We start from the raw sequence: 144,179 nt of genomic DNA, 5'->3' as shown, positions 1-144,179 counted from the left end.
AATGTGTTTGCCTATAGGCTCTCCGATAGACTTGACGAGCACTGGATTTCTGTGAACACAGTGGGTTTTTTCTGGATGCAGACAGGGCAGGTGGCCTCCTGGGACGTTTCTGCTGGGTGTTAAATTCTAGAGAAGGAGGTCTCTGAAATCAGAGATGGCCATGCCCTGTGCTGGCCTTGGGTGAAGCTTTTGGCAAAGGCGGGGGACAAGAAATGTGGCTTGACAGAACCTGCCAATAATCTGTTAGCCAAGAAACAAATTTATGAGCCTCAGAGGTTCAAAATGTCCTTGTGGGGCGTGTGGGCATTTAATAAACCTGGAGGAGGGACGGCTGTGTGCACCCAGGCCTGGGCTGCACTGGCACTTCTTGTTTTGCTTAATTTTAAAAGCTTATCCTTAAATGTCTGCACTAAAACTCTGGAGCCCTAAGAAAGAAGATGCAAATAACTTGACTCTTTTTTTTTTTTTTTTTTCCCATGGAAGCAATTAAGAAACTGTGTTAATAAGAAATCAAGTTGTTTGTAAATTTTAATGGTTTAAAAGGTGCTCTGGGGAAATCACAAACAAATAGGACACTGATGCGGACCCTTGCTCGCCAAGCGGCTCCACCTGTGTTGTAGATGTCATCAATTAAAAATTATCAGGAGAAAATGATGCATTCTATTAATGTGTTTAGCCAGGAGGATTTTCTAATACAGTGATGAGGGGTTCGAAGGAGAGAGTAGTTTTATTTCTTAAGAAAATGGCAAACAAAAGTGCATCTTGCAACGGGCTGGTTGGGAATGCTGGGGGCAAATCAGTGTGCTAATACCTTTGCAATGATCAATAAATGGATTTAACAGCGCGCTGGCAGCCAAACAGCAGAAATGGTGTTTATTGGAACAGCGGGACCCATCCCTGGTGTGGCTTTGACATCTGCTGGTGTCACCCAGCACTGCGGGGACACAGATTTGGGGGAACCTGGTTGGAATGGTGACACTGGGTTGTTGTTGCTCCCATCAACGCGTTATTTTCATAGAATCTTAGGACATCACGCCAATTTTGTTCTAAATCTTAAAGTAGTGCTGGAAATTACTCCTCAGGCTGACAGAGGTGAATCCCAGAAAACTCAAAGACCTTGCAATATGTTTTGAAACGCACAAAAGAATGAAACTCTTGTGCTAAAACTCTGCGTTTGGGGTGCGCTTTAACCCATCCACGGTGGGCGGAGTCAGCAGCTGTGGCGGGAAACCCAGGCCCCGCCCCTAGCCTCGTGACCAGCCGCGGGGTAACGGCCGCGCTGCCGCGTGCCCCGGGAGGGGGAGCGGGCAGGATTGTGAGTTGAATCCCCGTTTCGTGAGTTCGAATCCCCGGCGAGCGGTGGCTCCAAGAGGCCGAGAGGTGTAAGTTTGGGAACGGGGTTCCCCGGGTGGCTCCTCTGGGATGGGGTTAAACTGCTTCTCACAGCCCCGTTGCAAGGGTGTGCTGCAGGCAGCTTTGCTGGGTGCTGGTGGAGCAGCGGCAGTGCTGGGCGGGGGCCCTTTGTTCATATCGGAGCGTTCGCACTGTGCTGCACGTTTGTTCCGTGTTCGATTCGCTCGTTCCGTGTTGCTGAGCTCTTTCACATGTAACCTACTTGCTGCCACCCATCAGTGGCCTCGAGTTGCACCAGAGAAGGTTCATGTTGGATATTGGGAGATGTTTCTCTGTGGAGAGTGGTGTTGGGCACTGGAACAGGCTGCCAGGGCACTGGTGGAGTCACTGTCCCTGGAGGGGTTTAAAAGATGCGGAGATGAGGCTTTTAGGAATGTGGGTTAGTGCTGAATTTAGGTTATGGTTGAACTCCATCTTGAGGGTTTCTTCCAACCAAAGCCATTCTTTCTCACTGCTATGCAGAGGGCTGAGGAAATGTGAGTACAGGCAGCAGCTTAAACAAAACCTCATCTGGGTGTTCCTGCTCCGGCAGGGGGATTGGACTAGAAGATCTTTGGAGGTCCCTTCCAATCCCTCACGTTCTGTGATTCTGTGAAAACCCACTGCTAAAATGTCCAATTGATTTGTTCTTTTAATTACGTGATTGCAAAGCCCGTGTCGTGATTTCAAGGCCCAGCCTGTGCTTTCTATAGCATGAGGGTTGGCAGCGTTGCTTCTGCTGTCCTGCAAAGGAGTCCTCTTGGTTTCTAAATGTGCTAATATCTGACATATGCAAAGAGTGTAACCGGAGGCTTCCGTACTGCCTCGGTAGCCGAGGAAGATATTAATGTGACAAGAATGGAAGATGGAGCTTCAGGCACAACACTTGTGTTTGAGGCGGGTGAGAAGCAGGGCAGTGACCAAGTGACAACTGTGTTTATTGCCGCTGGGGTGTGTGACATGTATGTGGTCTCCATAAGGCTGAATTATTGTGGTTTGTAAGGAATTTGCGGAACTACACTTAGTTTTATGTAATATGTCTACATATACACAAAAATGAACAAAAGACTTCACCATTGCTGTGACACGTTCCTTCCAACTTGTTCACTCCTGTGATTATTGCAATTTGTTTCTCCTGAGTTTTCTGTAGAGCATGACAAGACACCAAAGTTTTATGGCGAGTTGCACAAAGGTCTCCTTTGCATATTAAAGACTTTGCGTTGTCACTTGACTAAATTTGGGAAAACATCTACCACCGTGAGTGTCATTAGAGAGAAGAATTCCAGTGCTCATTACTGGGGTGCTGTGACAAATAGGTGGCGGAAGGACCATAAAGTGTCTATGCCTTTTTTTTTTCCCCCAAGCCTTATCAAGGCTCATTTTACTTTTCTTCATCTCTAGCAATCTCAATCCCTTGATAATAAATGCAGCTCGCACATGAACAACCCCCCCCCGGACTGATTTCTTTCCCCTGGAAGAAGTGATTTAAAAGAAGACGAAAAAAAGACATTGAATGTGTTCATTATTGATAATCTTAAAGATTTACTGTGGGCTTTCAGAAAAGCTGCTGCTGCCTTAAAGCAAACTGCTTTTATCTCCTTTTTGTTTGCTTAGTTGGCTTTTGTGGGTTTTGTGTGTAGGTTTTTTTTCTGTTCAGTAGCTCATGTAGGTAGAAGCTCGAATATATATTGTTTTTTTCCTGAGGGGAAGTTTTCCAGTCGCTGCTCGTGGTGGGAGCTGCCTGAGGATGCGGTTTGTGGTGTGTGGGGTATGTTAGACCCGGCTTAAGGTGCCTGTGGCCGCTTGAGAAGCGTCGTGGTGTTACCAGCCCCACAACAACAAAAAAACCTCGGCAAAATAGCGCAGAAATCTGCTCAGGGGCTGAAATGGTTTCCAGTCTGGTCCTTCTGATCTCCATCCTCGCTCATGTTCCCACGCACCGTTTCAGGGCACTTGTCTTGGGCTGGGGTTAAAATGTTCTTCACGTGGTACCTAATTGTATTAGAGTGCAGGAAGCCAAGAGGAAATGGAAGAGGAAGGGGGAGTTTAATTCAGATGAATCCCCAACTGCTCCTTCACTGGAGCTCGAGGAAAGATGTTGACGTGGTAATTATCACAGCGGTTTGTGTTTTATTGCTTCCAGCTTTCTCCTTGGGGGAGCAGCAGCAGTTGGTGCGGTGCAGGAGATGGGGTGGCAGGTGGGAATCAGGTGCACACTGACTGAGCCAAAAGGCAGGAAACTAGAATGGGAATCTGTGCTAAAAAGCCCAAGAGCAGTGAATTTCTCCCTTGGGTTCTGACCTTGGTCAGTGCACCTCAAAGGGCAGAGGCAGCCACGCTGTGCTCAGAGCCATTAGATATCAGGGATGTTTAAAAGTACAAGATACCAAGCCAGGAGGTGCAGACCAGATGTTCTCATTCACCTCTTTGCCCTTCAGTCTCCAGAAGTTCCAGAATATCTTGTTAAAGCCAAAAATAAGTTCAGGGAGGAGCAGATGGCATTAGGAATCGGGAGGTGTGAATGAGCTGGTTTCACCCACGTAACCTCTCGATGGGCCCTGCAAGACCAGGTCACTTAAACACCAAAGAGGTGGTAAAGATATTATAACGGAGAAAACGAGTGGGTCTCAAACTTAAGCTGGGTTCTGTGCAAAGTGTGCTGCTTATTTCAGAGTAATTAGGTCTCCCTTATGGATGACTGTTGGGAAGCAGAGAGTGCCAACCCAAAGGGCCGTAAAATTGAGAGAAGCTGCGGGTGCTCAGTCCCTTGGAAAATCAGGACTTCCAGTGAAAGCTTGTTCTGCTTTATTTCCCCTCTGGCCGGAGCTGAGCACTCCAGAACTTCAGAGTATTTGTAAATCAACGCAAACCCTCTGGAATGTAAACTCCAGAACAGAAGGGGAAGGTCTGAACTGCTGTGTGCAGGGAGGAAGGAGCAAAACCAGCCTGGTAGCATCTTAGCTGGGTTCTACAGGTGGATGCTGTAATAGCAGAGCAGGGAAAATCTTACCCTGATGTTAAAGGAAGGAAATAACTTTCCTATCTGCTTGTTTGGGGACTCTGGGCATGTCATCTCTTCCCTGTTGATGTTTTGCTGTTGCAGAGTGTGCTTTCCTTGGTGATTTGATGCAATATCTTGGGAGGAAAGGGCCATGTAATTGCTTTTCCACACAGGGGGCACAATGGGCTGGTTGAACTCACGGGCACTTAAAGGCCTGATGGCTGAAAAGGGTTTGCAGTGTTAAAAGGAAAAAAGGTACGTAATGTTTACCACAATACTTAATAGAAAATACAGAGAACTTGGTCTGTTCCTTGTTGGATTCAATACGGTCCATCTTAGTAACTAAGTCTCTCTGGTCTAGGGTTTTCCTGCACATGCAAGTGAAAATTTATCAATTTATAAACTCAGTTGCATGTTGGAGCAAAAGCAGAATGGAATGAACTTTGTTTTTTCCTCAGAAGCTGCAAGGAACCAGGTAACTTGTGCAGAAATTCATCGATTGTCATTTCCTCGAGTGTCTCTGCCTTCCAGATCGTGGTATTTGCTTCTGAAGCAAGAGAGATTTCCCAAAGGTCCCTGAGCATGTGGAGCTGTATTTCATCCCCATAGTTAATTCAACAAAGGATACTGGAACACAGAATATCAGAAAACATTTTGTGTGTGTTCAGAAAGCAAAACCATATGCTCAAACCCTGTCATCAGCTCAGAGGCATTTAATAACCTCATACTTCACCAATCAGAATAATTAAACAGGCTCATTATTTTAAATATTCATTGCGTCCAGATTCCATGTTTGGCTTTCTTGGTCAATTTGGTTCACACTAATCTGGGGGAAGGAAAGAATGTTCTCTAGTGCTCAATTTGCATTAAAAACACTATAATTTGTAAGTAAATTAGAAAGCTTTTAAGTGAAGAGGGAACATCAGTGACTTGACAGTCAAAGCTCTCCTTTGTTTTTCAAGCATGATGTTCCAGAAAGATGCTCTTCCTTTCTTGGAATTACATGGCGGTAAGAATGAAGCCTTGTAATTGTTCATTAATCCACGGTTATTAGGAGACTGGTGGAAGAAAGCACCAGAAAAGAAAACCAAACCCAAAGCGGGTGGGATCTCACCTGTGATACCTTTACTATGAAATGGCCAAAAGGAATAAAAAGATACAAAGAAAGGTCACTATGGCTAAAATAGTGGTGGAGAGGGAAAGTTTCTCCTGTTTTCTTACTTGACCAACCTGGCACAAAGAAAATGTCATCATTAGTTTGAGTTTTAAGAATGCTCAAAACCAATAGGCTCTACTATTTTTCCTTTTTTTGGTATATCTGATTGCATGGATATTTATTGGAAAAAAAACCCCTCTTTTCTGTTTTATCAAAGATGTTGCTGCTTTATTGCTTCCACCTCTGTTTTGGAGGCGGAGGGGAGAGGAGTGAGAAATGCAGCAGAGAAGCTCATTTTGATGCAAATTTGTTGTTGATAATTGCAGTTTTAAAATCTTCTCAACCTTCAGCTGAACAATGATAAAAGAATAATGGCTGTGAATTATTAGCTGTTCCACCTACCTCCGGAATAGTTCTTACCTTGTTGTGATACTTAAATTTATTTGTTTTTGTATTTTTTTTAAGGTGCATGTGGTTCCTGTGGTCTTTGTCACCAGTAAATAATAACGGAAAGAGGTGAAGGTTCTAAATGTATATAATTAAAACCACCAAGCTACAAGCTTTGCTTTTTTCCAGGCTTGGTGTTAAACACCTTTCCCTCCAAATCATGAAGCCTCTTGCAGCAAGCAGGTGCTATAACTGATGGTTGTATTTATCTGCCATGGCAAATCGAGATGGATATGTTTCCACCTGTCTGAGCTGGCAATTTGTCACCCTAATTCCTAGTGGATCAAGCATTTGCTAAAAGAGGGTAATTGTTTGGATGTGAAACTTGGCTTTCTGTTGCGAGGGATTTATGATGTGTCAAGTTGTGGACATAAAGTATAACATCATATTATGCTAATTCATGTCATGCTTATGCATGTCATGACAGTGTAAGACAATGTGACTACCTAATGGGCAAAAGTAGCAATTCTCTGTGAAATGGAGAACGCCCACTGCTAATTCAGAGGGTGGATCCTACGGAGACTCACAACAGCTGTATTAAGAGAACTATTAATAATAATTAACAGAGGTGGAGTCCTGGGTTCTTCTGCCTCCATGCCCACACATCTTGGTGTGATAGACTCTAGGCCATGGAGCTCTTGGTTTCTATATGGAAATGACCTCTTTTTCACACAAAAAAGGCATTGTGGATTTTTTTTCTGGAAGTGTATGAGAAGGTGGCATTTTCCTTAGTGGGAGGCATTTGTGAGAACACCAGACTTTTCAGTGACTTGATGGGAATGGCATTAAGGGCAGAACTAATAATAAGCAGATGGAGGGAGCTCGGCCTTGGTGAAATGGCTTTCACCGCTTGCTAAGGCAGCAGAGAGGGGTCTGTTCTCTATCAATGTATCTCTAATGTATGAGTAGAAAGGTAAATTACCAATGTAAGGAGCAGGATCATCTTCTGAAACCTTGTAGCTCAGCAAGTTCTCCTTGCTAAGCCTTTGGGTCTGGATGGGGCAGGCTGGGCCTGGAGAGTAAGAAAGCCTGGCTTATTATGGAGGGTATTGCACCCATAAAATTCACGCATCTTTGATTGGGACCTGCTGCTAGCTTGTGTTACCCATCGCTGTTGAGCACACGTTTGATTCGGGGGACAAACGCATAGTTGTCAAGGATTTGATTGTTTTTCTCAGCTGCCTGAGGAGTTAGACCCTATTGTTTTTGACAGTGCACCTCAATTAGGTCTTAAAAATAAAATTGGTAGAACATCCTCTGTGAAATCGGAGGAGCTGCGGTGGATTCCTCGGAGAATGGAGCCGCTTGATTTAGGCTTAAGGATGATGTTTCTCCACAAGGGAATCACCAGTCACAATAATTACATTGCTGTCTTCTTGTAATATGATTTATTTAGATGTTGCTGTATGAATTAATTCTCTCTAATTGCTGCTCTTCTCACTGTAAATCAAGGTTTCTTGCTTTCTGGAGAGTTGTGAACATGATCCTACACTGAAGTAATTAGTCCAATTAGAAAGGAAAGCAGATGTGGAAAACCAATTACTTTCAGGAATATGTCTGCTTCTATATAGTCCAAATGCTGTTCAATCAAAATGTAATAGTAGTTTAATAAAACATTGTTTTATTCATAAACTATACAATGTTAAGACTGCACTGGCTCTTTTGGAGAAGGCAGTTTGGGCTCGTTTTGTGGTTAATGAGTTTTTTTCTGACTTGCTCATGTTTTGCACAGCTCCAGTGAGAGAAAGCACATGGAGACGACTCCTTCCCAGAGACATTGCCCTGCGGTGAGAGCAAAACGAGATGCTGTCCCAGCATTAGTACACTTGTCAAGAAAATATCCAGCAGAGAAAATAACCAGCAGGAGTGGAAATGGGTCGTTGTGGTTGCACCCTCCTGTTTTTGGATGGTGAATGGCTTTGCTTGCAGCTAAAAATGCATCAAAAGGATGGAATGGGAGTGAGGAACAAACCGGTGAGCAGGTCCCTGTCAGCATCTGGTTCATGTCCTGACCCAGGTAATTTAAGAGCTGCTGCTACAAAGGAAACGCAGATGAACAACAGTTGTTACGCTGGTGATGCAAGAGCACACGATGGCTGCAGGATCTGGCTGGGAAGCTTTAGTGACACCTTTGTGGCGTGTTACAGGCGTGTTACACCTGCTTGACTGTATCAATGGGGTTACAGTGATTGATGTTGGTGGAGAATTTGAACTTCTGAAGCTCAAGATACTTCACAAAACAATAAATCTAGAGGAGTAATTGATAGAACATCAAGTGTGAGGAATGAAGGGAGGTGAATACATGGTGCTTTTCTCTGTAATTAATTTCTCGGTGTGGTTCTCGGAGTGGTTGCTGTCACTAGGGGGACATGACCAGAGGACGGAGCAAACGCAGTTCGTGTGAGCCAAGCAAAACCAGAACGGCCTCTTCAGGGTTTGTTTTTTTAAGCTCTTCGTTAAAATACCAGCGGAGGAGCTTCACATTTGAGGTTCACCCATCTATTTTCTTCTATCTACTGCGTGGAAGACAAGTGTTCTCATAATTGGGCCATTAAAGGAGGTGTTGAAATGTTACTAATTGTCAAAGGCAATTAAGTGTAGCAACATGTCGCAGGTAAATTAATGAGGCTCCAGGTGTTTTGAACAAATTGCATTTACGTGGGTGTAAACCAACTCTAATTTGTCTGTACACTTTTGGAGTGCTGTTTTGGGGTTTTTTTAGAGGACTGCATCACCACCTGAGCTGGCTGTTACTTACAGGGTCTCCGTGATATGCTACATATTGTACAGCCCTCATTTTAGAGACGCTTAAAATCCGCAGCTGCTGTTTTCTGGAAGATGTGTTCCCTTTGCTAACCAGGCCTTCATGTCCACAATGTCTTCAGACTTAGCTTGTGCCAGTTGCTATGACTTTTTGAGACTAAGCGATGCTTCAGCAGGAAGACCCGGTGACTTGTGATCTTCAGTCCTCCCCCTTTGGTCACTAGCCCAGACTTGGCTCCAGTTCCACCCCAGATGTCACAGGTGACCTGAGCTGAGAATTTTAGGTTGATCAGTGCTCAGATCCTCAGCAGTTTTAATAGAGCTGCCGCTTGGGAATGTACTGAGGATAAATGCACCGATGATACTCTGATTTTCCTCAATCATTCGTGTACAGCAGTAGTGGAAGTATCTCTAATACCTTGCAGCCACTCATCTGCATTGGCTAGCACATCTAGTTAATAACAAGATGTTGTAAATGTGACTTTATTGGTTAAAAAAATATTGTGAGGAAAAAATGCACGCATCCAGATTAGCATCTGCTTATTTGTGCATCATACGTGCTATACATATAATTTGTTGTAGCGAGGGTTTAAGTTTTGCGTTTGCTAAAATACTAATTTGAATTGAAAAGTGTAGGACCCATAATCGTGAAGTCCTGCGGGCGCTTCTTATTACAAACAGAATGAATGCTGTTATCTTTCTATTTTCAGAAAGACCTGTGGTGACCCAAAAATCGCTGCTGAGAATATTCAGAGTTTTAACCTTTGAACAAATATCATGGGTTTTATTTCTGGTTTACAATTTTAACATGCGAAATCTGGCGTTTGCTAAATTGAGAGTGGCCAGCAGCTGTACCGCTCCTGCCAAAGCCCATGGCATCCTGCCCTCCCGGCAGCTCCCGAGGCTGGAGATGCTGGGAGAGACCACAAAAGGGTGGAACCATCACATGGTCCCATAATTATCACCCTTTGTCTCTTTTCTGTTCCCGATGTATCAGATGCCCTCCCTGCGAAGAGATTTGTGATTGTGTGTATGCGCGCGCGCCGTGTTTGAGGGTGGGTGAAACCCTAATTGTATATTATTAAAATATTATGACTCTTTTTTCCCCTTCCAAGCTGCAGCAATACCCAGCACCTCCCTGGTGTCTGGTGCAGCTGGCTTTGACTGGCACTTGCAAGGTTGTCCCACAGGTGCTGCATCAGAAATCTTTTGACACAGTGTCAGTAATTAAGTGTACAATTAAGAGAATGTCTGCAATTAAGTTCAATCAGTCAGTCAATCAAATCTACATTTGCAGAGGGTTTCTAAAAGGCCTCTTAGCCAGGCCTCCTCTGTGCTTCAGGGCTCTGCAAAGTTAACACAAGGCAGTGTTTATTTGAAGCAACTCAAAGAAAGGGCTGGAAGGTTTGCATTGAGAGGATATCTGAGCCCTAGCTGTCTACTGAATAAAAACTGACTTTAGGTAGGGAATTTAGGCACCACACTGAAATGTTAACTCTTAAAAAGGTCAAAAACTTTTAGCTTTTCCATCTGTCTCCCTGAGCATCCAGCTCAATAGTATTATTTCTCAACGTCCTCCCTGTGGGAAAGGATCCAAAAGGACAGAGATTTTGCTGGTATAAGCTATAGCGCCTGGCTTCGTGCCATTTCAGGTAAAATTCAGCTCGTGCCAGCTTTAGTTTTTGACAGGGAAGCCAGAGTGATTGTGCACTTGCTGCTTTTGAGCTGCCCAGCAAATGCATCCTGAGCAAGCACACCACCCTGCTTGGGGTGGTTATTTGAAATAGTTTTATACCCTATACCATACTTGAAGATTTTTATTTTTTTTAATGCAGCTCAATACAGCAAATAACGTACGTGTGCAGGGGATCATGTCGTGGGTTCTGTGCCAAACCCTTTCTGCAAAGCGCCTGGTGAAAAGTCACCGGCGTCAAACTGCTTGTTGGTGGCTTGTGGCTCTTTGTGGTGGGAGTCAAAGAGGTGCCCTGTTTGAAGTCAAAGCTGCAGTTCCTGTTCTTGCTGATGTGCTCTTTTCCAGAAAAAGGTCTCTCTCTCAATAGACTCCGCTGGCACGTTTGTCTGGCTTATATTCTGTAGCCTATGCAGTCGCTTATATTCTCTGTTTAGTGTGCCTGGGGTGGTCAGTAGGTCAGAGAGGTTCTCCTGCCCCTCTGCTCTGCCCTGGGGAGACCACACCTGGAATCTTGTGTCCAGTTGTGGCCCCTCAGTTCCAGCAGGACAGGGAACTGCTGCAGAGAGTCCAGCGCAGCCACCAAGATGCTGCAGGGAGTGGAGCATCTCCCGTGTGAGGAAAGGCTGAGGGAGCTGGGGCTCTGGAGCTGGACAAGAGGACACTGAGGGGGGGACTCATTCATGTTTACAGATATCTAAAGGGTGAGTGTCAGGAGGATGGAGCCAGGCTCTTCTCGGTGACAACCAGTGATAGGACAAGGGGCAATGGGTTCAAACTGGAACACAAAAGGTTCCACTTAAATTTGAGAAGAAATTTGTTCCTGGTGAGGGTGGCAGAGCCTGGCCCAGGCTGCCCAGGGGGGTTGTGGAGTCTCCTTCTGTGCAGACATTCCAACCCGCCTGGACACCTTCCTGTGTAACCTCATCTGGGTGTTCCTGCTCCATGGGGGGATTGCACTGGATGAGCTTTCCAGGTCCCTTCCAATCCCTGACGTTCTGGGATTCTGTGAAAGTAAGTTTTTCTCGTCTGAATTGCCAGGTCTATACCATCAGTTGCTCTTCAAGATCTGGAAGCATTCAGTATTCAGACTGCACATATTATTCCAAAGAGTAACTTGAGGGTTTTTCTTGTCTCTGGTGCTACATCAATATGAGCAACAAGCCTCATTTCTTTGTGTTTCTTTGATAACGAGATTGCATTTACATAGCACCTGTCATCTGGGGAGGGAGTTTTGCTAAGTGCACAGTGTATTGACAGAGACTTGTCCATAGCAATGCCTGTCTCTGGCAGTTTGTCTGCTGTCTCATTATATTCATTGCTTTAATGTATGGAAAGCTGTTAGCCAAAATATCCTTCATATGGACAAAAAAAATTGCTAAGTAATACATTACTCATAGTGCTGTAAATATTCCCTGGCATGTCATTAATACTCAACTATATTTCTGTCTTTGTCCATAGAGCTCGCAGTGCCCTACAAATTAAGGCTTTTTATGCCTGGGAAGGGTGAGAAGGCGACAAGTGCAGCATCGAGGTTCAAATTTCCCGGCACAGGGTCCTGCCCACGCAGTGGGATGGTAGGTACCCGTGTTTTATTGCCCTTAATTGATAAGTAACCAGACTTGTGCATTTTTCATCCGGTTATGGTTGACACATGATACTCACCCTCTTGCGCTTTCATTTATTTTGGCTCTGTAAAAAGATATTGAGGGGAAAAACCCCTAATTTGTTGCCAGTGTTCTTGTTACCCTCCACCATTAATCACCACCAGAACTTTGAGGAATGGCCCATTAATTGTTCTGAGGTGTTCTGAAGAAAAATACTTCAGGAAAATATATCAACAGCTCCTTTTGGTTGTGATGGATTTCAAGATACCTACAGAGATGCACGACTACATGGATAAAGAAATATAGAAAACTGAAGCAGTATAGGGTTGGCTGGATTCTGGTTCCTGGTACTGTAATGACTTGATTTGAAATAGAGTGTAAGCTTAATAAGCAAGGAAATGAGTTTGGGTAAGATATCCAACACAGGGTGTGTGTTACCCTTCAGAATGAGCCTGGAAATGAATGGCAGGAGCTTTGAGAACTTGCACCGCGGACTGGAATTGCTCAGCACTGCTGTATGTGGAAGCTGCTCTGGGCTTTCCAGGGAGCAAACTCTCCACTGGTCCATGTTCGTAAGAAAAGCCATTAGCAAGCAGTTTTTGAATGCTTTTAAAATCCATCAAATACAAGGGGCAGGGGGAGAGAAGGATTAGCAGCTGAGAAACAATACAGGACAATAAATTCTTGAAATCTGGTACTAAATCAATCAAAGCAAACAATAGGTCCTGATGGTAGGAGGACATGATTTGGTTTTTGTTTTAAATTTGCCAGACCTCATTTTTTTTGGCATTTGTCTCAGGGAGGTGAGGACTTTGAAAAAGGCAATTACAATTGGTGAATGATTAGTGTTAGATGTGACACTTTTATGCATCAAATATGTTGAAGTGCATTAACCTTCAAGGAATTTACACTGACATCTTAAAAGATCTATCTCGTGCTCAGTCTGAAAAATCTAAATTCTCCCTTAACTTAAATCTTATTTACCTTCATTTTATTGCCAAATAAATGGGTTTAAAATTTTAATGGATTCTTGCCAGGTTCTGAAGGCAAGGTGGCAGGAGAGCTGGAGGGAAACGGGCGTTGCTGGTGTGATTCTGTAGAGAAAGATGCTTGAGGGAACCTGGTGCGGAGCCTGTGCCGCAAAACAAGGCTACGTTCCGCTTTCTTTACTGGATATACCATCCTAGAGGGAAGATGACTGAAAGCAGTGAGGTTACCCATCTAATTTATCCACATTAGGGTTTAATTTCTTGCTAATAAGGTATTTAAGCCTTCCAGAAAGCAGCTTGTGTTCTTACTAGTTTTTTTTTTTTTTTTAATCTTTACACGTTATGCAGAAAGCAAGTACATTCTCAAAACAGGTTCTTACTGGAGACTTTCAAGAAATATTTGGGTTATTCAAATGCTCGGTGTACAACTCCTCTCTGCTTCCCAGCGCGCTCGGTCTTTGTTTGAGTGCCCGGTGTATCTGAATTTCCACGCCACTTCCCTTCTCCGCACGTGGGGAGCGGCTCCTCTCCTTGCTGATTCATCTCCATGTCTCTTGCACTTCACTCCACTGAAATCTGGTTTAGGTATGAGACAGACTCCGGTGGAATGAAGGACAACAGAACCCATGGATTGTCCTGATTCCACTCTGAGAACGCAGGTGAATTTATTGCAGGTTAACTTACCTTTTGGGGAGGCAGAGCTGGTATACCCGTGATGTTTGAATCATATGTAGGAGGCGTGAAACTCTGTGGTCAGTTCTTATGGGGATACTATGGACTGAAACTTTATTTCCCCCCCCATATCCCTGTTTCTGTTTAATTTTTGCCTGGAACAAAGCAGCCAGGTCTGCTTTGTAGTGTTAACTGTGGGAACAACTTACAAAGGAAATGGCAAATCTCCACCTGCAAAGGCCTTAAATTCCCAGGAGCTTCTCCAAATTAAACGCCCAAGGGTTTGAGCTTTTATGGCTTTTACAAGGGAGCTCCAACAAGAAAACCGCCAAAGCTCCTTAAAGCTGGCTTTAAAGCCCTGAATTTGCAAAATCCAAATGATGCCAGCAGGCAATTTTAATCTGTGTACTGGTTCTTTTTAAAGACCTTTGGCAATAATGAGAATGTGTTGAGCTACTACTTCCCTTTAGGCTGGAGAGGGGAGAAATAATCTTAGTTTGGTCATGATATGGGAATTGGAGTCTGCATGGGCAGAGCAAGGAACACATCGCGTGTCCCAGCGTGGTGTCGCCACTGCTCATGCACACACCTTATTTCATCCATGAAATGCGTTATGTCTATTATGGGATTGCCCTGAGGGACTATGAAGGTTCGAATAGTTAAGCCAAGTGCCGTTCGGACTCTCTAAAAGATGTGCAGCCTCTTCCAAAGAACTTCCAATCTGTGAAAGAGACAAAAATAACTTGTTAGAAATATTTCCTCCTCCCCCAAACCAACACAACCCAGCCCTGCATTTATGCAGTAAAGATGTTTCTGAGATTCTTGCAAAGGAATTTGATGATAAGTATTTTAATCTTTTTAGAGATGTCCCGTTTTTACGTGTAAAATTAACACTGAATATAATGGATATACTTAGTATTGTATGTTGCCTCTCGTCTAAAGAATTGAAAACAGTAAAATACCCTGGAACAGACAAATAGTGTGAGTGCAGGTTCACCATAGCGCAGCAAGGAATGGCAGATATTGTTTCCAATTTGGGTGGCTTTGCCTCGCAGGGACACGAAGCCAAATGAAGGGACCCAGCTCCCAGTTCCTGCCTCCTCGATGCCTGGGAAAACTGGGACTTTCCAAGTGAGGAGGGAATTGTAGGGTCTGGTTCTGAGAAGCAACATCTTTTGGCAACTCTCCCGTGCACTTGGGTAACTTAAGATTTCAACTTTGCATTTGCTTGTACTTTGCAGCTTGGGGAAAGATGGGTTAGGTGCAAAAACTTGACTTAAAGATGAACTGAAATGCTTGCTTGTACCTGGGGAAAAAAAAAAGCGGGGACCATGGAGGTGCTGGTAGAGGATTTAACTGAACAAATAGCTTGGGGTGTTTCTCACTCGCTTTTGCTCTTCAATATAAACCTGCTGTCTGTTGCTGCATCCAAGCCGCTCCCTCGGTTTTGTCAAGACATGTTAAAAGCTTTTGGGTAAGTCCTGAGAAAGGGCGGCCTAGGCAGGAACCCATCAGCCCAAATTCCTCTGTGCAATCCTGGCTTATTTGAAATGCCTTTTATCAGGCAAGTTACAACGGGCTTTAGCAGCGGCAATGCCTGGTGTGCAGCTCCCGGCCATTAACCACTGCGTGCCGGGAGTTCACAAAGCCGGTTTCCCCGGGAGGTAAAACCAGCTGCAAGGCTGGACTGAGCTTCCTCCAGGAACAGCTCAGGTTATTAACTCAAGGTGCTTATCAGAAAATCTTACATTAAAACAATGGAAATAAAAAAAACTAGAAATGCAGGCTCCAGGGGCCCACCACCCTCAATCTTGAACAACAAATTTAAAGTAAATTAAAGGCTGTTTTTTTTCTAATCTTTTAATGAGATACCATTTGCTTTTTGCCTCTCACTGGGGAGAGTTGGGCTGTAGTATTTGCATCCACCTGAGCAGCTGCAAAGATCTGCCACATCCTCACAAGTGGCAAACCTTTAACTAAAGGTCAGATAAAATTATACTGGACTTCCCTGAACTTTAAAGTGAGCAAATGCTTCTGGATTCCTTTGTCTGTAGGGGAACTAAGAGATAAAGACAGATGCACTCATTGCATTTGTTACATTAACAGCACTTTGCATTAGGCCTGGTGGTTGCAAGCCCTTGAAACTTTCAGTACAAAGCCTTGCGTGCTTGCAAATGTGCTCATAATCCTGTTTGGAAAAGTATATAATAATTTGTTGCACTGTAACATAAGCTTGTATTTAAAATTAAGGGTAAAAAGACACAACAAAATCAAACCAACCTGCTTTCCAAAGCTCAGATCTGACACCAAGCGTGACTTCCAGAGGTCAATACTTTTCTGCAGCCTCTACCTGATCCAGGTGTTATGTCTGAAAATGGCCTATCCTAGGAAATGTTCTAATCAAAGCACCTTCTGCTGCTCGCTCAGGGGTTTCCATTTTTCTGCCTTACTCCTGCGTTACCCCCACGCTTTTCCAGAGCCTTTGCTTCAAATTGGCCACTAGAGCTTTTCAAAGGGAAAACAGCTTTGCATTACTCTTGATTTAGAGCGAGTTTATAACGTAGTAATAAGCTAAATTTGTGGTTGGCTTTCCCACCGTGCGTTGCTCTTGGAGAGGAACCCGATTTTTACAGCCGTAGCTGAAGTCACTTAAAAAGCTCATGATTCTCTGGTTTAAAAGTGAGCGAGGAGGCCTTTGGAGTCTTTTGTTGGTACCCAACAGCCAGCACAACTGAGACATCCACAGAAAGGGGGGAAAAAAGCAACCTGAGCCCCCCGGCTCCTCCGATCCCCTGGATCAGCTCTGCCTCTCCAGATCCAGCTCACCTGGCCCTTATTTCAGCATCTCTAACGCCACATCGCTATACGGGACTTTGGGACTTCAGAGTACTCAGCAAACTTGTCAAACTGAAGCAACTTAAAGCTTTGTCTATAAGGAAAAAATAACATACAACTGCTTTCTTAAATATTTAAGTTTTTATGGTTTCTTTGGATAGTTAAGAAAATACTTTTCAAGTGACTTGCATGGAAAAATCAAGAGAAGAATCAACTGATGGAAATGAAGCTAAATTCTTACCAATGGTGGTTTTCATTGCACTAATGTAAATCCAGAGCAACTCCCCAGGTTCTAATAGAATTACATTGTTCTTAAAGGCCAGGAATAACCACAACTCTTACCAGTTTAGGATATTGTGTTAGGGAATCTCTCCATGTATCGGCAATCGCTGCGTTGAATGCCTTCGCTGTTACTTGTGACTTAGAATACCCATAGGAAATGTTTAAAATGTTTGCATTTTTCTTTCTAAAAGCTGTTTCCTGGCCTCAGTTTCCCATCAGCAAAGGGTGGTTGATGTTCCTATGGAAAAAGCAGCGCTTCTGCTGTACCAAGAGTATTAATACACCTCGTTACAGCCTCCTGCATCTTCCAGAGCAACCACCTCTGCACAAAGTGACTCCCGGCCACGCCGCTCCCCCACTTCACAAGTTTGATACGATATATAAGAGCACGTGGTTGTGCTGTTCACTCACCTGGCGGGGTTAACTAGGTACCAATCCTGGCTTGTAACTGCTGTACTTAACTTTAAACCAAAATAATAATTAAAAAAAAAAAATACTAAGGAGACAGGAAACTAAAACAGCTGGTAAATAAAGAAATTCAGGGACTGTTTCTTTTCTTCCTTCTCATCCTTCTTTTGAACAGAATCCCAGAGGAGGTGAAACAGGAGAAAACGGCCGGTCCTTTATTTGCGTGGCACTAAGCTTTGGCGTGTCCCGTCCTGCGGGGGAGTTTTGCAAGGGGAGGAGAGGCAAAAAAAAAAAAGGCTAAAAGAAAAATAAAAAAAGCACCCCCCCCAAAAAAAAAAAAAAAACAAAAAACCAACCCTGAAAAACACAACCAGTGCAGGGGGAAGGTTGAAATGTCGCGGTGGTGTGGCCGGGCCTCTTCCCAGGTGCGCTCCGCAGGTGCGGTCGGTCTTTATCCGGTCTTTATCCCGATGGGGAGGGGGCGGCGGCGGCTCCTCCCCCCGCGCTGCGCGGGTCTGCGCGGGGGCGCCCGGGCCGGCCCTGCCGGGACTCGAACCGCGGGCCGCGGGGCCTCCCCAGACCCCGCCCCGCAGCGCTCGCCGGTGCGAAGAACGCGCCCAACAGGCTGAGGTGAGCAGGCGGCTCTGCCGCTCCCCGGCCAGCGTTTGTGCTCAAAGGGCGCGTTTTTAAAGCGTTATTATAAACTACAAGTGACCAGTTTGAAAGAAAACACTTCAAATTTTTGCCAAATCAAATTGCCCAACTTTTAACATTTATTTAAACATTTCATTTTGCTTTTCTAGAGTTGCTAAGCAAATGGGAAATGTGTTTGCGCTGTAGCTCTTGAGTATGAGATGCGTTGGGAGGTTGGGACTGTAATGTAGTCACTGCAAACTAGTGATTCGGTTGTCAAGAACCTGCTGTGGGAGCATCTCCTTGCGAAGAATTTGGGGAGAACGTTGTGCAGCGTAGGGATGCTCTGTCAGAGGGCTTTGATGCCATGGTTTTAATTCCAGCTCTAAAGTTTATAGTGAGACTCCTAGAATTGCACAATGCATTATGTAAATCTTTAGAGTCTCTTTTATTTTCTTTGCCCTCGTTTTCCCTGCGGTTCAGGGATGGAAGGTGCTTGACCGTCTGGTGCTGGAGATGCCATGGAACCCTCAGCCCCCCCAGGGCTCTGCAGACCAGGAGCCAGGTGCCCATACTTTGCATTCAGCAAAAAGATTCCAGAAGGCAGATTACTTCTGAGTCTTTTAAATCATCTCATCTGCACAAATCAAAATATTCCAATTAATTTATCGTTCCAGTTGAGCAGGGTGTATATAACCAAGTAAACAACAACAAGTTTCACTTCTTTATTTCTTTTTGTAGTGCTAAGAACTTAGTACTATTCTAGACGCTGTTTTCCATGTAAGGGCTGCACATGAATCCTGTTTGTTCACTGGGTAAACTGGAGATTCTAAATCCAGGCTGCTTTGGTTATGACACAGGTCACGAGGTTTGCTGCTTTAATTTTGAATTGTGCTCAATTGCAGCAGCGTCCATGGTGACTACCCACAATTAGGAATTAAAACAAATACCTTTAAAGTTTGCAGCTGCTACTGTCAAGGACGGATACGGTGGGACTGGCCGTGGCATGGATGGCTGGGTAGGAGCGTCATGTTGTCCCGTAATACCCAATCTTTTCAACTATCAGTTCCCTTAAGCTTTCAACGTGTACCCGTTAGGTGGAAAAAGCTGCCAACACATCATAAAACTGCTGCCGCAAGCTCTCAAACCCTGCTGATGGAAATGTGTCAGGGGATGGAGGCTTGTCCCAGCGGGGTCTGAAAGGCACATTCCACCGTTTGGCATCTGAGGAGGAAACCTGTGTGGTCTTGAAGGCTTTGTCAGCTTTGACCTCTAAATTTGTCCAGTAAATGGAACCAAATTATTTACTCAGTCTGCAGGTCTGAGACATCCAACACAGCGGAGGAAAGCTCAGGGCCACGTCTCCTGAAATTGCCCACCGTAAATTCAGTCCAGGAGAATAAATACTTGAGGGTTTTCCCCCCGTTCACCTCCGAAGTTTATTTATGATTGTGAAAGATGTGAAAATAAGATGTGAAAAAAATCTTTATAAAGCTACTGCCTGCATAGGATTAAGGATTAAACAGAGCCCTCAGACTATACATTCTTAATATTTCCCAGCACAGGAAAATGAACCACAGGGTAGCACCGTGTTTCACTTTTATTTTGCACGGTTCCTGCAGTGTAACCAGCCTTCCTGCACCCTCTCCCTCTGCAGCGCTTGCTCTCCCACATGCATAAAAGGAAAACAATCTTGTAACCTTTCTGAAGTGAAGCCAAAAAACCCTCGTTTGATCCTGGGGAGTCGCCTTCCCCGCTCCGTGCTCCTCCGCGGTGAGGCCGGGAGCGTTTGCAAGTCGTCCGTGGGAGCGCGGTTCAGTCTTGGTGCCGACACGAGCACGTGCGTTTGTCCGTCGGTCCGTCTCTTCAGCTGCTCCCGTCCCTGTGGAGATGGGCATGTGCTGGAGCTTGTTGCTGTGAAGAGTGAGAAGTGCTAATTGCAAAATTAAGACTTAAAGCTTGTAGGAAAGTCTTTGCGTTCCAGAGCAATGGAGGGAAGAAGAAACGTTGAGATTTGCTTAGGTTTCTTTGAGGTTGATCCCTGTTCCGTCGCTTGTTTGAGACTCCAGCTCTATCATTTGAATTGCCAGTTACTGTTACTTCTTTTTAAAGCGTGGTTCACAGGTATTCCTGCTTTCTGACAGTAGCTGCCCAGAGCTGTACATTTACTTCCCAACAACACAGGGAACACATAGTGTTTCACCATTCCGATGAGTTCTGCTCATCCCTGACAAGCACATGTCTCTGAGGTGGAATAGGGAAACTATAGAAACTTTAATATTGCATCTACTAGAACTTGCAAGGAGAAAGGCAGAACATGCCAAAATGTTTCTGCGGTACTTGTCCCCATGAATTCACATCTACACTAAATGGCGTTAGATCCCTAATGGCTTGATGTAGCCAAGGCCCTAATCACGCTCCTCATTCAATGCGACATCTGTACAGAGGTCGATCAACTGGTGACATGCTCCAGTAACTTTATTTCAAATATTCTCAGCCATAATTGCTCATTTGCAACTTGCAGAGGAAAGAAATCTGATTACACTAACCTCTTTTGTCATCTTCGCCCCATCCCCCATCACTTTTCCCCTTTTACTTCCAAATTTAAAAGAAAACACTGCCTCTGTTCTGTTCCCATTCCCCCTTTGGCGATGGGAGTTGGCATGAGCCAGCACACCTGGTTCTGCAGCCTAGTTAAGTATCTGGCTCTTCCACATTAGTATGTTTGGCTTTTTTTCTTCCTTCAGAGGCATCCGATCCCACTGCAGAATGTACCCGGGGCAGCCCGGAGCTGCTTTCCCGAGAGGTCCCAGCTTCTCCCTGGGATGGCTGGGGACCAGGACTTTGTCCGTGCTCTAACTCTTGCAACCTCTGCTTGGAATATGGAGCAAAGCAAGTCAGAGTGGGTAGGATTGGAATCTGCTTTTGCCATTTCCCCCTTGTTCTCCTCTTTCATCACTGAAGAAATAAAATAAACAAACAAAAAAGCAGAAAAAGGAAGGGATAGAAAATAGAGAAGAGAAGGAAGAAAACCATTTTCCAGGAGGTTTGATTCTGTCTATGCAGCAGGGAACATGTCCATTGAAACATTTGCTTCTTTAAAAGAAGGAAGTTTTTGAGGAAAAGTTCTTTTTTTGCTCGGCTTCACTTGATTGCTCCAGAAGGCGCCGTTCACTTAAGGCACCGCTGGAAAGAGCCGACAAGCTGGAACCTGCTCCCCGGCACTGTTATTTCGAGGTGCCACATCCACATTTCAACACAGCACTCAGGGCTTGTAAAAGGAAGCTGGTGACACATCGCCTTAGCTCTCTTTCCCACCAGTGTTTATGGGGTGGCAAACTAAGGCTGAGCTTAGGAGCAGGCCTAGGGTGCTGAGACACTGGGGAGGGTCTCTCTGCCTTTCCAGTAAAGCAGAAAAATGGAAACTTCACTGTTTCTTCCATAGTGTTTTTCATTTTGCTGTTTCAGGTTTGCACGTTCTTGGAGGTGTGAAGTATTAACCAGCTAAATTTTCATGTGTTAAACCAGGAAAAAGGAATCACAACTTTTAAATGCAGATAAGGCGGTCTTTTCTGCTGTTTCAGCAACTAGAAAGATAACAGCGTTTATATGATACAGGTTTATGCCAGGGAAAAAAGGGACTCTTGATAGGAGCAGCTAGAAAAGTACATAAATTTGAGTATTAACAAAACGCCGGGTCTAAAGCCACTGATGGTGCTGGTGCCGGATGCCATTGTGTTGCTGAAGTGAGTGAATATGGATACGAAGCTGTTGGAGAAGACAATGAGGCGCCTCCGTGCCAGCATCTCACGCTGGATAATGTGCGGGTGTATGTTAATTTTTGGTGGCCATATCGGCTCCTGCTGATGCTCCAGGGCGAGGAGGAGACTGGGTGGCCACTGCCCCATCTCTGCTAAGGGGCTGTCCTAAAGAAAGGGCTTAAATAACCTTCCAACGGGATAATTAGAGATTGATTATACCTTAATTGTAAACCAGTATCCTAAGGCTCTGAAGGTAGCAGGTCGTTTCTCCTCTGCCTTTGAAGATAAGACAGGATGGCTGTGTTTTAATTACTGGAAGGTTTCTTGCATTTCCTGTGTCTGCAAGAGGCCAAGAACTGAAATTTATAGTAATTCTTGAATTTCTGCTGGAGAACATAACTATATGCTACTGAGTTTTTGCTTGCCGGGTTTAAAACCAGCAGCATTAGAAGACGAACAAAACAAAAAAGGAGTCAATATCTTAGTTATCAGACCTGAGTCAAACGCACTGCCTGCTCTTTCCGAGAGCTTTTTCCTACGAGTTGTTGGGTTTTAGTTTCATTCCGGTTATGTGGCTCAGACGGGCCATTCCCGGGATGCTCTCTGTGCAAACAGAAGCAGCGAATATTGGGTTAGGAAACAGGGAGTTGCCACGTGCGAGGCCGATCTTACGGTTTGAGAAGCAGCAAAGCGTGACTTCCACCACCTCCATACTCGGGGCAGGGATGGGAACCCTCTGGCAGGTCTCATCATTTGCAGATAACGTTTGCTCCCAGTTCTAGCGATGAATTTCTTTGTGATTCCGTGCAGGCTTGGGTTTTGTTTCCTGCAGTGACACTTTTTACCTCCAGCATGTGCAGGCACGTTCCTTTTAAATAGAAACTCAGCCATGCAGCCATGGCTGTGCCCTTTCTGCACTTGTTTCTAAACAATGAATTTGGGCACAAACATCTTTCAGACCCCTAATCTTGCATTTGCTCTCTCAGTGGGCTCAGGGAGTCCTAAGCTTTGCTCTGCTGCTTTATACAACGGGCTATGTCAGTCCTTACTGAAAAACTACCTGCACTGGTGAAAAATGTTTATTCCCCAGTTTATATGAAACAATTATTAGATAAAACAGCGGTACAGTATTTAGTACTTGTACCATCTTGGTTGTTTAAGGTTTCTTGTGAGAAATGCCAGCTGCTCTGGGCTTGTGCAATCACTGCTTGTGATGGGTACGTGTGCATTCACGGAGCAAAAATACCAGCGGTTCTAACTCCGTCCTTACAAACTACCAGTGCTGACAAAGCTGAGTTTCAAATTGTGGTAGTGAAGAATTTTAGTTTAGTTTGGATAAGTATCCTTGGCTTCTGGAGGCTTTTTTGCAACATTCTAGCCTTTTCTGATAGTTTTTGCTAATCCATTTACTGCTAACATTAAGAAGTTGGGATGTAGCAAAGTTATTTTTTTGTGATTTGAGTGAAGCTGAAAATGCTGAGTTTTCTGTTTTATTTTTGTGCTTTTAGTGAATGGAAGCAAAACAACTCTTTAAAAGTTTCTGCAGCCGTTGACTCTGCATCTGTTTGTGTGCTGGGGGAGAAGTCTCTCTTGGCATTTGACACACACAATTCAGAGAGATCATCGGAGAAGTGACTGTGTTGAGGACAGGCCGAGTGACATGGCTCATGGTTCAGCCCATTTGTCCCTTCTACCCTGTCCCGGTGACCTTGGTGCCCGTCCCCAGCATCTGCTCCCGTCCGTGCTGCTTTGTGGGCCGCTCACGTTCCCCATGTTGCTTCCCGGTGGGTCGGGACGAACGTTCCTGCGAGGCGGCTGCGGGAGCTGTTCCAGCACGCCGAGCTGCCAGGCTTTGTCAACTCATTCCTGGCCTTTTGTCTGCAGTTTGTGAGTAACCGGAGCCCTTCCCTCTACCCCGACGTGACTGCACACGTTGGCTTATCTGAGCGGCAATTCCAGCCTGGGCCAAGGACCCGCCTTTGGGAACGCTTCTTTCTTCAGCCTTATTCAGCTTTGCCTTGTCTCGACTTGTTCTGCGATGCTCTCTAGGCTAACAGTGCATCTGGGAGCGAACCTGTGCCCGATGATGCCCGTTCAAATCCGAAAAAAAACAACTTTACATCTGAGTGTAGCTGCGCTTTGGTTGGTCGATGTGCCACGTGTGATGGTGTTTGAAAAGCTGGGGCCATCCAGACACTGCCATGGGTAATATTGCGCCAGGGGAGGTTGGGGTTGGATCCTGGGGACAATTCCTTCCCCAAAGGGCTGTGGGGCATTGGAACAGGCTGCCCAGGGCAGTGCTGGAGTCACCATCCCTGGAGGGTTGGACAGACGGACACGAGGTTCTCAGGACATGGGGCAGTGCCAGGGGTGGGTTATGGTTGAACTCCATGATCTTGAAGGTCTTTTCCAACCAAAACGACTCTATGATTCTTTGTACTCATGTACGTGGACCCCAGCTTGAGTTGGGTGTGTTAAAGTAACGCCCAGATTCTTTTATATGGTATTTAAAGAAATCATTTGTAATTTGAGGCTTCGTTCTTCTGACCAAGTCAAGTACAGGCAGCGTTTACGAACGCGCACATGGAGACTGGTGGCTGTTTAACAGAGTCTGAAATTCAAAGCTCGTTGTATTGAAGGCAGAAACAATAATTTCCATTTCTGTGTCTGTAAACGACATCTCCAAAGGCAAAATAACCTTCTTTGGGTCTTCGAAACTCAAGTTGAAGGGAAACCCCATGCAAACCCTGTGCCATATCCCACCTGAAAATGTGAGGAAGAGGAGGTAAAGCCCAGCCAGAGCGTTGAAGGCTTGGGGGGCTGGGTCCCTACAGCCCCCTTCCATCTTCCTGCACGTGGGAACGGTTGCTCCTTTCTATTCAGAGCAGATATTAAAATAAGAGATGGATAATTTTAATCACTCTGCATAATAGCTGATGTTCTGATCCTCATGCAGATTGGGGGGAACAGAGGAGTATTCCTGTATGTGCAGCTTTAGGTGAGCAGGAGATGAAAGGGTTTGGAGAAATATTTAAAGCAAATGCCTCTGCTTTGCTGAAGTCACAGGGACTGAGGCCTCGCCAACACTAATGATACTAATTTAATTATTTTGCTTAGAAGTGCGATGTTTTTAGCAGGGCAGTTATTTAGATACATCCCCACAGGGGGTGAGTTCAGGCCTCGCTCCACGTTGACAAAATCGAGTTGTGTTAGAAAGAAATAGCGTCGGCATCACACCAAACCTGCACGGGCGTCACCGCTTGAGAGCTGGGGTGGCTGAGGCAATAAATAAACTCTATTGGCGAGGTCTTTAGCACGTGGTTCAAGTTGCACAGGTCTCAGCACTTTGCTGAATCAGGACCAGGGCAGCCCGTGTGTGTTATAAAAACCAAAGTACTGATGTGCCGGCTGGGCCTCTGCGGGCTTGTGCCTCCTGTTTTAGCTTTTCCCGATGTTTTCTGCCTCTCCCGGTGTGGGATGCGCAGCTTCAGGGCATATTCACTCCATGAACGGTGTCTACCTCAGTAACTTTGACCACACCTTGGGAAAAAATAAGAGCTGCAAGGTCCTCTGCTTGCAAAGGATGAGCTGCTGCTACCTTCCAGCGTCACACAAGCAAAAGACATAAACCAGGTGCTATGTACTAATATTCTTCCCTTGCATTATTTACTGTTGTAGTGTGTATTCTCTTGCTCTCCCGTCTAAGGTGACATCTCAGCTCCGGATTTTTGATGATGACAATTATAATGAGACAAAGGAAGAGAGGCAGCTCAGGTTTGATTCGGATCCCTTTGCCCTTTTTAAAAATTGAAGATTTCTAACTCAGCAAAATCGCAGCCACATGAGAGCGTGTTTTACATTCTGCCTGTTTGCAGACCTGATATATAGGGGCTTTATGCAGAATCCAAGTATGTCACTGTTCTATTAATGATACAGCGAGGTGTTAGCTTGCCTTTGCTGATGCTGTCTTGTATTTTCCTTGTATCGGATGTGTAAGAATCCAATGTTAAATATAAACATAGATGCTCCTTTAGGGAATCCGTCTCATTCAGCTAGGAATGAAAGCTGTTTCACAGTTAGAAACTCTCTTTTCTTTTGGTTGACTTCGTTTAATGAACGGTGGAACAGCCTGCACTAACTGCTGAAAAGGTACAAGTGATTTATCGTGACTTAGGATGGACAGAAGGTCATTTTGCAGACATTGTAGGTGTTCTCAGAAAAAAAAACAAGACTCACTCCTCTCCATTGAGAAAAAATGCAGGATTGTTCCTTTGCCCCTGCAAAGCTGAGCCAGACCACCCAGGGACTGAGCTTAAAGAATAGTCTGGGCCTTGAGGGCAAGGTTTGCTCTGGCCAGCCTGGCTGTTTGTCCCCGGCCACATCTGGTAACCTGGGAGCACTGGGCACTGAGCGGTCCCTGCCCTGGGACCACCGCTGTGCTGGAGATAACCTGCTTTTAAGGGCGTCCTCAAGGCACCTCTTGGAAAACAGAGTTCAGTGGATGAGATGTGACCATAAGAGGCTGTTGTGACAGGATGAGCACAGGTTATCTCCTTGTCTGTCTCCTTGTCTGTGTGTGCCAGGGCTGGCGCGGCTGCAGAGCTTTATCTGACACCGCTCTGCCCCACTTAAGCTCCTTTATCTGACTACGTTTTGAAGGACTTATTCCAGATCTCTACCAGAACAAGGAAGTGGAAAGTCAAGCTGAAACCCTGCAAGTATTTCCATACCCTGCCTCCGCCTGAGGCTTTTCACGGCTGAACGCGGCGTTTGCTGGGACTGTGGAAGGAGCATCTTCGGCTGAAACTGCAGAGAGTGGAGGCAGGATCGGGGTGGGACGTGGTCCCTGCTCGGGGCTGTCAGGCTCTTGGCAAGGGCTTAGGCCTGCTCAAGGAGGGTGTTTGCAGCAGGACCAGCTTTGGACCCTCCCTGGATAGCGCTGTTGCCCACGAGCCCTCGGGTGGGAGCAGCGACTCTGTTGCTGCTCATCTCACCCGACCTAAACAAGTGACGTTCTTGCGTCAGGAGGCGTCTGCCTGTCTGTCTGCCCATAAAAACCTCCTCAGTGCCATGTCAGCACCTCGTGCCCTGGCACGGGACAGCCTGTCACCCACCCCGAGCCAGGTCAGTGACTCCAAGACCTGTGTTTGAAGGTGACATAACAGCGTCCTCGACTTCGTTACAGTTTTTAGGCATTTCCCACTCATTTCACCAGGCTTCTCCTTTTCAAACAAATCTCAATATGATTGCCACAGGTCCACAACTCACACTTTGCAGCAACTGACCTTCGCAAGGCATCCAGAAACGCTCCACATCGTAGCTAAGCCCTCACCCACCTTGAATTAATTTCTTTGTTATCTAGACAGCAAACATGAAGCAACTTGCTCCATCAGTGTCTTGCTCTGGCATTACTGTAGCAGAGGCATCGAGCAGCCGGGGGAGTCTGACATCAGTCACTGTCTTACAAGTATATTCAGTTTCTCAATCACATGCAAACCGCTGCTTGTCTGTACTTGCAGATCCTCGCAAAGCCACTGCCTTTGAGAAGCTGCTCTTCCCTCCTGCTGCAAAGCTAAACAACCTAGACCCGCCGGATGCCATGGTTGTGTTATTTACGAGCTTTTCGGTCTCCGTGCAGTGCTCTATGTGCCTCCAAGCCTGCAGTGAGCTCGGTGCATGTGGATGTTGACATCCTGAGCATCCCGAGATGTTGCAGCAGCATTTGCCGCAGCTGTTGTGAAAGCTGCTCAGTGCCCATGTGCCTTTGCGGGAAGGGATGCCTGGGATATGTAGGTGACATGTTACAGATAAGCAATAACTCTCCCTTAGGCCGTGTTTACTCTCTGGTGACTCTCCTAGGTGTATTATGCGAGTTGTTGAGGAGCAGCCGCTTGGTCTCACCTTTGCGCTGTGTCTGTTCTGAGGAAAGCCTGGTAAGGGAATAAGAGCTATCAGTATTTGTGTCTGTGCTGTTCATTTATTCCTGTTCCCGGCATGCAGAGGTATGGAATGCAATGTGCAAAAGCATTCGGTATGTGCATATACATCTTTGGAGGGAGCGGGTTCCTAAGGTTGAGAGCAGGCACGCAGACCGGAGGGAAACAATCCCTTTTAGTTTTGCATCTTTCCAAATACATAAATAAAACATTGGTCCAAGAGGTGTTAGCAGAGGAGTGAAAATTAATACTTAAAACCCCACTGACCAAAAAAAAAATGACTAGTATTTTCAATTTTAGATATATAGCTAAAACCCCCCCGCTATGGATAGTAACACCCGTTGCCCCAAAGACACCACAACCTGTGGGATGATGGGAGGTTGTCTGGGAGGTTTGTTTTTCCTTCCGAGTTCTGTGAGTGGAGAATGTTTTAAGGGGTTCATACTCATTTGTATTTTAAAGCTGCTTATTCTGAAGCGCAAGACCAGGGGCTACGTCTTCAGCTGGCATAAATCTGCCTGGCTGCATGGAGATAAACTGATTTACGCTGGCTGAAGATCTGGCCCTGAATGTAAGAAATGGAAGCAGGTGGATGTAATTTCTCTAAATTTCCACTCAAGCTGCACACGCCTGGAGCACCAGAAATTGAACAGCACTTTCCCTAAGAGTAAAAAAGTTATTAGCTTCATATTTGTGTTAGTGCTTCACTGCCCTCCCTCCTGACTTGATCATCCCACGTAGCCACGGGCTGTCTCTGGCAATGACTCTGTCTCCCCAATAAAATTAAAAATCACTTTTGTTTCATATCTTTTTAATAAGACGTGTCCTTTTTAATAAAGGACTCTGCTCTTTAACGGGTGATGAGCTGATGAACAGCAGGCTCGGAGATTATTGCATTTCCCTGATTTGAATTTCTCTTTCTGCATTTTGGATGCAACAATAAAGTGAAGTAAATATCCCCAAAGACTCTGCACATGTAGCACAAACACGGTTTTGCTACCAGCGCCAGGTTGAAATTGGTGTCCAGTATAAGTGGATGCGTGGCTGTTGTGCAGTGAGATGTAAGGAGTAGATTTTATTCTTGAATGTACAATATAGGAAAGAAGACTTCAAGTTGGCCCTGCTCCTCCAGCCCAGAGAACTCTGTAAGCGACAGAAAACCTTCCTTTAATTAAACCAGAACCTCCAGCTCCGCTGCTACTCTGTGGTTTCTGAGGTTTTCCAGCACAGAAAATATAACTGTGGGCTATGTTTTCAGGGATGGCAGAGCAAAGGCAATACAGTTGCAGTCTTTTTGCATGCTTCTAATCCTTAGGCTTTTCTGTGCCAGCTCATTGCTGCACAAGTTAGGACAACGCCGGGCTCTGCTGTGCCCAGGAGCTGCCTGGAGGATGCTGTGGCCATGGGGGTGCTGGGACTGTCTCAAAATCCAGGTGTGCAACAGGCAGAGTTCAAACCAGAAAATAACCCAAGGTAACTATTAGTGACTTGAACAGATTTTCTTTTGCTTATCAGCTCCCTACAGCAAATTTGGCAGCAACGTGGAATGAACGGGGGCATCGCTTTCACAGTTCATTCAAGCGAGCTTCAGTACAGTTAGTGTTGAGCACACTGGAGGTTGTCACATTCAGATGCACATCTGGAAAGTTCTTAATGGTCAGACTAGTCCAGGTTTGCAGCACTTGCTCCTCCTTCATTCCAGGCACACAAATTTGTGCATCACTAGATGAAACACCTGAGCACTGGGCTCTGCCGGGACGCAAATGTGGAAACCAAGGCTGGGGATGGCTGTGCTGCCTACACAACAGAAACACACCGTTTACACCAAGTGTGTAAATGATCCTAAACCAACCCTTGCAGTTACAAACCTCTGAACCAGAACACGTCTATATTTTAAAAGGTTTATAGCCTCAGACTTGCCAGGGCATTATGAGCAGGGGGAAGGTCATTTTACATGTTAAAAACTGTATTGTCCTACTCAAGCCTTGTGGATTCGGTTGGCTCAGAGTGGAGACAGAAGTTGGTGGCACGATGGGGTGTTCAGCAGCTCTCCATGAACAGCCCTTGCTGCCCATGTTCATTTTAGCACTGGGTACATTTTCCAGCCACCATTTCTGGAGTGTCACTGAAGCCTCTGCTGCTTTTTAAAAGGGGAAACAATGACAAGTTAACATTAATTTTTAAATTTCTGTGCAAGTTTTAAAATATTAGGGCCGTTCATCTTCCAGAGTAGCCTATGGTCTTTCTGTCGTGGCTTTTCATCTTCTTCCTCCCACTGTTTTTCCATGTCGGAGCAATGATGGAGAGGAGCGGATTCCAGGTGCGTGAGCCATGCGACGGACGTTGACTGGTTGAGGTTCAGAAATTCCTACCCTGGGGTGGAGGGGGAAGTTAGAGGGAGGAGAAGCAAAAGAAAAGAAATGAGAAAATAAAGTAGGCTCCACCACCTGCCATGTAATGATCGGTTCTGGAGATAAGGCTGTTTTAAGGTGCATTCCAGACATAAGGGGTCCTGCCCAGACACGGCACAAAAGAAAAAGGAGACTTAAAACAACAGCCAGCTCCTCCTCCCCCCGGATCAGGTGCGCACACACATGAGAGAATAGCAAACCCTAATAAAAACCTCCCTCTTGGCCCATGTTTTCTTATAGTTTTATTTCAAAGCCCCCTTTCAGCACATGTGCACGTACAGCCCCTCTCATCAAGTCGACGCCTGTCACGGGGGGTTAAATGTAGGGGATCCGAAGCCAATCCAAATATCGGATCCCCCCGGCGAAGCACCGGGAAATGCCCCATCCCCTTCAGTCATCCTCGCGAGGAGACTTGTCTTTGTTAGAAAACTAAATTAAAAACAATTGCCCGTTTCTCCCTGGAAATGGAAAGGTTCCCTACGGCTATCCTTGGATGTGTGTGTCTCAAAATTAAAGCAGGATTAGACTTTAATGTTCCACCTCCTGCAGTAATTATGGCAACGCGGGGCCTGATCCTGCTCCGCGCTTTGGCGTCGTGCAAAATTGAAGTTTCCTAACGAAGGGCAGAGACGGGAGCTGTAGGTTGATAAGAAAAGCAAGAAATGCAGCGCTCAGCCCTGTGTAATTAGTCTTCCCCCGTGTTATCTTTATGTTCCTGTGATTGTGAGCTATTCAGGATGGAGACAAGAATAAGGCCTTTATATTTTTTCAAGATGCTGCCGGTGGCACAATAAATGTCCGTCTCGGGGGTATGCGGCGTGTCTGTCTTGGGGACAAGGGTAATATAAAGTTGCTAATTCACTGGGATTTGTCCCAGTGAAAACTGAAGAAGGAACAATGGGTAATTGCAACAGCATCTTAGGAAAATGCCAGTGTGATAAAAGTGGAATCGCCCAGTAAAAATATGTCGTAAAGCTCCTAAATTTCAGCCTCACTTGTCAGGCTGTTTCTAAGCAAATTTGCTCTCTGGTGGACTGTAAAAATCAAGTGGCAGACGCTGGCTTTTGATGCAAAAATAGGAACATAACTCTGCAATTCAGAGGTTTTACCTTGAATCTTAGAGAGATTTTTGGGGGAGGAGGAGGGTGGTTTCATTTGGAAAGGCAGTTATTTTTAGAAGGTAAGAGAATGACTGCTTTAATCCCTTTCAATCTTCTCTAAAATTAACATTGGTGTGAATTTTAATAAGTGCAGTAATAGCAACTTGCAAGGTCGTGCACTGTGCCTATTATATATTTCTTTTAAAATCTGCGTCGGAGTTTGGTCGCTTAAATCTTGTGTGGTTACTTCATCTGTGCCTTGCACGTGTGGTAGGTGTTGGGGAAATGGTAGATGTGCTGAGTTTTTTTGTTGGGAATGAGGGTCATTTTTTGGGGGGTTTCACTTTTAACATGGGGGGAATTATTTGCAAAGAGTATAGCAGCACTGAGAAGAAACTACAGACGTGCAGCTACTCATGCTGTATTACTGCATAAATACTCAATGCGAAAAGTAATGAAACTACAGAACTGAATGAGAATTAAAAACCCTGTTGCCATTTGATGCTTCGCTTCTGGCATTTCACCCTCAGTAAGAGATGATTTCTTTTTACAAATAACTTGTTTTAAAATGAAATCCCCGTGAGCTTTCTTGTGCCCTCAAGTGAAAGGACTTGATTTCAGCTGCGTTTTGGGTGGCCTGCGGTGAGGGAGCCTGGAGGCCCCGGCCTTGGGCAGTGGTGGGAAGCGTATGGAGGAGGTTTAACGGGACCTGGACCTCTCAGAATGTGCTGGAACCTTTTATCCTGTTATCCAGGTGGGTGTGATACTGTGTTATTCCTCGGCAGAAGAGCAAATTTCAGCAGTAGCACCATATTCTGCTGGGGAGGAGCTGGTGATGGTCATCACCTTTCTTCAGTGTAGGGATCAGTTGTCTTGACATGCCACCAATCATAGAACCACTGATTGGAAGAGATGCTCAAGATCATTGAATCCAACCGTTAACCTGGTTCAGTGTAGGCCTGTATGAAATATCACAGGTTTTGCTGTCAAATCCTCGGTTAACAGTGGTTTCCATGCATGGATGTGCCCAGCCAGGCACAGCAGTGTGGAGAACGTGCCGGCATCTCGCCCTCATCGTCTCCATCCATCCCCAGTCCCACACGGTTGTCTCTCGTGAAGATGGTGGGTTCTCAAGCAGCCTCTGCCAGACCTTGGAGGAGAAGCATTGGCAACAACAATAAGTCATGGCAGCATATGGATGTGGAGATGGACACCCCACCGCACCGGCTGCCTGAAGGGCATAGCTCCCGTCCCTCCAAATAAGGAGGAAAAAAATAAAAATCTTCCCTTTTTTTATTAAAAAAGATGTGACAAGTAGTAATAAATGCTTGTGTGAACCGCTGAAGGCAACTCTCTTTATATCTATGGGTGATGACTTCTCAAGTAGTTGTATTCATAAAAATTCAGCTGGATTTCTGTCACCTCTGGGCCTGCGCTCCCCCTGGCTCGAGTAACCAGCACCCCTGGTCGTGCCGTGTGCTTGTACCCGTGTCATTGTTGACCCCGCTAAATGGCTGCGGGTTCCCCGTGTGTAGGGCTTTGATGGCAGATAGTAATTTATTGTTTATTAGAGGAACGTGGAGAAGGTTCCGGCCTCGTGCTGTCACCGGGCGCAGGCCGGAGCCGGCGAGGCGGGTGGTGCAGGAGCCACAGTCTGGATCTGAGTGACAAATGGTCACATTGGAAGAGAAAGGAGTATTTCTTGTTGTTCTCTTTTAAATAGGAAGCTGAGGGCAGGGGCCGTGGCTTCTTGAGGCTGCTCGGCAGACTGTGCGCCTCCATCCACTGAATCTTTGTCTAGTGTTGTCGTAGACGTGGTTTTTCTCCACTTTCTCTGCAGTCTGTTATTTATTATGACAGTATGTGCTCACTCCTGAGGGGCAGCGCTGATTCTGACCCTGGATCTCCTCTGGGCCACGTCCATCGTGTGAGCTCATACCCTGCCTGCTTTGACTTCTGGTGGATCTACGTGCTTAATTCTGCCATTTTCACTTATTTCAGAAGTTCTTTGCTCATCCCTTCAAATGCGGCCAGAATTTCCTTCCAGATTTTGCTTCTTGCCTCAATATTAATTCCCTCCCTCCCATCCCTGCGACTGTTTCAGTAGATTTGGCCAACGATGGAGATGTTGGAATTTTATTAGAAATAAATATGAAATTCAAATTAAGGTCCACATGGAAAATATGTCTATAAATATTTGAAAAGATGTGAGCTGAGGCAGGTTTCTTCCCCTTTGGGTCAAAGGCAGTGTTGATGTACAAAGGTATTTTGGCACATTTGAGCAGTTTTAAACAACCTTTAAAATATGTATTCAAATCAATTCAAAATGGGCTAAAGCCCACAGAAAGGTTAGGCTCTCTTTTCCAGTCATTTCCTGAATTCTAGTTTCCTTATCTTAAAGCATTGTATAGCTTTCTGCCCATTTAGTCCATTTCTATTCAACTCATGCGAGTTTCCCGATAATTACTTAGCCCCATCTAATTCCCTAAGGTCCCAAAATGCAAAACAATTCTCCACAAGACAGAGATTACTTTTTACAAGCTTTAACAGGATAAAAAAAAATAAAAGGCATTAAAACGATGTGATCTAAGGTAGAGTTTCACTGCTGAACCATTTTCCACAAGACTTCATTTAGCAGATAGCAGATATTACGTGATTGAGTCGTGCCGGTGCCGAGTCACCTTCAATGGGGCAGAGTCACAGAGGATGCAAACTGACATTATTTCTCCGAGTTCAGCACGACCTGTGCAATCTGAAGACCCTGCTGTAAGACCCGGATCCTGATGTCAACGAGCAGAAAATCAACCCCACTGAGATTCTGAATTCGCAGGCGTTAGGAAGAGGCATTTGTGGTTGATCTGTTGGAACACTTGCTCACCCGACGTGCTTTTCCACTCATGTATTTGTCATTGGGGCCAGGAATTGCTCCTGTTTTCACCAATCCAAAGGGATTGTGTTCAGCACTGTTGTACTGACCCTCTTCAGTTCCCTTTGCTTCTGTCACCTTATCTACCAAAGTGATAAAATGGCTTTCAAAGTGCAAAATTTCGAAAGTTTTGGCGAAAGGCTTTTCTGCAAGAAAAGAGAATGTTGAAGGCATCTCCCAGAGCTTCCCTTTCCCTCGGAAATGCAGAGCAAGGGCCGGACCTGAGGCAGTGGAACAGGCCTGGTTTTAGGAGAGCCCAAAGGCGACTTCTGTGGATGTTGGAATGAACGTTGTGCCCACATTTGTCAGGAAGAGGAGGAGAGGAGAGGAGAGGAGAGAGAGGAGAGGAGAGGAGAGGAGAGGAGAGGAGAGGAGAGGAGAGGAGAGGAGAGGAGAGGAGAGGAGAGGAGAGGAGAGGAGAGGAGAGGAGAGGAGGACGTACCCTGGGAGGTTTGAACCTGGGCCACACATTGTCTGAACATGTCCCGAGGGTCAGTGCACCCAAAAGGAGCTTTGGGGCGTGACGAGACGGTGCTCGGAAGTTACACCATGTTCTCTTGCTCACATAAAGTAAAAAAAAGGGCTCGTCTCCAGCTCCTTCAGTCCTCCGAGGCTGTGGGAACCTTCATTTGTCACTGCAGAAAGGAGCCTCAATATTTTATGAAAAAAAGCATTTTACCACAGGACTTGGGTGAATATCAGCATAATTTCACTGTGATTTAACAGAACCTTTCATTGACTTTTTAAATTATATCTCTCCATCACCTACCCTATGGGTTTCCTTGCTTTTCATCTTGCAAATCCCATTACTTATTAATTTCCCTATAATACATAATAGAGGCAGAAAAACATATAACATCCCGTTCAGCAATGATTTACAAGTCTCTTAGTTCTGAAGCAACATAAGAGCGAGCAGACATTTTATGAGTTTCCTCTGTGCATGTTTTCTTTGGAAAAATGTCCAAAGCAGTGTGTACGAACCTAAGGCTTCTTTGGACGTGATCTCATACCTACAGCTATTGCAGCTTTACGGAAGATGCAATCTGATGATTACAGCAGCACAGTCAGGGCAGAATTAGTGAGGAGATGGTGAGCAAGATTTACCTCATCCTCATTATGATAATGGATGTAATATCCATGGAAATGCTGATGGGCTTTGCTTAGAGAGGAAGAACTGCAGGCAAAGAACAAATACACAAACCAGCATTATTTACCCACATTCCCAATCAGGCTTTTGCTGGCGTGTTAATCTTTCTACAGGGGGCCCATGAGAAACTTTGATTCCCTCGGCGTTTGGAGAAAATGTCGAGCACATACCATGAATCAGAGGGGCTCATTTAGGAATGAAGAAACTATTACTCATCCTGCTCTGGCATGAATGAGCATCTGGCAGCATATTCTAAAATTCAGTGAAGACAACAGGAGGCAAAAGGAAAAAAAATGTATCTCCAGTGCGCTTCTTGTCAGCTCAGCAGGCAGCACGTGGACTTGGAAGGAGGCAGCACAAAGGCAGATCTGCTGCACTGAGCCTTTGTACACTTGCTTGCTGTTTCCATCCATCTACTCTTTCCAGCTTTTTTTGGGTACAATCTGGGAGTCCTAACAGAATGCACGAAGATAAATTCACCCATTAAATCTGCACCAGGTTGGTCCTGGAAGTTGTGTTGCAGAAATGTGTGGACTGCAGCAGTTCAAGGAGACAACACTCCTGGTTGGTGCTCTCATTGAACTGCAGCTGGTGGAGTCTTGAGGTCAATCAGATTTACTTACGTGTGCTTAGACTCCTTACGGTATAGATAATATACAGGAGAGTGCATGTGCTGTATTCCCAGGAACAGACACGGAACAGTAAGCATCGGGATAATAAAGTGCTTATCAACGTTTTTTTTTGAGATGAACCCACATGTAGGTCAGTAGCTGATTAAAAATCAAGCAAAGTTTCTCACAGCAGAGAAGCAGAGGGGGCTGTAAAGTGGGGGGTAGGAAATAAAGCCTCATTTTGTCTTTTAATGGTTGTGTTCCGTGCTCATTTACAACCGCTGCGTTGTCTGCTTCCTTATCGGTGTGCAGAGGTGAAACTTTGAGCAAACCATTGCACGTGTTCTTTCTCCTACAAATGAATATCCCAAGTCAACGATGGAAGCTGCGGCGACTCGGGGCTCCAGGACAGTGTCCCACCTCACTGTCCCACCAGGGCCACGTCTTACACCTCCACAGCTTCAACCTAGAATGAAAATCACCACATGCCGCGGTGCCGCTCCGGCATTTCTAAGGAGACCCGGCCGACCGTAGAGCGCAGGGTTGGGGCCGCGTTAGCAGCGCGTGTGTATATTTTACCTGTTTTTGCAAAGCAGCAGAGCTGGAAGCGCTGGAATGCGGCGGGGGTGCCGGGACTTGCCGCGGCCGCAGGAATGCCGGCAGGACGCAGCACGCTGCGCGCCGCCCGCCCTCCGGCAGCTGCCGCCGCTCCACCAGCTTAATGGCACATTTTTCTCCTTATTATTATTTCTTGCTGTCCTTCCTTTCTTCCTGCTGTTTTATTTTTTCCTGCTACTTTCCTGCAGCCTCTTGCCTGTATCAGAACTGTCAGCCTTCCTGCAATGGGCATTTCTACAGGCAAAACATGTTGTCAAAACAGCCCCATATTTGTATTTTGTCTTGTTTCCACGTTGTGACAAACCCCCCCCTTATTTCACAAAGGAGTCTTTTCCTCCTGTTCTCTTCCCTTAGGTATTCTGTTGAATTGATTTCTCCTCTCATTTTACAGATGAGGTATTCCAGGAACAATCGAACTAATATTAGTTCTGTCAACCTTAATCGAGGATACATTAATCTAGGATATAGGGGGGAATCAGATCCAGAAAACCTTGACTTCCTTTTTTATCGAGGAGCTAATAAAGTAGAAGGATGATGACTGGCTACTGAAATTTAAGCAACCCAGAACAGGAAAGATATTTTATTCAATAGTCGGGATCAAACTTGATTTCCCAGGGACTTCAAGGAGTACAATCAAACAGGGGAAACAAAAGAAGACTAAGTGATTTTATTTTTATTTTGTAGAAGTAAATTAACAGGTTTGGGGTGTTTATTTTCGGCTGTCTCTGTACTTACCACAGGCACATATGCATTTCCTCATCTAAAACCAGACATTAAGTCAGGAGAAGTCTGACCCCCTCAGAACATCTGAAGTTTAAACCCTTCCTGAGGTCTCTGGAGTGGCCAGGGCCGTGAATTGGGATAGAGACGCCTCCAAAGGGCCCCTGGTGGGACCAGGTTTAGATGTCGACCTTAGGATGAGATGAATCGCACCTTGCAAATGCTGATTTCTCTCTCTTACCTCTCCCTGGAGCCTAAGGTGACTAGTTTAGATCCAGATGAATCACACCCTCCAGGCCATGGAGAAAACAATGAACATTTGCAAGCCTAGGCCCAAATCTTCCTGGTCGTCTTGAATAATTTTACTATTTTACTGAATAGAATGATCAAACGTCTTGAAATAGCTTTACTGGTAGAAAATGAAGATAAATAAATTCTCTCCCAGAACAAAACCAGCTTACTTTTGTTTTTTTTCCTGAGACAGCAGGGGCATTGGTGTTGCTTCCAGTATGTACTTTCTTTAGTTGGCCTCTTTCTTTTCTAAATAAACACATAATTTACCTCTATGTGCAGCCTCCAGAGCTCCTCACGCCTTCCTCTGAGTGCAAATTTCAAAGAGATTACCAGATGAGACTCACTTTTAACCCACCTGCTTTCTGTGCTTCACATTTCCAAACCGTGTTGATGTTTCCCAACCCTTCAATGGCTCGTTTCAAGTTCTTCTGTCCTTTGAAATGCATCAAGTGTGAGGTTCTTACCCAGAAAACTCTTCTCCCTGTATAAGTAGGTAATGTAATGATGGTAGAAAAGTTCATTCTTGCAGGAGACCAGCTTATGTGCTTTGTCCCATGGGAACTAAAATCCACAGTGACAAACTGGCTCCCTCCGCATCCCTTCTTAAAAGAAATTCGTGGTGGTGACAGGTCATTTAAAAACAGGGTAAGGAGATGAGAAAATGAGAGTATGGAAGATGATGCTTTGTGAACTGGTGGGGATTGATTCAGCACTTATCATCTCCTCTGTTTGTTTTTTTTGCTCAGTGCCTCTTATTGAATCACCCTGTGAATGCCGGATGATTTCCCGGAGTGGGGACCATCCATTTTATTTTAGTGGAGTATTTTGCATGGAAAGGTCTGGCTCTCTGGTTGAGCACTGCAGTGGCTTCCATAATAAGTTAATATTACTAAAAGCAAGATGTATTTTCTTGGGCATCCCTTTTGCAGAAAGGTATAAACTAAATATTAACTTCAAAGGATACACCTTTATTCTAAATGTGATGCTTTACAGTCAATTATTTGCAATTAGAATTAAAAGAGAAACCCCCTTCCCCAAACAACCTATAATTACAACTGATCCTTTCATGAAGTATAAATCCAGTAATTAAGTAGTTTCAAAAGTTTTAATTCACCGGGCAATTAAAAAGAAACATGTTGGGTGTTGAGACAGGGAACAATGCTGCTGTGTGTTTGGGGGCTTAAGTTATCAATGGAACTTTGAGCAGAAAGATTTTTCTATTGATCCTCATGGTTTTAAATCCTTCAGTGTGCAGTCATTACCGGTTCTTAACGACTCCTCTCATAAGCCACCACTGAAACTGTAATCGATGGGAAGAAGTGATGCTTGGAGTTGTCCCTGCGCCTCGCTGGATCCTCATCTTAGCCCAAGGATTAGGCCTAAAGCAAAGTTTAACTAACAAGGCCTTTGCTTAAGTCGTTTTGCTCATAGTTACCAATGGTGACGTTTCAGTGCGGCTTGTTCAATAGGCAGGATAACTTGCTAGAACCATGCCCTTGTTCTCATCGGCGTGATATTTCAAAAGCACGCGTTCAAAGTACAGATTGGGATGGTTCCTTGTAGTCGTGTTGGGCATCTTGGTGCTTCCTTCTTATGCTGAGCTATAAAATCCCATATTTGGTTCATTCAGTGTTGTCTTTGATACGTTTATCCTTTGCGCAACGGGTATGGGAAGAAAGCGTTTGGTGTGAGTTCCAGAAAAATGCATACTGTTTGAAGGGAATTTTGTGTTTCTTAACTGCTCAATCGAATTTCAAAATATGGTCAGAAAAATATTTAATATGCTTTTACAGAAAGTGTATTTTCCTCAAGATTTCTCTTGGTACTGTCAGAGCAGCAGAGGTGTCTGAAACGCTGGAGGAAGTAACAAAGAAAATGGATTTGAGATCAGTAAAGATAATACCAAAAACACAGCTGTAAAATGTCAGTGAGAACTTGGACAAATTTATCTGGCTGTTGACAGCAATTGATGTCAACATACTTGGCAGTTTAAATACGTAAAACATTAATTACTAATAATAACTTGCTGAGGAAAGAAGCTGAGGCACGGTGAGAGCTGTTCTGTCGCTGGCTGAGATCGTTTGGCTACCGGTGAAAATGGTTATTACACAGGTCATTTTATGTTAAAACAAAAATACAAACAATTATCTTGAATTACTGGATGAATTTTAGTATGAATAATACAGAAATGATTTATGAGGATGATCTAATAGGAAATTGAGGGACATCAGTGGACAGACACAATTTCAGTCCCTCTCCTTGCCCTTTTTCCAGTAAGCGCACAACAAAATCCAGGTAACCCAGACTCCCATGAGGCATTATATTCACATTTGGACACCTCGTTAGGATGTAGTCAGCATGAAAATAGGTCTTAATCCTCCATCCCAGCTTGTGAAATTAGGAGGAGGAACAGAGTTACCGAAACATTGGTGTTTTAAAATTGGGACTTAAATTTACTGACTCCATTGCATAAGGGAGGTCTGTTTTTATCGAGATACTTACTGGTGTTTGGTAATACCTTACGGGTGAAATCCCTTGGCAGCTGCGTTAAGGTCTGAGGTGGATCTGTAAGGTTCGCAGATTTTTCCCATCTATGTTATGGGTATTTTTTGTTCAGCTTCGTGGTTCGTACTGTGGATTCCTGCTGATCTGCTGCTCTGTCTGTGCTCTACCCTGCACGTGTTTGTCACGGTGTGAGTGGAAGCGAGAAAGCTCAGCTGCACTTCAATGTTGCAGATGTAGAAATGTACCCAGAGAGGTGAAGGTTTTACAGTTACCTCAATGGTAACTACATATTTTTTCCAAAACAGGGAACATCTATGTGTCTGCAACAACCCAACATTAGAATCACAGTCAGGGGTACTGAACAGTCCAAGTTTCCAGCAGCTTCAAACGGAGTTGCCCGTTCTCAGCATATCTGAAAATTAGGATATAGTTTTCTACCTTGTTTACCCACTACTGTTTCAAATCAAGATGTCTGGTGCTTCTTGACTCTGTTCTTGTTAAACTCTTTGCTAAGGAGCTTGCCTCTGACTTGTTGGAAAGCCTTCGCCACCCCGCAGAGCCCTGCTGAAGCTTTGTGCTGCAAGCGGTTGCAAAGCCGGAGATCTCGTGTAAAATCTTAAAAGCCTTTTCACCTTTCCCCTGTTTGGTAATGCAATTTTCTCCTCTGCTTTTTGACTTTCCACCTTCCCCCACTGCCTCTCCCCTTCCCGAGTGTAGGTAACCACACATATTGATGGAGGTTTAATCTCCTTTCTTCCTTCCTTTGCAGACCCACCTCCTCCCTCGCCCAAGGCGACCCGTCAACTCAAACGCATCGCAAATCAACCTGACAGTGGAGATCTCCCCTTGAGCAACAGCGCTGGGAGTTCAGCTCCTGCTGATTCTCAGATAGCGAGGGTGGGGTGCGTTTTCCACATAAAACCCGGGCGCAGCAAAAAATGGAAGTAAATTTCCATTCCCCGGTTCGCTTTGTTTCGAATTTTGGCTTTGAACAAAGCGAACCCACAACCTTGGGAGGATGCGCAGGTTGGTGCATAAAGCAACCGGGTTTGGGGACGGTGACAGTGACCGTCCTGGTGCCTGCTGATTGTGTTTGACATCTGCTCGTGATTTTGTCTCTGCCGTTGAGCTGAGGATCTCGGGCTACTTCAAGAAGTTGAACTGAACTGCACAGATTTGAGCATTGTTAGAGCACCCGTTACCCCCATATGGAACCTGAGGGTCCTTCTTTCTCAGGGTTAGATTCACACATGTACCACCGAGTCCTGTCAGGGACACAAACCAGCGAAACTCTGGTTGCCCGTGGACCTAAATCAGCAACTGTCCCGACCGTAGGCAAAGGGCTCATCCTTTAAAACGACCACGTCTTCCTTGGTTTTATATGTACGATATTATTACTATTGCAAAGGAAACCAGCCAGAAACTAGCCCTAGCTTGTGTTGCTTCTCCAGGATTTTCCAGGTTGGTGGGAGAAGGCTGTTCATGCATTCTCATGAGATCAGACTAGATAAACCGTGAAAACATAAGCATCCCCCCCTGTCCTGAAAAACCTTACTTTTAGCTGTAAGTTGACGAGAATCTGTGCAGATAGATTTGCTAACCTAGCTCAAGTCAGAAAAAACCCACTATTTTGTATATGAGAACATATGCATGGCTTATTTTTCGAAAATATATCAGTACCAATGCGTGGCTTCAGAAGTTGCTCTTGTCCGAGCAAGAGAGAGAGAAAAAGAAAGGATAAGGGCCACTCTTGATCAGCATCTCATGATAAAGAGCTCTGCGTGAATCTTCCAGTGTCAAACAGGCTGAACAGACATTGCAGAATCTATCGCTGATTCGATGATGTTTGGAGGCAGAGTTATTTCAAGCGCGTAACTTCTCTGTGAGTTGGGGAAGGGAAGCTGCACCTATTCTCCTTGATTTAGCCAGAACTTGAGGCTTTACTGTGTTTGATGTATTAGTTTTAGAAAATGCAAGGTCTGTAATGCTCAGTGCTCGGAGCACTCTGTAATTTTAGCTGGATTATTACAGTCGTTGACCAATGTGGGAATTATCTTCAAAGGTTTTGAGTTCCTCTCAACAAGCTTTCCCACTCCAACAACTAAGTCAAAGGAAGCCAGGAAGGTCTGTTCTTTCAAGGAAAGTGTCATAGGTCAAACGTGAATGTTCTGGAAACACCATCAGCAGAAGCCCTGGAGAAAGCACAGGGATTATTTGCTAGCTCAGAAACCACCAACGCTACTACTCATAATAATAATTTTAATATCTGTGGAATAGCTTCTCAGAAATGAGTTGTTAGCCTCAAAATCCTGGAAAAGAAGTTGCCGTAGAGGTGTCCACCACCAACCTCTTTGCTAAATTCGTCGGCCGGCGTGGGCTGAACTTGCACATGAATTTGGGTGTCTGAAACGGCAGCACAGCAGAAGGACGTTGGTGCGACTTGTCCCCGCTTGGCCTCTCCCCCACCACACTTTGCCTTCAGGAGCTGTCACAACGAGAACCATTCCCACCAGAATTAAACGCATTTAAACTCATTTTTTTTGGAAATTGTCTGGGCACAGCCGACTGTAGAAATGAGATGGCTCAGAACTGATTAAATAATGTTTATGCAAATACAAACGTTGTCAGGGCGTTGTTTTCTTACTCTTCAAGATCCAGCTTGTCAAAGGCTTTTGGCTGAGTGTCAGGTTTATTGAGCTCAACCGAGCTAGTAGGAGCTTGATTTAGGCTTGGTAATTACCAGAACCCCGCAGAAACTCTTTTCTGGTGCATCTTCTTCCCATCTCTGACCTCGGCCATCTGTGGGGGCTCCGGACTCCCCAGCCGTCGATCCCGCTTGTGCCTTCTCATTAGTCCTTTGCCATCCAAAGCTTCTGCTTCTCGCCTCCTCTTGGTCCCTAAAAGCCCCACGTTTTCCGACACGGTGTCTGTTACGTGGTTGACAGCTGCCCCGCTTTGATTTTACAGCATTTCGGTCCATCCAGCGCTCCTCGTTAGAGGACTGTTGGCATTGTTAAAGGTGTGATGTTAGGAAATCGATGACAGGTGCTGGGAAGACAGATGTTCGCAACGGCCTTGGGACAAACAGATTCCTGCACGGAGGAATTCAGAGGCTTTCAGATAAATCGGGTGATATGAGGAATAGTTTCCAAAGATATTAAAGTGACTTTGGTGAAAGATCTTGGGTTGAATCTTAGTAGAAATACTAATAAATCCTACAAGAACACCTCTCTCAAACTACCGTCCTTTTTACTGATCTGTGTTATTCTCCACATGGTACATTCTAGGCAGATGACTCCCAAGTTCTCAAATAGCGTGAAAAGTCATTGGTGTCATTAGTCATCAGAGGAAATATTTGCATAACTGCTCAGATTTGAGCATGTATTTGCCTGTGTTTTTATGACACTTTCTCTGAATATTCTTTTAAACAACAGTTCATTTGTGCAAGTGCTCCAGGAGAGCGCACGAGAGACGTTACGACTCGTGGGTGCTATTGAAGTTAATTCCGAGCCTTCGTTTGAACAAATGTTTGCAAATTCTTTTCTACAGTATTGACACAGTTCTGCCCTGAGCTTCATTAGCTCAGCAGGTTCATTTCTCTGCTCCAGTACCCGGCTGGCCAGCTGGAACCACCGAATATTTCCATGTGGCATTTTCAGGTGGAACCCTGGGGAAAGTCAGTGACTGGCTGATAAGAAATAGAGTGAGAAAGGATGTGTCTGGTGGCGTTGTCTCTTCTCATGGTACTTCTGCCAAGAGCAGCTTTGCTCCCTTTTAAAATGCAGTTTGACGTTAGAAAACCAAGTCAACTTTTGTAGGTATATATAGATTTTATTGTACGTACAGTCCATTACCGGTCGCGTAACAGTCTTGCAGTGACAGCAGTGGGATGAGATAAACATTGAAAATGTCAAAATGACAAATGTGTTTTTGTGTGCAAGCTGGGAGGATAGAAAGCAGCTATTGCACGTGATGAACGGGTCATTATCGCGCACCCTCTGCATCCGGACAGTTTAGGTGAATTAAATAGCAACGAGTTCTTCACCCCGCGTTGCGTATGTATCAGGTTTAGATATTTCTGGTGCTGGCTGGAAAAACACAAAGAGCTGCTTTTTGCCATTTTTAAATGGTTTTAGGTGCTTGCCTGAGATGGCCCCTCATAATGCAGAACGGCCCTGGGCTCAAAGCTCCTCTCACCACAGTTACAATAGTCCATTGTCTCCTACTGTGTTCACGTTGGGTTTGGTTTTACCATGCTGCGAATGAGACCAGAATATGTGCCTGACGCTCGGCTAGATGAGGATATGAAAAGGAAAAGGAGTGTTCTGAGGTTCTGGTGGTGGCCTCACCTGTGCAGCATCTGCCTTTGCAAATTCCCCATTGCCTTTCCACAAGTGGTTCTTCTGTACGTCAATCTAGTGGTGGAGTAGTGGCGTTGATCTGTTCAATCTTTAGGTGTTTTTACTGCTGTGAGTGGTACTTCTGTGATGTCAGTAGAATTTTATCACGCAGTTTTTCGATGAAATGAAAAGCATATATTTCAGGTGAATATTTGAATTGATCTAGAACCAGATAAATTAGAAAAGTGGAATGTAGTTCGTATTATCATTTGTGTCTGTCATTTTCCTGAATACTTAGGGTTTTGATCAATAGTGGAAACAGAAACATATATCAGAATGTGTTTTCTGTGTTCCTTTGTCCAGTTTAAACCTTTCAATAGGAATCAGACTTCAGAATTTAGCTTGGATAGTGCTGATTTCCAGCAGTTTGAATCTCACGTCATCTCTTCCCACTAAATGGTTCAGATTTAAGCTTCAGGCTTTGGCCCTTCTCTGCCTTCTAAAAGCACACTTTAATCTCCTGAAAAACAGGAGCTCCATAGCTCCTGGGTGCTTTAATTAAATGAAATGAAAGATGTTTAATTTCCATAAAGAGGAGAGTTTCCAAGAGCTGCGCTGGGGAACGACCTCAGCTGGGGCCACGGGGGGCTTGGGCTTCATCCCCAACGAGAGACAAAATGTCCAGGACCTGAGCACCCTGCCCATTCTCTAAAGTCCAAGGAAGATGGAAAGAATTCATTTGATCCACCCAATTGCTGGGGACCGCAGAGCTTCCCCAGCCCCGCTTGGGTGGCCGCCTGGCCCGGGTGGTGATTTTGAGTCAAGACAGACACCTAGTGGCCAGGGAGCTGGGATTTCCTTTCCTTTTCCTTCATATTTATCTATTTGTTTGATTTTAAAGGAGAGAAAAACAAGATGTTAACGCTGGTACTTGTCTACACGCTGCATTTCCTTTGGTCCTGATTCGCCTTGAGCTTCATTGTGGGAGCACCACACTGAAAATTCCGGGCTATTTTCATAGGAATATAGATTCACTTCTGGAAACTTGACAAATCTCAGCATTGCCACTGAAATCAATTTGTACAGATGAACAACTTTATCTGTGCTGAGGAAGTGAGGTTAAAAATCGCTTAAAACTGCTAAAAGAGGTGGAACCCCAAAGGATGGGATATGTTGGGAGACAACAAGATAACACTAGAGAGAGTGCTCGACAAGGATTGTCCTGATAACCCAGCAAAAAGCAAGGCAGGAACCTTCTTGTTCAGCTTAGTTGCATCTAGGTTTGTCAGAATCTAGATTTGTAGAACAGACCCCAAGATGTCTCTCTTCTCACAAGTGGAAAAATATGATTTTCCCATTGATTCCTCTAAGCTCTGAACTCTCAGGGTGTTGATGGGATTTTCTTTTGGCAGCCAGCGTAGCATCCCGGGCTGATTTCACATTGCAAAATCATGACCGCAGATCAAAATCCCCGGTAGCTTTACCCCCGTGTTGTAGGATGTTCTTCTGAGCTGGCAGCTGGTTCGAACAGTAAAATCACCCCGATTTGCTGGTGTTCGCTGAGGTTGGCTCAAGGAAAGGAGGAAAATGTTAATAGGGTTACTTGAGCCCAGTGACGTGAAATGAGGGCTACAATTAAAGCATTGTGGCAGCATGAAAATTCCGAACTTAGCACAGTATCAAACCAGTTGGTAGAGCAATTCCAGAAATTGTGTTTTGTGGCTGGTGATTATTTCTTTGTGCTAATGAAACAAGCGTTTTTCTTCAGCGAATTGAATCACAACTAATTGAGTAGTAATCACCACAGACCCCACGTTCAGATAAACGTTGCCTTCCTAATACTTTGTAGAAATGCAGGATCTATTAACTATCTTCAAATTAGATGTGTTTTTTTTTTAATTAGTAGGATGTTAGCAAAGCATTACAGAAAGCGTTTGTGCTGTCAGCCAGAACTTTCCCGTTTGCTTAACACTGGAAAAGGAGAATTATTTTCAATTAATTGAAGTGTGGATGGGGTTTGCAGTTTGTTTTGAAACTCCAAAATGATTTTAATTTTCTGATAGGTGAGCAGGCCTGTCTTTGTACAATACATAATTTTCTTTATTGTGTCTTCAGAAGGCAACAAGTTACCCCGTTGGTACCTATTGATTCATCTCCAGGAGCCTGAAGTGCTGGGGAACTTTTGTATTGTAAACCTGCCTTTGCTTTGCCATTTAGCAGCACTACATTTCCTTCTGAAAACGCCCTTTTCCCATAATTCTTGCTGCTCCTGAGCGTTTACTTCAGGTAACATCACATTGCTGGGCTTGGACCACTTGCCAGCAAAGGGATGTGGCCCCTTTTGCATCAATCTGGGTCACCCCAGGACCACGGGGAGAGAAACTTGAGTTTATCTCTATGGCAACTTTAGAGAGCTCACAAGGCAGCCAAAAAACAAGGGAGCGGGGAGGGACAGGGTGGGATCAGCAGATGAGAAATAAACAAAATAATGTGCTGATGCATGGTAGAAGAATGGATTTATGGGTTATGACATTCCTAAAATATCTTTATTTAATAATGAAAACTTCATTATCCAGCCCCGTGCCAAAGTGTTGCCATGGGCCTGCTGCAACTCCCTGGAAAGATCTTTCATCTTGACAGAAGTTCTAAATTACAGCATTAGGGCTCTAACGGAGGGGAAGTTATGGCCTATTTTGCCTGTCCAGGGAAATGAGACACACATTACTATGGAGCGCGTTATTGAAATCTAATCACTGCGAATATTAAAAATGAGGGAGCAAAAAAAAAGTTCTTTTCCGTGCGAGCACTGGGGATAAATTAAGTGATAAACCTTGAGTGTTTACTGGAGTTTCATTATTTTATTAGAAAGTAATTCATCTTTATTACAGTTGAGGCCGTTATGTTTCACATCATTAAGAAAGCAACGCGTGGAGACCCTGAAGCTAATTTTCAATCCGACTATCACACATTATGTTTTCATTTTTATCGCAGGTATTGCAACACCCTCTGCAGCTGCGTGTTCTGACCTCCAGGAGTGTTTGATCCATGGTGTTGCAGAACCGATGAATTAAAACTTGGGTTCCTGTTTTGGTTTCAGTCCTGATGTCCAGGTAAGAAGCCTGTTGTTCGGGTTAGAGCCGCGATCCTGGGTCTGGATGTGCAATCTCAGCTGAGCTCTCCTCTTAAATGACTTTAACCCAGTGGCTGAATGACTGAGATTACATTATAAGCGATCCAGGTACCAGAGACGTGCGGCGCGGCTGGAAAAGTCCATTTCTGGTTTAGCTGCTGTGTTTTCTGTGAGTCCTTCTGACACAGACTGGAGTTCGCTTTGCATTTGTGATTCAGGCAGATCCAAACCCATGAGTTCCACACAGGTCCCAGATGAACACGTGCTGCTCTGTGTCGATCTACAGGAAAATTTCCAATATATATATATCTTTATGGGTGTGCAGAACCACCGGAAACCAGACAAGCTTTGCCTGGTTTCCTCCAGCTCCGAGAGCTTCACTTGGTCCCTGTAGCTCATGGACAGTCATACTCACAAAGGTTACTCCTCCTTGCAAAGCAGAAGTAATATAATTGCAGGGTTGGATGAACAGTTCTGTGAACGCTCGTTTTAGCTTTCAAGCTGTTTGGCTCGGTTGCTGTCCCCGTTCAAGTCCATGTGCCAAGAACATCACGGCAAAGGTGTTTACTGGCAAAAGCCTTTGCTAAAAGGGCAGGTTTTAGATAAACACTGGAACGTGTTCATAGGAAACAAATCTGGTATTTACAGTTGTAAATATCCCACAAAAATCTCAGCGTTTGAGGCTCTGGACATGCATCAGTGAGAAACTCTGATTCAGTTACTGCATCTGTATGTATATACAATAACGTATATACAATACAAGGGACAGAGGGCGGATTGGAAACACCCAGGGCTTGTTGCTCAGCCCAGTAGTTCAGACTCAGTTTCTGAGCATCAGTTCTTTTTACGAGGCTTGTTTCTGAGACGGATTCCTCGCCTGGGGGTCCCCTCAGCCGCACTGCAGGGTCTGGGGTCCCTCAGGTTCACATGACACAGCTGAAGAGCGAGAACAAGTGTAAATCCAGGGACCCCAGCAGCCGAAGGAGCCCGGAGCTGGGTGTGAGCAGAGCACCCTCTGACGCACAGCGCTGGTAGGACAGGGATGGCCAAGCGACAGCCCCATCGCCAGCATCCCCTTGTCCCTGCGCTCTGTCCGCAGCCTGGAGCAAGGGGACACCTTCAGTTTGCGCTGTCAAACCAGCCCATGCCCCTGCTATGGCTTTTATTAATGTAGAGTAAGCTCAGAGCGCTTGCGGAGTTTGTAATTCCATCAGCTTTGGGTTCAGGTGATTTTCTGCTCCAGAGGGTGGCTGCTGGGGTGCCAGCAAACAGATCCTCGTCTTAATGAGAAAACAAAAGAATACTGCTGTAATCAGCAGGTCATGTAGGAATAGCATGCCAAAATCGAGAGGAAAACGGCCAGGTATCGATCTGCAGCATCTGAAAGCAAAGCGGACAAAAGTTTTCTTTGGTGGATGTGCTAATAAAAATAGTAACTTCAGGTTGAATGTGTAGGAAGAGAGGACGTAACGCTGTTCTTACATAGAGTGATAATGTAAAAGTAAACCCATTGGCTCCACGGCCTGTGTACACTCATGTAAATGAGCTTCAGCCAATTTAGTTAAAACTTTCCAGATGAAACTACTTGTGTAAAAGGCTTATGTAAATTTAATATAACTTAAACATATTAAGAAAAATAGTAATGCATTAAATATTATAATAGATTAGCTTTACACCTAAGCAGGCTGCTTCTTAACGTAAAATAAATACTTTTTGAGATGCCCAGCCCGCTGTGTCGATGCTCATGCGAACGTGTGTGTTGTCCGAGGACACTTCCCAGGACAGGGATCCGCGGGTTGGGGTTGCTGCTGTTATCTTCAAGTAATACAGGTGGCAACAGGGGATCAGCCTGAGAATTATCTGCACATTTGATGCAGACCAAGAGGAAGTAATTGCTGGCAATGCCTCGCTCAGGATTTTGAAACCGATTGCAATATCGCTCCAATAAAATACAAACGCAGTAAAGAGAACAGACTGCTCCTGCTGTCTGGTTAATCAATGGACTGTGAAGAGACTGAGGTGATAAACTGACTATGCTCAGGGCTAATTTTATGCAATATAATATGTTCCTAGGATTAGTCTATTTAAAAATAATTTTAATTGAACTTTTTTAAATGCAAAGCCGTTCTGCACTACTCATTTTCAATCTATGCCTTAAAACAGATGAGAAGGGTGGAAACAGATCCTTATTATACATGTATAATTTAAACAATATCATCAACTGAGTATTGATTGCTGACTAATGTGCTTATTAATTAATAGATGTCTTCATGTTAAATACGGTTCTCAGAGCTGTTCTGGGACCATTTAATAAGATAAATGGGGAGTTGTAGTACAGTACTTTGTCATTAAATGTGTAAGTCACATCAGAAAGGCCCGTGAAGCCGCGTTTCGGTGGTTGTTTGCTGGCACCAGCACACAGCGGCTGCTCCAGAGGCTGCTGGGCCGGGGCTGCTGCAGCAGAGGGACCTGGATTTCACACAGCGACTTCTGCCTCTTGGTTCTGTGTATTAAAACAACAGAAAAAAGCCCTCTCTGCTTTCTAAATCGGACCAAGCAACAGGGGAAGCTGGGGAGGGCCTCGCTCTGCTGCTCTGATTTATTGAAATGCCACCCCAAAACCAGTGCAAAGCGAGAGGTGGAGTCCTGGAAATAAATGTTTGCCGTGGGTCAGTAGTTTATTCTTGCAGTAGCGAGAGTGCGAAGGAACCAGCTGTAAAACCAATGATGATCACGAGCCCGTTGCTCCTGACCTGCGTGTCTCATAAGCTCCGAACAGCCTGTGCGTCTCCTTCCCCTCGCTGTCTATTCCCGTAGCAGCCCAGATGCTCACCAGCAATTACCCTTTATTCTATCTGCAGTCAGCCACTGCTTTGTTGTTATTGTCTTCCTGGTTTTATTTGCTCCTTGAAGGCAGGTTACAGCCCTTTGGCTGGCACCCAAATATCTTCAGTTCCTTTCTTGCGTAGATTATTTCCTGTCCTCTGTTATTCCTATGCAGGTTGTTAGAACCCGCTCCTGACATTGCCTGTCTTTGGCAGGGAGAGAAACCGCCACAGCAGCGTTGAGCCAAGCACCTGTTTGTTCAGAATTCCACCATCCCGCTCCCATCACGTTCACCAAACTGCTGTGCTTTACATACGAAGCAGATCGCTGAAGATTATGGATGATAGCTCGCTCATCTCAAACGTACGCCGTATCCAATTTTCTTCCCTCCTTCTACTCTCTTGTGTGCTGAGCAGACTTTTTAACTGACTGTTTGATTGATGGGTATTCAAAAGGCACCTTTATGAGCCCTATAAATAATCCCTTAAAGGTTTTTCTTTTCTTCTTCCCCCCAAAGGTACCACTTAGTCAGTTCTCCAAGCCCGTGGCCCTTGGCACAGGTTTCCGCTCGCTCGCTGTTGGAGCAGCATCTGCTCTGGACAGACCTGCAGCTCCTCTGGGGCTGTGCAGCACTTGGGTGTTTGGCCTTGCTGGCCATTGCTTTGTGTTTTGTTTCCAACAGCCTAACTTGGCTTTTTTTTCATCGGTGCTTCTTGGCGTATAATTTAGATACTTGTGTTGGAGGGGATGGGGGGAGAACGAAGACAAATTTCCTACTCTGAAACCTGTTATACATTATAATTGAAGTGAAAACGGCACTGTGAACAGCAGGTGGGATTTCTGGTCAATAAGCTTTTTGTGTGTTTATAAAAACATACAGAGCCGTTTCCAACATCCAAAGCCATCCATGTCTCTTGTTCAAGTGCCGCTTTTCGCTCAAACAAAAGCGTTCATGTGTTGCCGTACACGATGCATCCCAAGAACCTTCCCCAAACCTGAGGTGTCCTATGGGTTTTAAACAGCAGCAACGTGAGGAGAAACCTGCAGCAGCTCTTGTGCCACCTCGCAGGCAGGACACAAACCCACGTTGGCAGGTCTGGGCGCTGCGTCCAGGAGCAAACGTCCCTGCTCCGCTCCAGGCCATGCTGGAAGGGACCAGGATGCACGAGCATCAAATGACTCCAGTTTCCTTTTCCAACTCCAAGAGCGCAATTTTAGCTGACACAATGTGAAGTTCCATTTTTTTTCCGATTATTGCATGATTTGCAATGGGGTCGCTTTAAGAGAAACTTCTCTCCTTGTGTTTTTATACCCACTGAGTCCATTGTTTGCAAGAAAAACTGTGGGGACAATAGAAGTGGAGTGCTGTCCTCTGAGCGTCGTATCTGGTCATGCGTTTTACAAGTATTTTACAACCTGTCTTCCATCATGGCTTTGATTAATATCTGGCTTTTTAAAAATATGGGCTCTTTCAGAAGAGCCACTTTGTATATCTGTTATTTGCAGCTGACAAGGAGAACTGGATCAAACTGGGCAGGGAGGAAACATCAAGATGAATAAGAGATGGAGCATCTATACATTAAAAGTGACATCAGATATAACTACTGTTTGGGTAATTGAACAGAGATATATCCATGCTCCTGATATTAATTTATATCGGTGCTTCCTTACTCCACCCAGCCAGGGTAAACAGGCCTTTGAAATGAGCAGAAATTACTCCTACGGCCGGGTTAAGGGACTTTGCACCAGTGAGAATCAGCCTGTACATATTTAAAATAAATAGACGTGCACTTAGAAAGATAACCCCTATTATTACACAAGGATGCAGTGGGAGTACCAGGGGAATGGCTAAAGTAACAAAACTTGACACCAGTGATAATAAAAGAGGGAACGAAAGCAAAGAGATCACCCCAGTCTGCCGGGTTTCGAGTGCTTAATCAAAACTGACTTCTAGTACTGCAGCTGCAAAAGAAATGTTTCGAGCCTCCCATTAATTTCCATACAATAACCCTCTAATGGGGGAGTTGCTGGGGAGAGGAGGGCGATCAATCTGCAGTAATGACACACTAGAGACCCAGGGAAAATGCAAACTTGGAGCAATTTCATGGCAGGTGCAACCTTGGAAAGTACGGCCATTTTTCTAAGTTAATTTGTTCCCCTGATATGTTTGAAATCCATATTTGTACTTTAAAGGTCTAAAATGCAAGATGATTAAAAAACGTAACCAGATTTTTGTAAGCTTTTCAGCTGTATCAGGTGATATATTAATGCCCCTCCTTGGAGCTAGGACAGCTGGATATCTTTTAGCATTTGCTGCCAAAAAAAAGGACTAGGATTGTTTATTCTAGCGTTCACTTTCTGTCTTTAGCCTGCTCATTTACCTCCCTAGCTCCACGCTCATTTTTCTCCCAGCAGAATTGATCCCTAATGCTATAGGAAGTAATAATAGCAATAATAATGGTAACTACCAGCAGTAATAATTATTATTCTTGTTATTGTTAGTAATAACAGCACTATATAATGATAATGACTATTACCACTCCAAGTTTTAAAACGTTTAACAGAGTTAACTCAGTTCCTGATCCTCTTTGGGTGCCGGCATCTTTTGGACGTTTCTGAAAATTCCAGCTGCAAATTGTAACAGAAACAAGCATCTTCATGCAGGAACAGACACTGAGGCACAGACTTGCTTCATGTTGGGCCTTGTGCCTAGTTACCATTTGGGTAAATCTGTCCTGTTTTGCAGTCCCTTGTGTTTTGCCGGCGTGGGGAGCAGCTTTGGGGTGCAGGAGAGCATCAGCCTCTCGGCTCACCTTCCCTGGTGCTGTCTGGTAGAAGCTGTTGGGGGAGATGTGGAATTAGAGGACAGTGAGGTTGTCACCGGCCAAGTGACAGGAGGTGGGTGGAAACTCTCTTCTTGCAGCTCCCACCATGGTGAGTGATGGGCATCCCCCTTGGTGCGCTCCTGACTCCCTGCTATGCTCTTTCCCCCTTGTTTTGAGAGCTGCCGGGCTTGGGAAGAGGCACTTTTCCTCGTTATCCTGCATATCCAGACCAGATGCAGCACAGCCCTGGCTCGGGAGCTGCCGGGGTGTCCGCAGCCCTGGGGTGCCCCTCACATCATCCCTTCGGCCTCTCGCATCCCTTCTCAAATCTGCAACCCCTTCCTCTTTTCACCTTGCGATTTGGGCTTCTGGAACCGACCTCATTTCTGCTGATCGCTGCTCTTCCTTTCTCAGCACTGAAGCACTACAGCCACAGTCTTAAAGGCCTCGGATTTTCAAGCTCTGCGAAATGCGGGGGCTTTGCATGAGAATTGGGTACCTGCTCTGCTCTGGTGCTTTTGTACTTTGCACTGAGTGCCCATCTGCATCTTTAGATTTGTGTCTTTGTGATGTGGCTTTTTGCAGCTAGAGTTAAGGTGTATGTTTTTTTACAGGAAAAGATGCTCATTGTTCTGCTGTGATGCTGCATTTATGTGATGCTTATGGCATCTGGTGAAGCTTGCTGTGACTATTCCTCTATTCTGTTTTAGATACCATTTAAAATACATACTCTTCCCCACCTGCCCCAGCTTAAAAATTCTGGTTCAGCTACACCTACAAACTTCACTCTGACTTAAGCATCTTGGTTTTTTTCTGCTCCCCTACTTGGCTGCCATTAGCATCCTTAAGTAGATAAACAAAATAATTGATCGTCAAAACGAGATTGCAGGATTCGTAAAGGTTCAATTATGTCTTCCTAAGTTTGATCTCAAGTCGATGTAATGAGGTATCTGCCTGATTCTCAGTACATCATCAAAATCAATTTATTGGAATTCTCTCACTGTCCTTCCAAAGGTAAGGACCTGTTCAAGGCAATTCAGTTCCGTACAAATCTACGTCCCTTTCTTGCATTCCTTCCCTTTTTGTGTCTGATTTCAGGCGAATCTGGAAGCCTGCAGTCTGTGTTTTGCCTCTGAACATCCAGAGTGCAAAGCTGGATTCCAGCCACTCGTTCACCGAGGAAAAGCATCGCCACGTGGCTTTCCTGGAGGTGGGTGGCAGACGGGGAATTTGGGCTCTTTTCCCACAGAGGCGGCTTGTGGTTACAGGCAGAGAAACCAGCAATAACTCCCCTAAGTCAGCCCGCAGCAGTAACGTTGCTGGTTTTAAAGCGGTATCTTTGTACATAGGAAGTGGTGATTTTGAGAAAACTCTGATATTCTTTTCTGTAGTCAGATCTGTAGTTTTTCCTTTGAGTAGCTTCCATTTCCTCCTCCAAGAATGACTCAATGCATAAACAAGCCCTAGATTAAACACAGGAAAATACTGTGACATTTAAAAGAGATGTAAATAGAATAACTCATTTTGCCATCTAGACAAGAGTCTCGGCTCCAACATGTACACGTGATTCTGTGGCTTGCTCGTGTCATTACTCTTCACCTCTGCTCATAAACCTCCACCTAGAAAATAATGTAATTTAATTAGGAACGTGGAATTAGCCTATTGCGGTCACACTCGGTTAAGCTGAATCAGTTTGTAAATTCTGTTGTCGTTGAGGCTGAAAAAAAATATCTGTTATAGTAGCAGCCTAATCTTAGGTGGATATTAGGAGAAGGTGAAGCCGTTCGCAGGGCCTCTGAGCGTGATGGGGAGGGTTCACCTGTTTCTAAAGACCTCGCTAAAGATCCTCACAAAGATTTTAAACAAGGCAAGCTCGATGGATCGAAAGTCTTCTCTGCAATGGCAACCCCTCCTTAGTTCTGTAGGCAACTTGGACGCGACTCTAGTCATGTTATCGCCTTTATTCCCTTCTGCACACACTCATCATAATTCCATTAATTTGTGCGAAAATACAGAATAAGAAGGCAAAGTAATGGTCTGGGAAAAGTAAAGGAGGAGGGAGGTTCACAGCAATGGCTCTCCTGTGACATCCTGGTGGATGAGGGTACCAGGTGAGCAGAAGGAAAAGCACCTGTCCCTGGGTGCTGGTGACCATCCCAGGTCCTTCAGGGCCATCCAGCCCATGCATTCCACCAAATACCAATGTTCTTAGTTCGTAGAGTGTAGCAGGACAGCTCCATATATTCTTTTTTTGCTCCTCCATCCTTATCCACCACAACTATTCGGTTTTCTTTTGGAACCCCCCACATCTCCCTGCTTGTCCATGGGACCAGCTCTAACTGCATCAGTTAGAGCATCATTGCTAGAGGACTTTGACTGGTCATCCTTGCTCTTCACATGTTTCTATATGATAAAACCAAAGGGAAATCATAAGGACACCTGTATCTTTAAAAAGCGAAAGACAAAGCCCTGTTGAAGTTCACAAATATTTTTGTAGGCAGGTGGGACAGGAAGAGTTTAGCCTGCAAACACTTATTTGTCATCCAGTCTGACTAGTGCTTTTCAGCGTGCTTTGATCCTCTTCTCTTTTTTTTGGCCCAGGCATTAGATAATGCTTTAGAAGCCATTAGAAAAAATCGTGACAATTGAAATGCTTTGAAAAATGACAGGTTGATAGTCTAATAATAGCCCCTGTGCTGATCTGGAGAAGGTTTTCTTTGCTTTTTTGTATTCATTATGTACAGTACGTTTCAAAATGTCCTTTTCTCCCCAACAAATAATTTAACCCTTTCGTGACCCGCAGGCCTGGAAACGTGAAACATGTAGATGTTAATACATGCATATACAACACATACGTATATTTAAAGAGGTATGTACACCATAAAGAGCTGGTAAAAGGTGCTGTGACATTGAGGGAAGAAATGGAGACGACAATAATGTCTTTGGCTGTGTTATTGGAGTAGAAGAGAGCCGAAAAGGCTGATCATGCAGAGTGCTGCTGTAAACGAGGGACACGAAGCACATCTTGGAGGGTGAGCTGGATGGGAGCTCAGATTTCATTGCAAGATCTTGTTTTTGCAAGATCTTATTTGGCAGCGATAAATGAGCAACTTTGAAGCCTCAGAAGTGATTAATTTCTCACTGGAGCTGTCTCCGAGGCTGTCACAGCCTGACAATCCTGACATAAGTGTCATTTATAATGTCACAAGTCTATTACACATAAATGTCATTACACAATTACTCCGAGGATGAGGAAAGGTTCACTGGGGGAAGAGCGTCTGATATTAAGCAAATTATATATCTTAGCGTTATTGTTCGGTTGTCCCCCCTCATACAGTTCTATTGTGCCTCATTTGTTCATTTTGTGCAAATTAGCAATTATTTCTTGCAGTGATACCAGGAGGCAGCCCAGGTAGGGTTGGGTGTTATTAAAACTCTGGCACAACCTTGTGTGTGTTGCCGTGATTGATACCGACACGAGGATCACGGTGCTTTGATAATTAGCCCTCTTGAAACGAGGGCTCCATACTCGGTCTCCCCCCACTTTCTTCCTGCATCTCTCTGAAAGGCACCAGCATATGGGTGAGATGATAAATCCTCCACGCGGTTTTGATAAAGACGGCTTGTTTTAATGAGGGTGACTTCTTGTGCCGCCTAACAAAAGAGCCTCTTTCTTGTTAGAAGGACAGAGGAGTTCAGCAAATTCCCCTGCGCCACACCTCAATTATTCCTTAAAATTGGCATAAATGTAGCGTTCGTTCAGTTCTAACGGGCTTTCATCCTCCTTGGCCCAGACGCAAACAAGACTTAGACTGGGTGTAGCGATGAGATTTGAATACATTATGCATAGGAAGGTGCGGGAACGGAGCTGCCGAGGAGGGAGAAGCGATACCCGGGGTACGACGCCTGGACACGGATGGGAGCCGAGCTGGCGCTTTGATTGCAGGTCGCTTGGATCCAGCTCAATTTGCTGAGCTGGAAATGAACCCGCTTGCTGGGATTTAGGCACAGACTCTATTCTGAGGGCACTGGACGTTTTTCTGCTGAGCATCCTTGTACCACCATCGGAGTTGACTTATGGACGGGTAAAAACAGAAAAAGGCCAGGAATTTCCATGGTAATCCTCCGGATTTCTACCAAGACAACTGAGATGAGAGTCAGGCCTTTTAAATTGCTCCCTTTGCCTGTTTGCTATTCTGGGAAGCTATTGTTCTCAAAGGGACATCTTTAAAGCAAAAGCTGGTAGAATAATTTATTTGGGAGTAATTTATTCAGTGATTGATGGGAAAAGCTGCTGAATAAATAATTCACTGAATGCTAATGGAACATCAGAGATGGTCGAATAATGAAAATGTTTATTTGCAAATAATTTATTCAAAGAAAAATGCTGAAATGTATCAGCTCAGTTATTCTCGGTGAATAATCCAGCCATTCCTACCCAGCCCACTGTGACATGTTGTACAAAGATGCTTTTTTCCCAACAAAATACAAACTGCAGGTAGCAAACCCGTGTTTGCTCCAAGTCAGGAACTCTGATCTGATCTCCAGCAAGAGCGGGCGTGAGAAGTTTGGAGAAGAAAGCCCTTAAACTTGGGCTCAAACTGAAGGTTGAGCCCTCGCTCTAACTGTGATGGCAGGTCCACATCATGGGCTTCTTTCACCTCTTTATTATTATTATTGAGGCAGCTTTATCATCTGAAATCCTCTGTAAGTCTAAGCTTTGCCTTTGTTTCTGAGCAGCAGGTGATACAGAAAGCAGCATCACTTGTGCACCATGTCCATTCAGGATCACTGGGCTCTTTGAGACCTACCAGTGGTGAACTGGTCCTTTCTCACAGACTCACCCACAGGAGACTGGGGAGAGTGTTTGAAAGATGTGCTTTAAATTCTCACTCCGATCCTCAGCTGCTCCCTTGGCCAGAGGAGCCGTTCCCTTCGCCTGCAGCTGCGCGACAGGCCTCAGGTGCGCCTGCAAAATTGAAGTGATTTTGTGCTGATACTGGAGCTAATACCAGAAAAATCTAAATTACATTTTAAAAGGAATCTACCCTTTTATCTTTTAACCTTAGGCCTCACCCTTTTGCACAGAAAAATCAATCTTGACTAATCTACTCACCAAGTAAAAAGAGGAACCCGTATAAACACATACTTTTTCTTCTTTAAAACATTCTTCACGGATAAGCTTGGGAATCCATCCAACGCTTCCCCAGAGACCTTAGGAGAAAAGTAGGGATGGAGATGGAGATCCATTGTCCTGGATCCATCATTATGCTTGAAGAAAGAGTAGGTAGCTCTTCTCTAAGTGGTGAAGAAACCTCTGCAGCAAGGCCTATCGCTGCTCTCCCCGTTAATGAGGCTTTGATTCCTCAACCTGTGCTGAAGACACAGCTGCAGCAGTTTAACAAGTGGATCATCACCTGGGGTGGGGGAGCTGATAAAAAGCCACAGCCTGGGCTATTGCTCATTCTTGGAATATTTGGTATTAGCTGCAGGAAAGGCTCTCCTCATTACTGTATTTTGTTTAATCTATATTAAGTATAGTAGCTAGCACTCATGGCAAGAACAACTGTAAGTAGAAATTCAGCAACTTGGGCTTCATCAGAAGCCATCAGGGATGTAGCTTCATCAGAGAAGATGTGGTCTGTGCAAAGTCAGTGTAAAGGTAAGCTCTGCTCAGACTTCTCTTCCAGAAATCCTGGTTTTTTGGGTGTATTTTTTGCTGTTTTTTTATCCATTCTCCTCCGGTTTTGAGACCATTAGGCAGGGTTTACAACCAGGAAAATCCACGGCCATTCTCTAACAGTGTCACTCTGGCACTTTGCTCTCCTGCCCTTTCTGCATTAAGAGGAGATGTCAGGGACAATTGGACTCGTTGGCTTTGCTTCATATTTTTTAAAGCTTTTCTTAACTTCTAATCAGATGTAGAGTCAGGCGTTGGGCCAAGACTAGAGTGGTGTATCTCTTGTCCAAAGCATTGTGCTGGTGCTTGGCTTTCACGGTTTAAAAACAACCCCTCGATTTACATTAACTGCGTGGTGCTGCAATCTCAGGTGCAGATCGGGTCATCTTGCCCATCCCTCACTGCTTTATCATCTTGTTTTCTCCATTTCCTCCTGTGATATATTGAAGTAAGCGACATTTTCAAGAGCAGGGACACTAAATCATGTATGCTCTGTGTATGCATAATCTGGTGTATCTGGTCTGGAATACTAACGAGTGCTTGCAAAAATAAGTAGTGAGAGAGACCTTGGAGTTTGCTGGGACATACAGAGCAAGAGGCAGGAGAAATTGCACCATTTTGTTGTAGTACTGGTAGTCTGTTTGCTCCTGAATAACTGAATTCCTTCTCTATGCAGCCGGAGATCAGGGTTGTGCATGGTTGAGGGGCTGCAGAATATAGAGAGCAGTTCTATGGTGACTTGTGGGCAAAGTATGGCAGGGCAAGGAGTAATAAAATATAATAATCATTTAAAAAAGTGACAAAATTATGTGTAGATGTGAAGAGTCTTATGCAAAAGAATCAAAGACGCTGGTGGCTGAACTGTGGAGGCTTTAGATATCGTGATGCTCATCTCAGAGCGGGGCTTGTAAAACCTCCCGGCCTTTCTCAAGCCTCTGCTCACCAGGGCTGGAAATACGATTATCCAGGTGCCAATGGGCTGGGCTCTGGCTCTACAGCTCCCTGAGAATCTATAGCAAACCTCATTTTGAGCCACATTTCCATCATCTCTGCGCTACCCTACCTGGATCTAAAAATAATGTAGCTGTGCTGAGAACCTGCTATTGTATTTTCGTCGTGATTACAGCCATCCGCATCAGAACCGGTTCACAGGGCTTTTATTCTCCATGTTTCTGGCTGTATTAGCACTGTAGAATCCCTGATGTATCACCTTGCAGGGAGTCTAAATGCTTGGCAGTGCCTTAGTTTGCATTTTTGTTCTGGGTTCACAGCTGAGCTGGAATCTTTTCTCTGGATGCTGATAGAAACTGAAGAGAAATCTCATTTTTAAAAAGTATGAAAGGGCCGTAAAAATAAGTCTTTCACTAAGCTGATCAACTCGGCCTCTTTGTACTAAAAAGGCTTCAGGATGAGAAGCTGATAATACAGGCTTTAGTTTGCGGGAAATGAATTAGAAATATGGTATTTGAAAGAACTATTTAATTTAGGTGTTTCACAGGCATCTAACGAGCTACTATAGCTATACTGCAGCAAGCTAAAATATTATTTAAAAGTTAATTCATATTTTTAGCATATAATTTCTAATTAACTTGCTGTAGTTATCTTGTTAAATGTCAATTAAATCTCGGAGCATTTCTCAAAGGTTTCCTGTATTCATAAAATGTAATTATACAGCTATTCCTCATGTAGCCCTTATTACTACTATAATCTACAGCTAAATATATCTTTTACATGCTAATTATACATCACTAAGTGCTATATTGATAATCAGTAATTGATTTAGCACAATGAATTGTATGTTACCTCTTCAAATGTCAACTGGAAGTGTTGAGAGTGGGAAGTTCTGGCTGCAGCTTTTGGTTGTGGTTGAGGTTTGGTGCAGAACTGGGTTGGACAAACTCTGCAAAACATGAGCTGCTTCTGCTGACGAGAAGCGAGGACAAAATGGGCTGAAATTCCTCCTTCTCCCCAGTTTTGTCTCCGTACTAGATTGTGTGGTTGTGTTATGTGGTGACGCACGGGGGGTTGGCTCATCTTCCAAAGCATCAGCTCCATGGCTGAGCATCACTGACCTCCCTCTTCTGAGGCAGGATTAATTACACCTGAGCAATTCGCAGATGATACCTGAAACCCCAGTTAGCTATGATCTGTAACTGGGATGATTCAGATGGAAAAATGGAGGGGGAAAAAAAAAAAAACAACTGGGAAGCCTTTAATTAGATTTTTGCATTTACTGCCCAGCAGTAATCCTGGTGGACAGCAGGGTGACCATGAGCCAGCACTGGGCCCTTGTGGCCAGGAAGCCAATGGTACCTGGGGTGGGTTAGAAGGGGGTGGTCAGTAGGTCAGAGAGGTTCTCCTGCCCCTCTGCTCTGCCCTGGGGAGACCACACCTGGAATCTTGTGTCCAGTTGTGGCCCCTCAGTTCCAGCAGGACAGGGAACTGCTGGAGAGAGTCCAGCGCAGCCACCAAGATGCTGCAGGGAGTGGAGCATCTCCCGTGTGAGGAAAGGCTGAGGGAGCTGGGGCTCTGGAGCTGGACAAGAGGAGACTGAGGGGGGACTCATTCATGTTTACAGATATCTAAAGGGTGAGTGTCAGGAGGATGGAGCCAGGCTCTTCTCGGTGACAACCAGTGGTAGGACAAGGGGTAATGGGTGCAAACTGGAACACAAAAGGTTCCACTTAAATTTGAGAAGAAGCTTGTTCGTGGTGAGGGTGGCAGAGCCTGGCCCAGGCTGCCCAGGGGGGTTGTGGAGTCTCCTTCTGTGCAGACATTCCAACCCGCCTGGACACCTTCCTGTGTAACCTCATCTGGGTGTTCCTGCTCCATGGGGGGATTGCACTGGATGAGCTTTCCAGGTCCCTTCCAACCCCTGACATTCTGCGATTCTGTAATTTGGAGCAAATATAATGTTAGTCCCAGTGTCTCCCGGTCTGAGCTGGTCTCTGTTCTGCCTCCTGCCCCCTCTCTGTCTGAATAATATTTACTGGTACATCAGTGTTATTCAGGGTTTGCATCTTCCACGTCCCTTGCCAGATTCATATGTGTCTGTGTTGATATTGATGTTATTCAAACAATGATCCTCTCCTTCCCCTGTCAGTTTATATTGCATGTTTCACCTAGCACAATCTTAGCAAACAAGCATCATCCTCTGCTTTTTCTTTTTCCCATTTGTGTTTGTTTTTCCTTTTGCTAGCAGTGCTATTTAAATTAAACCATGCCACTGCTTTTGTTTTTTCTTCACTCTTGTGTTTCCTAAGGCAACAAATTTTATGGATCTGGGAAACAGAATCAATATGAAGTTGGATTGTCCTTATGAGATTGTCTTAATATCCCAGGAGGCCAGGCTTTGTACATGAGGATTAAGAAAAGGGAGAATTACTGAAGGCAGGATTCTTCAGAGGGCTGTTTGTGTGCACATCATGGACAAATATTGAAATGTGGAAAACATAATCCAGGGAATCCAGGGGTTTGCGCAGCTTTAATTGAAACCATTTATAACCTTCATTCTCTCCCATCTTAAATGTCTCTTTTTATCTTCCTTGAGTTCATATGGGGGGTCCTAATGCACATAGAATTCATAAAATATACAAAAAAATTGGCGTTCTTGGGAGTAAAATTCATATCCAGTGATGGGGGAGAGGTGGCAATTCAAATAATAACACCAGGTGATGTGAAATGAGCCTGTTGTTCAGAATGCTGAAGCTTTCAAAAGCTGTGTGGCTGCTACCTGGTCACTTACATTTTGTATGAAGATATTTTGAAAGTAAATGAAAGTCTTTGCTAATTCCGAGTAACTCTTTTTATTGATACGTTGAAGGCAAAATGTTGTGGCTGGCTCCCAGCATCCCCCGCATGGGGAATGTGTTTGCTTCAGATGGGCTCACGATTATCCTGTGATACTCTTGGTTTCATAACTGAGCTCTCTTCACTGGAGTTCATTAGAAATAAAAACTTAATTGAATTAGGGCAGTTAGCCATGCGGGAACAATTAGAAGTGGCAGAAATATTGTTTCCGATGAGGTGGTTTTGCTGATTCTCCGGGAAGGAGGGAGCTCTTGCCGCCCTGTCCCTTTGTCACTCTGACTTCTCTGTTGCTTCTCCTCCGTTCCCTTCCCCATTTGCATTTGTTCAGCCACCTATTTTTGAACTTGATGGTTGTTTTCCTTTTTTTCCTTTTCCTCTGGCAAACTGCTTTGTCAATGGAATTAGTGTTGTTTTGACGCTGTAATTTTCATTATGTCAGTGGCTGGTTTGGCCTCCCCGTCAGTTCGCGTTGCTTCTGCGGGATGGGCGACAGCACCACTCACTTTTGAGTCGCTTCCTTGTAAATATCGATCCGTCAGGAGCAGCAGTCTCTCAATTTGCTATCCAACTGTTTTTAATATTAAGCATTTGCAGTGTTTTGGGTGAAATTAATTCCAATTTATGCCAGCTGCGGTGAGTGCGGTTTGTGTGAAGCGGGGGCATCCTGAGTCAAGATGAATCCTCATCTTTAGGGTTTGTGTTCTGTAGAAGACCATTCTCATCTCCTTTTAAAATACTCCAATACTCTCATAATCTTCTCCCTTCACCGGGGCCGGGTGTCTCCTTGTCAGCTCCTTGGATGCAGAAATCTGCAGTACAGGTGGGTGGAAGAAGAGATGAGGATGTTTGGGAGGAGAGATGGAAGTGATGGGGAATCTGGAGACAAGGAGCTGGAAGAGGACGAGCAGAATGAAGATGACAGAGCTCAAGTTCCTGAGAGCTCTAGAGCTCTCTCTGGAGCATGTGCTTGAATTTGACCCAATTTGCAGTCTTGGCATTTTCCTTTGTTTTTCTTAATGTGCTCATATATTGACCAAGCTCTAGGAAAGAAAAGTTACATCGATTCAGTATGCATAACGAAAATGTGATACGACGTATTCCCTCTGAGTGTTTTCGGAATGAAAAGGCAGAGAGAAATCAGATAGCTGCATCAATAGGAGTCAGCTGTCTGCCAAAGCATGTTTGAAATATCAAATTAGAATACAATGGTATGCATAGTTTCCATATCAAATTATGACATTATTGGCAGAGACTAGAAGGTAACACAACTCAGAGTCCTCCTACATCCCTGGATAACAGATGAAACAGTCTTAAACGGAATACAAAGCTATTCTGTAATCAAATGCAGGCGTATATGGACACTCGTGTGGTTCAGACAAGGGAAATCCAAATGGAGGGAAATATATAGGTTTTTTTAATATAATTTGTTGTGCCTAAGTGAATGGGGGATCCCCATGAGTGGTGCAGGAATCTCCCTACCCAAATAATGCGGGTGGCTGTAGGCAAACACTCCACTGCTTTGGGGTTTTGTGTAGTGGTTGGTTTGTTGGTTTTTCTTGGTTGTGTGTTTGTTTTTTCCCTCTTTTTGTTCTTAACTCATTAGGACCATTGACAAAATGCTTCTGTGGGAAGTGCCATAGTTGGGTGGGAGAGGCAAAACGGGGATTCTGAGAGTATTTTGCACCAGGGCTCTCCGAAGTCACATCTCTGAGGGGAAAATTGCATGTTTGTTTTCCTCCTAGAGGTACAAAGAGAACACGATTCTGCTGGCTGAACTTTATGGTGTGTTCTTGTTTGGGAAGTATTTGAAGGGAACGGGAATTCTTGGGTTCTAGAGTAGAATTAGCTACTAATGAGGCATCGCTGATGTTCTTTGGAGTCCTCTGATGTTCAGATCCCCATGGACAAGCAGGTGGGAGCATCTCTGGGTGCTGGAGGAGTCGAGCTGTGCTCTACGGTATCTTTTCCATCCATATTTGCTTTCTTTGTGACTTGCAACCGGACAGAAGAACAATATTTATAGCAGAAAATGAAAAGTGTCAACACCGACAGAATGATTCCACCAGCTGGTGGTAGGTGGATTGTATGTAAGGAGATGTATAGCTGGTCCTACCGCTGCCCATCATGTACCTTGTACGTGGGCAGGGGGATTCAATTCACCCTGAGGACGTCTACTTGTTGCATTCTGGCAGCTCTTAAACCCAAATCTCATTTCAGTAATTGTGAAAAAAATAATGTACTTGTCTCATAAGAAACTCCCACCAGACAACAGCATGTAGATGAATGTCAGAGCAGATTATGTGTTTAATATATCACCTACTGTTGACTTTTTAAGTAATAAGGCAATAATGAAAGCAAGAACATCTGGAAGCATGCTGTGAAACAGTTATTTTTTTTAAACGTTGATGATCTGGTTTTGAAACCATCACGGTTCAAACACACAGATGGAGTTTGGAGCTGAAGCTGGACCGCTTGGCTTCGGCACCGGGTCAAAATCACGAGCAACGAGAGCAAAGGGAAGGGCTGGTTGGCTGTGCCTTGTCGCAGAGCGGTGACACCCTCCTGTTTCTCTGGGAATACCCTCTCGGGACAGACCTGTAGCGACTGGCACAGCAGTTCTATGAAGGCCACGGAGAGCAATCCCATGGTGGTGTGTGCTCCAGAAGATGGAGGTGGCAGGTTGGACGGCGGCTTGTGAGGGGACAATTCTCACGGCGGTGACAATTTCCACAGCGTTCCCTGCACACTGCAGAGCTTTAGGTACAATTTGAGGTTGCAGCTTCTGCAGACATGGTGGGGCAAGACACACAATAAGGAAATATTCTTTTCCAAGCCGAAGATATATTGCTCTAATATTTCTTTTTGCTTCTGGTCCCTCTCGGCGGTTCTATCTCCATATAGCTATAGGCTGGCTGTCAGCGGCTCTCGTACACACACACGGAATATTTGTTAACTACAGCTATTTGAGGCGAAACAGTGAGATTCTGTGCTGAAGAAGAGTTTTTCAGATAACTGCCTGAGGCACCAGACACTTCAGAATCAAAATCTGGAAAGCAGAGTCATTATTTCTGTTGTTTTAGTGCCTGCTTTTATTCTCTTATTGACAAATGTTCCGTAACCCATATTGCTCTGGGTGTTTTTTTTTCCACATTTGCACTATAAAAAACTGTTATTTTTTTTTTAAAGACTTTTTATTTAACCATCTTCGCAATGTCTTCTGCTTTGTATTCCATCACCTCTTTCTGTCTCCTTTTTTTTGGTGTTTTGCATGCAGAAATATCTGCGTTGTCCCTGGGGATGGGGGCAGTTCAGTGCAATCGTCTCAGGGCTTAGGTCAGGGTCTCACTGTCGGCTGTTAAGGCAAAGCCCTGAGCTTTCTTACTATGTAGACAACAGGTAGCAAGTAAATAAAGTGCTATAAGAATAAGGAGAATAGAGTGAGAGCGAGATGACAGAGCTGTGTTTGCACAAGTCATTTGTCCCAATGACCTGTGGGGGTCTCAGGTGGCTGTTTAAGAAATTACCGGTTATTCATTGGCATAATGGTGGGGGAAGAAAAAATTGGATGTGAAACTTATAGGAGCATAAAATATTTTCTTCCAGCAGCAGAGTAAGAGAACTCATAGCCTGATCCTCCCCTTCTGAGCAGCTCGAAGCCTTGATCCTTCTGTGAGCCTCACAAATCAAAAGGATGTGTTGGAGTTCGCGGTGAGGTTTATGTGCCGCGCGGTGAGGCCGGTGATGGAGAACACCCCTGGGACCGGCTCCTCTCCACCGCAGAGTCTGAGAGAGTCTTGAGGAACAAGAGCTTTTCAGGGAGACAAAACGCTTTATGAACTCTACTGAAAACGCACAGGCGAGATTTTTGGTTAGACAGCCCTCTTAAGGCATCTCTCACTAGCTGCAGGAATTCCAGCTCTTATCTCCCTTGCTACTGTGGGCCACGAAAAAAAGCTCCTAAATGTGAAGAGCAGGAGTCTGGTGTGGTTTCTTGTCGCTGCTCCGCCAATTTAAGAGCTCCCAGAGCGAAGCTGTTTCCCGCTGTCCTTCCCATGGTGTCTCTGCCTTTGGGAATGTCGTGATTGATTTGGAAATGTGGGAGTTTGGCTGTTGGGAAGGACATGGGGTGTGAAGTGTTACAGCCCCCAGCCCTGCGATGGGGAGCAGAGCTCTGGACTGACCACCCTCATTAGAGAAATGAGGGGGGCAGCGATTTTAATGACTCTGGGGTGCAGGTGAGATGCTTGTGTGGCCCAACCGGGTGGGTACGGGAAGCATCTCTGGGAAAGGGCCTTAAGGAGAAGATCTCTTGGGAAGATGAGTGTTCCCCTGGAACACACCATTTCTGGAGTTATTCTTATCGTAACTTTATTTTTGCATTTTGTCCTTTATCAGTAGAATTGCTAAGTTTGAATCGCACCCAGTTGTTTCCTCAGTAAGTCCTTAAACCTGGGTTCTATTCTGTTGCAGATATTCTGTGGCTCAAAGAGATTTCAAGAGCTGAATTTAATTTACTGAGGCTCAAAAAAAAAAACCCTCACAGTTTTATAAAAAATATGCAAGTGTAATCTGATAACAGAAATACTTCTAGGTCCTAAAGTCATTCATTTCATTTGATAACATTCGTATCAGTCCATCTACCAATATTATTTATGGCAGCATGTTATTTATGTTTTTAAACATGTTTGATTAACCTGGGCTGCAGAGCTGAATGTCTAGACTGACAGATAAACCACATTGGAAAATTAAGGATATAAACTTGTTTACCCAGACTGGGTTGGAATCTTTACAGTCCCCTCTGCAATCTTTCCAAATGAGATTTAGCCTATATAATGATAAAGATCTTTATCTAATTTCTCAGCATGTCAGATAGGAAGGTGTATTGAAGCAGGACTGTCGTGCACAACCCAAGCGGTTCATCTGAGCTCCCACAAATGTTTTCCCCTCTCCTGACAATGGGCATAAATAACGCGGTTGCACGGGAATCATTCTACCGGCACAGAAGCAGGGGAGCGCACTAGGGGGGGCCCTCGGCCAGCGCAGCGCCCGCTCGCCTCATCCACAGCCTCCTTCCATCGCCTTTTAACGCTGCCCTCGGGTATTTCACTTAAAAATTTAAGTTAAAAATCTCAATTTCTTCTTGTCTTTACATAGCAGATAAAGCTGCAAATGTGTTTCTGCGTTTTCTTAGGGTTGATTTCCTGCGCGCTTACCATTTCTGGGGTGTATCAAGCCATTCATGGGGTTTTTAAGAAGTTAGTTTGGCTGGTAGGTGACTACAATATAGTTGCAATAATCATTAATATTAATGATTATTGCTTCCCTGCAGCTGTTCATCACACTGTGTCCTAAAACACTTCCCAGATGGGAAAACTGAAACGCAAATGATCTGCTGCATCCTGGGATGTGCGATCAGAACCAAGTTCTGCTTGCAGGGGTGCCCGGACCAGGGCTGCGATGGAGTCAAACAGCAGCAGAAATGCGGGGGCTGAACTGTGTGGGTTTATCTGATGTCCCCGGGATGCTGGGGACACGCTGAAGGTGTCACCTCTGTCACCGTCCATCGCTCTTCCCTTGGCCCCACAGTCCTTGCAGCTCACCTGCCTGCACCAGTGTCACTTAGGAGATTAATTCCCTTTGTAGTTAATCTTGCTCTTTGATCCGGGGGGGGATAAAACCAGTCCGTGGCTGGTGCAGGAGCCCGAGTGCCACTTAGGAGGTTTTTCCGTAGTGTGGGTGTGTTTGAATGCAAACGGAGGGTTTGCTTGAAGTGTTTACATGTTTTGAGGCGCGTTCGCTCTTTGACAGCGCATCATGAGGCAGCAGATCAAAAAGGGCCATCTCCATCGACTTCTCGGCTTGTTTTCCAACCCGCTTTGCGCTGCGTGAGTCACGACGCCCACGAGGAGCCGGGGGGGCTGGTGGTGTTTCCATCACGAGCTCTGCAGCCCCCCCATTGCTCTCAGCTCCAGGGAAAAGGGGTTTTTCGGGGTGCAAAAAGTGCAGGTGAATGAGGAATGAAGGTTTCTGCAAAGCCCACAGGGTGACTATGGTAAATCAGAGCAGGGGTGGTTTGTGAGCTGTGTCGTGGGTACCAAAAACCGACTTTCTTTGATGTAGGAAAAGAGTTTTAATTGGTAGCTTGTAATAAACCGTGTACGGCATGTAAATCTCGCAAGTGTCAAAAGTTTCCAAAATCATAGCAGTGAACTTCTCTACTTATTTTTATCATATACAAGGATGAGCTGGTTTATTTTGTAATTTTTTTTTCCAGTTGGATAGCTGATGTAATAGAAATACTCTGAAATACTGACTCCCAAACCTAATGCATTTTCAACTTTTATGCTGGTTGCAGGAAGTCCAGCTGCTGTAATTTGCACCCAGATATCGGGAGGCGATGCTTTATGAGAACATCTCGTCTACCACCGGGGATGAGCCCGCGGAAATCACTTATGCCAACAGGTTTACAGGTAACAGTGTTTTTGTTTTAAAAGGTTGCTATAGAAATAGCAATTTTCTGCTTTAGGTTATGAATGAAGAACGCTGGGCATTTCAAACACTTGTGTTGGAGCTGCTGGTAAACAGGGGGATGGTCCCACTGCACACACAGAGCAGAGATGAGTTTGCCAGCTTATCTTCATCATCTCCAGGAATGTAATAAAGGTCTCTTTGCTACTAGTGAATGAAGTCAGAGCACTGTAAAATCAGCCCAAATGGGGATTTTACATTGGCATTGGAATGCAAGAAATACCTGTGTGTTGGGGATTTACACTAAATGGGCTTTTACAGCTAGAGGAGTATTTTGTTTTGCAGGACTTGGTCTTCCAGGAGACTTAAGTGTTTATTATATTAGGTTTCCATTTGTATGCAGCATCATGGACTTTGAGCAGATTGGTTGTGAAATATTCATCAATTGTTCATTACTGGACTGTCAGTTTATAGTTCTGGCTCTGTCTTTCACAAACATTTCCAAAAGTAGTGAGTTTTGAAGAAAATCAAGGGCAGGACAGGACTGTGGGTTCGCAATCCTTTTAGGTGATGCTCCCAGGTCAACAATTTGGGTTGGTTATTAGGGGGAGATGTATCGGAATCCTGTGCTGCTGCTGGGTTGTTGCTTCATATTCTTGCATAAATGGAAAATGTGTGGTTTTCAGAGCTGTCAGTCTGGGATCTACAATAAGCAGTAAAAATAAACTGAAAAAGTGAAGCTCAAGCAATTGGATAAGATGGTGCTTTGATACTGTTTTCTCAAGCCAACTTGCAGCCTAAGCAAAATTATACACGGCTTTTGCCAAGCATAAGACTTCTAAAATGCTTTGATTTCTTCTCCTTCTCCCGGCATTGTTTGGCACTTTGCTTTCGGTGTGCGACCACAGCGGGTGTCACGAATGTAACACGTGTGTAAGAACAGGGGATTTGAAGTGGTAACATGACAAAGACATCACTGGGTTTTCAAGGAAAAGGCAAGTGGGGTGGGGGGAAAATAATGCAGAATGGCAGCAGGCTGGAGGCTTGCTGGAGGTGCTTTGCGAGCGGTGTTATTCATCGGTATTGCTGAGTCAGGGGAGGAAGATCTACATAAAAAGAGCTGCTTTTGGATCACGTCTTAATGCAGAAGTTTCCTATTGGATTTTTTTTTACTGATGCTCAAGCAACATCACCAGTGAAGCTACAGCCATTCTCATAGGAGACATCATGATGAAATGACTTAGCTATGAAGTCTTTGCAGTAGCAACTTGTTCTGCGCGGAGGGTTCTTGGTGCTCAACTGATATTTCCCCTACCATAAAAATAAACAGTAATTTGAGCCCTGATTGTTCTGGATGGGTTGGGATGCAGAACACCCACTTGCTTTTCCCTTGCGGCTTCTCCTTCACCCACATTTATATTGCTGGGTTCTGAGGTGCCTTTCCCAAAGTTTTGTTGTCCTACTTCTCTGCTGGAGGAAATGATAGAAAAATGCTGAACGAGCAGATGAATCGTCCTTGGCAGGTATGAAGAAACGGTTCCAGTGCAGGATCCAGCACTCAGGTCCTTCTGTTTGATAGAATTCTTCACTTGGTAACGTACTAAGTCTTGACTTTGTGCTCTGCAGAGGATGACAAATGGAGCATCAGGGATGGGAATCAAATGATAAGGACTTGTGAGCCCCTCATTTTGTTTTGCTGTCTTGTTGTGTTACAAGAAAACAATCACTCTTCCTGTATTTGCTTTTTCCTTCTGTTTTGGCTCACAGATTAGTCTGGTTCTTGCACTGGAAAGAAAACAGGAAAAAAATTGTACCTTTTGTCTTCCTATTTCTATTACAATTAATCTGACTTGTGTTCAGACAATAGCCATTCCCACGTGCTGTGTACACAATTCACCAACCTTGCAACTGCAGTTCCTTCTACATAAATCAATCTCTGTTTAATTTTATCCTGTATTGAATTTGACCAAACCCTCAGGAATTGGTTATAAAAACTGTACAAGTTCAGCTTTTTGTTTTGATCAATTCCGAGGGCTGTAGGCAGGTGTTCTGTAATGTAATGATTGCTCATGCAAAGCTCCAGTGTAGTACAATAATGTTTGTGCTGAAAATCAGACAACAAATTTGTAGTCATCTGTACTGTCTGCATTGTTCCCAAGTTTTGAAATAACAAGTAATTTAAAGTTAAAAGCAGCAAGTCTGAAAGTTTCCAAGACTGCAGACGAGACTCTTGTTTTAAAATATTCATTTGAAAATTATTCATCGTTTAACTTCCATATGGTTGTAGTGCAATATGGACGCACTATATATGGACATCTAATAACTTTAATTGGTCTTTAACAAGGAAGATGGTGTTTTCCATGTGCATAGACATACGATCCTGCACTGGTCCACCAGCCACGTTAGAATAAAAGAGTTAATCAACCCAACTTAGAGCAGACAAGCAGAGATATTCCAGAAGATGGTTGGAGGACCAACCAGCTTCGACTTCATCCGGATATGCAGAACTACTCACTTGTGGTTTCTGAAGAGTTTTGCATTTCTGGATCAAGTTGAGACTGGGATTTTATTTTTCCAACTCTTCTCCTACCTGATAGTAAATGAATCCAAAGAAGATTTCTGTCATGTTACAATAGAGAAGGAGACAGATTGCACTGTCGCTTCAGCTTTTATTTTAATACCTGCCAATACCATTTTGCAAATCCTTGAGTGTAATATTAAAAAAAAAGTGTAGCTAACATGAGGTTAAAAAATGTCTTTAGTGTGTAAAAGATGAAGCTGGATGACACATAGGCAGCTGCAGATGCACTAATTTGATTTCATGCCTTAGAATCAACTGTTCTCCTGCACTGAAAGGCACATTTACATCCATCTGTCAGAGTCTGTTCCTTGTCTTTTCAGCGTTCCTCCGCTCTTGTTCCATCCCCTGCTCTGCTCACGGGGGCCAGTTTGGAGCAGATCTTTCCAGCCCACCCATGTTTGGCAGGAATTTACAACAAATATATATATATATATTTTTTGCCTTCACCCCTTTATTTCTTTTGGTCTTCCGAGTCTTAGGGAGGTATTATTACAGGATTATTAGACACAGAATGGAGGTTCGGAGTGTTTAAGCTTTAATCCTTGTAAGCCAAAGCCCTGACTACAAAGCCAGGTTCATGACATTCAGAATCGTTTGATATCTGGCCCTGAGGAGCATCGCTCGGTGTGTGATGGGGATGGGATGGGGAAGGTGGGCTCAGCACAAGGGTCCTCGCTCGCTGTCCCAAACAGCAGAAAGCCAGAGCTTGGCTTATAGTCTGGAAAACCTCTAGATGAGGCTCTTGGGGTTTAGAGGTAGCGTTGGGTTAATGGTTGGACTTGATCTTGTCTTTTCCAACCAAAACAATTCTGTGATTCTATACCTCAAAAAAAATAAGTCAGCCCACTTTTGCGGTGTGTATTTATCTTGCCTGTGGGAACTATTGGAGCGAGCGCTAAGCCTGTTCCTATAGGCACTATGCGCATACGTGCCCAGCAGGTGCTATATCTGCACAGCCCCGAATCAGCAGGTGCCGTCGGGTGTTCCTGCGGTGTCTGTGATCAAGGTTACCTGCCACAGGGACCCGCTTTGCCGCTGGTTTTAATTCGCCTTACTGCATAGCACATAGGGTAACTGAAATCAAATTTAGATCTTGTCCTGCATTGTAGGTACGAGCAAAAATCAATATCTTTCATATTCTCACCGCAGCATGAAATTCTGAAGATGGAAATTAAAGGTGTCTGATAAGCTGCTAAGTCAGCCAAGCCTTCTCCTCTGTGTTTTTTTTCACTTAGTTTGTAGAGAGCGACTCATCAAGTTTCTCAAAAGCTAAAATGATTTTGTGATTTAATTTACCCACAGGATCCCAGAATGTCAGGGTTTGGAGGGACCTGGAAAGCTCATCCAGTGCAATCCCCCCATGGAGCAGGAACACCCAGATGAGGTTACACAGGAAGGTGTCCAGGCGGGTTGGAATGTCTGCACAGAAGGAGACTCCACAACCCCCCTGGGCAGCCTGGGCCAGGCTCTGCCACCCTCACCGGGAAGAAGTTTCTTCTCAGATTTAAGTGGAACCTCCTGTGTTCCAGTTTGAACCCATTGCCCCTTGTCCGATCACTGGTTGTCACCGAGAAGAGCCTGCCTGTCTCCACCATCCTGCCTTTACTCAACATATAATTACTCAGACTTACTGCTGAAAGATACAACACAGATACAATGCTCTGAGCTGGATTGTGCAACTCTTACTTCTCTTTGCAAGGACTTTGTGTTTCTGGGACATTTCAAACCAACAGTTGTTGTATAAAAGGAGAGATGCAGAATTACCTGGGTTCCAGCATGGCTCTGTGTTACCATCCTTAATATTTTTAAATTTGTTTTTTAAACAGTGTCCAGGGCAAGGAACTGAGTTTTCTTTCCTTGAAGTATCAGGTCTGATGAGATAATGACTGGGGTCAGGCAGTAGCTTATTTAGCAGCATTGTGCTACATCACTAATCTTGAAGCATCTTGATTTCTCTAATACACCTAAACCATCTAAAGCATTCAATATGCTTGAAAAAAAACCCTCTGATTTCTCTTATTCAGGGATTTGATTAAGGAAGATGCTCAAAAGTATACGTTATATTTCAAATGTGAGTAAAACCCTGATGCTCTTATGAAGAGAGATGGTATGAAGTAGTTCTTGTCAGAACGTGGCTCTGGGAACACTTGGCTCTCTGAGGATTTTTGCTGGGCTAGAGCTGCAGAATAAGGATTTTTGGTTGGGGGGCAAAAATGAGCCTGGCTCGTAGTGATTGATGGTGTCTGGGCTCTGAGCCCTTGATGACGGAGTTTTACTAGTGAGAGCTGCAATAGGATTTTTCTGTTTGTTTTCTTAGTGCCACCAGATGAAATACAGGAGAGAGAATCTCCTCGTTCTCTTTTAATTTCATATCTTGCAGTCTGAAAATTAGAGCTGCTTTCTCAGTGGGACCTTTACCTTTTACATCACAGATCTTCATCCTCCCCCTCCCGCTTCCCAACCCTTAGCAGGCTGCAGGCGGCCAAACCACAGGGAGAGCGAGATGATAATTCATTCGGGATGGAAGCGGGAGGCAAAATGTAATCCATCATATCTGCTCTATCTCATTACGGAGGTGAGATACAAGAGAGGGCAAGCTGTTAATAAACTGGGGGATGAAGTTATTTTACCAATCTGTTAGAGCAAGCGGGGATAGACGGGGGTAGGAGTGCATTATTCACACCTTTTCCTAATCCTTTTGTTCCTTATTCAGTAGAAATGCCTTTGCAAAGCCAGTGAAGCCATCTGGTGTAGGGAGCTGACATCCAGCCCCTCACATACTCTCCTGTTTCACCATATTTCTGTAAATAACCCTTTTGGGAGCTGCAGGGGGGCGTTGCAGCAAGGGGCGGCAAGAAGCAGTGGGTTTGTGATGGTTTCTGCAGAATGGAGCAGATTTCCTCACCCTTAAAGCAAAGATGTCCCCAGGGATTGTGCCACCATCCCCCTGGACCGATGGCAGCGGGCTGAATGTGGCCTGGAGCTCAAGGAGGTAAATTCTGATTGTGACGATAAATATTTAGGGCAAGGCTGCGTATTCCTGACCTGCTCCTGTGTGTTTGCAGCCGGGGGTACCAGCACCCACAGCTGCCCCGTGAGGCTGCAGCCTCCGTGTCCATAGAGCTGGTACCGGTATTGGTGCTGCTGGTGCCGTGAGCTGGGATGGAAAGGGCTGGAGCCTCACCACAAGTGTTTCTACCATTTCTTTTCTTCATATGCAACATTTCAGTGGAGGTTGAACCTGGTCAAGTTTAAAAACTGCCTCTTGGGGAGCGATAGAGGCGTGTTGATGATGCGCTTCAGTCCTGTGCAATTCCTTGTTTTGCCCTTTCTTTCTCTGGCCACGAAACTGCTGCTTTCTCTTCTGTTTTTCATCTCTCTGGCAGGGATGAGCCCTCGTTCTGGAGCCCTGCTCTGGGCAGGTTTGCAGCATGGCTGTGCTAACAGGGTTTCAGTTGCCAGGCTGTCATTGCAGCAGCGAGCTGGACTGCTGTGTGTTGTTATATTGTGCTTTGTGTGCATTACAGAAATAACATTTCAGAAGAGAAACGCTTCTAGTCCACATGCATCCAAAAGTTCTGTGAGATACTTAATGCCAGAGCAGCGACAGCTGAGAAGGAGGAAAAAGGAATAGGAGAGTAGCAATAATAACAACAGAAAAACTCGCAGAAGATGAATGAGGTTCCTGAGTTGAAAAGACTCAGTTACTGTGTTTGCACCAGGGAGGACGAGATTGAGACATAACCCTCGTTAGCATTTCTGTATGATCACAATAGGCTGCAGGGGTTGAGACTAAATGCTTTCCAATTCAAAGGAGAGGAGAGCAAATTTACAGATGATGGCTTTATTAAATTTAAATTACTACAGAAATATCCAGGCAAGGCTTCAGTGACAATGTGAAAATCTCTTTCAGATTTTTCCTTCCCCTTGCACAGGATTCCAGGGCAGGTCCATGAGAAGGGGGCTGTTGTGTTATTTCCCTCCCTTCATACTTGGACTAGATTTAACAGATTTTTTTAATACAATTTGTAGACATTAAAATTCTGGATTTTTGGGCGTGCAACAATGAAAAAGACAAATAGCTTTGACAATAGCCAGTAAAGGGCTTCTGAGGAAGCTTTGCTGTTAGCTCCCTGCACTCAAAATGTCTGAACCCATAAGTTCAAGTCAACAAAAATCTAGAACTGAAACAAATGTAAGCAAATACACAAAATAATCAGTTTTGTTCTGTCGTTTGCATCATCCTGAATGAGCCGCAAATGGCCTAGAGCTGTTCTTGAGGAGAAAGTAGGTTGTTGGTACTTCAGTATCTTTCACTCACAGTAAATGGCTCCAAGTATCATCAGAAATTCCAGTCTCACTTTCTTTCTTCAAATAGAGGTAATGGCTGTATCCTAAAAGATGCTTTTTACAGAAAGCACTAATTATTCCTCCTTTGTCACGAGCCTCACCAGGGTTTGCTGATGATAACCCCTCAGAAATGTTCCTTTCTGAAACAGGACTCAAATATTTGAGAGGCAGTTTGAGGAGGATGTCAGTGCCACGCTGAGCTACATTCGGAGTAAAGGATTTAATTTCCTAGAGCTGCTGTGTGGCGTCTTTGAGCAGCTCAGAGCTCCTTCTGAAAAGGAAGAGCGGGAGTGTGATGTGCAAATTCACCAGAAACAACTGGACCCAAACTGAACTCGGGGTCACGGCGGGGAGAAGAACACTTGTGATGGACCCAGAGCATCGTTAGCAAAACCAGCACTGTCATTAACACAAGGAGCAGCACTGCACGATTGGAGAGGCAGTGATTCATATCTCCTTGGAGCCCATGCATCCTGAGTAGTGCAAGCAACCTTATTCAAATGGAAGTTCTTGATGATATGTAGAAGGCATATGCTACTGAAAAATGATGATAAATGCATGTTATCATCATTTAGGCTATCCATCAGTAAGCACTTTCCTGAATAAGCTGGCAGAAGCACTTAGTGTGTTCCAGATCTGCTGGGTCTGTGGTCCTGCAGGGCTGGATTGCGCATCTTGCCGTGGAAAGACATTAATGAAGATAATTGAAGATGTTATTAGGAGAATGTGTTTGTTATCAGAGGTTGCTTATGCCATTATTACTCTGAGTTACACTTCATTAATATCCATTTTTCATGGCTTTGCTTTGCCATTCATTAACTGTATGACCTTGTGTCATTGGAGGAGATGTGAGTGATGGAGTGAAGAATGTTGTTATACGGTGCTGTCCTTGCTTGCCGTGGTTTGGTCGTCTCCTGTTGAAACCCCAGTTTTCAAAGCTTTTATAGCCCAGTTATGGATAAAGAAGAAGATCCCTGGGTCAGGAGCCGGGTGTGCAAATGCTAAGTCAGTGTTTCTGCAAAATTGTAATGAATAATGTGCTAACCCACTTGTAAAACAATCTCACAACTAAGCAAGTAAATATCCGATGACAGAGAAGCACGTGGTAATGCTTTGATTTTCCTTTATGTGGTAAAATTTGCTTTGAATTTGTTAGTACCCATTTTACAAGAAAATGTTTGACTGTCGTCTTATTGCAAATGCTTAATGTTTGTCTTTCGTTAGAATCCCTGTCACATTTTTCCACATGATCACACAACCACAGAGTGTCAGGGGTTGAAGGGCCCTGGAAAGCTCATCCAGTGCAATCCCCCCATGGAGCAGGAACACCCAGATGAGGTTACACAGGAAGGTGTCCAGGCGGGTTGGAATGTCTGCACAGAAGGAGACTCCACAACCCCCCTGGGCAGCCTGGGCCAGGCTCTGCCACCCTCACCAGGAACAAGTTTCTTCTCCAATTTAAGTGGAACCTCCTGTGTTCCAGTTTGCACCCATTGCCCCTTGTCCTGTCACTGGTTGTCACCGAGAAGAGCCTGGCTCCATCCTCCTGACACTCACCCTTTAGATATCTGTAAACATGAATGAGTCCCCCCTCAGTGTCCTCTTGTCCAGCTCCAGAGCCCCAGCTCCCTCAGCCTTTCCTCACACGGGAGATGCTCCACTCCCTGCAGCATCTTGGTGGCTGCGCTGGACTCTCTCCAGCAGTTCCCTGTCCTGCTGGAACTGAGGGGCCACAACTGGACACAAGATTCCAGGTGTGGTCTCCCCAGGGCAGAGCAGAGGGGCAGGAGAACCTCTCTGACCTACTGACCACCCCCTTCTAACCCCCCCCAGGTCCCATTGGCTTCCTGGCCACAAGGGCCCAGTGCTGGCTCATGGTCACCCTGCTGTCCCCAGGACCCCCAGGTCCCTTTCCCCTACGCTGCTCTCTTGCTATCATGTTTTCTTGCTGGAAGTTTTGTTTAGATAATGATAGCTCGGTCTGAAATTTTGCAATTGTAACGTTCGAAGAAATATCAAAATTAATTTGAAAATGTTGATTATATTGTACTTTGACACCCACAAAGTCCTTTGCAGGTAGAAGCAGTCTGTGTATGTATGCTGATAGCTCCATATATTTTGTTTTATTGAACTAATGCTTTTCAAATGTGCAAAACTTTCCCTGGGAGTGATTAGGAATCTGGACATCCAAAACTGAAATTCAGGATTTCTCTCTTCTATCAATTAAGTCAGTTTAATTAGGGAGCCCATTTTTCGTAAGGAAACAAAGCAATTAAATACTGGAGTAATTGTCACACAAATAACAAGCCGGTCTTTGCCCCGGTGACCCCATCTTTCCGTTCCCTATGTCTGGAAGCGCAGCGGCTGCGGGGCTGATGGACAGAAGGCACGGCCTCACGTCTTTAGTAAGATGATTATTTGGCAGGCTCGTGCTAATTTTTATAATATTGACAGTTTGATTAATATGTTAATGATCTTAATTTCCATATTGAGTTTTGTCACTTCAATTTGTCTAACATGCTGGCAGGAAGAATATTGGCACTGTGAAATCTATACAAGAAGGAAAAGGCAGAAATTCCAAACTAAAGTTGACATATCTGCCTCAATTTTCATGTTGTTGCTCAGGCCGCTCCAGGCAGCCGGCGTAGTGGAAAACAGCCGTTCGTGTAATATATTCTCATTAGTTCTCTTATGCTGTGAAAGAATCAGGTTCAGTGTCTTTAATAACCATGTGTGTTGCTCAATTATCCCAAATTATTTTTACATCTTTGTTTCCCTATATATACGTTGCTACAACATTCTATTTATTCAGCACTTAGTGCTATTGAGCTCAATGGAGGGGTAACTATATAAAATTTAACGATATAAAGTTGCTCTTGTGATACCTTTTGGGCAATATGTCGGTGTGGAGAGGAACACGCAGTTTTTATTCTGTACTGTGTGTTGTTTGGTGGTTTGGAGAGCTGAATTCAAGAGCTTTTCTGGTGAAGGGAGATGTCTCTTTATTAATGCACTGTAACATCAAGTATATTAGCATCAAGTTCTCACTCAACTGTAAGTGTTACTTAGGGATATTAATCAACTGCTGCTTTATTTTAATGCGCTAATTTGGGATTAATGAACAGAAAGGCTTTGATTTGTAGCTTCTGTTGTACCTTCTCTTCCATTTTCTCCTGCCACAGAACTCCGGCCAGGGCGCAGTTCCACACTGAGTAGTATTAGTTACTCCTAGATGTTCGTTACTTCTTTCTGGAAACACCTTTGCTCTGTGCGTGATGTTCCTGATATTCCCAAGTGTCACGTCCTTGGTACAGATGGTCCCTTTTGGCATTTGGTCGCAGGTCGGCACGATGGAAATTCAGTTTGTCTGGGCCAGGCCTGGCGGAAAGCTTCCTTAGGATTGCATCCCAGTGGGAGAGTCTGTCCTTTGGATGGGGTTTTAATGTGGTTTTTGCTGTTAACAGAATTTCTCATAACTGATCACCCAAAGATATAATTTTTAAAAATATCCCATGGTGAAGTGTTTTGACCAGAAGAAGAGCATTAAGTCTTTCATTGAATTGAGGGCTTCAATGGAAGACGTTTTCCAGTAAGCGGTGATAAGGATGGCGGAGTCGCCCTGTTCCAGGGCTGGAATAACAGCTTTGCTTCCAGCTTCCACTCCAAACGTTTGTTCCTGGTGTCCTTCACCCCAGGGAACCTGCGCTGCTTGAGCAATTCAGGGTCTTATGGAGAGAGCGGTTTGGAGTGACTCCGGGTTTCCAGCTTTTTTGTGATACACTAGTGCAGAAGGTGCCTGCGAGCGCTAATTCAGCCCCTCGGGGTCTCGATGTCTCTTGAAACTCAGGTCTTAGTCTGATGATTTCAAGAGAGTGATTTACTGTTGCATCTTGGAAGCTTAGATTTAGAGTTTTAAAGCATTTGAACTGCTATGTTGTGGCAGATGCACACCCCGCTTCTCCCCCCCACTTCCTTCAATATGGAAGGTGCAGACACATCTTCCCCCCACTCTCCTGCAATGGGGTTAACAGCTTCTTTTGTTTTAACCCCGGAACCCGTTTATCAGGATCGTTAAGAGAGAGAAGAGGTGGGGGCATGGAGGTGCCACGGAGCTGCTGGGTGCCACAGCTAGAGTGGGGTGCAGAGAAGTTTCAGGACACCCCACAGCTAGAGTGGGGTGCAGAGAAGTTTCAGGACACCCGACAGCTAGAGTGGGGTGCAGAGAAGTTTCAGGACACCCCACAGCTAGAGTGGGGTGCAAAGAAGCTTCTGGAATGCCCACAGTCAGATCTGATCAGGATATATAAAATGGGATTCTCGTCGAGGCTGCGCCCCTTGCGTGGACCTCGTGGAGCACGAGCCCGATGCTGCGGCCGAGAGCCCTCGCCCTTGGGCAGGATGGGACCGGGATTCCCCCGCACCGAGCCATGTGGGTGAGTGAGTGAGTGCTCACTCTGTGCTTCAACATAAGCACCTGTATTTTCTTTAATAATTCCTTGCCAGATTCAGGCAAGTGTCCACTTTTCCTGGAGTCAGGGACAGCTCTGGCGTTGTTTTTGGTGGACCACGTGTATGCACACTGTGGATCTGAATTGTTATTATTTGCTGCACCTTTAATAATTACCTTGACGGATACTCGAACCTATATTTATGTCACTATTGGAGAGCTAAAACCCAGTCTTCCACTGGTTAATCTGCTGCACTTTCTTTACCAAATCAAAGTTTGTTTTGGACCCTGTTGTCTGTCTAAACTAAGTTCGGGGTGCCTCCGTGACATATGTGTAAGCGAACTAATGCAGCTAATGCAAGGGGAGACCATGGGCATCTCAGCTGGAGACAAAGGGATTTGTGGGATTTTTCATCTTTCATTATATTTCATTCAGTTGTCACTCAGCATGATCTGATGAATAACTCTACCTGCTCTTTCCTAGTGTCTTTTATTATCATTAATGTTTATGCTTTGTATAACTAAGAAAATAATTAAGCGCGCTGGTTTTTATTTGCAACAGAGCTTGCCGAGATGGTGCTGAGATGTGTACAGTATATCATCATTTTATGGCATCTCTGTGGCCGTACAAGAGCAGTAGAAGGAAAATGCCACATAAACAACTACTCAGAGTTTGAATGATCCGGTAATTTTGATTTATACTTTGCATTTCGTGGAACTCTATTAGCAGTTAAAGTCTATGGTTAAACGATTCCCAGCACAAAATGAGTCAGAAATACAAAAGAAAGCTTACAGTGTAAGATTTAGTGCTGGGGACTTTGTTTAAATCCAGAGTCTGCATGTAAATTATAGTCCGGGTTGTCACTTTTAACTAACAATCCCAACCAATGCGGCAGAGCTGGGTAATTTGTCCAGTATTTCTATATGAGATGGTAAACTGCAGTTTAATTCTCGTCTCTCTTGGAAGGCATAGAAAACTCATCTCTCAGACATAAAGGAACAGCGTGACCGAATGTTTCCTTCAAAATAAACCTGCCTGCCACCTTATCATTATGCACAACACCGAGTCAAGATGCGACACTATGGGATTTCTATATATAGCGAGAACATACGGCTGTACATAGTGAAAAATGACACAACTGCCGATGGGATTCAATAGTTCAAATGACTCAAAGAGGACAAATGGGGTTTATCCTTTCTCGGAACAGCCGCTTTTTCTACTTAAAGCTTTGTAATTTTTGCTTCGTGTTTTCTGCGCTGTTGGCCAGATTCTTCACAGAGGAACATAACCCTTGGATAAAGGATGGTGACCCAGTCTAGAGCGCACAGAAATTAACCTCTTTCTGTGGCAATTAACGGAACAAACTGGCCATGGAAATAACAACAAAAATAGAAATATTATTTGTTAAAAGGGTAGTTTTCCCACAAGGAGTATGTGGTACAAGTTACTGTTGCTCCTCCGTTAGAGGAGAGCATTTCTTTAGATGTTTTGGTTGTGTCTATGTAGGATTCCTACTCAGGATGGCATTAGCTGCATGTCCTGTATTAGTTTGCTTACACATAGCGCTTCAAATGCTTTAAACTCTAAATTTAAGCTCCCAAGATGCAACAGTGAATTACTGTCTTGAAATCATCAGTTGAAATATGGTCACTTTTGCACCAATAGATCCTAAAACACTTTGCAACCTGCACATCATCACCGTCTATGAAAAGAGAAAACGAACCATCTTTGAAACAGAATGTACCATCTGTTGAACAGGACACACCAGCACTGTTGAACAGCTTTGTGCCAGAAAAGGCTACGGAGCAGGTATTACTTGAAGATGCAGAGTATGTCTGGGTAGGTGTGATGTGTTCTCATGTGCTGGAGTTGAGCCAGGACACAAGAACATGACCCTCGGTGCTTTACCCACCGATGCTCTGAGCCCGTGATGGATTTGAAGACAAGCAAAGTCACTGTCACCAGCAGATCCAAGTCCCCAGCGCTGTATCGACACCGCCAACCAGAAGGTCTCAAACAGAGACAGTTTGCTTTGTTGTGTCCATGACCTCCAGATGACGCGTTTCTGTCACCTTTATTTCCATGGCGATCGTGAGGACTCTGCAGGGACAGTCGCGATTGCATTGGAAGGACCATATTGATTCCAAACAGCTCCCCAATTAAACAAAACAAATCACGCCGCTCTGTCCAAGGGGATCGATGGGCAGGGATTGGTTTTGCTGTCTTTTAGGTACAAACATCCAGTTTTTTGAAGCAGCCGATGTAGAGGGGAAGGGTTCAGAAGCTTTAGAGTTGAAACAGAGCTGTAATTTAATTCAAGTTAAAACTCCCCCATCCGGGAGGTTTCTTGGGTAGGAGCGATTTCCTTGTATGTGAACACAGTCCTGGGACTCTGTTCCTTGGAGGGGAGATTCTGTTTTAGCCGAAATCCTAATAGATGAGGAAAAAGTTGAAGGTTAAGGGATATAAGCTACAGCACTTATATGAAGTACCAGAGCATCTCAGAAAAGTGTCATTTATTGATGTCTAGCAAGGAGAACGTTGATTCCTTTCTGTAAATTGCATTTTCCATCAAAACTCGCTGAGACTGAAGAATTCCTCGTGACTGACAGGCTTTACGTGTTGCAGCGCGATGTGAGTGTTTTGGCCGGCAGAGCTGGAGAACAGCCTGAGAGTAATTACACAGACTGACACGTTCCGCGAGTGACAGACAACATCTTCATTTTACAGGCGGAGCTGCTTTACGAATACCTTGTCTCCTCTCGCTCTCTTTCCGTACCGGGACGGTTTTACCACCTCTCTTTCCTCTGCGCTCCTGGGGCCTTGCGTTAGGACAGGACACTTAAACTTTGCCGGCACTGGAACGGTAGGAAGCGGCCTCAGAAAATCCAACTTCACCCTTGCGTGTGCGTGGAGTTAACACATCACCCAGTGTCCTTAGGTTTCCCGTTCCTCCCGTGACTGGCGGATCCCACATCACTCTGCTGAAGTGAAGGATGGAGCAGCCCAGGGCTCAGCCCTCCGGAGCTCAGCGGCTGTGTCAGATGCTCTAATTTCCTCGTGTGGCTGTCACCGCCGCTAACAGGGCTGTATTTACGGTGACAGCGATGCTCTCGGACGCTCCCAGCCTCTGCCGCCTTTTCGTGGCATCTTCGGAAACGCTGATAACCACCCTGTGCTTTGGGAAAAATCACCCTGTCTCGTAGGATCAGAGCCCTCGGGGACGCGGTGTCCCTGTCCCGCACAACCCGTACTGGGCTTGTTCCTGGTTCTGCTCCCACAGGCAAAGGGAATCTGGAGCATCTTGTTTAGAAGTTACAGCAAAACCGGTTTTAAACCTTCCAAGGTCTGGCCCTGCAAGTTTTGTGTCTCTGTGAACGTCTGTTAGCAATCACCAAAACTTTAGAAATACATCCCAGAGCTGATTCTCTGCAAAGGAAGGATGGCAAGTGGGGCACTGAAGGGACTAAAGCCCAAAATATCTAACTTTAATATGCAGATGGTGGAGTTGATCTGGTAGATTAGTGTAGCAGAAGAGAATAATGTCTAGCATTAAGGGAGTTATTTCTTTGCCTGATTAATATTGCCATGAAAGCATATGGGTTGGAAGAGACGTGCTCTGATGACTGACTGCTCCTTGTTTTGCACGGTTCCATAGAAACTGCAGATCTGCACAAATTCCAGAGTCAACATGTTACTGGGTAACAACAACAACAAAAAGCACCAGAAATGGCCATTTCTTTAGGTGGAAGTAGGTTTGCTCCACAGCTGGCATCCTTGCAAACGCAATGGCTTTAGTGGCAGTTGTCGGCTAAAGTGAGTGATGGATAATGACAGAATGGATTTAATAACCAAGTGGTCTGTGCGAGTGAATTTTGCAAAGTAAGAAGAAAAACTTATAAAGCAAATCCTGCTTCGGGTACAGGTAGGAAACATTGGTTTCTCCAGAAAAACCTTGAGCGTTTCTTCTGGTTCGCATTTCTGAGGCGATGACAGTGTATTCTGGGTTTGGGGCTGAGCCGGTGTTTATTTGGTGGTGTTTATTTGGGTGGTATTTGCAGATGGAGAAGTGAGCGTTTGCAGGGTGTTGCTAATCCGTGATAAAAAGACCGGCTTTGGTGCATTCTGGGAAACTCCAGAAGACTTTCAGCAGAAAATAAGGTAGGCTGAGAAACGGCAATAGATTCATGAGCTAGAAATAATTAAAGTAAATCCTGGAGCATTTGGGTTCCCCGGCTTCACTCTGTTTTCAAACAGAATATTCTGCATGATGAATTGTGAAAATGCAGCACATGCTGTGAGGTTTTAACTGTCTCCTCAGATCATAAAGGGAAGGGAAAGGAATCCTGGTATTGTTGGTGGTTTAGGAGAAAGCTAAATACAGCACAGGAAGAAAAAGGCTATACCTTAAAAATTAATTGTTCAAGTACCAGGTCATTGTAGAGTAATGCACCGTGAAATTATGTTATTCTCCGGGAGAATTTCCATAAAGTTTAACACACCATGACACATTCTTTTTCTATTGAAGTTAGTTAAAAATAGTACATAAAAGTCCTCGGTGTGCGGAGAGAGCGTAAGTCTTGCTGGAAACAAAGCACCGGCTGCAGGATGAGGCCGGGAGGGGATACGGGAGCCGTAAGCCCTGCCCGAGCATCGCACCGGCCGGCGCGCTGGAGGAGCCATTAGTCTTGCTGTATTTTTCCCGTTATTCACGTTGGGATAATGAGATTATTGGATTTTTTTTATTTTCTTTTTCTAATGAGAATGAGACAGAATACCTTGGTCGCTAAATGATTTAGTCACGGAGGAAAGCCATTAGTCTCTACTTGATTGCTGTCAAACGGTGGAAAATTGGAACATTATGGTGATATTTCTTGCGATGGGCTGTATTTTTCCTGCTTGTTCGGTATCAAATGAGATGGTAGAAATATTTGGTGAAAACGTGCCGTTCTTCATAAGCTTTGCAGTATGGAAAACAGATACAGGTCTAGAGCTGGTGGGTAGAATTAGCTCGGGATGCGAGGGGAGAGCGGCTGCTCAACCGAGCTTGTTTTCATGGCCTGGACTCGATGGGAATTCACATTAACATTGACTTCCAAAGGGCGATTCTAAAAAACACATTTATTTTGCAAAGCAGCACACCAGGCAAGCATCTGTTTATTTACATCCTTTATTGGTGTGACAAGCACAGCCTCCTGGAGATTTGGAGGCCGTTTGAATTATATCTGAAGTGATGATTTTCTTTGAGAGTTCTTTAGGCCGGGTCTGTAGGCGCTAAGCCTGGCGGCGCTCCTATGAATAAATACTGACTCCCAAGCTTTTATTGGCATGCATGCCAAACCCACAAGGTTTTTAAGCAGTAAAATGGAAGGATGGCTATGCAAGAGGTTCTGATGGCCACAAATAAGGAGCTTGGTTGAATGGTTGACCTGCTCCTGGTAGAGGAATAAAATCTGAACAGGGAAAGAAATAGCTTTGCTTTGTGTAGTTAACATCTGGAATTCTTGCCTTTCTTAAAAAAGCATTAAATAAGTGTGGAAAAAAAAAAGTTCCTGAAGTGATTTATGGGCATTTTTTCGGAGTTAGGCTTTCAAAATGATTGTGGTGCTCTTGGAAATATTGCCTTCGCAGCTACGAACAGGAGCAGAGTGCTCCCGAGTACTACATTCCTTCATTTTATTTGGTTTTCACTCCCTTAAGCTCTGCAGACACAGCAGTTTGCTGGCAGGAGATGATGGGCCAGAGCTCCTAATGAGCTTCTAAATGGGAGATTGACTCTAGGTTGGTTTTATATATGGCACTGTCCCACGGACAGACTTGCTGGGCATCAGGATCTGCCCCAGACTTGGTGCTTGCAGACTCTGCTCTGTGGAGGCGGTTGGGGCTGCTCCATGGAGGTGGTTTGGGATGGTCCATCTCGCAGCCCATGGCCAGCGCTGTGCCGGGGACCAGAGGGTCACATTGTGTCTCTGCTGAACACACAGATTCTGCGTCTGGAGACTGAAATGGTGGGGAAGGGGTCGGGGTGAGGAGGAGCGTTGAGCAGCCGGTGTTGATGATGCAAACACACGGTTGTCTCACCTCATTCTCCATTTCTTGCTGCAGACAGACCAGCTCCAGATTGTTTCGCAGGGTTGAAAACCCCTATTTCAGGCTTCCTCACTTCCTCTCTCCCTCCTTTCCCCTGCAATAAACGTCTAGTTCATTTATTCAAGGCTGCACCCCACTGCCCTTAAATCACCAAACTCTCATGTCGCACAACAGCAAACCTGAGCCGCTTGCAAAGACAATTTCCAGCTCAAGAGGACCATATGCTACAACACCTGAATTTTAAATGAAGGTGTTATTTCCCCCCACCAACCTCTGTCATCACTCTGCACTAATTGTTTACTCTGGCATGGACTCATCACCAAGAGTTGGCGTTGGGGCTCCCCATGGCACTCGCCTTTTTGGGTGTGTATCCTTTATCAACTAATGGGAAAGAATTTGAGTTTAATTCACTTTTTCCATTTTTATTATAACACCATTAGTGGGTCTTGTATGAGCTGTGAAGAGTCTTAGTGGCGGGACTGGGGATGCTGGGAGGAAAAGCAGTAATGGGGGGGTGAAGCAGTGTGACAAAACACTTCAGGTCTATTTGGGAATTAATGGTTTTCAGAAGCTATCAATTACATCCCTTAACTGGGGAGCACAGATTATAAAGAGGAATATAATTAGTGGCAAATGCTGTGAGATATATAAAGACAAATAGGGGAGTGGGATGAATGGGAGCTCATAAATTTTATTAAGGACCACATTTGGATGCAATCATTTATTACCGGGGGTCCCTTGAAGTGATTCCGAAATGCAGGTTGTGCACACTGGAGCAGGAGAGAGGTCACTCCCATTACTAAATCAAGTGTAGGAGATTATTGATTCACAAAGAAAAATGGGTGTGTTTTAAAAGTGGAAATAAATGGACTCGGTGCAGCGTTCCCTCTTTGCTATCAAGTGGCTCTTTATAGTTTTGCGCTTGTTTCCCCGTGGCGCCCCGTTGCTGTGATTAAGTACTTTTCTTTCTCAGAGACTTTCTTTTCTCTGGGAGAAGTCCAGGGCCTGGTAGAGCTTTGCTAGCGGGGCCTGCTAGAGCTCAAAAAATACAGCAATAAATGAGCCTTTGGATTTCTGTTTAGTTGTGGATCTCAAAACCTTTTCAAAATGAGGTGTCTGAGTTTTCCTCGCTGGTTCACAGGTGGTGGAGTGGAGGAGCAGAAGGACCTTAGGAGGTTCATGATGTGCAGGTAGGTCTGGAGATGTCCAGCGAGCTCCCCTGTGTTCCTGGGACCTTTGCTGGGTGACAGAGACACAATATCACTCCCAAAGTGGCTCTTTTCCCAACCAATGCACCTAATCATTATTAACAACAAAAAGGTGACCGATAGGCGTCCAAATAGAATCCATTTTGAAATCTCCTGTTTTCCCACCAATCCTTCAATCTAATTAGGCTCACATCAGTATATTATTACAGAATGTAATCATTCCTTTCTTCTAATAACATTCATGGATAATTTTATTTCTCATTTTCAGCCTCCTACTCCTGTGGTGTAATTAGTGTCTCTGGCACCTCGTGATGCTCAGAATGAGTTGCAGCTGCTAATTGCTAATTGAAAAATTAGAAACTCAGTTAGAAAAAGGATCTAATTAAAGTGAAATTAGATAAAATCCCTTCAAACTAGTTTCTTCCTCTTTGCTGTTTCCCCCAGTTTTGCGATCACAGAGCCATTAGCACTTGCCAATTACATTTAATTGTTAAACACAAATACATTTTTATTTGACTTCTTACAATAACCTTTTGTTAGTGAGAGAAATGCACATTTATCAGGGTTGCTGTGAGTGTCTCCTGCCCCACATTTTGCACATCACCTACTGATCTCTGTTCCCTGGGTGCAGGTCACAGCCTGGAATTATCCTCCCGTCACCCCACAGAATGGTCCTGCGGGAAATAGTGCAAGAAATCCCTGTATGTACAAAGGGTCTTTTACCAATACAGAACCAAAGGGTTTTTTTTCACAGTCTAGTGTCTGCACATCATCCTCCTCATCTTCAGCAGGGAGGTGAAACTCTTCCCAATAGATGCAGACACACCGCTCGCTCTATTTACTACACGCTTCTATAAGCTTAGCTTGCTTGAGAGGTCTCTATAATATTTAATAGCAGCAGTTGAGAGATGGAAATGTATGAACTGCCTTATTTTAACAATGGGGGAAGTGCCTCTGTGCTTCTGACATTGGACTCTACAGTGATCATAATTATTAATGCTAATGGGAGTATTCACCTGCTTGGAGTTAAACATGCACATAAACCTTTTCGTGGTCTGAGCAATATGATGTATCCGGGGTAAGACCAGGTTTGTAGGTAGCATTGATATCTTTTAGTAGCCTAATGAGTGGTTAGGGAAAAGTCCAAATGCACAGTGCCCAGCACTGGTTGTAGGTGTGTTCCTGTGGGAATTAATGGGAATGAAACCCTAGTGAGTATTTTAATTCATTCCTTACAGATATCTGTACTGGGACTCCATTGCAACGTGGATTCAGTGCAGCACTAGTGCTTAAAGCCAGGTCTAAGTGCTGAGCCAGGTCTAGGTGCTGCTGGGGCTTCATGTAGGATCTAAGTTGTACTCAAGTGTGTGTCTGTGCCCTGGTGTTTCTCTGGGAAGCTGAACAAATGAGTTAGAAAATGTAATGGAGATGCAGAAATCAATAACCGAAGGTCAATAAACAAGGAAATATTGAAGCGGTGGAGACTATAAAGAGGCTGTGTCAATTGTCACTGTGTCAAAAACTTCCTAGGACGTGGTTATAGAGCTGACAGTGAAAAGGAAAAGGAGGAAGAGAGAATCTAGTCCAGACTAGGGTTACTGCTGGCAAATCTTTGTAGCCGTGGGCTAGTAAACTTTATCTAGATGGCTGCTGCAACGCTCTCATCTGGGAATCCTGCCCTCGCCGTAATTAATGCACAGACACGGTTGGCTCCGGTGCCAGCGTTCTCCATCTGTCGGTGCGGAAGAGCTCGTGCGGAGGAGCGGGCCAGCAGGATAACAAGGTGTTCTCGCTGCCGAGGGGATTTTGGGGCACCAAGCCTAACTGGGAAACCTGACAGGACATCATTTGCAGTTTTGCTTTCTCCCCTCCCACACCAATCGTTTTACTGAGAGTTAATACTCAATACGTGTGTAGCCATTAAGTGTGTTCAGGCACCAGCCGAATCGGGCTGTTTGGTGATAGCGAGTGCTTGGGGATCAGGGTTTATATTGTGTATGTCCTCTTCGGTGAGGTGGTAAAAGGTGGTGGATGGATCGGTTCAGGCACCAGAGAGCAAGTTATTGGTGTAAACCGGACAGGAGCAACGTGTTTTTGAACCAGAAGGGGATTTTACGTTGCCTGATACTGAGTCCACCTGCAAAGCACCCGGAGGCTGCAGAACATTCGCTCTTTGGGTCTTCCGAGCCCTTGGGTCCTGCAACCCGGGAGATCAAAATGTCCCATTTTATCGGTGTGTTTGTGAAGCGCTGATTTCCGTCCACCACGTTCCCGTCCTGTTCCCCTTCTCTCTGCTGGGGGGTAACTGGACCCTGAACACGAGTTTGGCAAAGTCAACAAGCCAACGCCAGCATCTCATTACTAATGTAAATGTGGGATATAAACCGATATGCGTTGCATAGGGAGGTCGCTGGTGGGAGACCAGAATTGTGCCATCAGTCCCTGTTGGATCCCTAACAATGATATAACAAATATATACCTTGTTAGCTTGCTGGATGGTTTATTTCTCAAGGCTTTTTCAATTTCTTTTGTAAATATGGCAAAGAATAACCTTAGAGAGCTTGTTTCAAGGCTACAAAGGACTTGGGGATCAAATGACAAGAGATACAAGGCTAGAAAAGCATCTGGGTTCTTATTGCCTTCACATGCAGTTCTCATTGTATGGCTCACCTTTTATATATCTTGTAGTATTTTACTGCTTATGATCTAATTATTATATTAGATCTATAATTATATTATTCTGTTATTGATCCTGCTGCATTTCCAGAGGTGTGAGAAGAAAATCACGTTCCAATTGTGGCTTTATATGGAGCATCACCTGCCCAGAATAAAGTAACTGAAATCATTAGTAAAAGGAAGACATGTGCAAACAATGGAACTCTTCTTTACCATTTAAAAAACCCCAACGTATATATATTTATACACATGTATTCTACTGATTTTATTTATATATATATAAACACATATAGAACATTGTTGTCACATTAAATTTGAAGTGCACTGGAGCTCTGTAATGGTGAATGGCAGTAAAAAGGGAAGGGGCAAGAAAGGTTGGAGGGATGTATATAATCATGCTGAAAAAGCCTTTTCTAAAGCCCTGAGGCTTGTGCGATGGCGTCGACAAATGCAGCGTGATTGTGTATGTACAGAGGATGTAATGAGGAGGGGAGAGCGTGATTAGGATGGACAGATCTTTTGTTAGAGGTTACTGATCCACTGGAAAAGAAAGATTAGTTGGGGAAAAAAAGGTGTCTAGGAGGGTTGAGTATATGAGCGCTGCCTTGGTCCCACCCACAGCCACTGCGCTTTTCGATTAGTGTGGTGAGTTTAATATTCAGGTGTTTCCAATTGACTCTCATGGTTCTGAAATGTGTATTTCTGAGCAAACCACCACATACAGGCATTTCTGGAAACTGCTGTGCATTAATTCCCGACTCTCAGCAAGCTGAGGATGCTGAGGGTATAGATACATATATATATATATATATACACACACATATATATATATAATATTTCCTGCACATACACATGTTGTGTAACCACTTCTAGGTATGCTAATATTTACACAAAGCTAATTCTTTCTTAATAGGTGAGACAAGATTGATTCAAGCCATATTCTTCCCCTCCTAAGCAAGCCTGTCCATTCTGTACCTATGTAGACATACAGTTACTATATGAAATGACTATGTCCTTAATTCTGAAATTGATAAACACTTCCCAGCATGTCTTTTGGCACAGGGAAATCTATGGGGGCTGTGTGTGTGTATATATATGTATATATATATGTGTGTGTGTGTATATATATATATATACGTGTATATATATATATATATATATATAAAAATAACCAAAGTCCGCTTGAAGACATGTCAGCTTTCCCAGTTACTGTGGCCAAATAGTCCTTATTTGTCACTGATGGCAAAGGAAACTTATTTGATAAGTGACAATATTCCGAATCCCGAGTTGTGCACCGGCCTCAAGAAGGAAAACAGGCGGTAATGATCTCAATTAAGCAGGGGAACCAGGTAGAACTGGCGGAAAGTCAGAGCGACGGAGTCAAACGCTGACAAAACATGTACAAATTGCAACGCTGATAATGAAAATTCCTGCTCGAGCTGTCAGGAGGACTCACCAGCTATTCTGTGTTATCCCCGGAGTGCAAAATGAGCCGCCGAGGAGGTTGCGCTTGGTACCGTGTGTCTCCGCTCCCTTCTCCGCTTGCAGAAATAACTTCCCAAGTTCAAATGAGTTCTCAACTTTTGAATTTGCCCTTAGGCCCTGTACTGAGTGAAAGCTGAGACTGTGGCACGACAGGGCTGCATATGCCTTGGCTTTGCAATCCTTGTTCTATTAAGAAATACAGCCCTGAACAGATCAGCATCTCCAGGAGCACTTGGGCTTTTTGCTGTGCAAACAGTTCTAACCAAATCTATTATCTGTAAGCTACAGTGTGCGTAGGAGAGCAAAAACAAAGCAGAGGTATTTTAGGCATTCAGATCTCAGTTTCAACAGATGTAACTAATAACTGTTTGAAAATTGCATGAGGAATTGGAATGTTCCCTGGCGTGGAAAGCGCCCTTTGCAAAGGGCAGCAGAAAAGCCAGGGTAGCCTTAAATGATCTTATGCTTTGGTGGGTGTTCCTATCAAATAGCTTTCTGTTTTCCTTCCCTCTGTCCCCCTAGATCCACTGTCGCTAATCCAAGCTCAGCAGAGGATGGGCAGACACACAAAGTGTCCATGTGGAGAGGCCGCTGCAGAAAACAACCGTAAGAACAGAGAAAGCGATTCCAGTGGTCAAAGTTCTCTATTTGGATCATTCTGGCAGCTGTTCCTCTTTGCTGGAAGCTGCCTGCTGCTATTTCACTAAGTTTTAATAGATTGTAATGGGGCAGACCTGATTTAACTTTGAAGTTAGTCCCTCTTCGAGCAGGTGGTTGGACTAGATCATCCCCAGAGGTCCCTTCCGATCTAATATTTTTATGATTCCATGAAACACATGATGTTTGTTCTGACTCCTCATCTGTGTGTGAACATGCTCGTGGTGATGTGTTTCTTTTTCCTTGAATATTTCTACCTGAGACTTCAAGAGGCTTCCTGGAAATGTTTGCACAAGTAAACCCAATAACCACTTAGAGCAAATGAAGAACAAAAGGAGAAAGGCCAGGGGCAATGAAAAGTTAATTTAAACATGCAGGCTAATATTTGCAGAACAGCTGTTGCAGTATTTACCCAGCTTTACTAATTATGGGCCAGAACCTGCCCAGTTGCTGACAGCGCATCCGCATCGGTCCGGCCGGGATGCTGCCAGATCCCGCTCCAGAGCTCCATGGGGGGAGCAAAGGGGCTGGGAATCATAGAATCATTGAGCCGTTTTGGTTGGAAAAGACCTTTAAGGCCATCGGGTCCAACTGTTAACCCAACATTGTCAAGTGCACCTTGAAACTGTGTCCCTAAGGAGGACGTTTCTGTGGGCTGTTGTCACTGAGCAGCACAATGTAACTCCTGCGCGTGTTTCTGGGGAGGATGCAATCATTTGTGGTGATTAATGGCCTTAAAAGGTGACTTGCACAGGGTAAAATTCTGGAAAATTCAGCATGCGGGACATTTTGAAAATCTGCCCCTGTTTATCAGCTATGAACAGCTGGACCTGATGATCTGAGCTGGGTTGGGAGTGGTTGTGTGGAGCAAACTTGGGTTTGCTCCCTCCGTCCATCCTCAGCGACTCCATTGCAAGGAGGGGCTGCAAGTCTGGCCTTTAGGTGCAAATTCCCAATATCTTGAAAATATATGCCTTTGCTTGAAGGCAGAAGCTATAGCCCTTAAGATAGAAAGTGTGTTGCACACCTGGGAGCCCGGCTGGGGATGGTTTGACCCATTAGGCCGTGAATTCGATGTAGATTTCTGTGCCTAGAGCGTCGCACAGGACTCTACACTCATGAATAAATAGATACTAAATAGCAGAGGCATATGGGAGAACTCACAGCACATCTCCTGCTTGATGTTCAAGAAAAAGAAATTAAAATATCAGAAGATAAAGACGGCAAGGGACCCCTGCAGGGAAAGCTTCTTTGTATAATGACCTTTCTAGGGCTATGATAGCAAATACAATAGCCCAACCTCATAAATCATAGTTCAGGAAAACATCCGCAGGGCACGCTTTGACACTGTTTGCATATTCAAATGTCACCCCACTCCTGAAAGACAGACAAAATGGTGTTTTCTCTCCAAAATGTCAGCCCAGACTGGATTAGAAAAGATAATTCCGAAGTACTTCCAGAGAATAATTGCCACTGTCACCTACCTGCAATGTAGCTAATGAATGGGAAGAGGGTTTTTTATTAGAAAAAAATTATGATTATTACAGTAATTAATCAGCTGCGTGATGACAGCTTCCCGGAGAAAATAATCTCCAAAGGCCAAGTAGCTACAGTGGGGCATTTTGTAGATAAAGCATCAGACGTGCAAAACATTCTTTTACCGTTAGATGTGAAAGCGCTTAGATGGGTGGAATTACATTATGTTCTAGGTGCCTATGGATCTACTGCACTTTGGGAGCTAAAATATTCATTATCTCGTTGGTTAAATGAATGAAAATTTCCTAAACTTCTGGTCTCCCCAAAATAAGGAATGCTTGATTTTATCCACCCTTTTTGTCGTCTCTATTTAAGACTCAGCCCAGTAAAGCAATTAAGGATCTATTTACGTCGGCGTGTTGCTCAGCTTCCCCCATTAGCACAAAGGGATTTTTCCATACTGGAAAGTGAAGGTGTAAAGGAAGAAACGTACGGTCGCTCTGATCTGGTGAGCAGAGTTCAATAGAAACCGGCCATGGGCAGGAGCTCTGAGGACACGGGGATTTCCACACGGTGGGAAAGCCGGAGCTCACCCTTCTTGGCTTCTCAAGCAGAAAAGGGAAAAATAAATAAATAGAAAAATGGAGAAGCATTTGGCAGAGCTGCTGCGGTTGAGCACAGCCAAGCTTCAGCCGCCCCTGTTTGCGCCCGGGCTGCAGTTGAGCTGAGCTCAAAGTCAGCAGCTCCTCCGGGTCCTGTCTCTCTGAGGACACGCAGAGCAGTGACAGTCCCCAGGGGCTCGTCCTGTCCTGTCCCCTCGCAGGGGTCTCGTCGTGGTGACTTTCGTTTCCTCCTTGGAGCTGGATGGAGATGGAAATAGAAATAGAAAGGAGCCTCCAAGGCCGGAGCTGCCTGGGTCCCCTGGGCGGGACACTCTGTGCTTAGAGACTTGGCTTTTTACATCAGCATCTGAAATAAACGCCTGGAGCGAAGGTGCCGGGAGGAGTTTGGTTGAGAATTCAACAATTCTGCATCATGAGCGATGCTCTCCCTTCCTTTTCTATGGGTACAATTTCTGCATGGTGTGGTTTTAATCTCCGTGCATCTCATTTACACCATGAAGGATCAGTGTCTTCCCCTAAGATGGAAAGCTGCTGCTTTTCCTAATCCTGGCTTTGTCCCATCCTGGCTCAGCTGAGCTCCAGCCTCCCCCCATCACCTGCACCCGCTCCCCGTCCCAACAGGCAGCAAAGCTCAGAGCCCCCAACGGGATTTGCGCTTGTGGAGCCACCAGATAAAATTCAGTCTAGGGCTGGCTTAAATTCCCTTTCACCCTTTGGCAACATCATTTCAAGATGACGAGGTGTCCCAGCTGGCTGGAGCAATAAGGGTTTCTCAGCGACGCGGGGGTCTGTGCTGACCCCGTGCGCAGGTGAAGCGCAGGTTCTGCAGAGCAGGGTTTGGCCTCTGCTGTTCTCCCATTTCTCTGTTCCCTCCTAATTTATTTTAATTGGGACCTTCTGTGTGCGATTGACAGCAAAATGAGGAGAAGCACCCACCGCTCCCAGCTGGGTGATGCTATTCGGGGCCTCTGTTGAGATCGTGGATATTTCTTCCAGCTAAAACAAGTGTGTGTTCACAGCAGCATAACTACTGCAGAGGATAATGTATGAACAACCGCCAAAGGCAACGGCTCAGAGGTGTATTATTTACATATTTATTAGAAATTGGGTACTGCTTGTGCGAGCAAACCACTTCTGACTTCAATTCCAATAAGTAAACAACCCAATGGGCAAATAAAAGCAAAGGGAAACATGCGCTGCCACAGTTTACACAAGCTAATACAGTAAAACAAAATATTCTGAACATGAAACTATTTTGCAAGAAAAAAACAAGCCCTACCTTTATTCTCCTTGTTTAAGCACTCAGGAAGTAATAATTGCAAAATAATTTAATTGTACGTGATATCAGTTGCCTCACAGACCAACAGAAAGATAATTAATCCTTGGTTATCTAAACTACATTGTAGTTCAGCTTAAACTGCCCTGCAGCGATGAGCTTTGCTTGTGCTTTATCTGAACTCGCGCTGGCCTTTCTGCCTCCGTTTTCCTTGTTCCTGCTCTGGGTAGTTTAAGGGTGAAAATAACAACAATAGCTGCAAGCGGTGATTGAGAAGGAGCCCCCGTGACAAACCCTGCGCTGGGGCTGAGCAGATGGGATTTTATGCCCAGGTCTGTCGTGGACTCTGGAAAAGCCCCTCAAGAAATATTTCAGGAGCATCATAGAGATCTAGGGAATTGGTAGAGGGGTTTTTTTAACAAAATAAGTCCAAATAGCTGTTGGATGTCTGGCTGCGTGAGCTCACCCGTCGGTTCATCCAGGATGCCTCTGCATGGGAAATTTCATGGAAAAATAGCCATACTTGACTAAAATGTTAGAATTGTAAAAGCTGGAACACGATTTCTTGCTCCCCAGGGAGGTGTCGGTGCCCCAAGCCGGTCACTGTTGAAGAAGCAATTGGCCAATGTCCTCAGACACACGGTGTGAATTTGGGGCTTGTCCTGTGCGGCCACAGGAGCTGCACTCGATGATCCTTGTGGGTCCTTTCCAGCTCGGGATATTCGATGATTACCTCTACAAAATAAAAGCCGAGAAGCTGAAGTTATCTTGATTCCATCAATTCTTGTAGGTGAGAAAAAGCAAAACCATTGCCTGACTCATAACAGTTCATATCTTGTATCTCTTGTTGAGAAAGAACATTTGATACTACAGCAATTCAGGACGCAGTAAAAAGACGTATAGGCTTTCAGCATCCTTTCCAAACGCTTGCTTGAAATATTTCCTGGTAGGCAGGGGTTATAAAATGATCGGGAAGAGGAACAAAGGGTTTGTAAAGGTTATAATAAATGTAAAAATGTTTGGAAGCGTTAGCAGTGCTAAACCCCATTATTTAAATTCATCAGATGTCACTTTGAAGGAGGCTTTCAGAAAGTCTTTATATGTATCCTTTTCTAAGGGAAACGCGTAAGTAATTGTCAAATAAAGAGCACCCCAGGCTGTAGCCCCTACTAAATGTCAGCCCTTGCAGAGTAATACCGACCTGCGGCGCTGCAAAATAGAAAGAGTAATGCAATAATAACACGGGGCTCCCACCAGCGTGGAGACACGCGGAGCGGCTCCCGAAACGCGGCCGCGCTCGACGGCCACGGGCATCGGAGCGTCCAGACAAAATGCTCCCGAGCTTCTCTTCTGGCAGCCGGGCAGAGAAGTCATTGAAGTTAATGTAAAAGAAGCGCTCGGTGCCGGTACGGGGCTCTATTGGGACTCCAGCTCGCAACCTTTTGGGTATTGGGGAAGAAAAATGATTAACAGATGTGTCTTCCCATTTCCCAATATATCTCTTTTGAATTGCAAAGTGGCCTCCTGCTTATTTTGAAGTACAATATGTCCAACCTTCCAGGCACAGCTTATTGCTCATTTCCTATGCCACTATGAATCTATGATTTATTTAACAAATTTCCACCCAGCAAATAAACCAACATTTGTTCTACCTGGAGGGCAGTTTCCGAATATCCCGGCACAGCCAGGCACGGCTGCAACAGTTGGCACCGGAATAGTGGTCAAAATGATGAGCGAGTGTCTCACTTTAGATAGGAAAAGGTAGTTATGTGAGTAACTCCACAAAATAGAGCTCTGCACCTTCAGCTGTGATTCTCCTGGGCAGACACAATCATCAGGGAGCCACCGCCTTTGCAACGGTGTTATTCACGTGTATTGACTTAGAATATAATACCAGATGTTTTCTGTACCAAAATGCTCGCAAAGAGCGAGCCCTAAGGACTCGGTGCTGAGTAAAGGCTGAACAGGTTTGAATACAACAAAATGACCTCGAACTTTCATCTGAACTTCAAAAGCACCCTAATATAACTGTAATATAACCTGGCTTTGGAAAGTTCTGCTATTTTGGAAGGGTTATTCATTTGCACCCTCTCTCCAATACAGAACACAAATGCCCAGATCTTTAGTTGTTTTGGACTTTCAGGTTTTGCTCTTAAAATACTGAATACAAAGTTGTCCTGAGTTGCAGACCAGTTTGTGCTCTGGAACTGGAACTGGGGCCGAACCTTCCCAGAGAGATGATGCTCCCACAGTTTTTGCAGTGACAGGAGGTGCATGTAGGGACTGATTTAGACCCAGCGTAGAGCCTGGCTTACGTGAGCCAGTGTTGGCCAGCAAGCTGCCATCTGGGCAGTGGTTATCTCCAGTATTTTATAGCTTTTTTGAAGTGTGTTGAGGGTACAGCAGCCTGTGATGCTCCAGACCCTCTTTTCCCTTTGCTAAGAAACAGGAATCTCGTGGATGAAAGCGATGCGGCCGCGCGGAACACGACTTTCCTTTCCAGTGAAGCTCAGTTGCTGTATTTCGAGATGTCACAGTGAGTAATAAAATATCTTCCCTATATTCGGAGGCGAAGAAAGAAGCTTCCCCAAAATAAACACAACTGAAAGGAATTTTCTTTGCTCTTTATGTACTTTGGGTTATTGAAGTGACAAGCCTGTGCTGCCCATGCGGTGCGGGGGATTATGAGGCTCCAAGGACGGAGCTCAGAGCCCGGTGGGTGCTCAGCTTCCAGAACACAACCAACACGTTTCTCTCCCTCCGCGTCTCTCGTGTTTGCCCTGGGGCTGGCAGGGATGCCCAAAGTGTGGAGTCAGGGATGCTGTATCTGAATGACAGACAAGGAACCGAAATATCCCTCCCTGCCCAAGCTTTAAAAAGGAGTTGGGCAAGGAAACAACCAGTTGTTGCTCTTTACAAGATTTTCTTTCTGTTATATTTTAAATTTATAAAATATTTACCTTAGGCAAATGCAGTCAAATCGTAATAGACTTCTCAAATTTGCAGGGAAAAGCGGTTGATTGTTTACTCTCTACTGTGTAAATAATTGACACAAATGTAAGAAAACAAATACCCTCCTCTGCTCTTCTTTCCTCTGCACAGTCAGCATAAAAGGCTTTTTAATAGAATAGATTGGAGGGAGCTCGTGATGGGAGAACACAATGAAACCGTAGTTGAAATCCATCCCTTTAGCGGAGCTGCATCAGCATCTTTAATGCGCGGGGACATCGCCGTGGCTGGATGCCACGAATTTGGGAACACGTTCTCTCCATCTTCCTTGTGAAATCGCTTCTCACGGCTTCATCTCTTTGCCTTTGCTTCGTCATAAGCTTTGTCCCTCGTTATGTGATGAAGGTAACAGGTGATGCAAGTCAGTTCATTCACGTCCGTGGTATCGGGGATCCGTTATTGTTTGATTGTGCGCACAGAAGGATTATGCGCCGTATTTGTAAGAGAACAATGGTGCGATTAGTCAATCTCAAGAGAAATAAATGTGTGTTTCGTGGGCTAAAACTCAGGTCAGTCTTAAGTAAACTTGGCCTTCCTGAGCCGGGTCTCAGGAGAGGCGCAGGGAGGAGCTGGGGTGGCACGGAGGACATGGGCTTTGCTGGTGGCACTTTGCTGTCCTGCAAGAGGATGGTTCATCACCCGCCGCACTTTGAGATGCGGACCCGTCTTTCCAAAATCAGAAGTGAAACAGCCCATCCAGACCTAAAGAGCTGCTAAAAAGCATCTCGATGTTGACATATCTTTCCGATTGCTTTAATCTTAAAGGCAGCACCGGCGAGCTCTGCTCCCTGTGCTTCCTTGAGGTGGAACTGGATCTTAAGCCAAGCGATCCCGAACCATCAGCTCGGTGGCTGTTTTCAGCAGACTTGTCTGCGTTGTAGCAGTCGCTCACACGATGACACACATCACGGCGCAAGCAGAGCTTTCTGGTTATAAAATAGTCCGTGACGTTTGTGAAGAGTTATTTCTTTTCTCCCAAGGACACCTTTCATTTCAGTCTCCAAGGGAGCTGGGAATACGTTGTTCCTTACCATCAACAGCTGACCTCTCTGCTTGTTTAAAATGTGGGCGTCTTCAGAACAAAAAAACACCATTTGCTAAATGAAGCAAAACAGCATAATAGGTTTAATGATGTAGATTTATCTCCTAACAGTTGTTTTGAGATCACAACAAATCATTAAAATCATTAACTCTCCGAGCTAAATTAGATTACAGATCTTGGAGAATGTCTGGCCGCAGCGCCTCTTCCTGCCGGCGCGAATCATTAATTCTGCTCAGATTCCTCTGCAAACAATGGACCAATTCAACGTATTCCAAGTCAGCTTAAACAAAAAAAGCCAACTTCTTTGTGTCTGTGCATGTTTTGTTTCTTCTTCCAGACTATTTCCATTACCGGAAAATATTTTCCTGGTGTGGCCAGGCTGTGTCTCTGCGGGGAACGTTGTCTCCGGTGCAGTGTCTTGTATCTCGCTGAAAGCCGGGGAATTTGGTCCCAGAACTACACGGTGTAATTAAGATACACTTAAAGCAACAACAAGCCTTGCATAGAAGCCCATTTATATCGCACCGATCGATGGCAGCGTTACTGCCATAAAGCGCGGCTTTGAGCGTGAGATAAGTGAGCAAACGCGGAGGGTTTGGGAAGCGGCCGAGACTGACGTGGCTCTTCCTGCAGGAGCCAAACCGGAGCGATAGAAACCCCGTGTTAGACGCTGTCTGGGCTCACAGGAACACGAATCTCCTCGTCTTTTCCTTCTGCAGGACCGGAGCCCCCACTTTGCTGTTTATAAAGGGCAGGGGGGGAGCAGCTTTATTTTGGAAGGTGTCCCGCGTCCAGCAGACACAGCAGAAGCGTTACTGGTGTTTTCTTCTCGTGATTCATCTCTGTTGATTTTAGGTTTTCTCTCCCTGCTCACTTGTACAACAGACTCAGCTGTACGAGGCAACGTTTGCGTTTCAAAAGAAGGAACGGCTGGAAGTTTGACACGTTTGCGCTGGTGTTTTAGTGCTCTTGTGCGAGTACTGAGAAGGTTACTCTGAACATTAGCGCCATGTCGGGCTGCGTTCATAGAGAACATAATGAAAAGAAGCTTTTGTCACAAATAGTTTATAATGTACATCAGGGTTTCTGTTTTTAGCTGCAATTGTACAAAGCTGGCATTCCCATAAGAACCGAGCGCTTCCCAAATCTCCTTTTGGTACCAGTTTTATGCCAACGCTTTAACCACGGACCACCAGGTCTGTCACAGCACCACGACAATTGCTTCTCCTTTCTTTGCTGGTCACGGAATAAGGTAATAAGTGTGATCTGAATTTCAGAAGAGCCAAAAGCTCTGGTGGCACTTGTGTCTGGTGGTCTCTGAGCACCGTCCCTCAGCCTGGGGTTTGGTTTGCCCAGAGGAGCCATTGACCCCTTGTCTTTGTGGAGTCTCAAAGGGTTTTCAACATGAATGAGTCTCCAGTTCTCTGATCTGAAGGGACAAGGAGCTTTCCTCATAGCGTTATAAGTTCTTCCCCAAAGGGCTGTGGGGCATTGGAACAGGCTGCCCAGGGCAGTGCTGGAGTCACCATCCCTGGAGGGCCGGACAGACGGACATGAGGTTCTCAGGACATGGGGCAGTGGGGGAATGGTTGGACTCAGTTTTGAAGGTCTCTTCCAAGAAGAAAGATTCGATGATGATTGAGCTGGAGCTGAGGTGGGGATGGCGCCATGGTGGCTGGGATCGCTGCAGGGCAGAGGATTCGGAGCCTCCCAAAGGCACCTGTGGGGCTGGGCACCCCGGGCGCTGGAGCGGAGCGGACGGTCCCTCTGGGCGGCGGGGTTGCTGTGGCTCCGGGGGCTGACCAGGTTTCAGCTCCACTGCAGGAAGGTTTCTGTGTCTCTTTGTTTTGCGTTTGAGCCAAATGCCAAAATACCAGGAGAAAGTCGCCTCCAGCATTTTTTTGGAGTTAGAGGGGGAGCATTCTGGCTCTTGACATCTTGGCAGGGGGTTCTCGAAGCCCATATGTCAGATTGAGAGAAGCAGTTCACATTAATTTTAAATGGAAATCTTAGACCTTTGCTAGGCAACTGCATCTCTCATTGCAATTCTACCCACAATTTACTCCAAATAGGCTTGACAATAGCGCACTAAATCCAAGTGCTTCAGCAAAACAGAATCACACCCTTTTGAGTGAACATTCATCCTCATTCTCTTTGTCTTGTGGCAATTAAAATAAGTGTGAAATGTGCTTGGGCATGCTCTTGGTCTCATGCCCATTTTCAGTATTACCTCCAAGTCTTCATTGCTATTATTTAGTAATAATGTTTATTATTGATAGGGCTGTAGTACCTGGGGGCCAATCTTTCATTATTCAGTATAAACACACATCAGAAGCAGCTCTTCCCTCAAAGCATTGCTGAGATAATTGAAGGCTAAGGTAGGTTAAGAGATAGAGTAAAAATGTGTATTTCATATATAAAATACCCTAGCGCTGTGCTTCAGTCCCTCCTGTTTTACATCACTAAAAAAGCAGCAGCTCTCAGTCTCTCACTGTGTGTTAAATACATTGCGCTGAGCTGACTGTATGTTCCTGTGTCACCTGCGTTCTGCGTTTCCACGCCAGCACATTCCGCACATCCCCACCCTCCTGTACACACATTGGGAACCGCTCCTCACGACGAGAACCAGGAAATTGGCCCTTTCGTGGGCCGCAATCCTTCATTTTAATGGCCGTGTTTGGCACCTGGGTGCTGCAGCGATGGGTGGATTGGAAATGCTTGGAAGATAATTAAATTTCCCGTCGGAAAGAATAGTTGGATGTAAAACCGCGTTAACAGGAGTAGTGTAAATGTGGGAATCAAAGTTTCCATATGTTCCTTTCTTCCACTATTGCCTCCACAAAACATAACGGCAGATCAGCATGTCACAACACCAGCCCCGAGGTGTCTGCGCCGCCGTGTAGCGCCCAGCAGCTTCCATTCGCACACCAGGGAAAATGCCTTTTCCCTCCCTCCTTCCTCCTGCCTTTGTGTGAGTCTGCACGTTCGCATCTTTCATCTGGCGCACGAAGAGCAAACTCCTTCCTCCCCCTCCAGGTTCCAGCCTGTTTGGGTGGATTTGGGGAGCAGAGAAGCGAATGTTTGGCCCCAGAGCAGTGGCAGAAAATGGCTCATGTTTCAGTTGCGCTTTAAAAGCCGCGTTTGCTCTCATAGCAATGCTTCAAGTGCCGGTGGCCCTGTTGGCGTTTGCCCTTTGTCTTTGCTCTGGGTTGGCTTGTGCTTAGAAAAATGAATATGAAAACGCGGCCAAAGGGGACACATGCAGGAAAATACATGGAAGCCCAGGCATTAACGTTTTTAAAAAGCAGAAAGCAGTCATTATTTTAATGCATGTGCACTCGCTGTGGACTCAGATAGCCCTGCTAAATTTGGAGATACGGCATGGCTGTTCAGAGCAATTTAGCTTGTACAGATTCCGGGCTTTTTAAAGCATGTGGTAAAATTCCCTTTTGCTTCACTGAGGCCGGATATCATTGTCTGCTTTTATCCTTTTTACAGAATTTTAGCATAAAGGTCTGAGACAATTGCGGAGTCAGCCACCGAGTTGCTTTTGAGCATTTTCCCTGTAATGGGCTTGCAGTGGGGAACTTCTACGTAGGCAACGGGGACGTTTTGCCGCCCCTGGAGATGCATTTTTGCCATTCCCTATTTACCGCCGGTCATTCTGATCCACGTTCATCTGCTTCCCTAGCGATTCACGTCGGCCTCACAGCAACGCGGCACGCTCCGAAATGAAGCCAACAGAAAGAGGGTCGCTTAGCTTCTGCTTACTTATTTTCACCAGCAGAACTTGCTGTCTACCATGTGAGTGTTGCAGATGGATGCTGCCGGCTTTTCTGGGCTGGGATGAGTTCTCTGCACCACAATGCGATCTGGTGTGGGTCGAGTTGTCCTTTTGCTCCCAGCGATTACTTTGGATTCAGTGGTTTGAGCACCAGAAACCCATCAGTGCATGTGTGAGACTGACACGTGAGATCTGCTCCTGGTCTGGGGACAGAGACCAACGTCAGGTTTATGTTTCTCACCTACCTTGAATCACAAACTGGCACGGAACAAAGCTCACTGGAAAATGCAGATTTTCTGCCGTTTGTGAAAATTAACTCCCCTAATTAACTTACACATATAAATGCACTTTGAATGAAGACATTAAGTTGATTATCTAGAAAATTGCTACCTTGGTAGACTCCCTAATGCCACCTCTAAATATGCCAAGAATTAAATTGCTCTTGCGGCATTGTTATGTCACCGCGATTGAATGCTCACTGATGGAAGACGCCGCTTCTCTTTTTTTGGCTAAATTTAACCTTTCATTTTGGAAAACGGCAGCAACTGAGCCCAGCTGAACTTGCTCTAACCTTTCAGAGACTCTCTCTTCACAAATCTCTTCCCATGCTGCTTTTTTTTTTTTTGGCTTTAATTAATAAACCTCAACAACTTAACGCTGCCAAGTATTGTAGGTGTTTTGGAGATTAGATTTAGATTCTTGTCAGACCACCAGGTTCGTTTGAAATTATAACTCGGAGCTGGTCAAAATCACAGAATCACAGAATCCCAGAATGTCAGGGGTCGGAAGGGCCCTGGAAAGCTCATCCAGTGCAATCCCCCCATGGAGCAGGAACACCCAGATGAGGTTACACAGGAAGGTGTCCAGGCCCCACAAGGGCCCAGTGCTGGCTCATGGTCACCCTGCTGTCCCCAGGACCCCCAGGTCCCTTTCCCCTACGCTGCTCTCTAATAGGTCATTCCCCAACTTACGCTGGAACCTGGGGTTGTTCCTGCCCAGATTCAAGACTCTACACTTGCCCTTGTTATATTTCACTAAATTTTTCCCTGCCCAGCTCTCCAGCCTGTCCAGGTCTCTGTATGGCAGCAAATGAGACATTTAAAATGTGGGTGACGAAGAGGGTGAAAATAAGTTGAAGGCATTTCAAGAGCGAAGGTCTTGCTGAGGAGCAGCTTCATCCCCCCGATGTGAAGGAGCCACATGACAAAAAAACAAACACCCCCTTGTTTACCGAGATATTAATGATTCTCAGTTTGGAATAAAACTATTTCACTGTGGAGCTTCACATGGAACAATCGAATATATACATTTGATGCAAATAGAACCGTGTGAGAAGAAAAGCTTTACACGCCGCATCACGGAGCAAAGGAAAACCAGCAAAAACAGTCTCCTGGTCACACTTTGCAGACGATACTGTGGTGAAAAGGCCAGAGCGGAGCAGAACTAAGTTAAACAGAATGCCAAAGTTAGGCTTTAATTTACGCCAGCTCGGTCTGTGATTATTGGAAAAGTGAGGAGAGAGAGAGGGCTCTAGGACAGGTCTAGTTCTGATCCTTTTAAAATGAAGACTTGATTAACAGCACAATTTCTTTTGACTTTAATGAATACGGGGATTGCAAACTGTTTACAAAAGGGCTTTAACTTCATTTGGCTTCCACTAGAGAATGTCTGTCTGTCCCCATCAAAAGAAAACTCCAGGCATATCTGATTTCTGAGCCAGAGCTGTCATCATCTAATATGTCATCCTGTGCTTCCAGTACAGAATAGATGAGGTCTCTTCATTTATTGGATGCTCAAGCCTGTATTAATTGCTATCTGTTAAGAATTACAGTATTTCAACCCATCCATTAGCGAACTTCAAGATGTTTTATTATTATTATTATTTGGCAATTAGCTGCTGCAATTATCTTGCTAAATGCCGTTTAACTGGGTGCACCGTACTCCTAGATTGTCTGGTTTTCGCACGTTCGGGAAGTCAAAATGATGGATCCCTCACAAAACTCTTCTTCTTTCTTGTGTCTCGGCAGCTGCCCCATGGTCAGAGGAGGAAAAATGGAACAAAACTCTTGGCACTTGCTGTTTTTATTTTCTTTTATTTTTCTTTCCCATTAAATAGGAACGCAAAGAGTTCCTGCGTGGTTTAGCATTACTGGTGGCCAAAGATGCCTTTGTGTTAAATTCATTAAGAGAAGATCTGCTGTCTTGTGGTTTTTTGTCCTTCTGTTGAGTCTGAGACATAATAAGTTGTTGTTTGTCTGGGTATCAGAAGACTGGTTAAATACTATCGGTTGCCTTAGGGCTATGGAGTATTTCATCACAGACAGATAAGACCCAATGTCACAGTTCTCCAAATGTCAGAAAATTAATTATGGACTCTTGCCAGCCCCTTTCCTCTCCTCCCCATTCTGCTTAATGTCATGTTTAGAGACTTAATTTAGAAAACTATCTCATTAGCTCCAACAGAACAGTAAGAAGAATATTTCTCAGCAGACATCCAGGGCTCTACCCAGTTCATTGTTTGCTGAGTGTGAAATGGGCTGATACACAGAGAGAAAATCTCCTCCTGCTTCCAGTCCTAAACTCGCGCCTAACGTCTGTCCGCAGTTTCAGTGAGATCAGACTGGATGTCCTGGGCTCACAATCCTTTGGGTTTTGTCTTCTCTGTTGGGTGAATTTTCTTGTCCATGCGGTTCCGAGCGCTGTGGCACATCTGCCCGCTCTCCGTGTTTTCAATCCTCCCCGATATTCATTCTTTATCACTAAATATTCCGCTATCAAGACTACACGCACTTGATCTCACTCCAGGATTTAAGAGCGCTGGTACACAGAGTTCCTTTGTACGAGATGAGACACTTAACCTTTCCAAAGAGAAGAGCTGTTTTTAATCATTACTTCTGATTTGCACATACAGAGCATGAAGCCTAAAATCTATAAACATTTTAGGCTTTTTGTGGAGCGTCTTTTCCTCTCAAGCGCTGCATTTACAGCCCATTTGTTTCCATTCAAAGTCTGGAACTGTGATTTTGCTGCAGCCCTTGGACAGCTGAGCCGCGCCAGCAGAACTGCTCCATCCATCATCAGAGCCGCGAAACACGCTCCCAAATAAATAACTGACGGCGGAGCGGTTGGGGTGGCATGGGATGCACGGAGAAGGGAGGAGGGCAATTTGTTTAATGGATTTTATTGATTTAAAGATTAAAATACTCAGAGGGGTTAGATACAGCGAGACCCTGTTTTTTTCCCCTGGAAAATCACAATCACTTACAGTGTCTTTGTGTAAATTCAGGAATTAAATGGAGCTAAATCTATGGCACTGTCAGCTGAAAATTGGCGGGTGCTTGAGGGATAGATGGAGCATGGGGGCGGGTTGGACCTTGCTGAGCAGTTTACGGGCTCTGTTGTGTCTCCATAAAAACCACCATGAGATTCCCGTGTGCAGCATGAATGTTGTAGTCACTCTTCATTCTCTAAAGCCGGGATTTAATCCATGCACAGGCTCTGGGAGCACTGGGACTGGTGACTCAGAGACGTGACCGTGACACTGAGCAGCAGGTGAGGGGCCGGTTCAGGTTCAGGTTCGAGCAGTGTTTCGGTGGCTTTGATTTGCTGCAGCGGTCGGTGCGTCCCGAGAACAGACTTTGCATTTAAACTGTCTGTTTGTGCAGCGCGAGCGCTTGCTGTGCCGAGCTGGGGCTGATGGGCTCAGCAAGTCAGCACCGAAATACGAGATAGAAACTCCTTTTGTATGCGCACACAACAGTTATGGTTTAAAACATCCTTCTAAGGCCTCTGCATTTGAGAGCCCTTGTCCCAAACCTGCACTCAGACAATAGAAACCACCTCGCATTCCAATTTCCCAAGAACGGGTTCTCCTTTTGGTGTTTTATTTCTGGGAGCGCGTGTGCCAGGATCTTCCCAAGATGAAGATCAGGTCTAAAAAGCCCAGATTCCTCTTCATATGCAAAAATAGATTTTATTTATTTTCAAAGGCAATAGCATTCAACTATAAACCATCTTCTGACTATGGAAATCTAACTGTAGGCATTGGGTGTTTTGGTGCTGTTGCCTGAGCAATTGCTCCTTGTTCAAAGGAGGTGGTAGGAGGACTGAAAATTGCACTCTACACGGGCATCCAAATTTAGCTGTCATGTCTAATATTTGCGGATCAGACCCTTCTGCGCTTCTTTTTTTCCTTCTGGAAAATGGGGATAATTATACTAGCACAGTGACATTTATGGCTGAAAAGCAGCGCACATGTGTAAAATGTAGAGTAGGGTTATTATGTATCATATTTACACAGGAGAGGATTCCCAAAAGAGAAGAAAAAACCCCACGTGAGTACATTGCCTGGATTTCTAACGAGCTGATTTCACTTATTGCATCCTAACTGAATATTAGTAACAAGATGAGATTCAGCGATGAATACGCTTTGCCTGAAGAAGTGAAGAATCAAGGCAACTGATTGATTTCCTTTCTCAGAGCTCTCTGCACCCGTCGTACATTCTTACTTCATGCAGGATCACACAGCCCCTTCCTCTGCAGACAACAAGAGACAATGTAGATAATAAATTAAAGAGCTGCATCTATCTTCTTAATGACGTTTTATTCTCTGGTCATCAAACGCTCCCACCACCTGTTCCCACCTGCTCTGTTCTGTCCTTTCTGCATCCAGCGCATCCACCTTCCCAACCGTGTTTTGTTCTGCGCGTCGTTGTGAACTGGGAACGAAGCGAATCTCAGCCGCTGCTGCACCAAACGGGCAGAAACCTCCACCGTATTTGCACAGAGGTAAAATATTTTGCAAAGTCCATGGCAGCAGAGAATGTGACCTTGTCTCTAGTGCGACGTGCAAAGATTAAGCCTTGATAAGCTGTGGGACTTCCATTCTCAGAGCAGGTTCATTACTGGCAATGAGTTCCCACTAATGTGCTGCAACACCACATAAGGGGAGGAAATGAAACATCTCAATACTGAAGACATGACTGACAGTCTCCTGGAACCTGATTAAGAAACAAGAGGTGCTTAATTGAGCTGCACCAGGTTATAAATAGGACCAGGACTACGCCCCTGACAACCATTTCAGGCACGAAGATATTTCAGATCAAAACCTCTGGGTCTTCTGAGACACATGTAGCGAAACACTGATTATCGAATCCTCCAGATGTCTTTCTCATACTTTTTAATGTACCTCCTCTACTTTTCTTTCCCTGAACTAAATATGTACTTAAACATCTAATTTACATAGCGCATTAAATATTTAAGATTTGCTCCTAATGGTCTTTTGTTTTCCCAGCCAAAAACTTCTGAGAAATGACTGTTTTACCTCCCGCACACTGAATACAGGAGATCACTTGAAGTGATCGGTTGTGCACAACCTTGCAATTATGGGAGAACTCAAACAATGCGTGTGAGAAGAGGGACTGGACCAGGCGGGTTGAGCTTGTCTGACTTAGAGCAGCTGAAATCAGCCGAGTATCCATGTTGTTCAGCAGATATAAGCCAGAAGAACCTGCCTTGTTTCCACTCTTGCACAGTTCATTGTATCATGAGCTGCATTTTTGCGTCTTATTAGTAATTCATAACCCACCGTGAAACCGGGAGCACAACGTCTACAAAAATCCTTCCCCCATTCGCGTTTCCAAGTGAAAATCCATTGCCAAATGGGCAAATATCCTGAAGCCAAAGATCCTGGGGGAGCAGGGGGAGGTTTTCTTGCTCTCTCTGTCCTGACAGCATCTTGTCCTTGTGTTGCCCGTTATCACCCCGGCAGCGGCCGATGGAGCAGCCCGACTCACCGCGATCACCAGGAACACCGGTGTTCCTGGGAGCTTCCTCAGTTACAATGGGAAAAAGCCATCGCAAAAGTGGAGCAGAAGGTGTGAGGGAAGGAAGGAGGATGGATAAATATGTCAGGACTCTCTTGACACGGAGCGATCCAGGGCTGAGCAGAAACCGCTGCTCACGAGATGGTGTTTGGGGTGGGAAAGGGAGGCTAATTCAGTGTAATGAGAGGTGAACGGTACTCGAGACGCTTCCACTGCCACTGGAGACCCCTTACAAATGATTTTGCTCTTTCAATCATTAATTTTTTATGAAGTTTAATAGGCCTGCAGCCTAGAGACCTGCCTGGGTGTTGATTAGCTTCATATTTTCTCTCATTAATGTAGAATCTGATTAGCCCCTGTTAGAAGCATTTCATCCGATTTGGCAGACGGCATCATTCGGATACTCGGAATTGCAAGTTTACTTCACCAAAGGAAATAAAGCCTTTGTCCAGTAAGACCCCCACATCTCCCATTGCCTTGGTAAGAGGCTCTTTGTGGCCAGGGGGCTGTTGGCTGATTAAAATCAGGGGTGGAAGTCCTGCCCGCGTCCCTGCCCGCATCCCTGCCCGCATCGCTGCCCGCATCCCTGCCCGCATCCCTGCCTGCATCCCTGCCCGCATCCCTGCCTGCACCCCTGCCCACATCCCTGCCCGCATCCCTGCCCGCATCCCTGCCCTCATCCCTGCCCGCATCCCTGCCCGCATCGCTGCCCGCATCCCTGCCCGCATCCCTGCCTGGATTAATCAAGTCCAAACCCACCATCCGTGAGCCCAAAGATCTGCTCAATGCGAGAGCATCTTGGTGAGGAAAAACCCGTGAAGCTTTTGCTCCAATGGACCGCACTGAATCTGTTTTTTGAGGAAACAAAAAGCTAAACCTGGTCTCCTTCAGCTTTCTGAGCTTAAAATGCACAATGACACTGTTTCTTGGTGCTCTGCGATGGAGATACGCGAGGAGCACGTTCTTTACATCCCTTTAAAACTTAGGAAAAGAAAATCAAAATAGCGTCGGTGCAGACTAAATGCTTAAGGGCAGCCAAGGCTTTTTCTGCACAATAATTTGGGACAGCAGCTAAAACAGGAGGTTAACAATACTTCTGCCATGGTTTTATTGTCACCCCGCAATCAAAACCCTCGACTCTATCTGTCTGTCTGTCTATCTATCTATCTATCTATCTATCTATCTATCTATCTATCTATCTATCTAATCTATGTATCTACAGGAAATTGATCCCGATGCGCAGCTTTTTGCTCCAGCCCTGCTTTTGTGCTCCCTGCGTGAAAAGTAAAACAAGTTTTATGAATGACCCGAGCAATTCCAGCTAATGGCTAGAGCTGAAAAACACCCATTGATAATCCCAGGTGAATCATATCTCAACAGACTGAAGGAGTCTTTTACCTGTCTGACACTATTATAGATGTCGTTAGTTAACAAGGATAGTCAGGGGTTTCAGAACAGGCATTAAGTGAGATTGCTTGGGTCATTATTAATTATGCAGATTCTCCATCTTCTTCTGTCAGAACACAGGAGTTAAATAAACACAAATGGATCAAACTGCTGTGCAATAGAAACTTTATGTTAATATAGCAAACTGCACGGGAGGAGGTGGCAGTTACATTAATCTCTGGTGGATGGAATTGTGCAGGGACTTGGAGAAACGTTTCTCTTCACCAGGTAGTGAAATAGGAAATGTTATTTATAGGTGCCAGTGTGTTGGGCATGACGTACACTCGTGGTAAAGGGTGGTGCTTGGCCCGGAGAGTCTGCACTCTGATTTGACACATGATTCAAGAGAAGTGACATCGGAGGGACGGGAGCCCCAGTGTCACACAGCAATTCTGCTTCCGTCGCTTTTGCTTAAAAATGGGAGTTCAGGCGGCTCCCGTCATTTCACACTGGAACACGCGTTCCCAGGGAATGAGGAGGCGCTCGGTGAGAGGGACCCCGAGCAGCCTCGAGTGTAATGGTGGGAAATCACTGGATACGGTGGCTTTGTGGTCAAGTGCCGGCTCAGCCCCATTGGGAGCAAGGGCGGGAGCTTCAGGGATTCTTATCCATCAAAGCGCCTTAAACACCGAACTGCTGGCTCTTTGGAAAAAGGCTGTTTCTGCCTGACTTGAAATGCTATGCTAGTTATAAGAAAGAAGGTGGCCGACAGTTTTCTGATGGCTAATTGTGCAGTGCCTAGCACAGAAGGGAAAGAAGTCAAAATAAAGTCCGTGTGCAGCAGCAGCGCAACTGTTACCGAATGGGAAAGTGAGAAACAAAAGAAACTGGACACTATTTCCTTAAAACTGCGAGCTGCTTTCTCTGCAGCTTTATAGAAAACAGGGAGCACTGTTCTACCCTATTTATCTATTTCAGCTTGTGGCAACACACACTTTGCTGCCAAGCAAGCTGGGTGTCAAATCAGTACAGATGTGCATAATTCAAGCTGGCACAGAAACTGATGGGTTTTGCATCGGACATGTTTATTTTCTTCTTGCAAGGCTTAAGCATGTCATTTGCTGTCACACATGCCCTTGTGAAATCTTGGCAAGAAATCAATTTGATTTTCAATGTCAAGCAGCTTTCTTTAATGTCTCTAGATAAGGTTTGTGTGTATTCTGTGCTGGAGGAGTTATGTACGTAGCACCTGGGGTCAAGAGCAGAACGCTCTCTGGGAGACCATCACGCACCGAATTTCCAGCAAATCTCTGCAGAGCTGTTGCTTCTTTTCCAGCTCTTCCAGAAATGGGCATTCTCACTCGCACCTTCCAAAACCACGTGAAGGACACGACATAAAATGCACCACGAGTTCTTTGCGTTGTCCTTTTTGCAGGAGTCAGGGCTGTGTTTGTAACAAAATCCCTTGTGCTCTAAGCTGGTTGCTGTTTGACTTCTTGAACTGAGCAGTACTGGACCCCATTGCTAGTTTTCTGTTAAGCTTGAAACAGCCTCATAGTCTCAAGGGTCAGATTTCTTGGGAGTTAAGGAAGGGAGATGATCAGACAGGATCCTTTGGCTTTTGAGGGATGTTGTCATAAATAGTTAAGTGGGATATCTGTGTCTTTTATTGCCATTAGTTCTGTGAATATATGAAACTTTAGTAGCGTGTGTGCAACACCCAGTGCTGAGAGGGGCTTGCAGAGTGCCAAAATGTGTGTATGTGAAGCGGCCAAGAGCAAAAGCAAACACAGACAAACGATGTAATGTAATATCATCTGGGTATCTGTTTTAACTGTAGGAAAATATGCAAAAAATCTCGCAAAACAGCAGGTTCTACATTCCAGCCTCATCACCGTAAACGCGAGTTTGCAAATGCCGCTGCTGCGTTTTCTGTTGACACCCGACCGGTGTTTCCCATCCAAAGGGCTTTAACCCCCGTTCAGCCCGTGTCGCGCGATCTCGTTCCGTCTCACGAGCGGCGTCGGGGGAGGCCACTGTTTGCATGGAACATCTCCGAGGTACCACGGGCCATCCTTACCATGCACAGAACGCCTCCCCCGAGTCGGCGCTTTATTCTGTTCAAAGGGGTGCTCTGCCTTTTGACGCAGACAAATCGCTGGGACGCGTGTCCCGTGACTTTACACCAGCAGTGCCTCGTGGCCATTCTGGAAGCCGGTTCTGTTGTCCTGAGTAGTCTCTAATAAGAGCAATTATATTCTACTTCTCTGAAATGTGCAGTAACTCACCCTATGTGCTTTCTTCTTTCCATATGTTGGTGCCAGGATTTTGCTTGTTCTCTCTGGTGGGTGCAGTAATTCCTCTATGAATTTGTAACGCTTTAGGATTAATAGCGAGTAAATGAATCCAGTCCAGAACAAATGCAAAATTGTCTCTAGAAGAGTGTGAATCTGTTCCGCCACATGATGTACCATTTTAATATGTTTTTTTTAGGATTCTGTTGCATTTCACCCGTTCCTTTGACAAAGTAGTTAAAAGCTGATGCTGTTTCTAAATTGGCTGCACATATATTCAGCGTCAGACTGTAACACTTGATACAGGTTCCCCTGGGAGGCCGAGCACGGAGAGGACGTTACCCCGTCCTCGCACATGGTCTCACACCACAAGAGGCTCCATGCAGGACACAAAAGCTGCCTTGGAAACCGTTTTAAGCTTAACCAGATGGCACCAAAATCTGATAGCACTTCGTGAGTGTGAAATTCATTAACGCCCCTCCCCACTCCCCAAATTAATACTTTTTTAAGCCAAGTATTAGAGAATATTTGCTCGAAGTTTTGCGTTCAGATAGTTGTGCTCTGGAGAGATGATTCTCAGCCTGCAAAGCAGCCTAATGGGTCTTGTGGTTGCAGAGACACCGTCTCCCTGAATAGTTTTAAGTGCTGGTAACTATCGCAGCTCTCGCAGAGAAAACCCAGACCCACCAGGTCTTGGCAATGGGAATGGAGGGAGAGAAAAGGCTTTGAAGTTCAAATGTGCTGCAGTTTGTTATTTCCGTATGTGTTATAAGTACTTCTGGATGTTTGTCGAAGTTACATCGGCGTGTTTTATTCCTGATGGGTTTGGTTTTGGCAGGTGAGCGCGTATGAAATCTGGCGCAGTCTCCGTGTCCTAATCCGTTCCCGTTGAAGAGGTTTGAGGAGTTTGTGGGTTTGCTGGGTGCTCACAGAAGGAGACGACCACCAGATGATGGTGGAGAGGGCTGGTCCATGCCCAGTTTGACCAGTTCTGGTCTCATGCAGAGGGTTTTCCTTCAGTGTGTGAGAAGAAACGACGTTCAGATGTTGCCGTTCCCCTCCAACCTCATTTTATTTTGCCATTAATTTCCAGTCGGGGTGGTAATTTCTACTTGCACTCTTAATGATCAGAAATATTTGGCAGATTAGCATCGTTCAGTTTTCATCTTCTCCAGGGAGATAAGAGAAAGGATTAAAGAGAAGGAAATTCCTCGCTAAATGCTGTTAAGACGGTGAGCACAAGAGTCTAGAGACGCCAAATCAAATGAGTGAAAACAAAGGGAAAGTTCAGGAGCCCGTTGCCACTGCCAGTGGGATTTACCCTTTATTCACTGCTGACGGTCCATCTGCCAGCTCCCCAGCAACACTGAGACGGAGACTACACCTGTCAGCACGTCTGGGAGGCAGAGATGGAGCAGATGTTGGAATTTGCACCACTGAAGCTAAAATTTACCATATCTAGCATAAAACTGCTAATGGAGGTGAAAATGGTCACTCTTTAGTTCTGTGTTTGATGCTCTCCTTTTTTCCCCCCTCTTTCCGCTTTCCTGGGTGTATATTCCCTGCTCAGTTTTGGCAGAAAGGAGTAAGTCACTGGAGAAATTTAATTTCACTGGTATTCAATCAAAGTAGAATAATGTGTTTAATATCTGTGCAGCATCGGGGAGGTGGAAGATTCATGCACTGCGAGCAGGGGAGGGAAAAGAGATGCATTAAAGCCAGTGCCGGGGTTCACTGCAGCGTAATTCCCCCCTCACATACGTGAAATACATTGAGAGCGGCGATACAAATGGGCAAAGAGCGAGGAAGTCCCATGTCAGAGGAAGAACAATACAACGTGCTATTATGTTATTACCACTATATATTCTAGTATGTGTTATTAATGACAAATGAAATGCTAAACGTGAGGGTAGAGCAAGGAGATGTGGGTTGAAATTACCTCACAGATATTGAGGTTTAAGATCAGAGATGGCTTCTGAGTCTATGAGGCTCCATCAGAGCAGGAGCAAAGCAGGATAAGGGGACCAGGGTGAGGGGTGGGGTAAAAACGCGAATTTCCCCTTAGCAGAGCCCATCTCCAGGGCAATTAAAGACTCATTAACCAGCTACTCTGACACCTGGGTAAGTGTCATTATCCCCACCTTGCTGCTGGGGAAACTGAGGCAGGGCGGATGCTCTGGGGAAGCTGCACGGAGCCCGCTGGGACCTACCAGAGCATCACTTCTCCGGTCGCTCTGCTCCGCTCTCTCCCGTTGGGGATTTACGCAGAGGAAAGATTGCGACATAAGCTGTTAGAAGCCAAAATTGGATGTGAAACTCTAGCTTTACACCCACAGCACCGCGAGCGCCGCGGCTCCCAAAGAGACCCGAGCGAGTGTGTTAATGACAGATGTAACTTGAATTTGCATGCGCTCTTTGGGAATCCATAACATTTAAGAGCGGGTGTCAATGGGATTGAGTGCAGCCACTGGATAATGGCCCCTCGCCGCTAGAAAAACTGCAAGCGCAGCCGAGGTATTTGCTTTTTGTTACAAAACAGAAGCTATTGATCCTGCAGCAGCAATCCACTCCACAGGCACTATTCCTATTACATCGAATGACTGATGTAGTTTTAATCACTTTGTCTGATAGCGTCTGGTGCAAGAAAAGTTATATTCTTGACTTTACTGTTCCATATGGGTTGCGGGGTCCTGATGGGCTATTTGAAAGTCTCAGGCAAAACAACCGCCGATTGGGACCCAGCGTACGTAGAACCTGCTGTTAAATACAGACACACGCACATCACTCTCCTAAAGTTACACTGAGTAGAAGGCATGAGGATATATATTGATATTTAAAGTAGAGTACTTTTCCTGTCAGACAAAAATGTGTATTTATGTGTCAGTGTTCCTTTACTGGAGACATTCTAAAAAATTATGATGAATTTCAGATTGTGGGCAAGTTACGTGCATTTAAAAGCGATCTGTCACTGTGACCACGTCCAATAGTCATCATCGTAACTGGCTTTCACAAATTCCATTTTTACAGCATCAAATGATGTGCTCAATAGTAAAATTATTTTAATCAGTTTTGATCTGTCGCTTTGAGGCAGTTACTGATTTGCCATATCAGCATCATTGAAGTTAACGTTTCTAACTTAATTATGAGCTTACGCAATTCTATTCAAAGCCTCAGTTAAGAAATCAATAACTTTGGATAGCGCCCCAAGTGTTTTCCTTCTGGGCCAAAGGCAGGATGCTCCCACTGTTGGTGTGTTCGCGATTTTAGTGAATCCAGGCCCTGATTGTGTGTAAATTCTTAACATGTATTTAACATCTGCCTCGTGTCCCACCTGCTGCAGCCTCGGCCTCCCCGGCCATATGGAGAAGTTACACTGACATGCCCCTGTTCATTTAAATGGAACTTCAGTAACAGGATGGAAATATGGCCATTGTCTCTTTGGCCCAAAGACAAGGCAGAATAGTAAAAATTTTCCCTAATATGTGTGATAATTAATTGTTTATTCATCACTTTTCTACCAGTGAAAACAATACGAGGCCTTGCCCTGATCCTGAGCAGCTGCTGATCCCATCGGTCGGCCTCGTGTGCGGGACAGGAGACCAACAGTCTTTTATCTGAGAACTAATTTGCACCACAAGCTGCAGAATTTCGTGATAACCAAGAGGTGATTCCACCCTCAGCTCCTGCAGAGCAACCGGTGTGACACGGGCCTTTTGCACCTCAGAAAACCCTGCTGGTGTTATCGATATGTTGTCTATACAGCGAAATAATGGGGTTCTGGGTGAGCAGACATGGTCCTGGGTGTGCTCTGGATAAAGCCAATGGCACAGCTTCTGATTGTTTTAGTAGGACAGGCTTTTTCTCTGTCACAGATTTCGCTCTTCACGATCCGTGCTCAGAAATCTAGAAGGAAAAGCCACGGCCAGGTTGTGCCGCCCTGCAAGGCCCCAGGGGTTGCCGCTCGGCCTTTCTGCCCATTTTGTTGGCTGCAGAACAACAAAATAGGAAGAAAGCACAGCTCCAAATGTAGCGCTGAACTAGTGAGCGTTCACACCGTGTGTGTGGGAACGATCTCGTGTAACCATCGAAAACCAGGTTGGTTCTTGGACTGTGCTGGGAAAAGGAAAGTGAGAATGATGATTGCAAATGACAACCACAACACACGAACTGTGACTGTGGCTTGTTTCTTGATTGGAAGTGTTTAGAAGGTGATGCTGGAACATGAAAATCAATTAACTCGAGAAGAAATCATGTTCTTCACCTCCTTCCATGTTTCCTGGCATCCTGGTAGGTTTAACATCTGGGTGTCCTCAAGACATTTGATGCATTTCATTCATCATACATGACATTTGCATAATGCGAACATCATACTTTATGCAGATGCATCCTTGAATATTTCACAAATTATGATTGCTATTTAAACTTCCCATAAATAAAACCCACGGGGACTTGCCCACTTCTGAATGTGTGAAAATGCAGGGTCCAAAGTGACTCGTTACTTGCACTGGCACACTATAAATTCCCTTCATATCCCAAGTAAATACAGTGTCTTTCATTTGATTTTCTTTCTAAAGCCATTAAAATTCTATTAGCTGTTTGTGAATATTACTCCATGCCATCTGCATTTACTCCTAAGTTGTGATAGCGACAGCTGCAATAATTTGTATGCATTTTCTGTGTACAGTTGGTTATTGAGTAACAGAACCTTCCTCCTGCATTGCTATAGAAGATATAGCCAAATACAGAGATGGTTTGTTTGTAAATCTAAACCCCCTAAGTATTATTTTATTTATTAGGACAACAGACGGGAAAATGGAGGATGAGACGAGGGAGAATGTTTGATGTTATGTGACAAACAGCACTGCTTCTCCTTTTCACTTATTTATTTGTCCTTCAGTCACAGTTTGGGTGGAAATGAAAGTGGACGGTGTAAGAACAGACACATTTTATTCTGTCATGTTTTTGCTTGTGAAAGGCTGAAAGCTTCTATTGTGTAATATATGTATTTATTTTTAATTGACTGCCATTTACATATTGTAGAGTTGCCGAGCGTGAACTTGAACAACCAGATGTGATCCCATGTCAACATCTGCTGCAAAGTCACCTCAATTCCCATTAGCTGAGGATGTAGCCGGTATTTCTAAGCAAAATTAAACATCTCAACTTTACAGAGCAATAAAGTTGGTTAGCAACAGGTCGGCTGGCAGAACAGGGGCTCTGGTGTGGGGGGCTGAACATCCAAATGCTCTTTGACTTGGTATTTATTGCCCCGAACGCTCTTGGGGGCAGGTTCCCCATTCCATCATTGCAGCCGTACGTGAGCTCTGCTTCGGGACCTTCCTTAAGAGCCGTGTGAACAATCATCCTGCGCTGTTTCCCCCATAGAGAGGCGTTTCTGCCCAGGCTTGGCCAGGTTCTTCATTTCGCGAGCGCAGAGCTAGACAAGTGCCAAAATATTTTCGCAGTTTGATGCATGTGCTTGAGAAGGCGCGTCCCTCTCTTTTATGCCAGCATAAAGTCTGCCTTGAAAATACACAGGTGATAAATGCTTCAATATTTAACTATGATTTGCCTGTGGTGAGTGAAGGAAAAATTATGCAAATAGGGTCTGAATCAGAGCAATGAGCCCCTTTATATTCTCCAGAAAATGTCAACATATGTTTTATGAATCACTCGCTTTCCTTTGAAAATAAAACACTTCTCCTTTTAGATGTTCAAAATTATGCCTGAACATAAATTAGAGAGGAATGGTAGCCGGATTAATACGGTCCCCAAATGGCATGAATTGATAAAGAAATGGGGTGTGTGTTTAGAAGGGTCTGACTGTCCCCAGGTCCCGCTCCCTGACTCAGGAGCTGCTCAGGCGCTGCCAAGGGCAGGACTGATGGAAGGAGAGAAGGTAAAACTTCACGGGTCCGTTTTCAAACGGCATTACAGTAAAGACAAGAAAAGCTCTTAAAACACAGCAAAGTCCCCAGAGTGAGAGTCCTACTCATTTGTGCGAAGATAAAACCAATCTCTCCGAAGGTGAAAAAGCAATGTCACGCAGAATTTCCACTCCTCTCATCTCTAGTGTTTGTTCTGCTCCTCCACAGCCCGCGGAGGGGCCCGAACATCTGAGAAACCCAAATTTCAGTGCGCATCGCTTTGAATAATCCTGACTGAGTCATCAGTTTAAATACCTAATTCCTATTAGCGCTTTTCATCATCTCTCCTGAAAAGCTTTGATGAGGTTATGGCCGTTTTCACCAAGAGGACAAGCGAGTTTCTGTCACACACGTTAATTCCGTGTTCCTCCCTCTGATAAACCGATGGCTTCTCACACGGAGCGTTACGAATTGCTGTTTAAGGAGCAGGAAAATGAAAGAAACCCCAGCAGAATCAGGACCTCTTCCGTAATGAGCTGCTCAGTATCAGGAAACCAGTCTCCCTGATGTTTTACACTACATTAAAAAAAAGATCTTAAAGGAAGACATAGAGATGAAGAAATCCAGCCTTTCCGAGCTGTCGAGGCTGCTTGCGGACCAGGCAATGACTTGGGAAAGCGCCGGTTCCGTTTTTTGTCGCCCTTTTCCTTGGTGAGGGGTGAGATCGGCCGCTTCGCGCTTCTCCACAATTCTCGCTCTCGGCCAAAAGTTGCTCTTTGCCTTAAGCCGTATTTATAGGTTTGAAAGCCTGCTATTTAGGCTTCACTGTAACAGCTTCTAAAGGCTACGTATAGATAAAAATCAATGGGAAATCAACACAGCGGATGCAAGTGACTGGAGAAATGAAGTCGTTGATTGCAACCCAGAGACCTCTGGTGCGAAAACCACTCCGGAGCTCCTTCAAGACAAGCCTTAGTAAATCAGGTGGCAGAGATTGAGATCACACCACTGGTGTCCACTTGCTGCATTTATGAGTAAAAATGCAGCCTGATTTCCATTTGTTATTGTAATACCATGGAAAGTCCTTTTAGGGATGGAAAACACCTTCTGCAAGGCAGATGCCTGTCTTGATCGCATCCAGTCTGGCAAAATGAAATGATTCTGCAGAGCTGATATCCCCCAAACAGGCAAAGAAATATCTATAAATCTTGGAAACGGCTGTTCTTTAGCTTACGGGTTCATTAATGGAGTGATGGGCCCTGGAAGAGAAATTGCCTTTTGTGTGATTGCCATTAGCAGGTTTGTTGACAATGAGCCTTGTGACCTTCCCAGGCAGCACGGGGCGAGCCCGGAGGGGAATGATTGCCCTGAGACGTTCTAGTCTAAGCCAGAATTAAAACCACCCAAAGTCAGTCCGTTTAGTAGCCTTGAAGGTCACTAATTTTTGCCTGTGTGTGGTGTCTTGAGAGAGATTTTGCCACTGAAATAAAACTTAAAACACGATTCTGTTCTAAGAATAAGCATCTAAGAATAAGCACTTTTGATTGATGGCTCGTGTTTAGGTGGGGTGAGCGTAGAGTCAGAGATCGGAGGCTGCAGAAGAGCTGGGGTGGGAGTGGGATAAAATCCATGGAGGAAACGAAAACCGAGGAGGGATTTCTCATGGTTTCCCTGGGATCTGACGTCTCCTTCCCATCGTTGCCATTTTATCAATTCTCGGGAGAGAATGTGTGACCGGGAGGTTTGTACCTGTCCAACGGCAGCAGGTGGAAGTCAATAAAACAACCTTGGGAGCCGAGCGCTCCGACTCGGAGCTCTCAGAGCTGCATGACTTGCTGCAGCCTTCCCCTATTATATCGTCTTTCCTGCCTGCCACAAACCGTTTGGTTCACAAAACTAAAATTACTGCAAGATACTGCGGAGAAATGAAGGTCTAATGATCTCCAATTTATTCTCAGCCCTGCCGGCGGTTTAGCCTTTACGACATAGAGTATTTTTAATTAGTTTTTGAGTTTCCTCTTTGGAAGGCCGCGGGCTCCAGATGGTAGGTGAGCTCATCACCTCGCTGTTATAGGGGTTTTGGCCTGTTTTGCTGCTCTTCAGCTCTCCCTCGGTGCAGTGCAAGCAGGGAGGAAGGGGATTAACGAGAAGTGAAAAACATCCAGCAGTAGAAATGGCAACAACTCTCCACTCTCTCAAAGGGCCTGGATGGGGAAAAGGGCGCTTTATCAAGTGGAAAAGGCAAAATAAAACACCGCCACCACAAAACAAAGATGAAACGAACAAAAAAAGGTTTAAAAAGGCAATTTAAATGACTGGATATCGCACAATTTCTACCTGTGTTTACCAGGAATTCCTTGTCTCAGAAGTTCTGCCCAGGGAGCGTGAAAAACTAATTTCACATAGACAAGGCCTGGAAGGGGAGGAGCCCTTATTGCCAGAACTAGAGTATTAGGTCCATTAACTTTAATACACTGAGTAGCCTCAGAAAACCTTGTGTGTTTCTCCTGTACAGAAGAAAAGGACCGAGACTGAATTAACCTGGATCCCACAAATCCATCATTGCCCTGAGCAAGCACTGTCACCCCTCCTGCGAGCACCCTTTGCGGTGACAGATTCACGGTCCTCGGAGAAATGAGACTCGGTCATGGATGGAATCTCATTTCACCCCTTGTCGTTGAACATCTGCATCCAGATTTGCTGGCCTGTTGTTGTGGGTGGGAGAAGGATGCTGCTGGAGAACCGCTGGGGAGTTCCCTCTTGATTTCCCATGAAAAGTAGGGAAAGCCAGGGGGTCTCCTCTGGGTCCAGCTCGACAGTGCTCGACCGCCCATGTGTCAGCATCAGTCGGGAGATGATAACAACTATCAGCTAGTACCGGCTTGCACAGCGATGATCTGGAGTGAACTCATTGATAAAATAGCTGTACCAGCAGGGAATTCTGCTGTACATGAAGAAATCCAACAATGAACTGTTCTCAGTAGGTGAAATTCTTGCCCTTTGCAGCTATTGGTGATTCTAAAAAAAACCCAGGGACCGGAGCACGTTCCCAGCGCGGCGCCTTCCCCGAAACAAGTCTGAGCTCGTTTAATGTGTAAATGACAGTGAATCAGGAACTTCCCGCTGTTCCCAACGATAACACTTCCTGTAATTTGCATGATAAAATTCTGCTGATTTCAGATAGCGTTTCTCGGGCCAGATTATTTGACATCCAGACTCTATGGTGGGGAATAAATTATTTTGCTGTGTTCCTAACTGATCACAGTCACGAATTCTGATTTGCTGACATTGAGTCCCAAACAAAAGCACAGAACCTTGTCTAATAGCGCTGTGAAAAAGGATACTCAGGAAATATTAACAAGTTTCATATGGTAATTTATGTAAATATAAACCATAACTCGGTTGAAAAGATTCAGTTGAACCTATAGAAAGAGTCTGAAAGCCAAGGTTTTCATGATAAAACATAAATTGATACTTAGTCTTTACAACCCAAATGTTGTACTTTCTGGTACAGTATGGAGAAGGGAAACCAGAAGCTTTGCTTTTAAAAAGTGAAGTGTTTCCCCGCCTTGAGTTTCGGATCTTCAGTGGGGCGGGATTATGCACAGACCGTTTCAATTTACATCTCTGTAGAAGAGAAGCTACAACACCCCACTAAGCTCTTCTTATCTGCTTGTACAACAGGGGAACATAACAGGAATGGGACGTGAGCCTTCCCTGGGCCCATCCATCCGGATTCACCCCCGGACACGGCAGATGCTGCTGCTGTGTGGGTGCAGCAGACACTGCGCTCCAGTTGGTTCTGGGCACCGTCATTAAGGCCATTTCCAACCTCCTCAGAACCAGCTCTTCCATGTCCAGCCTGAGTTCTACAAGGACCATGCATTTTAATTAAAGCCTTTTAATTAGCCTGCCCATAAGCTGTCAGAGCTCTCATGCTGAGGTGTAATTAATGTATTAAGCCTCTACCTTGCGACTTCCACTCTACATGTGCTTTCAAAACAAATCTGCACTTGAGTTTGAAGGGACATAACAATAACAGTACGTGGCACTTCTCGTGGCTAGAATAACTGTATTGTGCATTTATCAAGTGCCGTTCCCCTGGGGCTGTTCAAAGGGCATTAGGAAGATGTGTGTGTACTCAGCACCTTGCGAGATTGAGCCTCCAGCACACAATCAATATTTATAAATTATGCTTCGACCTTAAAGCCACGTGGGACTTTTGGGGGGGAGTGTTAACGCTTTAGTTGGTTTCCGGTGGATGCAAAATATTGAAGGGCCTGAATATGAGGTGTACCAAAAGCCAAGTTTTCACCACTCAGAATTCAAAGGCAAGCTCTTCTAAATAGCTCAGCTTCCATTTTGGCAGCAAAAGAAGTGTCTAGATTGTCAGAACTGCTTAGCACGTTGGGTCCAAGGCTTAACTGAAAATGCGCCTCTTTCAGTTATAGGTGATCTTTGGCCATTGGGACTCCCAGCTCTTTCTACAACTGAATTGCATATACTTTAGCACTGCAGAATTAGGGCAATAATCTAAAGAAAAGGGGCACAGGACCTTCACGATAAACACGGCACGCTGGCCTTCTGAGATACTGGCTCATTACTAAGTGTGGAAAAAAGGCCATTCACTGAAGCATGAAGCGCTCACATCCTCCTTTTCCCTGGCCGGTTTCCCACCGAAACGCTGATCCAGGCCAGAGCATCCTCAGTTTGCCGAGGAGACCACAGCCCGGCGTGGTGCCGAGAAGACAACACGGAAAACGTGTTTCGGCAGGAAGGTTTCTCAGCGAGAGAAACACTGTGAATATTGGACAGTAAAAAGATTGTTTTGACCAACCCTGGTCCTTAAATTTGATTAGATCGAAGGGCTGTGTCTGCTCACATCTCGGTTTAAGCTCCAGCCGTGTTGCCATCCCACCGTGGTCCCCGAGCACGACGCACAAGCCACCGCTGCTATTTCCCTTTGTCGCCTCCTCCCCGTTTCCCACAGGCAGGGAATATAATTCACATCAAGGGGAATACTCATAAACTGGAGTGGGAGCCGTCTGAGCGGGAACCGGAGCTGGGCCGGTTCTGTGGGTGCTGGGGACGCGCTGACGGTGCGGGAACGCTCAGGTTTTAATTGCCTTTGCTATTAATCAGCACCGCTCCCTGAAGATGCCGCCCCATCAACCTGCCCCGTTCCTCATCCCGCCTCCCCCTGCACTGCCAGTCATTATGTGTTAACTAAAAATGGAGACCCAGAGACTCGAGTGTTATTGCGAGTCACTGGTTCAGCTGGGTTCTTTATTGTTATTAATGATGAAATGCTGAGGCTGGGCTGCTAATGAGTCTAAGCTCCCTCCTGTGTGTTTATTTTTCTTCCCCTTTCAAACTGTCATTTCAGAGTAAATTACTTTTCCCTGCATCTTTGTCAGGCAACACTGTACCAGTACATCCACCCCCATCTCACCCTCTGCTCTAATTTCAGGCTTATTCAGTTTCTCTCAGTGCAGTTTACTAAGCAAAGTACGGCATATCCTCCCATCTGTCTTACTTAAGTGGCACGATGCGCCTCAACAGCAGATAGAGACATCATTTTTATTATGCTCAGTTCTGGTTCTTGTTTTTTCTCTGAATTATTTACTAAGCCATTACCAAGGGGGGAGAGGTGTGGGGCTGGAGGAAAAAAGGAGCATTTTTAAAGAGCCGGCGCGGGGGGGGAGGAAGAGCAAACAATTTCTCAAGCATCAGTCAAAAACTCTGCTGTGATTTCCTTGCCTTTGTTCCATCTCATGTTAAACATGTTTGTGTCAGGCAAACAACCCACGTTAGATGGAATTTCACACCATTCAAAGCATCAGTGTCTCCAGCCTTAATGTGTATTATGTTCAAACATGCAACATAATCCATCAAAAACCCCTGCAGACCTTGCGCTTTCCTCCAGATCTCTCTGTTTGAAGCCTCCCTCTCCATGTACCCACGTAGCCAACCTTCTGTCGCTGCTGTTCTTTCATTTATTTGGAAACAGCAGAGCGGATTCTCAGGCAGCGTTTGTATCACAGCTCGGCTGGCTCCTTGCCCGCGGATTGAGCCCGGCAGAGGGACCTGCTCATTGCTGCGCTCGCAGGATAAACGGGGGGGGTTTATCTCGGGGTCTGTTCCAAACGCTGCCAAAGTGACCAAACCATTCCCATCCCTGCCTTCCGTTGCCCCCCCGGACTCACCTGCGAACAATATTGTATTTCTGCCAGGAGGAAAAGGTTTTGCGATGAAGCGCAAGGTTTGCGACAAGGGGCAGGGATTCCTGGAGGGGGTTTTGCCAGGTGCGACAAGGAGCAAACTGAACTGCAAAGGGAAGAGCTTTTGTGTTGTTTGCAGGAGTGAATACAAATACAGAAACAATAAACTCAAAGCAACCGCAATAGGGAGGAAAATCTGAGTTTGATTTGAATCGGGAGAAGAGCAGTTCCTCCTCTGAAAAGAATACTGAAGTGGCGTTAGATTGACATGGACATATTCACGTCGGTTTAGAAAACATAAATTAAGATGTATTTTAAAGAGCAGCACTGTGGTGAAAAACATAGCTGCCTTTACTGAGGATTTCCTTGCACAGCAGTCTCAGAACTGTTTATTTTGTAACCCAGCCTTCCCATCTCAGCTCATTTTTTCACAGCCTGCATCTTCATCTACCATCACTCGCTGTTTACCATTTCAGTGTCTAAACATGGCAATTTCTGCAAATCAAAAAGCAAACTCATTGACACGTGAAGTCGAACAGAACTTTTGAGTTTCTGATCATTAAAGAGTTTGGAAATGTAGGAAAAAATAACTTCCCTCTCCCTTAGTCCGAACCAAAGCTGCCAGATGAAATACTCAGATCAGCTGATGACTGGTGGCAGGTTTGCAAGCCTCTCCCAGACGTGATAATGATAACTATGATTCAGTTTTCTATTTTACACGTTGATCCTACATACCAGGCTAATACGCAACAGCTTGTTCTGACCCCTTTGTGCAGAGGAGAGGAGGCACAAGGCGGTGAGAGCCGCTGATGGTTGCATGACGGCGCTGGGGCAGCCGAGGCTTTTGCACGACCGACCGCGTCCTCGTGGCGACACGCTTGGCTGGAGAACGTCCTCGAATCGCCCCTTCCAAAGAGGGTGCCGTGTCGCACGGCTTCCTGCGCTCGTGTTTCGCATAGGTGGATGCACATACGCTTAATTGGTCTCCAAATGTCAGTAGCAGTTTGCATAAACCTTCGTTAGTCTTTCGGTGAGGCTGCCGGTGAATGGGGAAGGAGCAGACGGGGCGTCGGGGGGAGGAAAGGCTTTTGTTGGCCTTGCTGCTGGTGTGAAAGATCATGCTTTGTGCTCAGAGCCCAGCTGTCTTCTCCCCTCTTTTTCTTACACCCTGGCAAGCAACTTTCTTCACGCCTTCACGTGAGCTCTCGCCAGACGATCTCTGCGAGAGGGAGACGTGTTTGTCCTGGTGGTCCATATGCTCTCGCTTTTTCCCCGGGTGCTGCTGCTGCTCACCAGGGACCTGCTGGGACCCTCCGGCTTGTACCGAGCTGGGGCTGCACCGTGCTGGACACGAGGAAGAATTGTTGGCCATGAGGGTGGTGAGAGCCTGGCCCAGGTACCCAGAGAGGTGGTGGCTGAACCATCCCTGGAGACATCCCAGGCCAGGCTGGACGGGGCTCTGAGCACCCTGAGCTGGTGAAGATGTCCCTGCTCATGGCAGGGGGACACTGGGGGAGCTGGGAAGGTCCCTCCAACCCAAGCTGTTCTATGACGCACTGGGTGCATTGGGATGCTCCGGCTCACGGGACCTGTAAGCAGGAGATGGGTCCCCATGGACCTGGGAAGGATTGATGGCCCAGGGGATGCTCCCGAGGAGTCTTGAACCCAAAGTACCTGCCCTTGATTTGGTAGGTGAGGGGGTATAACACAGGACTTAGGACTGTGGCTGGAGTGCATTTGAGTTTCTGAGCTCAAGAACTTCAATTGCATATGTGCGTGATTTGGGAAAATATGGTCCATTCCATCTGCTTTGCATTAATTTGAATGACTGATTAAAATAGAGGTTGAAATATTACAGGTCCTAATAATTTCTCCACATGGCTAGCTCTTAATGGATGGAGCGGAAATTAAGAATAAGGCTTTTTATCAATTTTCACAGGCAAGCTTTGCCATAATCCTTTTATTTCTTTGAGAAATGTGTTTGTTTATAGTCATTCTATTTGTATAACAATTTCCCTCTTTTTTTCCTTAATCTTTTCAGTAATTATTTCATATTCTATAAATATTTAAACTAATTTTATTCTCTATAAAAGTAATTACATTTCAGTGTTTTTAAAAGCTCTCGTTTTTCCAGCGAGTTTCGGCTACTTTCCAAGTCCCCACGTCTGGTATCCTACTGATGGCTGTTGGTACTTGTATTGCCCTGAAGACTCAGCTGACATTCAAGCCCCAAGATAATAGATCATTTTCTCTCATTTCCCCCAGTGCATTGTTTCTCCTTGACCTGCTTTTATAGACTAGTTTGGCCATTGACTTCTTGGCCTCATCCTCTGAATTGAACACCGATAATGACAACATCATTCAAGGTAGCGCCTGAGGATCGGGTCTGGTTAACATCACAGCTTTATTACCAAAAAAAGAAGGGAAGGGAAAAATAAAAGCAGGGAAGCAGCACCTCAGGTGGGAGTTTTAAGCTTCTCTAATTGACTGTTTGTTTATTTTTCAAAACTGCAGGTGCCTAAAGTTACTGTCGTCAATTAATCATTCTAATTGATGGAGCCTGTGCGGTAATTGCTGTTGAGTCAAGCCCGCAGGTGTGTCCGACATTGAGCAGTAAAGTCAGGGAGCTGGGGCTTTGTGGGGGATGCTGGTGGGATGTTGCTTGTTGTGAGTGTTTGTCGGTTCTGCTGAATAATCCAGCTCAGGGAGAGGTTTTCCCACAGGGAAAGCGATGAGGAAGAGCTTGGTGTGCGAGGAAGCCGACTCGAAGCCTCGTGTGTTCTGCACCTTCAAGGGCTAAACGCAAACTCTGTGTTTATGAATGAAGGTCTTTGATTTATTTCCACTGGACTGCTATGGAACGTGTGTAATTCCAGTTCTCTAACCTTCCCTGGTGCTCTCGTCGGCCTTGGAGGAAGGATTTGAGAAGTGATGTGTATACCGGAGACCAAAGTCAAATGTCTGTGTGAAACATAATAATGTAGGATCTGGAAGCTGGAGGGCTGTTGTGTCTCTGGGTGGCCCAGACTGGCTGTATGCCACGTGTGTGCTTCCCAACAGGCTTCCTGGTGCTGTAGGCTCATGGCAAAAAGGAAAAATAGAGCATTGGAGCCAGGGGCTCAGGCCACTGCTCTGATGGATCAGCCCATAAACTGCTTTGCCCTCATCAGAAGGTTCTCTGGGCTATTCTAGCATTGTCTTGGGGAAGTGTCCATTAATCTTGTTAGAGCCCTGGAATTGGTGTGTGGGTGACAGAGGTGGTGAGAAATCACGACGCTATATAAAATGCAGTCATCTTCCATGATACATCATTGATTTGACTTTGAGAAGTTAATTTTAGAGAGATAAATACAAGTATGAAGGAGGAAAGAGCATGACATCCAGAGCCAGCTGGGTGAATCCACAGATGTGATAAATGCGGTTCTGCTGGAAATATAGATTAGGTCTCAGTAGGACAACCTAACCTTTTATCTTTGGATGGGCCTTATGTATTTTCTTGCCTGCAGTGTTAAACATGCCATTAAAGCTTGGGATTCCTCATGTATTTAATCCCAGCCTATCCTTAGTGCCATTATACAGCAGCACCTCCCGTCCTGGGTGCAGGAGGGATGAGCAACCTGCTCTGTACTGGATCAGTTCCACAACCCGACCTGACTCCTACAAATCCTGTTGCCTCCTGAATGTTGTGTAGAAGTTGAAAGGGTTCCTCGTAATGTCTCTTTTCTGCTGCTGTTTTAGAAGATGTGAGCCTACGCAAATATTTCATAAGCCATTTGGGATCATTGGCGATGGATGATGCTCTTGAAAATATGATTATGTTTTGTGATACGTCACCAGCTCATACTGCAGCGTGATTTTTAACTTCGCTCCATTTCTGTATCTGAGAAAATCAGCAGAATAATGAGTAGGGAAAGATAAGTTTCATTAACAACAACACTGACATCGCATATATATCTTATAATTGCTACTCTGAAGGTGAAATCAATAGCTACGCTTACACAAGGGCTGTGACATTTCTAAAAAATCCCCCACACAATTTTTATTCAAGATGGATGTTTCTGAGAATCAGAACGCCACTGTTTGCATGAGCGATCTGCCCGGTTTGCTGCCTATTACTCATAAATCCGGGAAGGAAAAAAGTTCTGTTTAACTCCTCTTACAAAAACACGGGCATTAGATTAGTGAAAGAAGGCAAACATAACGGATGAAAGCTATTAGAGCTGCCTTCAGTTCTGCTGATTTCATTTGTTGAATATTTCCAGGCTACCAGCTTAGAGAATCCATCTATTTCTGACCTTAACCTTTCCACAGTATTTATTGTATTTGAGTGGGGAGAAACGTTAAAAACAATACATTAAAAAACAGATCAAGGGCAGAAATGAGATATCTACATGCACATTTAGCCAACAGTGAACTCCTCCTCGTTTTAGATGACATATTTGAAATTTGTGAAGACAACAAAGCCTTAACAAGGTCAGTGTAAACCTGTGACAGACAACTCTGAGATGGTTTGGAATCAACCAGGACTTGTTGCAATAGCCGCCCTGTGATCAGGAAATTCCTTGGAGGTGGAAGCAGCTAAAACTTGTGACTCTCCAAGGTTTGATGGATGAAACTAGAAGAGGAGACGCCCTCTGGAACAGAGCAGCTCGCTCCGGTTCCTCCTTAGCGATGGGCTTGTGGGTGGAGGGTGAGGGTGCGTTAAACCAGCAGACAAAACGGTGCTTCTGATTACAGAGTCTGGAGAGGTAGAGACGAAACAGGCTGGGATCTGCAGACCCAGCTGCATTAGGGGTAACCTCTTTTTGTCAAACCCACACTGTCAATTGTTCATTCATGTGTTTTTGTTGCCTGAAACCACTCATTTTAGCACTCGCGTAGATGCTGTTGCTGCCGTCGAAGACCTTGGGGGTTTTATTCCGTATATGCTATTGCTGGTAAATGTCGTCATTTCTTGCACTCTGAAAACACGGCAGTATGTTACGTTTCAATATTTTAAAGGCAAGGTCAGAATAAGATGACAAAAGGGATGTGTTAAGTACCACTATTAAATGAGAGCTCGAATTACAGTGAACAGGGGAACGGCAGCTGCTGATGGGGAAGATGGAGAGGCAGAGAGAGACCAGGATTTGCATTTCCTTCCTGCAGCAAGAATATTACATCTTCCTTTTTTTGCAGCGAAGCCCGTTTGATAGGTCGGTGTTTCTCCATCTGCTGCTGCGACACGGCGCGTTACCCTGCGGAAAGGCAAGCGAAGCCGCAGTTACTATTTCAAAATACCCGGTTCAGGTGTCACGGCTTTGATCTGCATTGACACCGACTCCGGCTCAGGTGTCCGGTGACAGACGCTTTTAACACGGGTGACTTAAAACACCTCGTACTTGCTTTTTCCTCTCCTTTGAGAACTGCTGGGGTTAATTTAGGAGGAGGGTGCATAATATTGACACTAAAGGAGGTCTGAACTTTGTGGTGGGGAGATGGGACTGGCCTGCTTGGTGTTTGGATGATAATTCCTGCAGGGATATGTCTTCCCTGGGAAGCAAAAAGGATTTTATCTTGGAGTGAAGCTATGGAACAGAAAATTTGAGCGATGTCCCAGAGCCAATTGTCGCTTGCATTTAAGAGTTTAATCCAAGAATTAAATCAGTGCTGGTGGTTTTATGCACATTCCTCAAGGTCTTGAAAGTTCAGAGTAGCCTATCATCGATGCTAGGGAAATATTGTATCTGCAGCTCCTCGTGCTTCACGCTGCCATTAAGCTCATTTGGCCCGAGTCATTTAAGGGCCATGCTCTCTTTCTTTAACCACATCTGCCGAATTAAATTCCGTGCGCTGACAGCGACGCTTTCAAAAAAGCTCCGAATCAATTCTCCAATCACTCCGCATTCTTAGCTGTGATTAAAAACATGTGTCCCCTAATTAAGCTAATGAGAAATTGTTAATTGGCACAAAGCCCCCCTCCGAGTATGCTTGTTAATGTCACCATCACTTTGACAGGAGCTGGAATCAATGAAGGGCAGCCGGTTGCACCAGGATTCAGGGATGCTGAGGTGGTGGTGGCCTCTTCTGGTGCCACCTCATCTAAATGTTGTGTCTGATTTGAGTTGTGAAAGGGAGATAAAACCATCGAGGACTGGGTCCCCATTGTTCCAGCTTTTAATTTCAGGGAGGAAAAAGAGAGGAGGGTAAAGGCAGTGCCTTGCCAAGAGCAGCTTGTGCTCTGAGAAGCACCCACTTGGCTTTTCCCAAGGAAAAGGTTAAGTTTGATTTTATCACCACTTGTGTTAGAGGCAGACTCAGAGGTTTCTGTGGAGATGAAAACCCTGTCATGGTAACGGTCTGTGAACACCTGGGGACCGTCATTCCCTGGAGAAAGAACCTGCAGTCACGGCAAGTTCAGAAGACACTTTTCTTCATCAGTGTTTTCCCCAGGAAAGAGTGGGACTTGTCACCACAGTCTGGAAACCCTGCACTAAAGTAGATTTCTTTTGTTTTTGACATGAGGCTTTGGAACATGACAGGTTTGAAATATTCAAGGTCTCTTTGGCTAGGGTGTTGAGACTCCGGTTAGAAATACTGTTCTTGTTGTGGATGACAGCGAACCTGCTGCGAGGACGCGTGTGGCTCGAGCGGAGCACCCAGCAGCAGGGCCGCCCAGGGCTGGGGACGTGCAAAGAGGGGAAAGCAAAGCCTAGATCTGCTGCAGCCTTGTCCTGCGTAAACGGCTTTGGGTTTAGCGCAGGGTTTGTAGGAATGGGCGTCGAGGAGCCAGAGTTGACACCATGCGCAGGGCAGGGGTGAATTCCCTGCACGTGGAGGCAGGAGGTGCTGCCTGGGGTGGTGCTTTGCGTGTTTGGTTTGTTTTCATTGTATGTTTTCATTGTGGACTAAAGAGCCACATGTGTGTTATGGGAACACGAATGCAGGAGGTGCAAGAGGCACCAGAGATCAACCCGCTGGTGTCAGCTGGTGTCAGCCTTGGGGTCGGATCCTGCTCCTTCCTCTCTTCTTATCTAGGCCAGAGCGCGGGATTAGCGCACAGCTGTCCCCATCTGGCGCGGTACGCTGGGTTTTCAAGGATGTGTCACCTCAGGCAAGGTCTGAAGTCCCGTTTTCCTGACTCTCAGATCCCAGAGGGATGTTCAAAGAGTTAATCGCGGTGTTTGGCTGCAGAACTCGGCTCATGTCGGTGGATGAAGGAATCCCAGTCCTGGCACGGCACTCGCTGCCATATGCAGCCGCGCCAATGATATTTTCCTTCATCATTTTTCTTCTCTGCATGTTCATTTGAGGTTTTCCTGTTCCAAGCTCATGTTCTGTCCAACACGCTACCCAGGCTGTAGCAGCAGTAGTTGCCTCTGCTAAATGAATGTTTGCTAATAATGCCTTTCCGTCTGGATGCTCATCATATCCGCTAAGCGTATTTGTCATTTCTTCCATCCCATTTCCATTATAAAGTAAATAACAGACAGATTGGAACCCACACTGTCCTGCAAATTGGCAGTTGCTACTTTGACCACACTGCCTTTTATTGAGGTATAATAAAGTATGCTCTTTTAAGATCCCACCTTGCAGTGGGTAAAGCCCAAACAACATATCAAGTGTGTGTTGGTGGCAGTGAAATGTAAGTACCTCGCCTCTGAGCCATGGGTCTGGTCTATCAAGCCGCAGTGAGGGCAGGCAGAGATGAAAACAGGTGAAATCAGGCTGCTTTTATCAATTGCTTGTATCCTGGTGCTTCGGGTCGAAGTCGTCCTAAGAAAATCTATCACTTTCATGCCAGATGCAATCGCCTATTTCTTTCCATGGCTGGATGCACAAACTTCAAAAGTCAGAACTGGCTGTGCTCTCGGATGTGTTGATGGATGCAAGGTACCATTTTGATTACTTCTGCGCAGCTGAGCAGGGCACGAATCCTGAGCTGTGAGAGCGGTTTGAGTCAGCACAGCCTTAGTGCTTGGGAGCTCCTCCTGTTTTTAGCATTTAGGCTCTTTCTCCTTCTAAGTATATGGAATATTGCAAAGACTGTGCTATGCAAAATACCACAATTCATATATTTTTCTATACATCTGATTTCCAGGCTTGCACGAGCGTGTTTATACTGGGGAGATGTGTGCAAAGGCAGAGTTGGGCCATCAAAGGTTATTTATCAGAGCTCAGTTTCTTCACTCTTGTGCCCACTGCTTGCACATCGCGTGCGTTACAGACTCTTTGGTCGCAACTGCAGCATCACCCCCTACTCCGTATGATTCATGTGGATGCTACAGGTCACTTGGGTGTTGATCTCTGCAGGCAATGGGAAATAACATTTCAAATGGTTTAAATATATTATCTAAACTACAGCTCTGCAAAGAACTGATCTGAGAGCCCATGTCCTTGTTACACCTGCTGACTGCACCTCGCTGGAAATGCAGCTCAAACGCTGCACGAGTGACAGATTTGTCATCAGATCTCGTCTGTTCTGTCGGGGTTGATAAGGATGCCGCTCTGTGGATCGCTCAAGGAGAGGTGTCTCAAAGAGACACAAGAAAGCTCGTATTTCTGTTCACCGAGGTGTTGCTGACACAATTCAGCGTGTGGTACCCAGCTCGCTTAGAATTCAGCGCCGACTTCATCCACATCATAAAGTAAATCCTGTTTTACAATTCCCTTGAACATTGTCTAAATGACGGCATCTGAAAACAAGCAGCGCCGTTTATATGCTGGAATTGTGCTTGTGAAATGTAATTCTTAATGGTATAATCCGGGATATCAGTCAGACGCGTACGGATAGAGGGACTGCAGTGATTGGGAACTGGAAATGAATCTTTCCAGTGTGAGGTTGTTGCTGGTTCGAGCCAAGACCCAGGTGTTGGTTTCTGTTTTTTTGGTGGTAGAAACTTTATCTGAGTTTATTATTATTATTATTCTATTTTTTTTTTTTTCCTTGGTGCATTTTGTAACGTTCCAAACTGTTGTGATGGAGGATGGGGAAACCGGTGTGTTAGTTCCAAATTATTTACTGCACAGGAGAACATCCTGCCCAGCTGTTCTCAGGAGAGTTGTACCTGCGGACACGTTGAAATTACCTTTATTTGGGTTTTTCTTCTTATAATCTTTTTTATTTAATTCTTTTATCGAGGATTTAAATTGCCCTGGTTTAGACGTCTCATTTCAGCTTGGGCGCTTGAGTTCCTCTTGTTATATATACCTATACCTAATCATCTTATACCTAACGCTGCCATTCCTCACCATGTGATCTTGTCCTAAAAAGCAGATGGGTGCATTCACACATGGAGATCGACTACACGTCCCATTTGTAAGTTAATTTTGAACTTCCCATGTTTTAATAATTCAGAGACAAAAGGGGTTTCGGTGAGACACGATCTCGGTCGCAAGAACACCAGCAGTTGCCCGATGATTGCTCATCTGCGATTCAATAAATGATAGATAACCGCGAGTTAACGTCGGGGCTCTGGAACAGGTGTTGGAGAGCTATGAGTACATATCGGCTCTAATGCATTCTTTATAAATTATTTGCTGGGACTTTCAGCTCTGCTCCGCAGCAGCTGGGAGGCTGCGAAAAACAGTCTTTATACAGAGATAAAGCGAAACGCTTTCATGGTAATAGTTTGTTTTAAAATTAGTTTTACATCTCATCCATTATGAAAGGCGGAGGTGCGTTCCTGGCTGCCTCTGAGATCCAGGCAGGCGGGCGGGAGCAACAACAAAGACCTGCTTTCCATAATTTTCAATCAAGAGGGTACGAGTTCCTTATTTTGTGCTTTCAAGGCTGCTGGTGTGCTGGATCCTGACATTTGGGGACATTTTTCCCTCTGCTTCCGATGCTAAAATAGCATCAAATATTTACAGGTGCTCCACTGGTGGGAGTCCCAGTAAGGCAGGGAAAACGTGGAATAACTGGATCTTTGTGGCAATAGTCCCTCTATAAACAGCACCTGATCATAATGTTTAAATCAAAGCAGAGGCACTGTTAAAACATTAGGAATTGAGTGAAATTGCACTGTAGTAAGAGCATGAATTTGTGACTGGTGTGTTACGCTGATTTTGCTCATTTATTTATTAATGTAATGCACAATTAGAAGGTAGACTGGCCTTTCTGAGGCAGAATAAGGGATGGGATGTCCCATTGAGATCTGTACATCCGTTCTTTCCGTGGGTCCCCACCGTGCAGGAGTAGGGGAAAGGGACCTGGGGGTCCTGGGGACAGCAGGGTGACCACGAGCCAGCACTGGGCCCTTGTGGCCAGGAAGCCAATGGTACCTGGGGTGGGTTAGAAGGGGGTGGTCAGTAGGTCAGAGAGGTTCTCCTGCCCCTCTGCTCTGCCCTGGGGAGACCACACCTGGAATCTTGTGTCCAGTTGTGGCCCCTCAGTTCCAGCAGGACAGGGAACTGCTGGAGAGAGTCCAGCGCAGCCACCAAGATGCTGCAGGGAGTGGAGCATCTCCCGTGTGAGGAAAGGCTGAGGGAGCTGGGGCTCTGGAGCTGGACAAGAGGACACTGAGGGGGGACTCATTCCTGGGGATCAATATGGAAAGGGGGAGTGTCAGGAGGATGGAGCCAGGCTCTTCTCGGTGACAGCCAATGATAGGACAAGGGGTAGTGGGTGCAAACTGGAACACAGGAGGTTCCACTTAAATCTGAGAAGAAACTTGTTGGGGGTGAGGGTGGCAGAGCCTGGCCCAGGCTGCCCAGGGGGTTGTGGAGTCTCCTTCTGTGCAGACATTCCAACCCGCCTGGACACCTTCCTGTGTAACCTCATCTGGGTGTTCCTGCTCCATGGGGGGATTGCACTGGATGAGCTTTCCAGGGCCCTTCCAACCCCTCACACTCTGGGATCCTGTGATTCTGTGAAGCATGTCATGTCTCATTTCTTAAACGAGTTATTCTAGATAATGTGGTCAGAGCCTCTTCAGACAAGGATCCCATAGGTAAACAACCAGTATCTAATATAACGATCAAAGTGCTTTAGTTAATTTGTTTTCCATATTTAATTTGCTACTAAAGCGTGTCCCCTCCTGCACTTTCATGGCTGAGAGTAAAGCAAACAGAGGGTGTGTAACGAGATGGGGAGAAACACAGGAGGAATTTCAAAGCAGAAACTGTTGGTCCTGTAACTTTTACCAAGGCAAATGAACAAATGTTGCCGATATTCATGTGTCACATTCTGTCATTCCCTAATGACTTCAAACCTTTACTGAACAGTAACGCGTCTTTATATATTTGCTTCCATATACACACATTCTCGAAAATGAAATCTAATTTCTTGGCTACTGGAGCTATCTGCAAAGGTAGATACAAGCGCTGCTTTTTCTCTCCCCTTTCATAATCATAATGCACTTTGTGATTTCTTTGCTTTACAGCATCCTTTAAAATGACACATTTTATCAGTTCTCTGGGTAGTATTGATGTTTTGCCCTTTTAAACATGTCACTTGATTTTCTGATGTTCCTTTCTTATTCTCCATCTGTGTTCTTGTAATGCTTTCATTGGGGGCAGTTCCTCATGGAGTCCCCAGAGGTTGATTGCAGGGGTTGCCTTGAGCTGGCAGCGTGCGAGCGGCGCGGGCGCCCGTCCTGTCCTCACCGCGTCCCTATTGAAGAGTCTCGGCATGCAGAGCACATTTTCTTGCCTTCAGGTTCCCTGTGGAGTCAATCAGAGAACAATTTTTAAAAAGCAAATGAAGAGGAAAGAAAAAAACAACAACCAACCAACCCACAGTGATATTTTAGATGTGGACAAGTGTTGTGTGGCTTTGGAGATGTTTCCCAATAAAAACGGGAATGGGAGGGTAGCAGAAGACTGTCAGGAATCCTGTGTTTTCCCCATTCCCCTGGTTTTCCATCACGGCCACATTGCAAATGATTTGAGGTGGATTTTCCTAGACATTTCCAGGCAAATAGTTGAAAATATCTTCAAAAAGTTTTCATTCTGGAAACACTGATACGAGTCGAAGGTTTGAAGGGGGCCCAGGTTGTGGGTTTTTTGTTGTTTCCTTCTCTTCATTGGGGCTGACGCAAGTTTCAGCCAAAAATCACAAGCTCACTTTGCTGCAAAGGAAAATTTGCTCTGAAATTAGTAGAAAATGCTTCCATGTGTGGAAAAATAAGCATTTGGGCTCATCATGCCCATGACATAGCAGTGAGTATAACAGGCTTGAGTAGAATTTTGTTCTCGGACTTGTAAAAGTAGCTTCCAACTGTTTGCTACTAAATATCTCCTTTGGAAATAAATCCAGAATTACATTCAGAGCATCTGATTATGAAGGCTGGATGTGGATGAGATATATTCCAGTCTGGCTTAAGCAGCCTAAGCTGGTATTTTTTCAGTCGTTTTTCTTGCCGTTTTAGAAGATATTTAGATAAGTCCAATATATAACCTCCCTATCATCTCAAATAGTCTTTCCAGGTCTGTAACTATCAAGGATGACTTAAGGGACAAGTGATGTTCAGCTGCATTACCATAGCAGATGGAGTATTATTCCAGCCTGGATGGCAGGAGAACATCAAATTCACCTCCAGACTCAGCAGATGTCAATTTATATTAACGAGCAACAGCAACACAATATATACTTTATTTGCCTCGTAACCTGTCTTCATTACAAAACATCTGCATACGTTGTATCCTGTTGCAGATGTTTTAAAATTAATGCTGTAGCAAACAGCTCACATTTTGCTTTTCGCTGATAATTTTTTGTCAGCATAAAAATGAGGTCTGTTAAAAAATGGGAAAAAAACCCAAACCTCGTGATGGTTTTGACTGTATTTGGAAGAAAGTCTATTACGCTATCAGTTTCAGTAGCAGCGTGTGCGAAAAGGAGCAATAAGACAAGACAGCTTGTCACATATTTATGAGCCTCTGAACCTTTTGCTGTCCCTTTTGTTATCCCTTCCCTTGGCAGAGCAGTGAAACTCGGAATTAATGCAAAAAGGATGAAGATCCACTTCCTTCTACGTCCATCCCGCGTCCTTGGCAGTTTGTAAATGTCACCAGTGGAAGCGGGAGAAGAGGAGCGGAATAGTTGTTGGCCATCGAGTCTGTCATTGTCACGGGCTTCCTAGAGAATGTATTGGGCAGTAATGAGGAACAGATAAAGGACATTAAGATTAAAGGAACTTATATTTTTCCTTATCTTCACAACAATCTACAGATGAATCTCCTAAGGGTGCAGTGCTCGATGTTTTGTACACAATAAACTGTAAAATCCAGAAGCTGGAGAGCTCCTGGTTGGCCTGAAAGTAGCATTTAATGTAAAAGTGCAGGGCCTGAATAATGGCCGAAAAATTATTCAAAGAATAATTACAGCAATCGATCTTGAGATGTTTTGTGGCGTCTTTCATTTTTCATTCTTCCAAGCTCTTCCCGTGGCACAGTGTCTTATTGAACCTGCCGCAAGCAAAGCGGCTTACTGGTAATTATTAAAGATGAATAGTTCACCTAATTATGAAGGGCATCTGTGGGAGCGGGTGGAACAAGCGTGTGTATTCACATGGATGTGTTTATACACACCCATGCATTTATACACACCCATGCATTTATGCACATATACACACGTTCCTGTAGGTATAAAGGTGTATACGGTCCTATCAGACACTCCGAAACAGAACAAAACTGCCGTTGGGAAATGGTACCCAGCTGCTCAGGTCATCTTCATGTATTCATTTAGTTCTGGTCCGAATGAATTTGGCTTTGCTTGACCCGAGGGAGGAGACACGTACCTTCCCCCGGGCGGGCGTTCTTGTGTCGGCCAGGAAAAGAAATACATCTTTGTTTAATTTAGTGTGACTTGATTGTTGACTCAATTGCAGGTCAGCAGCAGACCCAGAAAAGTCATATAAATCTTTTTCTCTGCCATGCGGGGGGAGAAAACAGATGGACACTAGAGTATATTAATGTTCATTCTCCTTGGGAATCAATAGGAATCTATATTTTATAAATGGGTCTACTAAACGCAAGAGAAAATTCATGAAGCGGAGATGGGAAGATGGAGAGAATGAAAAGCCAGCTAATTCCTTTAAAACCACTGATGATTATCAGCGTCCTTGACACATGTGTCCATTGGAGGCCCGACACAGCAGAGGGCAACGCTTCTGCATTTATTTGCACCAGGACTGATTGCATTAGCTATGCAGAGACATCAGGCCTGATCCTCTTATTTCTGGAGCACCCTCAGCCCTAAATGACATTTATCACCCTCTGTTCCTTATTCAGCACCTATTAATAGCAATGGGGGTCTTCACTGACTTCGGTAAGAACTGGATCAGGTCTGCGATGTTAACAAGGAATTAAATGTAGTCTCAATATAATACATCAACAGAAAAAGGAGCATGGGATAGAAAAGTTTCAGAGAAGAGGACAGGGAGGATGGTTTACAGGTAGTTTTGATGGGAGTGAGATTTAGTGGGAATAGGATTTGGAAGGTGCAGGTGAATTTTAGGGCTGAGTTCTCAGGGAAGAGAGGAGAGAAAGGGACGGGTGATGAAAAGCAGAAGAATAAAAGGGGAAGAGGAGGGAAATCGTAAGTTGAAACAAAAAGAAAATCAGGGAACAAGTCAAGCTTGGAGAGGAGCAGAAACCCATCAGAAATAATGTTAACAAATGTAGCTGGTACCCTGTCTGGGGTCAGGGATCTGATTTGCTTACTGAGACTCCCAACACGCTTCTCTGCCTTCTTGAAGGGATTTTGCTCTTCTCTGCCGTTGCCACTTTTCCATTGCCGCCCTCGCAGGGTGCTGGGGGCCTCTGGCCCATGGACACCCCTCCACGAAACTCATTTTCCTCCTCCCCTCCCAGATGCACACTCAGCCACATCTCCCTCCATCGCTCAGCCCCCTCCTGTTCCTTGGCGGGGAGGGATTAAAAAAAATAGAATCGTTGTGCATAAAACTGTAGCTCAATTTCCATAAAAAATCGAATTAGAGAATGATAGAAATGAGAAATATTAGCCTATAACACGACATAGTTCATCAAAAACCCAGCCTTGCAAAATGACAGCAGACATCAGTAATTGCCAAAACACCAGCTTTATTTATAGATGTGGGGGAAAGAAATGCGCTACTACAAATTCTAATTATGGATAAACTATCCAGCTTAGAGAGAGCGCTACTGACTTTCATTTTCAGTGGCAGAAACTCCATAATGTTCATAGTCTTGATGAGGCACCTGAGTTTATTAGAGAATAATGCGCTGATATTGTATGCAGATCCCATCCTCATTGTGCACTTGTGTGTTGTTAGAGAGAAACTAAGTCTTCAGATATCTGCAGGTATTTTTGCTATCAAATGTTTCAGACGAGAATTGCTCTCTGCTGCTGGTTCCTGTACAAAACCAGAGGAGAAATCCTCAATATACCATGAAGAAGGTGGTTCTGGACCTGTTTGCCTTCTGGTGTGACCTAGGGTGGTACCACAACTCTAATTAAATCACTTAATTTCAATTAGGCAAGGTACGCCTGAGGCCTGAGCTGACTTGGATTAAGGTTTTAAGGGCTGAAAGGATCACTTTAGGAGCACACTGTGCTGCTTCGTTCTGCGGCCTCGGACAGACAGGATCTTGTTCACCAGCTTTCTCCACTTACTCGTTTTCACGACTCAGCTCTAAGAAATAAGACTCTGATCAGAATCTGCTGAGTGAAACAATCGCTTTAAAAAAGCTCAAGTGTGAGTGTCAAGGACTTTCTACAAGCTTGTTAAGACCCTGATAAGCTGCAGACCAAGAGCCGGGGCTCCTGGTTTCTCAGCTGTTTCAGTGTTTGTAACACAACTGGGTGCTCAGTTCAGTTTAGCGCTGGCGGAGTCACATAGTGATGAGAGCCGTGGAAAGGGGGTGGTTGGAAAAGGCCTTGAAGCTGGGACGTGATCTCTCTGGCTTCTCTCGGCCTGTTTTAAGGCGGGACGGGTGGCAGCAGCAGCTCCTTGAACCTTCTGGCTGGTTTTGTGTCTTGCAAGAGCCCCCGTCGCCAAGAACTCCTGTGAACCCCCGACTGGCGCAGCAACGCAAGGCTCAGCTCGACCTTCTCAACACTTACTGGGCTATGGATGTGTTTGACCACCACAATACCAATTATTTGGTTTACAGTGTGATAGGAACACTCGCTAGGATAAACTCTGCAGTGCGCTTGCTGGGGATCGCTGAAACAATCCATTACTACATATATGATAATGGATGGCTTTAATCAGGGAGTGTCAGTGTTTGTTTTAGAGTTTCTTCCAGTGTTGCTTATTAGTAATCCCGTTTAATTACAAAGGGCAGGGTGGTCACAGATACATGAGGAATCCAAGGTGCTCTCCTGCGTCTGCCACAAAGTTAGAAAGTTTGCAAAGACAAATGATCCCGTTCTCTCCATGCATCAGTTTATTCATCTGTATAATGGCAGCATTAAATCCACGAGGGAGGGTGATGACAAAGATTAATAGGGTGGAATTCCTGCCTGCACTGCGAAGGAACAAGTTGATAATGCTTTGTGGAAATATTGGGAGCAATGCAGAGGATGAATTCCTGGTGCTAGAGGATGAAGATTGGAATGGCGCTTAGGGCCATGATCTAGTCAATGGACTGGAGTTGGACCAAGGGTTGGACTCGATGATCTCGGAGGGCTTTTCCAACCCAGTCGATTCTGTGGTTGTGTGTGTGAATACAGCGCGATGTTCTTGTTGAAGAAGCGGACAAGGAGCAAACGGGAGGGCAGGGCTGAGCTGCCGCTGCTGGAGCACAGAAAGTGTGGAAACCTCGGTCTTCGTCAGCGGGTCTCACGGATGGAAACGGATCTTCTCCGAGGTACCTTTTAAATCTCCCCTTAAAGTAATCCAAGTCTTTAATCATTACCCCGAAACCGCAAAGCAGCTCCAGACTCACACCAGCCTTGTTGAAAGACTTGTCAGGACTGAACCGGTAATTCACAAATTCACTAAAATTCCCCGCTCCGCTGAGCAATGTGACAGCTCTGCCGACCGCCGTAACATTTCTATTCAAACTGGCTTTGGTGCCGAAGCTATAAATATCCCTGCAATATTTCCTGCTTCAGAACATAAAGACAGCTTTACAGTGCTGATAAAATAGAAATTACTTTCTCTCTGAGGTCTAGCTGGAATTTTAATGTCTGTTTTGCAATAAAGCAGCTCCTACACAATTCGATTTGAGGGAAGGAAAACAAACGGTCTAATTTAGTTACAGTAATGACTCCTCTTGTATTGTTGGCCACAGCCAAATCTGCGGTTGCAGGGCTGTTAAAGTTTGTGGTGGTGAGCACAGTGATGATTTTTATAGCAATATGATTTTTTTTTTTTTTTATCCTTTAAATGTATATATAGCACTGCTTAATTACATGTATGGAAACACAAGGACCCGGGAAGGAAAAGGTCGTTAAAGTTTACAACCTCTAATAGCGTTTCTGTAGAAATGACTTGTCACAGCTGTAAAGCTGCTGACCAGAGATGACATGGATTAAAAAGGGTTTTTCGACTGAAAAGAAAAATTGCAACTACTGGGCTCATCAGTGTTGCCTTTAATTATTCTATAAATGTCACCCTGGCTCTTGTTAGCGCCTTCAAAGGAAAGGGGGGGGGAAAGCTCATTTTCTGCAGAGTTCCCTTTTGCATTTGTAGGTTGCAGTTGCGTGGTGGAGAAGAGACCTGGGGACAATTAATGGGGAGGGGAGTGAAAAATAACAATTCTTCATATGCATTATGGCACAGGCAGATTGTCTTGAGCTCGGGTGCTAATAGGTAGCGTTATACACTAAAGAGAGTCAGGTTTGATGCTCTGGCACGTTGCAGATGTCGCAGGATGAGCCCAGGGACTCAGGATGGGGTTGCTGGTTCCTCCATCCTTCTGGAAAAGTCTTTGTGCAGCATTGGCAAAACCTCATTATCAACGCTCATTAACGAGGGCTGGACATCACCGGGCTGGGGGTTCCAGTGCAGTTTGGTTGCTGCGTCGCAGGGACAACCCTGTCCCTCTTAAGCCGATCCTGAATGCAGTTTTTATAATATTGGAACTAACCGGCATGCAGATGGTTTTGCATTCCCATAATTTATCTACAGGATCTGCCATGCTCGGAGCTGTCACCCGCAGAGCAGCTGATGCAGCAGATAGTCTGCACACACACACATCGTAGCGCGGGTGCCATCGAGAGCGCTGCAGTGTCTAGAAGTAAGGACCAAATCAACATTCTGAGTTATATGAACATAAAGAGATGGAAGTTTCTTCTCCAAAACTGCAACTTCAACCTCTCCCTGATTTTTCTTTCTCATTTCTGTCTGTAAATGCAAACTCATTATGTTTTACTTATCTAGTATGTGAGGAGTTGGTCTTTAATTGGTCAAATAAAAGACAGGGGCAGGAGGGGCTGTGAGAAGAAGACAAGGTTTTGGGGAAGCAATCCGGCGTTAGGTGTGTTACGAAGATGGTGTTGAGCGCAATGGAGAATGATGCTGAACGCTGCCCGTGTCGTCAGGACCCTGTGTGTGCACAGCCAGCCAGCCCTGCTTGGGCAGCTAATTAAGTGTAAGCTCACTCTAAAGGTTAATGACAACAACGCTGTGTGTCTAGAAACTCTTGCAGACTACAAGTTAGTCTTGGTAGCTGCACTTCCAAAGATCTCGTGGTGGAAGGAAGCCAATAGAATCACAGAATGATTTGTGTTGGAAGAGAACCTCAAAATCATCAAGTCCAACCATTCTCCAGCCCTGGCACTGCCCCATGTCCTGAGAACCTCATGTCCGTCTGTCCAACCCTCCAGGGATGGTGACTCCAGCACTGCCCTGGGCAGCCTGTTCCAATGCCCCACGGCCCTTTGGGGAAGAAATTGTTCCCCAGATCCAACCTCAACCTCCCCTGGCGCAACTTGAGGCCGTTTCCTCTGCTCCTGGCGCTTGTTCCTGGGGAGCAGAGCCCACCC

Source organism: Streptopelia decaocto (genome assembly GCF_964273445.1).
Source record: "Streptopelia decaocto genome assembly, chromosome: 19".
Lineage (NCBI taxonomy): Eukaryota > Metazoa > Chordata > Aves > Columbiformes > Columbidae > Streptopelia > Streptopelia decaocto.
Note: the sequence above shows the minus strand (reverse complement) of the source record.